Source organism: Xenia sp. Carnegie-2017, unplaced genomic scaffold, assembly GCF_021976095.1.
Source record: "Xenia sp. Carnegie-2017 unplaced genomic scaffold, XeniaSp_v1 HiC_scaffold_1, whole genome shotgun sequence".
Classification (NCBI taxonomy): domain Eukaryota; kingdom Metazoa; phylum Cnidaria; class Anthozoa; order Malacalcyonacea; family Xeniidae; genus Xenia; species Xenia sp. Carnegie-2017.
This window is the reverse complement of record NW_025813402.1, coordinates 888,022-1,009,917: the sequence shown is the minus strand read 5'-3', so window position 1 is coordinate 1,009,917 and position 121,896 is coordinate 888,022. Positions and strand designations below refer to the sequence as shown.

The following is a 121,896-nucleotide window of genomic DNA, read 5'->3' as shown; positions in this document are numbered from 1 at the left end:
GTGTCATATGAAAGAATTCGTGAAACGAAAGTCATATGAAATAATTATTTCATATGACATGAAAAGAATGTCATATGAAAGAATTCTTTCATGTGAAAGAAATGTCATATGAAATAATTCTTTCATATGACATGAAAGGAATAATTGCTTTGTCTGACTGGGTAACTATTATCTGAAGGACATCACTTGAGTCTATTGGACATATTTGAAAGGAATGTCATATGAAAGAATTCTTTCATATGACACTCCTTTCACGAGAAAACATGAGCCCAAGAAATTGACCTGCTCTCTTCTGTGTGACTTCATAGCTCAGTTGGTCAGAGCACTGCACCGGTACCGCAGAGGTCTTGGGTTCAAATCCCGTTGAGTCACCTGATTTTTTCAGGTTCATGAGACAATTGCTTAAATTGTCCAGCAAAGTGCGAAGATCATGTTTTCATTTAATATCAAACACCGCACTGTATAAAACATTCTTTCATAGAACCAAAAGTGGTAAAATATTATCATAGTTGTTTCACGTACGTTGGATAAGCAATGTCACCTTACGAGAGCAATTTCTCCCCCCCCCCTCCCCCTTACCAACCATACCACACTCGACAATTTCACCTACTTGACTAACTTAGAATGCCGGTGATTCTCAGTAGCACATTGTTATCCTTTCTCTTGACAACTCAGTGACGCTGATAGTCTTGTGGTATAACTTAGGATGCTGGTGATCCTCAGTAGCACATTGTTATCCTTTCTCTTGACAACTCAGTGACGCTGATAGTCTTGTGGTCTAACTAAGGATGCTGGTGATTCTCAGTAGCACATTGTTATCCTTTCTCTTGACAACTCAGTGACGCTGATAGTCTTGTGGTCTAACTTAGGATGCTGGTGATCCTCAGTACCACATTGTTATCCCTTCTCTTGACAACTCAGTGAGGCTGATAGTCTTGTGGTCTAACTTAGGATGCTGGTGATCCTCAGTAGCACATTGTTATCCTTTCTCTCGACAACTCAGTGACGCTGATAGTCTTGTGGTCTAACTTAGGATGCTGGTAATACTCAGTAGCACATTGTTATTCTTTCTCTTGACAACTCAGTGACGCTGATAGTCTTGTGGTCTAACTTAGGATGCTTGTGATCCTCAGTAGCACATTGTTATCCTTTCTCTTGACAACTCAATCAACCTTCAGCTGTGTGCCATTCAATTATAGGAATGTAGGAATGTCTAAATTCTGCATTTCACAGAAAACTCTTAGACACTGTTACCAATAGAGCAATGTAGGAACAAACTTGTCTTTGAACCATAAAAACTTTTTAAAAAGGTTGAGAAGTAAAATGTTGGATATTTTCTTTTCATTCAATACATAAATATATACAACATGTTCTTGGTACAACAAATAAAATATATAAAATTGATTGACTATATAAATTACAATTGTTCATTTATCCAGTTCCTAATTGATTTATCATTAACTTCTGCAGCAGCCTCTGTTTCTTGACATGGCCAATGGGGGACTCTCATTTTTTCTTGTTTCACAGCAAGAAAAATCGCTTTACTCTAATGCGCATGCGTTAGTCATTGGTGTTGAAAACTGCAGGGCTCACCACAAGCAATATGCGTAAAAGAGAATAAATCTAAGGAAATTACTAACACCAATGAAAGTAATTTAAAATAAAAAAATAAAAGTAAGAAAAATTAAAATGAAAAAGTAAAAGTTGTAAAATAAATATGTAATAAAATAGAAAAGTATATATAATAAAATAGTAACAACACATAGAAATTCTCCTACGTCACGACCAAAGCTGATGACGATTTTTTTTTCTTTCAAAAAAAAAATTATAAATGACTTACCTCATCTTCCAGCAACACTTTACTTCGGAATGATCGGATTTAATTCTTCACACCAGTTTTGTTGTGTAGTATATCCATTGAGTTCTATAATAACTGGAGGAAACGTCAACAAAATTAGTATGAATTATTAGCGCGGCCGCGTGGTCAAAAACATGGCGGATTTTGGTGGTCAAAGTCAGCGGAGAGACGCGGGCTCATGAAATAAAATTTTTGTCGCCCACCCTGATTTGACCACCACGATTGCGAGTATAGAAAATATCAAAACTATTTATTTTCCTAACATAAACACTTTTTTAAAACTTTATTTATTAAACTGCCAACTTTTGTGGTTTGCGGATGCTGAAATAGTGACAGAAAAGGGAACATTTCTTGACTCCGGTAAGTAGCACAGTATTAGTTTTACTATTTTGTTTTTAACACGATACTTGAAGAGTGTTTCTACTACTAAGTTTTAATTTAAAGTTATTTTGGTCCAGTCTTGTTTGTTCTTCACTTAATCGCTCGCCAGACGTGGCGAAGCTGTCAATTTTTATCAAGTTTTGCATCCATCTTGTATCATGATCAAGGCATCAAGCTTAACTCTCCTGATTTGAATTGAGTTTACCTCCCAAAAATGGGGCATAATTTGTTCATGTTTTTTTTTTAAAGATGAAGGGAAAGTTTACAACAGAGTTGTGTTGAAATTGAATGCAGTGCCATTCAAAATTAATGAGAACTATGGTATATGTTGTATATTAAAAATAACTAAACTGTTTGCCTGCTCAATTTGACTGACTGTATTGTGTAGACAATTATAATGGGATTGGAAAGTTGGATTTATGCAAACAATTTTAAAGTACTACTTAGCGTTTCTGTAAATGAAGTATTTATTGTTATAGTAAACAGGTTACTACTTCAAAACCAAGATAAAAGTAGTGTGTTGAACAATGTGCTAAGATTTGTTTCTACCTTGAAATTTTTGTTCAACAGTAGCTTATGATTATATCATTAATATGCATGAAAAATTAAACATATTATTGTCTCATCTCATTAAATCCATACTTGGTATGATTCCAGGTGATCCACAAATTCACATCGGATGCATTGGTTACAATGAAGTTGAATGTAGAAGAAGCAAAAATAGATGGCAAAGAAATTCTTCATGTCTTATGAAGAATTAGTAGAAATCAATAAAAAGAATTCTTTGAACACATTGTAAACAAATTTAAATTTGCTCATGGTCAAGCAACCTAGTCAAAGAAGCAAAGTCTGTCTTCAACATGTGACCTTTCCAATTATTTAGTTTCTTTGTACAAAATACTATTTTCGAGAAACTTGATTTGTAAGTCTTTAATTAATATTTTTTTTACCAAGAGATAAAAGGAACTAATTCAAAGGCTTGATATAAAATACAAAGATTTAACAAGTTGTTTATCATTTAATTCCCAAATGTTAGTTTGTACATATAAATAATTAGTATTGGTAGCTGTAAGTTGTTTAAGCAAAACAGAAGAGTAGTAGTGCTCAAGGGGGTTAGCATTTTTGAAAAATTATATCTTGTTCATGACATATATTACACAATTCAAAAAATTGTAAGTAATGCACAATAATATCTATAGAACTTATATGTTTGTAAATGATGATCGTCCAGGTTAATAAAGTCCTGAGAAGGACTGTTTTTGATGTTGTTGACTGACGTTTCGACAACGACTCTGAAGATGACTACCGCTAAGGTTGTCGAAACGTCAGTCAACAACATCAAAAACAGTCCTTCTCAGGACTTTATTAACCTGGACGATCATCATTTACAAACATATAACGATACTCCCAGGTTCAAACCATTTACTTAATATCTATAGAACTTGATAAATTTCTTCACCTACACTGTCAAATAACTATTTTGCCTTCATGCAGCAATAGACAGTGTTTTTGTCAGAGAAACCAATGCACTTTAGTTTCCAAGTTTGTAATTTCAATGGAAAATTAATGTAGTTCTGTTCAGTAATAGATCCAAGATTCTGCCAAGCTGTTTACAAAATACAAATTACCAAGCAACAGTGTCATGGTGTTTTGAATTTTTTTCTTTTTTGTAGCTCTTCTAGTTCAACATACTTTCTTTATGCGTTTTCAGTAGATTTATCAGGTAATGACAATACACTTATACTTATCCATGGTAAATTTTCAGTTGACTTATGTCGTAGGACTGAAGCAAACATTTTCTCGCTTCCTTAGGAGCATTTTTACACAGATTTATCCATTTGAAGCAAGAAAAATATGTGCACCAAACTGTTTACAAACAGTCAAACACACAAAAGCATGAAATAATGTACAAGTTTGACGAGATTGACAGGTCTAGTAAAGAATGGCCGTTTGATTTTCACTTTTAAAAGGCTAAAATGTCATAAAATAACTTAAATGTTACAGCCAAAATATGCGTTTCTCTACCGTCGATCTTCTTTATTTTGATGTGTGTCTGTACTGTGTTTTTCACGCAATGCTGAAGCATTATTTTCACATGATATGCTGTCGGTATCGTAATTGTTTTTTTTCTCACTTGTTTTCGTTCATACAAACAGTATTAGAAATCAGGAGGGAGTGAATATTGAAAAAAATTTTTAAAGTGGAAGTTTTGACCACCAAAATCCGCCATTACCGCCATGTTTTTGACCACGAGGCCCAGGCCCCTTTGCCCCTCCAGGTCTTATAGAGCTCAATGAGTATATCCCTCCAAAAAAAACCTGGCGTGAAAACCGAAAAAAGAAGCTTATTGGCCTGTGACAACCAATCAAATTCATGCATAACAATAAACTAATAGACAACCAGCTCAAGTAACTCGAAGCGCGTATTGTTTTGTGGTCTTAAGTGGCACGACATGTAAGCGTAATTTTGTATTTGTGGACGACAATGCAAAATCTATATTGTGCTGTTTCTTTTCGCCTTTCAAAGTCAGACTAAAGACGCTATTTCTTTTCAGAAATCTAGTACGGACGTTCAGGAGTATTCTGCCTCTAAAATTTTAAAAAAGACTGCTTTACTTTAGCAGTAATATCGTCGGAAGGTTTTGTCAACAACATCATGACAAAGAAGACTTTCAAGCTAAAATTTTGTTGCTTTATGTTTATGGTAGCGTATCTACGTCCATGTAATCTGAAAATAAAGTTGTTTGGTTGCATTTGAATGAAGCAAATGCTGATGTTCAATGTGCGATAGGCTTTGTTAAAGTTGGCAAAGATGCTTACATAGACTGCGGTCAAGCATAAGTTGTAGTTGCTTCTCACTGCAGCTTTTGTCGTGTCAAAATACTGGATACTTTTCTATTTAATTTTATCAACAATATTTGTCTGAATCATTAAATACTTGGGAACATGCATGCTTCACTGAATTCGACTTAATGTTTCATGAAATAACTCGATGTTTGTAATAGTTCAATTTCAAAGTCTCGTGGAATAAAACTATTTCATTTTGTATGACAGTAATCAACCTTCAGTTATAATCAGGGAAATAGTAATTTTTCTTGAATTGTCGGATTGCTGTTGATTTGTATTTACAGCAGCCTTCTAAACAGGATGTTTCAAACTTTGATAACTTTTGCAATGGTTTTGGAAGTACCATTTAACACATTACATTTTAGTTGTACTGAGCATATGTTAGTTTTATGAAGGAAAGTCATGATGCTATGGAATAGGACGACTGCGTGTTAGCCAAAGCCATCTTAACACAAGATTACATAATGGTTTGCACATTTAACATCAGTATGTGCTTGTTTCAAATGCGCATAAAGAACTTTATTTTCATATTTAATGAATGTAGAAACACAGTCCACAACGAAAAGCAACAATATTTTAGCCAATGATAGCTTTTGCAATGTTATAATTATTACTCGTACAATTCAAATTATCACAATCTCTTAGTTTGTTCTTTGCCACAAGTTGTTGAACAACGTCAGTTTTTCGAAATTTTCCGATGCAGAAGACTCCTGAACCTTTGTTTTCAAAGAACTGTCGTCTTAAATCGTCTTTATTGACTTGAAAAGGCAACAAGTAAAGATCACCGACTTTCGCTTAGGCACGGTTCAAACGTTGTGCTTTTCATGTGCCGAACCTAATTCATATTTGGTACGGCAAAGAACGACGTGGCTCGACATCGATTTAAAAGTCGAACTTAATTTGTCGAATTTAATTGTTTATAGTAAGCCTTCGGTTGCTTTAGGTCTTGAAGTGTTAATTATGCAATACATGTAATACATTCATAGTGATTTACACACATCATATGACTTCTTGTTAAGTTGTTAGAAGTTTATTCAGTGTTTTTATTTTATCATATGTTCAAAAATGACGAAAACAAAACACCAAATCAGAACGGAAACTAGCTGAAGAATTTTTTTGATTCGTAGCATGTTTGAGCGAGCACAGAGTCGAAGGAAAATGGCAGAGTCGACACAGACTGTCCTTTGCCGCAGATGTGTTTGACTGAAATGAACGCTAAATGGCGCCAGTTATCACCAAACACGCGATGTTTAAAACTCGCCCTAGTTTTCTCGGCCAAAATATATTAAGTTCGGCACATGATAAGTTCGACGTTTGAACCGGACAGAACTTTCTTACTTATTTACTTCCGTGACTGATCACTTATTGAGTTAGTGTGCGCATGATCAGCAGCGGCACCAACCCGCTAATTTAGTCGTGCTATGTAAATTTTAGATCACTAACATTAAATTCATTTCTTTAGAAATCCATTGTTTTTACAGTGAGTGAACACAGAAAAATTTACATAGCACGACCAAATAAGCATGCGGGCAGGCTACGCTCCTGATGATCAGCAACTATTCACAACGAACATATTGTGGTCATCTGGTTTGTGATAAACAAATAGGTAAATTAAGGCACTGGGGAGGTTTTTCTTCATTTCGGAGGCAGCACTTTTCACACAATTTAATTTACTATAAATTTAGGGGTCGCACGACCCTTAGGTACGTATAAACTGATACTGTTCATGTCGTTTGTAATATGCATATTAAAGTGAACTTGGAATCTTCATACCTCCATTCGCATCAAAAGCACCCTTTTCACATCATTAAACTTACTATAAATTTAGGAGTCGCACGACGCTTTTCGTACGCGTTATTTACCTGACAGTTTGTGAAAATTCATTAAATGTTTCAATACTTTTAGCAGATGAAAAAATCTCGAGGTGTATGGGTACATCGTATGAAAATTAATTTAAAACTTTTGCACAACAGCAAATAGAGCATCGAGCCTCGGCATTTAAGGCACGACAGCTAAATTCGATTGAAATTTATTTTCAACATGAGTAAAATAAAATAGATAAGCTTTCCTACCTCTTACAGCAACCTCTCTTCTGAAGTAGAAATCTCAACCTGACAACATGAAGATGTGAAGATGTTCGCTTTACCTTCATCGATTTACGTCACAGAATGGTGGGCGTCAATGTACATAATTATGATCAGAATCAGAATTTTCTTTGGGTGGTGAAATCACAAGGTTTTGATTGGTTCTTGTAAATGTTTATAAACTGCGTCGAGCTCATGACATCGTCAGATATCACTTACACTTTGACTTTCGTGATGGAAACATCTCCCAAGAGTCAAAACAAGCTCTGAACAGAAGCGGTATGAAATACATCAGATGAAAACGAAACAACACTATTTCATAAAACTAGTAATGTTTATTTTTATTGTTGCTTTGTCCATTTGCAATGTCGATAAAATCATAAAGGTTCTATCGTTTTGTGAACTTTTGTAATTTTACAGCGAACATCTTAATACACTTCCGCGTTTGAAATTTCAAATATTCTTGATTTCATTTAATGATATATAAAGTTAGAAAGTAGCTATAGAAATTTTCAACAAACTTCACTGACTGTATAAGTTCTGATACACAAAAAAGGCGAACGTCGAGATTAAGTCAAGATGAAATTTAACTTCCATTTCAACGACTACACATTTACAATAGTTTCATGAAGGTCCAATTCATCTCAAGTTAAATATTTGAGGCTGTATTTTAACCATAATGGACCTTAAATAAATTTTCTCTCGAAATACTGACCATGAAACATTTATTTCTAATAGTCACATGAAAGATCGATATCTGTGTTGGGTTTTAACCGCAGGGTCATGTATAATAAAAATAAAACACAGTAACTTTTAAAACAAACCACAATCATTTATGCTTCACCTTGTTATTCTTCATCATCAGGATTATCATCATCACCATCAACTTCTGCATTTTGACATTCAAGTTTTTCCAGTTCCTTTGCAAAATCTGCTTCATCCATATCTGTGACAACCTTTGGCTGAACAGATAACAATGATAATCAATGATAGAAATTTATAGCTTAAATTTATCATTTGAAATCAACAAATTTCTTGCATGAATGCAAAGGCATGGCAATAGGATTTACAAGTACATTTCAACCCCTAATCTTGATTGCCATGTATCTGACATAATGAGAAGAACTGACAAAATAAACACAAAAGTAGATTGCTAAGCTCTTGGTCAGTAATGATCAAAGTTAAAAATCTGTGGGTAAAGTGAAGGTTTGAATAAACAATCAACTTGTAATGTGCCAATTTATCGCACACTAATCGACAGAGCATACAAACTTAACAATACAAACAATGGCTTTTAACGAGACATAAAAAAACATCACATCCACTCTTTTACAAAACTCTTTCCCACTACACTTTATTAACAGAACCGTAAAACGATATCTCGACAACAAACAAAGCAACAACCTCAAACTAGACACCGAAACTCCTGACACGACGATCACAACCAACACAAATGAAAATTCCAAAATAACAACTCTATACTTCAAACTACCCTACATCGAATATTACTCACGACACACACAGCGTAGACTTACAAACATTATGAAACGCTTCTGTACAGATATTGACATTCGACTAATTTTCACATCATTCAAAATCAAAAACCTTTTCTCATTCAAAGACCCAATCCCTGATTCAATTAAATCTATGGTGGTATATGAATTCAGTTGCGCGGGATGTAATTCCCGATACATTGGCGAAACTTTGGGCCATTTATCAACCAGAATCAAGGAACATACCACAACAGACAAAAACTCTCATATCTACCGACACCTTCTTAAATCTCACTCATGTAAAACCAACTATTCACCCTCTTGCTTCAAAATCATCGACACTGCCGAAACCTCATTCTCCCTTAAAATCAAAGAAGCACTCCACATTAACAAAAATAACCCTGACCTCAATGTTCAAGTTTTTTAAATTCAATACAATATTTAGTTTATAATACGCTCGGACGCTCCCCATTAATTTATCTTATTTCCTTTTTATTGTTGTAATTTATGTATCATATTACTTTTATATAAACCTTGTATTGTTTATTATTTCACTCATACTGAAGATGGCATCATGAGATGTCGAAACATGTCTATTGTAATTCACAAATAAACGACTGTTAATGAAGTCATACTTGAACTTTGATAATGTCCCATTTTAATACAGCATGGTACTTAACAGGATGATATGACGATAGTAGAGGATGTCAGTTTAGTGATACAGCAGTGTTCGAATTAGTTCAGAAAAACGATGTGCAATTTTTTGACAAAAGTGTTTCTTTAGATGCATATTACGTTAATTATTATATAGCGCTAATTGCTAAATTAATATTTTAAACGTGAACAAATTCATATGATTTACGACAGTGTTTTCGTTACAACCGCTGATCGAGTTACAAATGTATGAGAGAAATTTTTTCGCATGTTATTCTCTCTCTTTTTGTGCAAACTTTACAACGCAATAAATTCACAACTTGGCCATCATCCTAGCACTCAAACTAGTCAGCATTTGATGTTTCCGTCCATTTTTTTACTGTATTAACTTTGCTGGTAGCTACAACCTTTCGACGAAGATGACAAGAAAGACAAAAGTGAAAAGTGTAAAAGCAAAAAGTATGACTGATCAAGGTTGCCAGTTTGGCTTAAAATTTTGAGCCATTAATGTTTTTCTCACGCTAGGCTTATTTAAAATCAAAATTCCTTTTGGTTTATTTTTTAAATTTGGCTTATTTAAGTTTCTTTTTGTCTTCTTTCAAGAATCAAAATAAAATATTTCCTGATTTTACTGAAAATACTCAAAAAAGCTATGATGCCAAAAACAGTACGTAACGGTTTACAAAACAACGCAAATGCAAAAATTGACAATAATGTATTACACCCCTATTCTCATAAGCATATAAGCACCATGTATGTTGACTGTTGATAGACTTACTAATCTCAAAGTGACAACGTCTTTGAACTTGATGACATTGTGTAAAAATGAATTTTAATGTCGTGCAGCGCACTCGTTTATAAAGTAAAGATCAGTAAAGATTAAGCTTGAAAACTTTTTTCAATTTATGTAGTAGTAATCAATAATGAAGTTTTTTGCATATCGTTTGAAAAAGTGAAGTGCAATTGTTTTCATTTTAGCTAAAACAATGTGCAAATTGCACATTGCACACCTTTAATTCGCACACTGGTGATATCATTGATTTTAAATAAGCCTAACAAGAGAAAAAGAAGCCAAATTTGGCTCAAAACATTAAGCCAAACTGGCAACCTTGATTAGCCATACTTTTTGCTTTTATATATTGTTTGTAATATGACATAAATATGATGTTTTTTATCGTAAGTAAACATCAAGGATGTTACTGTTAATAATCAGAAAGCAAAAGTATATTTGGTGTTTCTCTTTTCACTTTTGTCTTTCTTGCCATCTTCGTCGAAAGGTTGTAGCTACCAGCAAAGTTAATACAGTAAAAAAATGGACGGAAACATCAAATGCTGACTAGTTTGAGTGCTAGGATGATGGCCAAGTTGTGAATTTATTGAGCTGTAAAGATTGCACAAAAGAGGAGAGAGTAACATGTGCAAAAAATTTCTCTCGTACATTTGTAACTGGATCAGCGGTTGTAATGAAAAACACTGTTGAAAATCATATGAATTTGTTCATGTTTAAAAATACTAATTTAGCAAATAGCGCTATATAATAATTAACGTAATATCGATTTGATTATGCCTCTAAAGAAACACTTTTGTCAAAAAAAAATTGCACTACTGGATATCACAATGCAATATTAGCTTTAAGAAAAACTAATTTTTGCTTACAGTTAACATAAATTATTGCCAATGTCACATGGTCCTAATATTATTGATTTCAATGCATTGGGATGGTGCCATTGTAATTTTTAAATAAACGACTCATGATTGAATATGTCCGTCTTAATACAGCATGGGGTACTTAGGGAAATGGTAACAGGATGATATGAGGATACTAGAGGTACCAGGGGGATGTCATTTTATTGATACAATATACTTTTCATAGAAATATAAACCAAACACTTACAGCTTGTTGTAAAACAAATGTTCCTTTCTTGTTCATAATGACTTCTTCAATGGCTTTGATAGATGTTTCCAAAGCTTTCAAACCTTCTTCTCGATTCATTTTTGTTGTCATGACAACATAGGTTGGTGGTGAAATGGGATTTATCTTAAAGAAGAAAACAGTTTACAATCAAACAGTGATATTTTCAAAAGATCTTTTATCATTGTATGTTACTTAGGCCTGGCACAGCTATTGTAAGATATAAGTACATTGCTGTGCAGATTGGAACATTTATAAATAATTAAATCTTGTTTTCGTGAACATCAAAATGTTCATCCTCATTGTGTTTATGTAGCAATATTGCAATTTGATGCATTTCAATGAGAATGATCTGTCATATACAGTGGTGTAAAACAAAGCTTCATACTATTCTTGGTTCTTAAGGTTCGTTTTTCTTGACAACTCATTTATTGAAAGTTGTCTTGTTGTACACAATGTTCAGTAGTATATATAATAATCATTCTACAATTGAAATCTTCACATAAACATATTTAAAAGTTAAAATGACATGATGAATATGAGGTATAGCTCTATTGGTTAAGAACAGTTCATGTACGACGACAGATGATGTTAATGTTGATTCATAATGGTTTCAAAAAAGCTTGGCTGACTGATAATTATGCTAATAAACACATAACCCAGGCTGTCACATGTTACAGTCGTAAACAAAATCTCAGCAAACTTTTGTCATAAATATAAAACAGTTTTAAAATTCAAAAGGAGTAAAGATCTTTTTATAAAGTCTAACGATGATCAATGATTGCAGTACAATAGAACTTACCTAAATGAAGTCATAATATTAAACGTCGCTCGATTTTGAAATAGAAATACAAACAATTCGTTATGTTGATGATGGCACAAAATATGTACAAAGGTATAACGCAGATTGTTTAATCAGTTGCATTTTTCATTGAAAACTTTTTAAGAACCTCAAACGGTAATACTTTAAATACAGACGAACAAGTTTACAGTTTGAGTTTACATGACTGACTTAACCGATTGTCGGAAACATCCGGTGGAAACTATCGGTATTCGCCGATTATTATTCGATGTCTGTCGTGAAAATGGTTTGTGACGTATTCAGTGACGTAATCGATTTTCCGAACCCAGGTTATCCCAATGAACTCCATAATAATATGAAACATTTCTGTTGTTGAAGAACAGTCTGTTTGCTATAAATGCTACTGTTTGTAGTCTTTTATACAGCATATGAGTCTGATCCAATCTTTAATTTAGCAAAGAGTTAAATTAATGGGTTGAGGAATGACACAACTTCTGTATGTGTTTATTGATCAAACAGGGGTGTGTTTGGAGGGGGCTCAGCCCGTTTTTTCAAATTCTATTCCTTGTATTGACAGTGAAATATAAAGATCAAAAAGCTAGCAGCACCCAAATATATATCAGAAAGCCAGCAATATTTTAATATATATGAGAAAGGCAGCAACATTTGTAATATACATTAAAAAGCCCAAACAGCTGAAATTATGGAGATATGCCTCTGTGATCTTATAAACCAAAACCTACAATTAAAATATAATTGACAAGTCTAGAAAAGAAGTAATGTTCTGCTCTGAGCTACAGAAGTAGGGTACATTCGTAGAATTCATTACCAAAAATACTCACTACTCGAAGTAGAATTCTCTACATGAGTCAGTTAATTGAACCTTATATCAAAAGCAGTTCAGCACAGCAATCACCAAACGCAATCATACGTTTGACGTAAAGGCATTTTTTTCATTTTTTTCGTAATCCTCGATTCTGGCGATATGTAATGACATTTAGTAGCCGTCAACAATCAGTTATTACAAACTTATCCATAAAAAAACGCAATATTAGCTCAAAATACTGTATTACTAGCAGCAATTGCTATATAAACACAAGCTCAAATTTCAAAACTAGGAACCAAAATAGCGGAAATTGATCAGGTGATCAATATTGCCCAATCAAGCGGATAACAATAGATGTCCCAACTCTTAAAAATAGAGGGCTCTGAGGTAATCAAATAGATAAGTGGGCGTTTTAAAAATAGAAAATACGACATCGAAAAGTACATTTGTTCTAATTAGTTAATATTTCAATTATCATTATGTTCACGGCGAACTTGTACAAATTATAGATATTTATAGTTCTTCAGGAATTGAAGAAAGATTTAAATCATACAATTCAATAAGAAGCTCCCAATATAAAAGTACGAGTAAAAATATTAGATATTCAGCCTGACTTTCTGCTCTAGGTTCCATTCCTTGATCCTCTGCAACACTCTCTGCAACGTTTTTGTGAACGGGAATTATTTTTTTTGTCTTGATGTACTTTCCCCAAGCTCTAGCGATTTTTTTCTATATCTTTATTCTCGTCCGTATTTGATTAAAGTTAGCTCTGGATTTTTTCACCTTTTTCGCTCCTTTCCTTACTTTGTATAAAATCGAATGTAAATACAGTTGACCAACTTTAACAACTTAAATCATTCATTCTTCCACAGCTACATGACACACCAGTGCAATGCAACAACCACGATGACTGCCATTCCACAATGTTGAACAACAACGGAACAAGATATGTTTGTTTACTTTATAACGGAACAAGACGCAGCATGGTGTATTTAGGAAACTTTTTTCTTTTTTTCTTTTTTTTCACCCATGCAAAATACCCATAATGCAACAGTCACTTCATCTGATATGCTTCCTCTGCAAGGGGAAGTCCCTTAACATACCCAGCATGTCAATGTAGGACAGTGCATCATAAGATCTGCGGACAGAGCGTATTAAGGGAAGAAACAATATAATTGTTTTAGAAGAAAATTACAGAAAACACTGTCACAAAAAAATTCTTCAGTGTAGCCGGCCCTGGGTAAGCAAAAGTCCTACTTGACTAAATTGACTATGCAGTTTTCTATTGTCGCCTGTAATGCCCGTTTCGTGTCGTGTTTCTCAAGAAATTATAAATATTGAACTTTGCTTTAGAAATTAGAATACACAAGCCATGAGCCACCAGCTCAATAAAACGTGTTTCCCAGGGAATATAATAACGAGATAATCATTGTCTCCAAAGAATACGTTCTTACAAGTTAGTGTGCTATAAATATGGTTGATATTCACTGACATGGAAAGCGAACTTCGTCGCTAAAATTTAACATAGTAAAAATTTCTATAGGCAAAAATATCTCCAAGACATTTTACGTACTTTGAAGATCAGCTACATAGCATTCAGCAACCCTTTCTTTACTTAACACTTCACAGTTAAATTTCGCAGTGAGCAGTGGACCAGAGCCTAAAATGCGAAATATTATGGCACGGAAGATTAAAATCATGATTTACAATCTAACGGCCAATTTTACGTCTTGAGGTCAATGTTATAAAAATTGCCCATCATAATTAACTTGTTTAGAGATCAACTATTTAGGAATGAAACAATCTAATGACAGCAATAATCACTTAACAATGATCTCGTTATTAAAAGGTTAAAAGCTGTGAAATAAAACGATTTGAAATGGATAAGTTAATCTGAAACATAGCCTATAGAACAATGACTTTGAAATTTAAAAATTTCAATAAACCTTCCACTCACTGTCTCAAAGAGATGTGAAATTGAGTGTGTGATGAGTAGAGTGTGGAAGATTTATTGTAATTTTTATATTTCAATGTCATTGTTGTAAAGGCTGTGTTAGGCATATTATATAAGTAGATAGTGAATGGACGGGTATTCTATAACATAGCATTATGATCTTGTGGCGTTTATCACTAAACTAAAATATCGTTTAGTTCTCAATTATTATTTATCAAGTATCATTTAGTGTCATTTAATGGTCAAAATAAAGAACGAAGTAGAAAGAACAAAGCATATTATATAAGTAGATAATGAGTGGACGGGTATTCTATAACATAGCATTACGATCTTGTGGTGTTTATCACTAAACTAAAATATCGTTTAGTTCTCAATTATTATTTATCAAGTATCATTTAGTGTCATTTAATGGTCAAAATAAAGAACAAAGTTTAAAGAACAAGGCATATTATATAAGTAGATAGTGAGTGGACGGGTATTCTATAACTTAGCATTACGATCTTGTGGCGTTGATCACTTTGGTAGATGTGGTTCGTTTGGCATAGTAAAAAAAGTGTCAAATATGAATATAATAATGTATAAAAAGTCATAGCCACCTCTAGTACTTAAGGCAAGTTTGTCACAAATAGAAGATTAAGAATCAAGTGAATATTGCGATAACGCGATTACCGTATGCGCTCGAAAATCTCGTACACTTGCACAGTTTTGCAAACGTAGCATTTACGTTATAGTAAATAAAGTTGCCTTCAAAATAAGGAAAAAGGATTGTCGTTAACTGATAGAAATGTAACTTATACGTATTTGAAAATTTTCGCAGTTAAAGCAAAAGCAAGGCGCAAACTCAGTAAATTTATGAATATTTTGCACAAACCTTATAAGATCACGCACATAATGTATTGGTTTAACTTTTTCTTCGTTCGGTTCTGGTTCTTTCACGTTAACATTTCCAGGTTAAATGCAAATAAACAAATTACTCCCCAAACATTGTAGTCATAAGATAATACAGCAATGTTCTTCTTCCCAATTTTCCGCTCTGTTTTGACTCCAATTCAGCGACTGCCAAAAGCAAGCTGGATACAATCAAAGGAAGAACCAAAAGTCTTAATGCTCTCACCCAAATCTCACCAAGAAACGACACATACATTGCATATTCCTTCGGTGTTGGATCTATGGACGACTGAACATTGCCATGTAATAAAGAACCGAGTAAAAATCCACAAAGTACGGCGAATAAAATGAAAAATAATATCATATGTTGTTTCGCATGTTTTAATCCATTGTTGCAACGCTTTCTTGAAGTCATTATAGAAAATTTGAAGCTTTGAATGCAATAAAAGCAACAAATAAACACTGACCCTCAATTTCACAATAACAAAGCCATAAATATACCGCGCCATTGACTATATATAAATATTCAATACTTAGAGGATTAAATCACGTGTTATGCAGTAGCATATTGCTGATTTGCCTTTAATAATAGAAACATTTGTGATTTGTGTAGTTGTACAAAGAGCAAACCAGTGTTGTTTTGCAAATTTTTTAAGTAAAAAAACTCAGCACTCTAAAGGCATCATCAACAAGCTGTAAGTGCAATGCTAACAGAATGAATACTAAAGAACAAAAATTCCAATTTTTTTAATATTTATCATGACATCATACAAAAGCCAAATCAAATTATCTAATCTACAACAAGCAGTAAATAGTTCGTTTCCAAACTTGAGTATATCTCGATGTTCAGGTATAAATAGTAAAAAGATAATCATAGTCTACAATGATCTACTGTTGGTTCTAGATATAAGTATACAATAAAATATGTTATACCAACTGTTCTTGGGTATAACACCAGTTACTTATAAGATTAAAGGTAGACGAGATTTACTGCCAAGCTCATTTTCCTTTTGAATCAGTTCATGAGCTTTAAGAAAAATGGCTCCTAAAATTGATGATGGATGCCCTATTTGCTTGTCCAATTCTCGTTTCTTTATGCAAATTTGTTCAACACCTTGAGATAATGTGTTATTTTCAATAGAACCATTAATAGAAACAGGCCCTCTGATGTAATCACATTGTCTTATGTGTGAGAACAAATTCTTAGGTAAATTACCAATACCATGGCTACCTGAGCGAAAATACTCAACAATCAATTTCCAATCTTCTTCTTTTTCAGCACTGGATAAATCAATTCCTTTAAACTTGCTCAGTTTTTGAGGACTCACATCAAACATGATAATAGCTGGATGTGTACTGCTCAATCCATATTGCTCTAATGAGAACTTTGCATTATTTACCATGTAGAAACCTTCTCCATCAGAGAAGTCTGATTTCTTTCGACCAAAACCCAGCACAATTCCAATTTCCAGAATATCCACAGCACTTTCGTGATCAGTACAATGGAAATATACTTCTGTCACAGGATTATTTTCATTTATTTCAGCAACTTTTGATCCAACATGGTGTAGGGCATCTTCTTGCGATGCAACATTGATCATATTTATAGGATGACTATGTCTTCCCTCTTCATCTAAACATGGGATATTCACAGTAAACCATTCATTTTGATTATCATTTTTGAAAGGAAAATACGAAACTTGATCATTTAAGAAGATATCATACTTAAAATGATCTTCAATGTAAGTTTCCACCCAGGATAAAATTGGTTTGTGATTCGGATCTGGCATGCTGGTTATCCACTTAGCAATAAATTCAGATCGATGCTTTGTAAAACCAATCTTGCACAAGATTTTAGCAACCTTTTCACTATCTCTGAGATCTTTTAAGCTGTCTTCTTCCTTAAACTTCTTCAAGAACCTTAGCAAATGTACCTTTTCACTTTTGTGTTTTCTCATGTAAGGAGTTAGTTCGAGAAGCCTGCAAGCAAACTCATCTTTCAAACCAAGCACTGAGCACAGAACATCTTCTGGGGTGATATCCAAGTCAAAGAGATCATTTATCTCAGGATGGTTTAGATTGGAAATGGCACTTTCTATACTACTCAAAGCATTATCAAGATTAAATTCATACACATACTCAATTGTAATTTCTTGCTTAAAGCCACAAAAATTGTTGTAGATCAGATTTATTTCATCGAGAAGCTTGGTTAACTTGTAGAGATCTACTTTTAGATCATTCAGTTGATTTATCTTTTCATAAGTGAGTTTGCCTTTATCAGACAATAATGTCTTTACCTTGTCCAACAAGATACAACAAAATACAAGACACTGATGAAGAACACAAAATGAGCGAATTAAGTGGCGGTCAGTTCTGCCAGCATTTTCATGTCTGTCTAGGGTACGCAATTGGGAACGCCAGTCGCCAAGAACAGTCACATATTTCTCAACATCTTCATTGTTTTTAGTAGTTCGCTTTTCCTTGATTTTAAAACGTTCACGTTTCCCAATGATTGGATATTTATTCATCCTAAAAGCCTGGAAGAAGAACGGATAAAGAAAACATGAAGTCACACTTAAACATATGACACAAATCGATATTTAAAGTGCTCACAAAAACCGCGTGCTCTCAAATAAACTCGTCTTTGAACGTTTACTTATAAGAATCGAAATGCTTTAAACAGAAGTGTAAAATGCTTTCATGAAAATAGTACATTATAAACTTACGTTGGAAAATTTCCACGCTAGAGAAGTATGCCAGGGCAGCAAAGATGAAAGGACAGATTAAATATAAAACTATATCACATTTACCATTACTCAAAAAATGATTGCCTTAAGGCCCTTTTCCACTCATCGCAAAATGCTCTCGCTGCGAGCTTGCGAGGAGCATCAGCTCGCGCTGCCAATTTCCACTCTTAGCTTTGCTTCATAATAAATTACATGGCGGTTTGTTTTTGCTTACAATATGGCGGCCGTTGTCAATCGCCGTATTTTGTTATTACTGTATTTAAGACGTCGTATGCGAAGATGCAAGAAGTATAAAAAGCGTTTTTGGGTTAGGCCGATATTCGAAAGACGACAACAGCATGGGAATACTTCAGATTGGTAAAAGAAATGAAAGAAGAAGATCACGAAAGCTATTTCGCCTACTTCAGAATGCTCCCTCGACATTTTGATTTTTTACTGTCTCTGGTCGCGCCTCTTATCTCTAAATGCAGCACAAGAAGGGATGCTATTTCTCCGTCGGAAAAGCTTGTTTTGACTTTACGTTATTTGGCGTCGGGGGACAGCCCTCAAAGCTTATCATTCAGCTACAGGATTGGTTTGACAACAGTACATAAAATAATTGGTGAAGTTACAGAAGCAATTTGGTCTACTCTCTTTAAGAAAGGATATATTAAAGCTCCAGAGAGTTCTTTTGAGTGGGAGAAAGTAGCAGAAGAGTTCGAAAAAAGGTGAAACTTTCCTCACTGTTGTGGAGCAATGGATGGAAAGCACATTAGAATGCAAGCTCCCCCATCAGCTGGTAGCAGATATTTCAACTATAAACTGTGGCATAGTATTGTCCTACTTGCAGTTGTATCAGCTGATTACGCTTTTCTCTTGGTTGATGTCAGTGATTGTGGTCGTCATAGTGATGGTGGTGTTCTGCAGAATTCCCAGTTTGGTGAAGCACTAGTAACAAATCAACTAGGTCTACCATGCCCTAAACCACTTGCTGGTGCCCATCCAAATGGAAAGATTCCTTACATGTTCGTGGCCGATGAAGCATTTCCATTAAGATGCAACATTATGCGTCCTTATCCAGGTAAACACCTGACAGAAGAAAAAAGGGTTTTCAATTACCGCTTGTCAAGGGCAAGAAGGATTGTTGAAAATGCTTTTGGCATAGCCGCATCACGCTTCCGCATCTTAAGACAAGAAATTATTGCCCATCCGAGCAAAGTGGAAGCAATTTCCAAAGAAGTGGTTGCTTTGCATAATTATCTCATTATTTCTGAGCAACACGTACCTGCTGGATCTAGGATGTATTGCCCACCAGAATTTGTAGACAATGAAGACAGGTAAAAAACCTTTGAACTAGATTTGAGAATGATTCTAGATCTTTTTTTTAAATTAACATACTCTAGATTTTGTGTTGTTTTTACTCGTTGAAAACGTGTAAAATGACTCAAGCACATGTAAGATGTAACATGTTGTAAATGTAGTTCAATATCGAATTTCACTTCATCTTACAGTTACATTGTACTTATGAGAATATTTAGCTGATTGACAACTCCTAGTTTTACCCACTTGAAACAACTGTATACTCCATCCAACAGGCTTTTAATTATTTCTCTTTTAATTTGAAGATCAGGTAATTTAGTTGCTGGCCAGTGGAGGCATTTAACAGAATGTGAGGCTACACTTCATACACTGAATAGACAAGGAAGCAATTTTTTTACTAAAGATGCTGCACAAGTACGAGAAGAGCTTACAAATTACTTTTGTTCAGGAACAGGTCAGGTTTCATGGCAGTTGCAACATGTTAGGTCAGATGGAAATGACATAAATGAAACCAATTCTTTATAATTTTATACCTTGTGTTAAATAAGCCATTACAGTCTTTATTTAGCAAATAGGGTATGACTTTTGTTTTGTTTGTTTTGTTTAAAAAATAAAAATAAACACAATTGTACTTTAATTTTGTTTTTCAATTTTGCATTACCAGATTGCTTTGTCAATTAATTGAATGAATTTAGATGCACAATTACACTTATGATCAAATTGATCCACATGGTTTTGTAATCATTTAATTTTTTTAAGTTGTACACTTTAAATAGTTATAACACATAGGTATTTACATAAACAGGATGTTTTGCTACCTCATATATTAATTATATAAATTAACAATCAACAATTAAACAAATTCAATCAAGATAAAATGTTGAGAATACAACCTCAACAAGCAGAAATGAGGATTGGTCAATATTTCAAGATCAATCTTCTGAGAGTGGCAACTCACACTCCATCTGAAACAATACTTCTGTGATTTTCATCTTTGCCAAAGCTTTATGATAATTGTCAAAGCTTCTCAGTGTGTGGGCAATTGAATTTCCAAAAGAAGCTTCTGCATCTGGTTCACTTGAGCTGACATTACAACTTTTTTTTTTATCTTCCTTTAACAATTTCAAGATTGCTATATCAATTTCCCGATCAACATTTTTTTTCTTCTTCACTGGTGATTTATTCACACCAATTGATAATTGATCATTGCGCACTCTTTTTAAATCCAAGTTTTGTGAAATAGTTTGATTGTTGTTTGTTACTTCAGAAGAAGCAACTTCCAATATACTACTGCATGGTAATGATGAATCAATTATATTAACTTCAATGCTTTCATCTGTCTCAGAAAAACCAGCTCTTTCATTTTCACTGCATGTTGGCACAAAACCAATGTTACCCGAGCTAGCTCTGGGTGAAATGCAGTCTCTAACAAATTGCATATGGTTGAACTACTTCCATCTAATAGCTTTCTTTCTTCCTGATCCAGATGGATGTCTTTCACGTCGGATGTTTTCTGAAAACGTGTCACGAAGTCCTTTCCATTTTGTTTGACAAACGTGAACTAAATATTAAAAATAATATCAGGATCCACAAAGCAAGGGGTTAGTTGTCATCATTTTTTTTTAAAACATCTGGAATGTAAAAAGTATAAAACCAGAAAGGAAAACGCAAGTAATTAAAAATTTCGAGCACACTGGGAAAGAAACTAGCAACACCTGATAAAATTGTAAAAGTTAAAACTTCATCTAACCTGGAAATTCCAACTCATCAGCGACTTTCTTCCACGCATTCTCTTTCATTCCTTTATTCTTGTACTCTTTATAAGTGACATCAAAGAGCACTCTGTATTTTTTAACACTTTCCACCAGTATTTCAATCTTCGCGTCGGTCCACACGGATACTTCACTGTTTACAGCCATTTTGGTTTTAAGACTAGTCACGTGATATTTTCAACAAATTTTATTGGCTAACGGACATTTAGTTCGCGCGATGAAAAAATTTTGTTGAAATATTTTAACTATGCTCCAGATCATGGTTAGCTCGCTGCGAGTTACTCGCAGCACTCGCAGCGAGCTTGCGAGTACGTTTTGCGATGAGTGGAAAAGAGCCTTTACACTGCATTGCAGCCAATCAGGTTGTTCTGCTTCAGGCGTTATCTAGGCGTCATCAGGCGTCATAAAATAACACAATGCGGTGCGGTGATTGGTCAAGAGCTTGAATAAGTCCCACTCAACACGAGGGAAATACAGTAAACAATCTATCAAATCATTCTGCATTTGTGTAGCAGTTTACAATATCTTCTCGTTGATTTTAAATAACCAGAATTTACCATTATTATTTGGCTTGTTTTGAAATCAACTGCTTTAGTCTACTAGGAACACTTTGAAAGAAAACGGTGAACGGTTTGATGTTAAAAACACTGTTAAAACTGTTACATTAAAAATTATCATTCGATTCAAAGTTAATAATGACATAGATAAAAAATAAATATATCTTTACATACACAAGTTTAAAGAAAGTTATTAAATGGTTACATTAATTCATTATCAATAAGCAACACAAGATATACACAAATATGTCCTTGAAAGTTTCCGTTTTTGAAACAAGATGCGTTTTCAAGTGTTCGCATTTTACACTATTATATAGTGAATGGTTATTTTCATGGTGATAAATAATGGATGGTTATTTTACGGTAATATATAATGAATGCTTATTTCTATACTAAGGCCCGTTTCACACGGCACATTTTACATGTGTCTAATGCATTCAAGACAAAAAAAATTGAGACGAAATTCCTCGTTATCTTTTGTTTTAAACGCATTCGCCTCAGGTAAAATACAATCGCTTGGATGTGATAGACTGCTGTTGCTAAAAAAAAAACCTTTGAAAAGTTGCCTTGTGATAATTACGTAATCATTTAACACAACAATATTATCGCCGAGAAGGAAATTGTTTTGATAAACAGCAGAAGATATTGTAGACATATTTCACGTTTCTTAAATGTCTTTATTTTTAACTCTAAAAACCTCTTTCAAAGAGCATTTTTCGTTTTTGAAATTACTTCCTTTTAGCAAGACCACATTGTGTGCTATACTTTATGTGGCAACCGTATGAATTGCCGCTTTGGACGGAATGGGGAACAGGAAGTGACGTTTGAAAAGGGTGTTGTTGTTTAATAAGAGTAAAAGACAAATTGTTGTTAATGAATCTTGTACGTGGGACCAAACGGTCCTTAACGTAATTTGAAAACAATAATTTGAAGATAGTAATTGAAAGTAGTAAATTGTAATTTGGTTTGCTTCATTAAATTGTTTATTCCCAAGTTGTATGACGACTTGATAGTAACACTTTATAAATATGTTCTATTACTGTGTTGGATTTCAATTTAGAGGCGTAATGTCTCTGCGTTAAGGTTGAAAAAGTTGCTAACAGTGTTGATTACATGGAAAAGTCGAGTGAAACACAACCTCACAGTGATCTGGCTGCACTCATCTGGCTGGAAACATGGCCGCCGTTTAAAATACCCGGAGTGTAGAACTCAAAACAGGGGACACGAACATCAAAGGTTCCGACATCGAGTGGCGCTTGTGTACATTCCTTAATCTGTGACGGTAGGAAAAAAAATTAATGCAATCATGCGTAAAATTTGTAGAGTGATGCGAAAATTCTAATTAAGTTACTTTGCTGTCACCCACTTTTCAAGATTTTTAAGTCAGAGTTTACTGTCGTTTCTAGTTCAACTGTATCATTATTTGAAGCGGTTAAGCAGTTATTACGCGTTAGATAGTTTGAAAATCTGAAAAATTTTGCCAATTGCAACATGTAAATTATTACATTTTCTGTCGTTTTTCCTCTGCCATGGTGCCGTCCTTTCGTCTGATTTAAGTCAGAGTTTAGTGTCGTTTCTAGTTCAACTATATTATTATTTGAAGCAGTTATTTCGTATGAAAATCAGAAAAATTTATTCATAAATTTTTTTTGAGCATTGTAAATTTATGCTGAATATATAACCCAACTTTAGCTCGATGGCAAATAAACAAGAACTTTCAAACATTCTGTATGATACACCATGTATAATAATAATAAACTTGAATTATTAGTGAGATGATTTAACAACGGTGGAGAAGAACATGAAAGTTATATAAGACACTGAAATTAGTAAATGTAAATCGTAACTCTCACACCAACCTCTTTTACTGAAGCCAAGTTAGCCACGAAGGTAAAAATGTACAAATAAAGTTGAAAGTCTCGTTTGCACGCTTTGAAAATTGAGATAGATCTGAGATAATAAGACTTGCCTCTGTGATAGTGGTTTCTCTTTTTCGGTACACGTTATATGCACTTTTTGTTCACAACACAGAGGGAGTTTTCCCCACCAACCAATCAAAATCTCGAGGAATTATCAAACCAATGAAAAGCCTAACAAAATTGAACGCATGATGTCGTCATACTTTCATTAACATCACAGAATATATACTGTGTCTTAACATAGTGCTAAATTACCACGCGTCAATTTTTACATACTATATTGAATTTTCTTTTAGAATGAAGATAAAATATATTGCTGTCATGTTGTTACTTCTGGTCGAAGTAAAAGAAACTTTCTCATCAAGTTCGAATTGCGAACAGAAACAAATGGAGTGTTTTAGCAGTGCAAGAAGATGTACCATAAGATGTGACACTATTCAAACATGTAATGAGTGTAATAATAAAAGAAAGTCTTGTTTGATTATTTGTCTATTGAAAAAAATGAAACTCAAACGTAAAATAAGAAAATTACTGAAATTATTATAAATTGCAATAATGTCAATTGAAGAATAACTTACTTATTTATTTTTACAAGTTCCGTAGTCATAATACATTTTCATATTGTACATATTTTTTAAATTTATAGATCATAACAAATCTATTTTTATATTTTTGAATAATTACATGTCGTAATAAAAATTTTTCTCACATGAAATATATTTCAACATCGTATGCGGCAATTTGCCAGTAAAACTAACTATGCATTGCCAATGTCCTCTGGTGACCCATTGTAACTTTTGCATTTTTTACTTTTAGAATATTTAACTTTTAGATAACTGAAATTTTTAAGCTATATATTATATAAAGACCTCAGTATACGAAAAACTGCGCCTCTGGTCACATGTGAAGACTATGATGATGCAACATTAAAAACATTGCTCTTTATTTATCGCTCTGAGTTGTTTTGATGTCATTTATTAACACACGAGACACAACAATTGCGAAACTATAACAATAGGAAATTAGAGACTCATTAGTGTAGGAAAATTGTTTAATGTATTGTGTTTAATACATCTCGTTGAAACTTTTAAAGAAAACAAATGTTTTCAAGTACAAACATATCAAACTTGTTTAAGTGGCTATAAAGTTAGAACAGGATAGATATCAGGCTATGATATAAATTTTTATTATCTTGTCTAATCTAGTTATTGCTTTAGCGTTAACATAACAAGTATGTTTCAGTAATTGTAAAATCTACAGACAATTAAAGAGCGTCAGAGAGAATTGTAAGACTTAAAAAAGAGTGTGCTCAACAAAGTGTGGGATGTTTTGACAAAAACTTTTATTCAAATCATAAAAAATTGCTTGATAATGCCGAAAACAGGGAAAATATGAATATTAATTATAAGTCTGCTTTATCCATATCTGTGACAACCTTTGGCTGAACAGATAAAAATGATAATCAATGGTAGAAATTTATAACTTAAATTTATCATTTGAAATCAACAAATTTCTTGTATGAATGCAAAGGCATGGCAATAGGATTTACAAGTACATTTCAACCCCTAATCTTGATTGTCATGTATCTGACATAATGAGAAGAACTGACAAAATAAACACAAAAGTAGATTGCTAAGCTCTTGGTCAGTAATGATCAAGGTTAAAAATCTGTGGGTAAAGTGAAGGTTTGAATCAACAATGGACTTGTAATGTGCCAATTCATCGCATACTAATCGACAGAGCATACAAACTTAACAATACAAACAATGGCTTCTAAGGGGACATAAAAAAAAACATCACATCCACTCTTTTACGAAACTCTTTCCCACTACACTTTATTAACAGAACCGTAAAACGATATCTCGACAACAAACATAGCAACACCCTCAACCTAGACACCGAAACTCCTGACACGACGATCACAACCAACACAAATGAAATTTCCAAAATAACAATTCTATTCTTCAAACTACCATACATCGGACATTACTCACGACACACACAACGCAGACTTACAAACATTATGAAACGCTTCTGTACAGATATTGACCTTCGACTAATTTTCACAACATTCAAAATCAAAAACCTTTTCTCATTCAAAGACCCAATCCCCGATTCAATTAAATCTATGTTGGTATATGAATTCAATTGCCCCGGATGTAATTCCCCATACATTGGCGAAACTTCACGCAGTGCAGGTATTCGTCTATCCGTCGAACCAGTCAAGCCACCCCGCTTATCAGTCGGTTATTCCAGGTCAATTAAAATTCAACTGATCTGGTTACCAACGAGATATTCATTGGATTAATCATTAGTTTTCAATAATAAATGAAGCTGGATTTTTATCACGAAGTAAATGCGATAATAAAGTAAGAATAATTAATGAATTTTTAATTAATATGAATAGGTAATTTTTGAAATTCAAACATCAGTCGCGCGACGGATTTGACATACTCTAGATCCGCCCCTGCAGCATGGTGCTTAGGGAAGTGGTAACAGGATGATATGAGGATAGTAGAGGCACCAGGGGGATGTCATTTTAGTGATACAATATACTTTTCATAGAAATATAAACCAAACACTTACAGCTTGTTGTAAAACAAATGTTCCTTTCTTGTTCATAATGACTTCTTCAATGGCTTTGATAGATGTTTCCAAAGCTTTCAAACCTTCTTCTCGATTCATTGTTGTTGTCATGACAACATAGAAGAACAAAACAGTTTGCAAACACACCTTGAAATTGTCAAAAGACAATTTATCATTTTATGTTATTCAGGCCTGGCGCAAGGTTATTTTTATTCAACTTTTACTATATCAGTGAAAGTGACATCAATTCCCTGCATATGTCCTCTTATAGATCACAGCTCTCAACAAATGAAATTGCTCAAATTCTTCTGGTTATTATATAATTAGAAATGAAACGATCTAATGGTAGCAATCAACACTTGACAATGATCTTGTTATTAAAAGGTTAAAAGCTGTGAAATAAAATGATTTGAAATGGATAAGTTCATCTGAAACATAGCCTTTAGAACAATGACTTTGAAATGCAAAAATTTCAATAAACCTTCCACTCACTGTCTCAAAGAGATGAGAAATTGAGTGTGTGATAAGTAGAGTGTGGAAGGTTTATTGCAATTTTTATATTTCAATGTCATTGTTGTAAAGGCTGTGTTTCATAAAGGCTATGTATCCATTTAAAATCTTGATGTTCTTATTATGATCTTGTAGCATTACCTTTGCTCTCTTTGGTATGGTTTGTATGACATAATAAAATGTATTTACAACTAATATAGTAAATGTATTTATTATCATTTGACAATAGTGAAGGTGAATGTGTTATCTATGCATTTGGAAATCTCCACACTTGCACAGTTTTGCAAACGAAGCATTTAGTTTCTAATAAAAAAAGGTTTCCTTTAGTAAAGTAAAAAGCTGACAATTATGACCTTATGATTCATGAAAGCCTTCTTATATCCAAACTTAAACCCTCTCTTAACACCCAAGGCAACTCAATCCCCCTTCACCTTCTTTAATGTACCGCCCTTCTCATTTCATTCCTTCATCTAAACTTCCTACTCCCCTCACATGTAATTTAACGCCCTGTAATATATGCTTGTATTTAAAACCTCGTGTATATAATTTATCTCAAATAATCTGAAGATGTCTTAAGTTAAAGATGAAACGTAATTATTAAAAAAACCTTTAATCTTTCTTTATTTTATTATTGTGATGGTTTTTTTAAATATCTTATGTTGGGCTATTATGTTCATATTGAAAAAGTAAAACATTGTCGTTAAACAATAGAAATAAAAGTTATACGTATAAGAAAATTTTTGCAGTGAACGAAAAAGCAGGGCGCAAACTCAGTAAATTTATGAATATTTTGCACAAACCTTGTAAGATCAAGCACAGAAGGTATTGGTTCAACTTTTTCTTCGTTCGGTTCTGGTTCTTTCACGTTAACATTTCCAGGTTAAATGCAAATAAACAAATTACTCCCCAAACATTGTAGTCATAAGATAATACAGCAATGTTCTTCTTCCTAATTTTCCGCTCTGTTTTGACTCCAATTCAGCGACTGCCGAAAGCAAGCTGGATACAATCAAAGGAAGAACCAAAAGTCTGAGAGCTCTCACCCAAATCTCGCCAAGAAACGAAACGTACATTGCATATTCCTTCGGTGTTGGATCTATGGACGACTGAACATTGTCATGTAATAAAGAACCAAGTAAAAATCCACAAAGTACGCTGAATAAAATGAAAATTAATATCATATGTTGTTTTGCATGTTTTAATCAATTGTAGCAACGCTTTCTTGAAGTCATTGTCGAAATTTTGTAGCTCTGAATACAATTCAAAGCAACAAATAAACACTGAATCTAAACTTTACAATTCGCAATAACAAAGACTATAAATTTACCGCGCCATTGACTATATATAAATATTCAATACATATTAGAGACTTAGGTCACGTGTTTTTCTTTCCAGAATTCAACAGCCAAGGGGGAAATCCCTTTTAAACGCTTTGAAATCAATGGAGAGAAGGCTAAACTAATTCATAAAACAGAAGCTAATCGTCGTCATCACAATAATTGGAAACTTGTGATAGGAAAAAATAAAATAGAACTCACTATGAGAGCCCTTACAAACAGTATTTCAAAACATTCTGTTTTTTATCGAATCTACAACTGGCAGTAAATACTAAAAAATTTGTAAACTTGGCAATGGAAAAATACATAATTGGTAGTGAGGATGGTTTGCTAAAATTAAAAAATTTCATTCAGTCGACAGTGTTTGCATGCAAAGTTGTGAAATTGTACATGTGACGTTTGTGTCTATGGCAAGTCTATAAAATGAAACAAAGAATCTTTCTCCTTTAATATGTTTTGTTTTTATCCCGGAAGGCTTGCTTATGTTGTTCCTGTACTTGAGAACATAACGTTACATGTACTTGAGAACATAACTTTACATGTACTTGAGAACATAACTTTACATGTACTTGAGAACATAACCTAATTGAATTTATACGGATGTAATGGCCGTTTTTATACTAGAGACGCATAATGCGTCGTCTTTATTACTTGTCTAGTATAAAAACGGGATGAATTATCCAAAGAAGTATCCGACGAACATTTTATGTGTCTCTAGTATAAAAAAGACAAATCACAGCACTAAAAAATTAACATTCGATAGATATTAATAAGTATGGGATGTCTACGAATGATTATTGAATGGTTTCCTTTTACACTTCCTTTTAACAAACCTATTTATAATATAAAATGTACATGATTTATTTCTCTTAGTATAAATCATTTTACGTTGAGGTTGACGAATCTTTAAAGTTTTCCTAAAGTTGATGGAACATTCAAAACCAAATCTTCGTTCAGCATTTCCATCGCACATCTATCTTCTCTTGTCAAGTCTAGCAGGTCAAACAAAAATTCTTCAGGAAAAGTCTCTTGTATGGGTAAATTTAGAATTGGTTGAGTATTTTCACCATCTTCCATTCTTTCATTTTCTGATGTATTGTCGTATCTTTCGTTGTCATCTTCTAGCCCATTCTCTTTTCGAACACAGGATTTTTTACCTTTGTCGGTCATCTTTTTGTAAATGACGATCTAAAGATAATTAAAATAGGACGCATCTTGTTCTACAAAAAGCCAACTTTTCTTATTACGAAATTCAACTTTCAACAGTCTATGACTGTAAAACTATAGATTTCTAGAGAAATTATCTATGATAATGTTCTGAAATTTACAAAGCACCGGAAAATTTACAAATTCTTGTTGCGCCCTGAAAGACTTTAAGATTTGGAACAATTATTTTATTTCATCCAGTATAATAAAAATAAATTAAAATTATGACGATTTCTTGTTGCCTTACCTTGTGTTAAGTATGGTTCGGATCGTAAGTATATCAAAATATGTTTTTTAACGAGTGTAAAATAAAATAGATAAGTAATAGCTACCTCTTTTTCTAAAGCCAATTTAACCACAAATAAAGGCATACAAGAATCTATGGACAAAAAATCCACTAGTTTTAGTCAAGTCTGCAATTATACAAGCTTGGTCCGTCCTTGAAACTTCAAACACTTGTCGATACAGTTCTGTGCACAGTTCTGTTAAAAAATCCACTTCTCTGGAATGTTTAGTAGTTGCACGCCTTTCACCCTTTTGACCAATAAGATTAAAGATAATACATCTTGAATAATCATATTCATGGTGTTCGTTATATGCGTTGATGATGATTTATGATTTATAAGCATAAATTTTGACAAAGATTCTTTATTTTGATAAACTAGTTATTTGTCAGGTTCTTTTGTGTAACGCCTACAAATGAAGCTTATACATCAATTTGTACAGCATACATATGCAGGTAGTAGGTACACGTTTCCAGTTTTACGCGCTTGGAGAGTTCGAAACAGTGAAAACACAGTCATTATTCTGCGATATTCATACCCTTGTAGACGAAGGAATTGTGCTTTTTCCTGCCGATTGTTGTACTATACCCTTTTCTGCTGAGTATTTCTTAGTACCACGCCATTCCATTCCACCGATAGACGAGAATTTTTCACACTGAGAAGGACTGTTGATATTGATGTATCGATACGCGTATCAGACGTATCACACTAGGTGGTATATATGTTGTTAATATTTGAACAATTAAACGCTTTGAAATAAATGAAGAGAAGGCTAAACTAATTCACAAAACAAATGCTATTCGTCTTCATCACAATAATTGGAAACTTGTGATAAGAAAAAATAAAATAGAAATCACTATAAGAGCCCTTACAAACAGTATTTCAAAACATTCTGTTTTTTATCGAATCTACAACTGGCAGTAAATACTAAAAAATTTGTAAACTAGGCAACGGAAATATACATAATTGGTAGTGAGGATGGTTTGCTAAAATTAAAAAATTTCATTCAGTGGTTGCATGCAAAGTTGCGCATTTTTACATGAGACAATTTTTAAAGCCTTAGCCTCATAATGAGCGTCGTTGTTTGCGAAACGCTACTTATAATTTCTCGAAGTACATTTGTCGTTGTTATTTACGTTATTCTGGAACATATATTGTTTTATAAGTGCCAGCAATGTTAATTTTTTTTGTTCAAGCTATTACTGCAGCCCCCACGTTATTGTGTTCTAAATAAACCACGATACATTTTGTCGTCGTGATATGGGCAGCGCGATGGCTTGTTTTGTTTGTAAGACCCAATTTTTGGAGCAATTATTTAAGTATAATTGAGTTTATACGGATGTAATGTCCGCCTTTAAATAGAGACACATAAAGCGTCGTCTTTTATTACTCGTCCAATATAAAAACGGGATGAATTATCCAAGGAAGTATCAATCACGAAACACATGATACGATATTTCATTTGTTTATATAGAGATGTATAAAATCACTGAAAATTCATTGGTGTTTGAAGTCTTCGAGCGCGTTAAACCCGACACTCGACTGGATTTTTATTCGTGAATATTCGTGAAGTTGGCTTTAAGGACCGGTTCAAACGTCGCATTTTACATGCGCCGAATCAAATCTGAGTTTTAGTCGACTAAAATAGTTTTATGCGTAGTTTGATTCAGACGTCGCATTCAGAGCCCTCTATAGTATAAGAGTTGGGACATCTATTGTTATCCGTTTAGCTTACGTTGATTGGGCAATATTGATCACCTGATCAATTTCCGCCATTTTGGTTCCTAGTTTTGAAATTTTAGCTTGTGTTTATATAGCAATTGCTGCTAGTAATACAGTATTTTGAGATAATATTGCGTTTTTTTATGGATAAGTGTGTAATAACTGATTGTTGAAGGCTACTAAATGTCATTACATATCGCATAAATCGAGGATTACGAAAAAAATGAAAGAAATACCTTTACGTCGAACTTACGAAATTTGATTGCGTATGGTGATTGTTGTGCTGAACTGCTTTTGATATAAGGTTCAATTAACTGACTCAAGTAGAGAAGCATTTTTGGGCCAAATAACATTGCAAAGTTCGTGCTGATGCAGTTTCAATAGTTTTCTTACTCCAAAGCTTGTTTTTTAATCGAAGATGATTTCTCATTATGTTCTGAAATTGGTCAATCTACAAACCTCTCAATTCTCAGCCACTTCCACACTAAAACAAACAACTACACCAAATCACAGAAACTCTTACGATTTTCCATGTTGTATTTTGTATTTTTAGTTCATCATTTAAAAATGAAGTAATTATAATTAGGATATTCAATGAAACAGCTGAGTACAATATATTTTTGGTATTGAATTGTACAAATGTACCCTACTTCTGTAGCTCAAAGTAGAGCATTACTTCTCTTCTAGACTTGTTGATGATATTTTAATTGTAGGTTTTGGTTTATAAGATCACAGAGGCATATCTCCATAATTCCAGCTATTTGGGCTTTTTAATGTATATTACAACTGTTGCTACCTTTCTCATATATATTAAAATATTGCCAGCTTTCTGATATATATTTAGGTGCTGCTAGCTTTTTGATATATATATTTCACTGGCAATACAAGGCATAGAATTTGAACAAACGGGGCTGAGCTCTCTCCAACACACCCCTGTTTGATCATTAAACACATATAGAAGTTTTGTCATTCCTCAACCAATAAATTTAACTCTTTGCTAAAGTAAAGATTGCATCAGACTCATATGCTGTATAAAAGACTACAAACATTAGCATTTATAGCAAACAGACTGTTCTTCAACAACAGAAATGTTTCATATTATAGAAATAATATATTCATTTTAAAGAAATGCTTCACCAAAATTTTTCAGCAGAATCCCTAACAAACTTTATTAGAAATAAACTTTAATACTTTATAAAGTGATAAAGGCGAAATAACTTCATATACAGGAATAAAACGTTTAAGGTCAAATGCATTTGGTCAAATCATTGCATATTTCAATAACTAAAAAGTAAAAAAGTCTGTCATTTTCTGCTGAGCAAGAAAATCTTGTGATCTTTCAGAATAAAAAATATCATGCTTGGATTAAATTGGGGCATAAATCACTCACTACCATTAAATTGTTACAAATCCTGAACACAAATCTCTCCGGACCAAATCTGCATGATTACTATGATTCAAAGTTTCGAACAAAGTCTTGTCCAAGTATTTGATAACACTGATGCCAGGATAACATTGCCGCTTGCCACCAAGCTTAAAGATCTTGAAAACTTGTTACAGAGTCGGAACATAAGCCGAGAAAACACGTTCACGTACGAAAAATACTTCTTACAATGGGTCACGATCAATTTGAAACACGAACTAGTAAACACGAAGCTCAAACCAATCCAGACTGGAAAGTATGTCGTTTTTCGACGAGATCTCCGGTGCGCACTATGAAATTACTGGTGTGCTGGTGTGCAAAATATATTTTATGGTGCACTGGTGCGCATATGACGATCAAAGCATAATAATATTAAATTAATATACGAAGTATCGCTAATCTCGGTGTACACAGGCTGTTTTCAGTGTTTTATTGTGTCAAACATGTTGTACGTCGCAAAATCTTTGGAAGGAAAAATAGTAATTTAAGCAATATTGATGATACAGTGTGTGATGTTGCAAGAGACTGAATCTTGCTTTGTAAGCCTTTGTTGCTATTAAAATATCGGAAGTTACTGTTTATAAAAATGTCATTTCTCAACGCATAACTTCCGTTTGAATTGGATGTGAATATCTCAAATTTCGCCCACGGCTGCACAGAACTGTCAATTAAATTATCGTTCGCGGACCGTGGTTGGCGCATACTTTGAAAAATCCTCATTTTTCCTCAAAATATAGCAAAGCAAACGCAGCATGCGTCCCCATGCTGAGTTCGTGTTATTCGTCATGAATAACATGAATGAACTTAAATGAACGAACTGATTTAAGTGATTTTATTATTTTACAGAACAGTATTTATAGTATTCACTACAAGATCCACGCGCTATGAAATATGAATGCGTTGTTAGAATGTGGTGTTAGCTTACAAGCGTTGGTTCGGCATTCGGAAAATAACTATATAAAAAGCAAGAGGCATTCACGCTTTTTAAAACCACATTTCGGTCCTCTTTTGTTTTTTAACGTGCTCTGAAAATGACTTCTGAAGTTGAGGAAGATGAGACAAACGAACTTGTCAATGTAAAATCGCAACAATCAGCTGAGGTGAGCATTGTCCTTTCATCATTTTTCAAATTGCTCTGAATGAATTCTAAGATTATTCTAAAGAAATACTAAATATCTTCATTTAGGAAAAATGGAGTGCCATATTTAGACGAAAACGACCATCACGATCTCTGAATGCCAATGCTCCACCGGAGAAGAAGGTGTAAAAGGATCATTGTGATCCACACATATGTTTGCTTTGTTCACAAGAGTTGACAAGAGGATCCAAGTCGTACAAACAAAGGCATTGGGCAAGAAAACATAGTGGAGAGAAAGGAAATTATATGTCAGTCATTGTGCCAGTAAATCATGTGAAGGCTCAAGCATTGTTAAAGCAAAAAAAGATTCAACAAAGGGAAGAGCAGATTGCAAATGAAGAGACTGTTAATACAGTCAATACAGATCTGTCGTTGTCATGCTTGTCCACGATCACGTCCATTTTTTCTGGTCTTGAGGTATATGCGAATGAGGATGACAGCACTCAGACCAGTACTTCTTATACTGGAAATACGAATGTTATATTTCCAAATTTATTGGTAACTAAGGATAGCAACACAGCAGGGAAAATACAATCCACGGTAGCAGATTTTTTTGACGAACAAGGATCGCAAGACATTGATGACGTATCAGACAATCCTATTGCTAGAATTGAGGATGGTGTCAACCAAATTCTAGTCAGATTACAGGCATTAAACATGGATGGTGCTGTTAGAAGAAGATCAAACCAAAATCCCATAACAACCGAGATAGAAGCTGTTAGCGATGCTGGTGTGAAGGCTGCCAGCAATTTGGTGGAATTGTCCAATTGCGAACAAATACAAGTCGATATTCTGACAGATGGATGTCGTGTAACCTGTGTTCCTTGCCACGAATATATCAAAGGAAAAAAAATGCAAGTGATTGTTAATTGTAGAATACAAAGTGTATAGATGTAATCTTATTAACACATTTCCTTAACTTTTAGGAATGGTCAAAACAAATCCTGGGGTCTTGGTCTGATCTATGATGTTGCTCGAACTGAAAAGTACTCACAAGGATCCAACCAAGAATGGTACAGTTTTAAGAACAGAATCCTCGAACATGTCAACTGTAGTTCAACGCGAAATGCTGGTCAATTCCATATGAAGGCCTTACAGTATCATTTGAGTCAGAAACAACGAAAGGAAAGAAACATTGACACTAATGTTAAGCTGGTGTCTGCAGGAATAGAAATATGTAAGATCAAGACGGCGGCTTTATCGTACGAGTCATTGGTAGCATTCCTTTCCTTTTGTGGAGTAGACGTTGGGACTATCGGACATGGAAGGTTTGATTTTAAGGGTTTTTTTTTGTATTGCAGGTGTTTTGTCATTAATCTCAGCTGTCTATCTTCCAACATTATAGAAAGCAGTTTCCACATATAATAAAGGCTGCATATATCCACGTCATTAAGCAAACGGCATCGTATCTACAAAAACCTTTGGTAAATACTGGCTTGCCCCCCCACTTTTCAGTTGCAATAGACAAATCTACTCCTCACAGAGACACGAATCAGGCCATAATGATCTTTTTACCTGTGAATGGTAAACGCACTGCGATGCCAATTGATGCTCCACTAGTGTACGAGTACAGAGATGCAGATTCCGATAACGAAGACACTATTAGAGGAGGTTATGGAGAAGATCTTGCCGTACAAGTAATTGAAATTTTTAAAACGATCATTGCAGCTAACTAGTTCGGATTTAAGGTTGTTGCGAGGTAGGATGTTATTATGAGAGCTGACTGAGTCGATGTGTGAGTAATTTGCTAAACACGTTCTCCATTGGCTTACTTTCATTTTCTAATTGCTTCTAGGTGTTCATGCTGATGGACAGTACCAGTACCAAGCGAGTACATTTCAAACGAAACTATACGAGCTTTTGGGGATGCATCGAAAACCAGATCCATACTTTCTTCTTCCTTGGGATGCATCCCACTGGCTAGACCTAGCGATCGTTGAGCTACGTGAAAACTCCTTGTCTTCCAATTTTATCAAGCTTATCATCAAACGCTCTAATCGCTTGCACACATTATTTGGAAGTGGCCGAGGACATGCTGAGTACAAGACGTATTCCAAAAATCAAGGATTAAAAGCGCTCGAAACTGTGACATATGCAACCACGCGATTTTCCAGTTCTGCTTTCGATCAATGGAAGAAAATTTATAATAGTTATCCCGCTTTGGTTACGGCATACAGTGCAAATCGAGAAGATAAAAAGGATGATTGCGACGAGACAAAATACCAACTCAGAGGTCAAGATTTTGCCATAGATCTATGTGGAATAATTGATGTGTTTCAGCCAGTTGTTTCTTTAATGATCAAATGTCAGAGCTTAAAGGTGCCTCCCTGGAAAATTGTTGCTTGGTTTCCGAGAGTCATTGATATCTTGAAGGATATCAGGACAGAATTAAAGCGACTTAAGGACGGAGATGTTGTAAAACCAGCTGAAAAGTTGTTGCCAAGACTTGCAAAACATTGGCAAGAATTAACAAAAGAAGAAATTGAAGAATGTTCGTTTCAAGGAATACAAGTCTGCGAAGGATGGCTCGTAGTCAATGAGAGTGAGCAACTCGTCGAAGAACCGTCTACAGACAAGACTGGGAAACAACATAAGAGAAAGACTATTACTTGGGAGGCACGATCACCAAATGATTGCCTAGATGGTCTTTATCAACTCACAGAAAATATTCCAATGTGTCTGGCATCTCGCTACAAAACATTAAGATCGACAACATCACTAAGTTAGAAGCTGTGTTTAACATTGAGGGACTAACAAAGCTTCTTTGTCTTTTTTCTCACGCGAATGGGCGGATCAAAGTCAGCAGGGCTGGAAGACATCTTTGGGATCTTCGCGGGAAAAGAGAGTTTGCCGATTTTTTCAAGTATATTTTGGGAATATTTATCTTGGCCTTACTATGTGTAATAACTTTATCACATGACACTCTTACCTAATCATTCTACATCTTCATGCTTTAGGTATGTTTGCCAATTGCCTCATGTCATGCAGCTACTAGACGACCAACCATTACTGAAACTGTTGCCACATAACAGTGATAGTGTCTTGGAGCAATTTAAAGAAACTGTGCTTAGAATGGTCTGGGAAGGTCTTGGTAATTGTCGTTCGTATATGTTCATCGATGAAAAGGACCAACCAGTGACAGAATTTGAAAAGGAGCGGCTAATTTCCCTTAAATGCATTGAGGATCCTGCACTAGATTTGTGGTTTAGTCTGAAATTTTCTTCGGGAAAGGCAGTGAAAGCAAGGATCAACGAAGAATTTGTGTACACCAGCATGTACACAAATGAAGATATAATAAGGTCAATTGGTCAAGAAATGTGCATCGCCCTTGACGTAGCTCTTTCCACAAGTGGTTGTGAGGCTATAGTAGAAGGATTTTATAGCCTTATGGGTACTCACAAGAAAACTGGAGCCCAATCTAATGAGGTTTTGGTTCATAGATCAATAGTAGATTGGTGCGTTCCCCATCCCGTTTCATGTCCTCGTACCATGAGAGCCATTGCAGAAATTTATACAAACGGTGATGAAGACTATAAGCTACCAAAGCATCGGCTACCATATTTTAAAGAAGACAGAGCGTCAAATTTTGAAGTGAGCAAAGTTGTGGTTAGAGTGAGGCATGAGCCTCCTTGATGTCCACATGTTTTGCATGAAAATGATTTTGGTGAGCTATGACGGAGTTGTACTCACTCAAGGATTTATAGTTTTAAATGCGATATTTTATCTTTTAGTTTTTACTTTATCTGTAAACTGTAAATGTACACTGTAATTGTAAATGCTTGTTGCCATTGTAAACTATTCAACAAACACGCAAGAGCTTAAACAAAGTTAACTACTGCGTTATTTCAGGAATACTCAGCACCACATGCATCATTGAATTACCCTGCCACGCCCACAAATATGGCGGAATTTTGCCACGCCCAAATATGCCTGGTGTGCAATAATATTATTAAAAAAAAATCTCCGGTGTGCAGAAGACATACTTTCCATACTGGAAACCAATGAAATTAAATCAGGTCTGCCGCAAATCGTTAAAAAAACGCAAAGAGCTTGCTATTATTCCTAATATATTTGATACTACCATGGAATAAGCTTAAATTGCTTTCTTCTTTTGCATATAAACCCAATTTCCAATAGTATTATTATAGTTTCACTTTGCAAGTAGGAACCAAAATGGCGGCTCCGCGCTCGCCCCAGACCGTTTGTCCCAACTCTTATACTATAGAGGGCTCTCGTCGCATTTATTATAGTTATGCTTCCACTTTTTCATAGTTTATTCATTTTCTTGTACTAATTTCCTAAAATGGCGAACAGAAAAATGTTGAGTTTATGCATTTCAAATATGATTCGTGTTAATAGGAAAAGACGAATATTGATGCATGTTACAGCAAATAAACTATTAGAAACGAGACGGCAGCTTCTGCAAATTTCCCATGTTTTTCTACCGTTAATTGCTCAAACAAAAGCCTTCATACGTAGCCCTCCTTATCGATCATGTCGAAGACAAGATAGAAATTCCGGCTGGTGGAAGACAGTTTGGAGTATTTATTGTGATCTTCGATTCAAAAAAACATTTCATGTATCTCGAGGAAACTTTCCTTGTACATATAAATTTTTTGCACTTTAAACAAGTGTATTTTGTTAAACTTGTGCACGAAATACTCGCCGCCGCCATGTTTTTACAACTTTGCGCATGGCATTTAGCATGGAAATAATTGATTTTTGCTTAGAAATATCTTAAAATAAATTATGCATTAAATTCGGCTCATGTAAAATGCGACGTTTGAATCAACATCGAATTTCCGTCGAATATTCGACTAACTCAGTCGAATATGCGACTAAAGTCGCATTAAATTAAAATCCGTCGAATTTAATTGTTCAAACGTCGCATTTTACATGCACATAATTCTCGCATTTGATTCGGCGCATGTAAAATGCGACGTTTGAACTGGGCCTAAAAAAAGGTAGCTGTTACTAATGTGATTTATTTAACACTTCTTAAAAACATGATTTCCTACGCTTACGATCCAAACCATATGTACTTAAGGTGATGTAACAAGAAATCGTGACGATTTTAATTTATTATTAATATGACCATGTAAAATAAAATATAATTATCCTAAATCTTACATTCTTGATTCATTTCTTTTGCGCAAAATTGGAAAATATTTTTCTACAGGTATAAGCATCGTGTAAATCGTACACCATTAAAGTAACTCTTTTGCGTGGGAAACCAGCATTTCCATTTGTAGAAGAGTCGAAATGATGACTCTTTTCCTATTGTAATTATCTTTAGATCGTCGTTTACAAAAAGATCAACGACAAAGGTAAAAATTTCTGTGCTGAACAAGAAAATAACGTTAAAGAAGATTGTTACGATGGGCTAGAAGATGGCAACGAAAGATACGACAATGCATTAGAAAATGAAAGTATGGAAGATGGTGGAAATACTCAACCAATTCTAAATTTACCCATTCAAGAGACTTTTTCTGAAGAATTTGAATCTTCGATGGAAATGTTGGAGGAAGACCTTGTTTTGAATGTTCCATCAACTCAAGAAAAACTTTAAATCATCGTCAACTTCAACGTAGAGTGGTATTCATTGAAAGGAAAAGATTATGTAAAATTTTATTATAAATAGATTTGTGTAAAACTCAAGAAAATATTTTGTTTTAACCACTCAATAATAGTTCAAAAACAACCATACTTGTTATCTACTAATGAAAAATTTGTAAAAATTTGTATGCTTTTTTAAATCTATTTCGTAATGATCTCTATTTTTATTTATGTCATTATTAATTTTCATTTTTTTCAGTGCTATTATCAACTCATTCCTACATAATTGTTTCAAAACAAGCTAATAATGATAGTGTTACTTCATAGCCAACAATGAGGTTTGCTCAAAAAGTATTTCAAAGTTCTGCGTGCAAATCAGTGAAAAGAACACAAATATGTTGACTATAGTTTGCGCTGTAACAATATTTTATTTTCGGCTTCCTGTCTACCACTTGCTACAAAATTTGACAGGAACAGATCATTGTAGACAATGATTATCTTTTGCTCAAAATTTCTTATCACACAATTTTTCCATCCGTTGGTCTATTTTTGCTGCAAATTTCAGAATAAAATTGCTTTTAAAGGCTTTTTATTTTTTATACCTAACCATCGTGATGTACTAAAGTATAAGAACAACATCATCATCATCATCATCATCATCAGCCTGTCACGCCACTGCTGGCGGATGGCCTCCACATCTTTCTCCACTCTTCACGGTCTTGGGCTCTCTGGATCCACATGCTGTCCGCTCTCTGCTCGATGTCATCTCTCCATCTCCTTTTTGGTCTTCCCTTGCCTCTTTTCTTGTCCCACGGGGTCCATTCAGATGTTTTCTTTGCCCATTCATAATTTTTCATTCGGGCTAGATGTCCTTCCCACTTTCCTTTGGCTTTATTAACTTTCTCGATGACATCCTTCACTTTTGTTCTTGCTCTCAGGTCTTCATTCCGGATCTTATCTCTCCTCGTGACACCGAGCATTGATCTTTCCATACTCCTTTGGGTGATTGCCAGTTTCTCTCTTTGATGGTTGGTAAGTGCCCACGTTTCTGCTCCATAAGTCATTGCTGGTAATATGACAGTGTCCATGATCTTCCTTTTGAGACACATGGGCATTCTTTGATCTCTCATGAACATGCTGTACTGTCCAAATCTCTTCCAAGCTGATGAAGAACAACATAATATCGTTGAATGTTTGTAAATGTAGATCGTCCAGGTTGGTATAGTCCTGAGAAGGACTGTTTTTGTTGTTGTTGACTGACGTTTCGACAACCTTAGCAGTAGTCATCTTCAGAGTGAAGTGACTTTTGACTCTGACTTCCACAAACATTTGACTGTGAAGATGACTTCCTCTAAGGTTGTCGAAACGTCAGTCAACAACAACAAAAACAGTCCTTCTCAGGACTTAACAACATGGACGATCTACATCTACAAACATGTAACGACATTCCCAGGTTCAAACCATTTACTTTATAATGTACTTAAGTATAGAAACAAGTTATAATACACAAAGAAAATGCGAGCACTGGGTGACAATTCTTAATTTCAGCAAACCATCCACACAGTGGCATAGCTAGAGGTCATGTTGGTTGTGCTGAGCACGACCAAACATTTTTCAAACTAAGGTTTTATTTACCCACTAAAATTTTAATACTGTTTTTAATATTGACAGATATTAACGAAAACAAAATCAATTTTTTATGCTTTATTTGCATTTTGTGATATGTACTTCATATTACTTTCACTATATTACGTTTCTACCCGACATCTGCCCTATTTATTGACTAAAAGCAAACGGAAGGGCGTTCTCCCGTTTTTGGTCATCCTCTATTCAGACCAGCACGACCAAATTATATATTCCTAAGCGCTGTTTGGCTGGAAAACCTCACGGCCTGTTCAAATGGGTATAGTCAGCCCTAGTTTGTTCGTGCTCTGATCAGGGGAGAACGACCAAAACATAAATTACTAATAATATATAAGGCTGCATTGCGTCGTACGCATGCTCAATCGTCGAATATTTTCCTTTGGTCGTGCCCAACTTTATTCGCACGTGTATTTCAAATATTGTCGAATTATTCATCGTTTTGCTGTGTTCTTGGACTGTGTGTGAATATAGAAATCAGTAAAGGACAGTCAAACGTTGCACCTGAAGCTCAAAGAGTCAGAGATATCGTTTCTGAGCTTTTACGAAAGATTGTCAGTTCACGCAACGCTATAGAGTAGAAATATTTTGTTTGTATGCCACGACCAACCCCTACGCTCACACTGAAAACAAGAGATAAGGGTTTGGTCGTGGCATAGATCATTTTATATAACCAATCAAAAACCATAAAACATTTTGTATGAAACATGTTTAGCTCCTAAGTTAAACATAAAGTACTACTTGAATAAGAACATGACAAACTCTTCTTGTTTTATTGTTTTCTCTGAAGCTGCAAAAACAGCAGCTCATTAAACATACGTCAGTTGTATAATTTCACATCTTTGATACATCATACAAGTGGGCAAAATGTCCAATGGACTCAAGTGATGTCCTTCTGATAATAGTTACACAGTCAGAGAAAGCAAACATGAGACAGTCATTGTGTAAATGGTGTGAACATGTGCTTTGTTATTTTATTTTGTTTTGGAGACACATAACTTTTCTTCAATATGCAAAGACATTGTTATGATATCACAATGCATAATTAGCTTTAGGAAAAATTAATTTTTGTGGACAGTTAACATAAATTATTGCCAATGTCACAGGGTCCTAATATTATTGATTTCAATGCATTAGGATGGTGCCATTGTAATTTTCAAATAAACGACTAATGATTGAATATGTCCATCTTAATACAGCATGGGGTACTTAGGGAAATGGTTACAGGATGATATGAGGATAGTAGAGGCACCAGGGGGATGTCATTTTAGTGATACAATATACTTTTCATAGAAATATAAACCAAACACTTACAGCTTGTTGTAAAACAAATGTTCCTTTCTTGTTCATAATGACTTCTTTAATTACTTTGATAGATGTTTCCAAAGCTTTCAAACCTTCTTCTCGATTCATTGTAGTTGTCATGACAACATAGGTTGGTGGTAAAATGGGATTTATCTTAAAGAAGAAAACAGTTTACAATCAATATAAATAATTAAATCTTGTTTTCGTGAACATCAGAGTGTCCATCCTCATTGTGTTTATGTAGCAATATTGCAATTTGATGCATTTCAATGAGAATGATCTGTCATATACAGTGTTGAAAAACAAAGCTTCATGCTATTCTTGGTTCTTAAGGTTCATTTTCCTTGACAGTTGTCTTGTTGTACACAATGTTCAGTAGTATATATAATAATCATTCTACAATTGAAATCTTGACATAAACATATTTAAAAGTTAAAATGACATGATGAATATGAGGTATAGCTCTATTGGTTAAGAACAGTTCATGTACGACGTCAGATGTTAATGTTGATTCATAATGGTTTCAAAAAAGCTTGGCTGACTGATAATTATGTTAATAAACACATAACCCTGGCTGTCACATGTTACAGTCGTAAACAAAATCTCAGCAAACTTTTGGCATAAATATAAAGCAGTTTTAAAATTCAAAAGGAGAAAGATCTTTTTGACTTTGAAATTCAAAAATTTCAATAAACCTTCGACTCACTGTCTCAAAGAGATGAGAAATTGAGTGTGGAAGGTTTATTGCAATTTTTATATTTCAATGTGATTGTTGTATAGGCTGTGTTTCAGATTAACTTATCCATTTAAAATCTAGATGTTCTTATTATGATCTTGTAGCTTTACCTTTGCTCTCTTTGGTATGGTTCATATGACATAATAAAATGTATTTACAACTAATATCATAAATGTATTTATTATTGTTTCACAATAGTGAAGGTGAATATGTTATCTATGCATTTGGAAATCTCAACTCTTGCACAGTTTTGCGAAAGAAGCATTTACGTTCTAAAAAAAAGGCTTCCTTTAGTAAAGTAAAAAGCGGACAATTATGACCTTATGATTCATGAAAGCCTTCTTATATTCAAACTTAAACCCCCTCTTAACACCCAAGGCAACTCAATCCCCTTCACCTTCTTTAATATACCGTCCTTCTCATTTCATTCCTTCATCTAAACTTCCTACTCCCTCACATGTAACTTAACACCCTGTAATATATGCTTGTATTTAAAACCTCCTGTATATAATTTATCTCAAATAATCTGAAGATGTCTTAAGTTAAAGAAGAAACGTAATTATTAAAAAACCTTTAATCTTTCTTTATTTTACTATCGTGATGGCTTTTTTAAATGTCTTATGTTGGGCTATTATGTTCATATTGAAAAAGTAAAAAGCATTGTCGTTAAATAATACAAATAAAAGTTATACGTATAAGAAAATTTTTGCAGTAAAAGCAAAAGCAGGGCGCAAACTCAGTAAATTTATGAATATTTTGCACAAACCTTGCAAGATCAAGCACAGAATGTATTGCTTCAACTTTTTCTTCGTTTAGTTCAGTTTTTTTCACGTTAACATTTCCAGGTTAAATGCATATAAACAAATTACTCCCCAAACATTGTAGTCATAAGACAATACAGCAATGTTCTTCTTCCTAATTTTCCGCTCTGTTTTGACTCCAATTCAGCGACTGCCAAAAGCAAGCTGGATACAATCAAAGGAAGAACCAAAAATCTTAAAGCTCTCACCCAAATCTCACCAAGAAACGACACGTACATTGCATATTCCTTCGGTGTTGGATCTATGGACGTCTGAACATTGCCATGTAATAAAGCACCAAGTAAAAATCCACAAAGTACGCCGAATAAAATGAAAAATAATATCATATGTTGTTTTGCATGTTTTCATCCATTGTAGCAACGCTTTCGTGAAGTCATTGTTGAAATTTTGCAGCTCTGAATACAATTCAAAGCAAATTCTCTCAACTCCCAATTTCACAATTCACAATAACAAAGACTATAAACATACCGCGCCATTGACTATATATAATTATTTAATAACCAGAAGAATTTGAGCAATTTCATTGGTTGAGAGCTATGATCTATAAGAGGACAAACGCACACAATGACGTCACAGAAACTTTCATGTTTATAAAAGCAAGCAAACGACGGATATATTTGAAAATTTATCGCAATACCTCCCTGAATGCGAAAATAAAGTTATTCACAAAGACCTAGTTGAGGCAGTTAACGTATTTGAGCATAAAGAAAAGAAAAACCCGGTTTTCAAACATTAATTTCTACTTCGTCTTCGATAACAAAATTTTAACAAAATTGATCATCAGCCATTGCTTGTTTATTTTGTTAGCCAATCACATTTTATCACGTGATCAAGCTAGCCAATAGCATTTCTTAAATCCTATAGACACGTAAGCGTGATAATTGCAAAATCAAGACTTTTCAATGTTCCAAGTGTTGGGGGACAAAGAAAACAGTTTGGCCGTTTAATTTTAGCGATGTTGAATGTTTTACTGCTATTCATCAATGCATTATAATACTACCTGATGAGATGATTGTTTAAAATCGTAATTCATACTGTTATTCAAAAAATAAAACTTCCTATTGACCACCTGCTTTTGGGGTGCGTGTTAACCGTACAAAATGAATACTACAAGAATAAAAAACAAAACATTTTGCATTTTTTAACGAATCTATGTGCTCTCGGCAATAAAAAATACATAATCAGTGTGGGTGGTTTGCTAAAATTAAAAACTTTCACCCAGTAAAGGGCGAAACTAGAACGTTAAGTGGGTGTGTGTGTGTGAATATTCATATATTCTGCTTTTGAAATTATAATCACTAACAAATCAAATCAGTAAAGCAGAGCTGAATATATGAATATTCACCCCCCCTCCCACTTAACATTTTATCATAACTTGTTCATAAACTAGAATATATCAGGATGTTCAGGTATAAATAGTAAAAAGAAAATCATTGTCTACAATGTTCTACTGTTGCTTCTAGCTATTGGTATGCAATGAAAATTTTCTTTTGTTCACAGTTAAATTTCGTAGCAAGTGGTAGACTATAGACGAAAATAAAATATTGTCACAGTGCTAACTATGGTCATCAATTTCATGTTCTGTCCACTAATTTGCACCCATAATTATTCAAAAGTATTGAATTTTGGGAGCTTTAAGAAAAATCACTCCTAAAATTGATGATGGATGCCCTATTAACTTGGCCAATTCTTGTTTCTTTATGCAAATTTGTTCATCACCTTGAGGTAATGTGTTATTTTCAATAGAACCATTTATAGAAACAGGCCCTCTGATGTAATCACATTGTCTTAACTGTGAGAACAAATTCTTTGGTAAATTACCAATACCTGGGCTACCAGAGCGAAAATACTCAACAATCGAATTCCATTCTTCTTCCTTTTCAGCACTGGATAAATCAATTCCTTTAAACTTGCTCAGTTTTTGAGGACTCACATCAAACATGATAATAGCTGGATGTGTACTGCTCAATCCATATCGCTCTAATGAGAACTTTGCATTATTTACCATGTAGAAACCTTCTCCATCAGAGAAGTCTAATTTGTCTCGACCAAAACCCAGCTCAATTCCGATTTTCAGAATATCAAGAGCACTATTGTGATCAGTACAATGGAAATATACTTCTGTCTCAGGATTATTTTCATTTAGTTTAGCAACTATTAATTTAACATATTTAAAAGCATCTTTTTCACGTGCAACATTGACAACATTTACTGGATGACTATGTTTTCCTTTTTTGTCAAAACGTGGGATATTCAAAGTACACCATACATTTTGATTATCATTTTTGAAAGGAAAATCCGAAACTTGATCATTTAACAAGACATTATACTTAAAATGATTTTCAATGTAAGTTTCCACCCAGGATAAAATTGGTTTGTGATTTGGATCTGCCATGTTGGTTATCCATTTAGCAATAAATTCAGATCGATGCTTTGTAAAACCAATCTTGCACAAGATTTTAGCAACCTCTTCACTATCTCTGAGATTTTTTACGCTGTCTTCTTCCTTAAAATCCTTCAAGAACCTTAGCAAATTTTCCTTTTCACTCCTGTGTTTTTTCATGTGAGGACTTAGTTTGGAAAGCCTGCAAGCAAACTCATCTTTCAAACCAAGCACTGAGCACAGAACATCTTCTGGGGTGAGTTCCAAGTCAAAGAGATCATTTATCTCAGGATGGTTTAGATTGGAAATGGTACTTTCTATATTTTTCACAACTTTAGCAAGATCCACGTCATTTGCCACATCTCTAATTTCTTTCTTCAAGCCACCAAAATTGTAGTAGTAAAGATATGTTTTATCAAGAAGCTTGGTTAAATCGTTGAGGTCTACTTTTAGTTTATTTAATTGTCCTCTCTCTTCAGAAGTGAGTTTGTCATCATCAGACAATAATGCCTTTACCTCATTCAACAAGATACCACAAAAAACAAAACATTGATAACAAACAAAAATTGAATCCATGAAGTACTCAAGTTTGGGTTTGTTAATAGTTTTTTGTAAATCTAACATCAGTGACTTAGGGAGAAGACATTTCAGCTGCCATTGGAAATGCCAAATCACATTTTTCTTCAAGTTTACATCTTCAAAATCTTTTAAGGTTAGCTTTATAGTACTTATGAGATCATTCTTTGATGTGAAACGTTTAAGATTTCCAATGATTGGATATTTATTCATACTAAAAATGTAGAGTAAAGGAACACATAAAACAACAAGTTACACCTAAACATTTGACACAAATCTATGCTTAAAGTTCTTATCAAAAACTTTAATTATAAAACAATACTTTCCAACAATAAGAATGGCCGCAGAATTTTCACTGCGTCATCCCGTGAATGAGACTTTGTGCTATGAAATTATAAAACTCGCCTCTTAAAGTTTACGTATAAGAATCAAAAAGCTTAAAACACAAAGGATAAATGCTTTCACGAAAATACTACATTACATATAACTAAGGAACTTACGATAAGAAATTTTCTCTCTACGGAAATATGCCACGACAGCGAAGAGGAATATACTTAATATTTTAAACTCACGAACCTAGTTCACTAAAAAACCCTTTTGTCGCAAATTTGCACGACTTTAACATAAACTAAACGTTTAACGGCGTACAGATATAATATAAAATAGAATCAAAATATAACTGCAAGACAAAAACGTTGGTTTCGATTTTAAGTCAAACGTAACGACGAACATTGGCAAGACTGATGACATTTAAGAAATACATTTAAGCTCACTTACGTATCACGAAAACCAAGAAATTCTCCCCATACATAACATCAATACGACGCTAACACAGTACTTTCATTATTTTCTTGGTTGCTAAAGTTGAAATTTGGAACTTATCGGACTTAAAGTAACAAGTATACTTTTTTTGTGGCATTCTTGGTATTTAGGCACGCGAGGATTTGTGGGATAGATGCGTTTGTTTGGTCACCTGACTAAGGCGTTGCCAAATTGCCATTGGGTAATCAAACATGTAAATGATCATAATTTACTACCCCGGATTTAAGGTTGAAAGAAATTTAATCTTTAAAACTGAAATTTTTTTTAATTTTGTTAGGCATAAAGATTAATTTAGTTTCTACAGGTACGCAGTATCGTTGGAAAAAATACGCCATATGGAAGTTCAAATATTGTGTGGTGTTAGTACATTAGTTGAGATAGTTACGAAAAGTTAGATCATTTTTTAGTGACAGTTTTTGGTTTACATGGTAGGGTTTACGCCGTTTGATAATCAAGAAAAATTTATACAAACCTCGTTGTTCCACAAAATCAAATCTATTTTATTTTACTCCTGATTTACATTATTATACAATGTTGATGGAACATCGATTGTGATAGGCTAAGAGGCAACAGGTAATTCTCCAAATTTTGCTAATAACATAACATTGAAAATTATTTGTAGGCGACGTAATTGTTCGTGTGAAAATTGCTAAAACAAACTGGAAATGTGCAAACTTGCAGCTTGCTCTGGATTTTGCTCTGTGTTTTAGTTTTTACACGTTTGCATAATATAAAGATCATTCAGACCTCGTTAAAGGAGCTTGGTCTGAATAATTTTTCGTATCATGCTCAAAGTCATCCAATAATTGTTTCAAAATTGTTTAAATCAATATTTTTACAATTCAGCTTTTGCAATGGTAAATAATGACTATATACAAAATCAATATGTCCTACGAGTTACGTTATAAAGTGTGATACGATTGTTTTTATGGATAAGATAACTCCGTGCAATTTCAAACTGTTTATTACTGAACTCATTTCACTTTGCTGCTTTCTTGCGTCTCCTACTGCTAATTTTGTTAGAGTCAGGCTTTATAAAGACTGCACCCACCAAAAATGGGGAACCGCTCATTGTCTCAGCCATTTTGTGTTTCTTCACACAAACCTGCCGAATATCTTCCCTTTGGTCACCTGCTGAACGACCATCACTTGTTATTGGACTTTTGATAAAATTGCACTTCTCTAATTCCGAAAATAGTTTGTCGCTCATGGAACCTTTACAGTCTATTTTTCCAGCCCTAAAGTATTGAGTAACTGTACTAAAGTCTTGTTTATTGCGCTTATCACATAAATACAATTCTCGGAAACCTTTCAAATTATTTGGGCATAAACAAAAAATGAGAAGGGCTGCTTCTGTTTTTATATAAGAATATTGCGTTAATGAGTATTCATAATCATTTGCCATGTAGAAACCATAATTATGCGACAAGTCACACTTTTCACGACCTTTACTTAATTCAATACCATTCTCAAGAATATTCTGAGCAGACGAATGATCAGTGCCATGGAAATATAACTCAGTATTCCCGTCTTCGTCTTTCTCCAATCTTTCAACCTCGATGATACCTCTAATTGCTTCATCTTTGTTACTTGCATTAAAAATCTTTACTTCTTGATTAGTTTGGTGCCCTGCATCATTACGACGTGAAAAATTCTGCGTAAACCAATGGTTTTGGCAGTCTTCATTGTACGGAAAAAGAGGAAAGGCGTCATTCGTAAATATAGTACACTTAAAAAATTTCTTAATGTAGGTTCCAAGTAAAACTGTCATTGATTGATCATCAAGGTGAGACAGAATAAACGAGAGTGCATTTTCTCCTTCACTTTTCATGATCTCTTTTTCAACCAACTCATTCGACATGTGAAGCCAGCTCACAATATCGTACATATCAGTTCTAGCGAAAGGACTTCGCTCAGTTCTTTTTTGGAGCGTAGTGCAGTAGACGTCTCTCATTATTGATTTTGATAAACAAGGAGCCATTCTACAGAACAAGATAGATACTCTTACAAAAATAACACAGAAAAAACGAATAACAGTAATTAGAAACCTTTCAAATATTTAAAGCGAGGAAGTCGATACGTTCACATTCACAATGGCTACATATGTAAACGTTTATTTATTTGCATTAAAATTCCTTCAAAGCTTATGAAAGCTTATTCCTTCAACGTTTCTTACCAAACGTTGTGGGAAACGTTATTTTGCGTAACTTTGCCTCATGTATTTGAAATTTTTGTTGAGATAGTTTTTCATGGAACGAATAAGTAACTTTGATCGTGAGCTTACGATAAACATTTCCACTATTGCAAAAACTTCGAAATATCAAACGGAAAATTTAAATCAAATGTAACATGCTCCAATGCACCACAGTTATGAGGAAGTGATGAACATTTGTGCTGTGTGGCTACATCATTTATAATCAAATACCAAAGAATGAATTAATTATTTTCAAAAAATTCAGAATGTATTAAAAAACAAGCTACAAAGTAATTTTTGATCCATAATAACGACTTTGAAAGTTTTAAAACGATAATTTTACACTAAATTATTTGCACTCAAGGGAACTTTATATGCCTTAGTGCGCAATAGATTTGTTACAATCAAGGCAAAAGAGCCAATACATACTTCAAAATTTATCACGCGATTCTCACTTAAGCGTAACTTAAATATTATAAAACATGTTTTGATGTTTAAAGTGTTCAAGAAATTGACGCCTCCTGGTTATAACTGGTTTAAATATTTTCATGTTCATAATAAGTACATAGATGTTAGGTCGTCAACGTTTTGATACCAGGATACGGCGCATAAAACCGTTCAAAAAAATCGATATTTGAAGCTTTTGACGACAGCCGAGCACAATTTTCTTTGTATGATGAAAACTGTCAAAATTATACCCAAATGCGTTGAACATAGTTGCAATTACAAATACATTTTTCATTGGTTTCGCTTTCATTATGGAAACGACGACGAATAGTGTTGTCTGAATTCATCAAAATTTACAAAACTCCATTCTAACGTTAACTAAGAATGTTTACTTACTTTTACAGAAGAATAACAGCTGGTATTTGACAATTTTTATATAACTACGAACTGAGGAGCTTCGATGGACGGCGTACTATCCAGAAAGAAATGACAAAAATCGCGTCTCTGTGTCGGTACCAGACCTCTGACGTAGTGTTTCCCGCTAATTCCGATAATTACCGTCGACCACGAGCCGAAGATTTCCGGTGATCCCTAGAGTACCCATCAAGTCAAATAAAAATGTTAGTTAGGATAATAAAATATAATAATGACCTCTTTCCTGAATAAGTTTAAATCATTTTAAGATTTTTACATTTGTGATCTCTATGAAGGCCCATATCTGTTAAAACTGATAATTTTATGTCAACAGACACAATAGAAAAACAGTTGTCCAATTATATGTAATACATATTAAAGAGCATTTCATATAACCAATCAAAAACCATAAAACATTTTGTATGAAACATGTTCAGCTCCTAAGTTAAACATAAAGTACTACTCGAATAAGAACATGACAAACTCTGCTTGTTTTATTTTTTTCTCTGACGCTGCTCATTAAACATACGTCAGTTGTATGATTTCACATCTTTGATACATCATACAAGTGTGCAAAATGTCCAATGGACTTAAGTGATGTCCTTCTGATAATAGTTACACAGTCAGACAAAGCAAACATTAGACAGTCATTGTGTAAATGGTGTGAACACATGCTTTGTTATTTTATTTTGTTTTGGAGACACATAACTTTTCTTCAATATGCAAAAGACATCGTTATGATATCACAATGCATAATTATCTTTAGGAAAAACTAATTTTTGTGGACAGTTAACATAAATTATTGCCAATGTCACAGGGTCCTAATATTATTGATTTCAATGCATTGTGATGGTGTCTTTGTAATTTTCAAATAAACAACTAATGATTGAATATGTCCATCTTAATGCAGCATGGGATACTTAGGGAAATGGTAACAGGATGATATGAGGATAGTAGAGGCACCAGGGGGATGTCATTTTAGTGATACAATATACTTTTCATAGAAATATAAACCAAACACTTACAGCTTGTTGTAATACAAATGTTCCTTTCTTGTTCATAATGATTTCTTCAATGGCTTTGATAGATGTTTCCAAAGCTTTCAAACCTTCTTCTTGATTCATTGTTGTTGTCATGACAACATAGGTTGGTGGTGAAATGGGATTTATCTTAAAGAAAACAGTTTACAATCAAACAGTGAAATTTTCAAAAGATTATTTATCATTGCATGGTATTTAGGCCTGGCACAGCTATTGTAAGATATAATTACATTGCTGTGCACATTTGGAACATCTATAAATAATTAAATCTTGTTTTTGTGAACATCAAAATGTCCATCCTCATTGTGTTTATGTAGCAATATTACAATTTGATGCATTTCAATGAGAATGATCTGTCATATACAGTGGTGTAAAACAAAGCTTCATGCTATTCTTGGTTCTTAAGGTTCGTTTTCCTTGACAACTCATTTATTGACAGTTGTCTTGTTGTACACAATGTTCAATAGTATATATAATCATTCTACAATTGAAATCTTGACATAAACATATTTAAAAGTTAAAATGACATGATGAATATGAGGTATAGCTCTACTGGTTAAGAACAGTTCATGTACGACGTCAGATGATGTTAATGTTGATTCATAATGGTTTTAAAAAAGCTTGGCTGACTGATAATTATGCTAATAAACACATAACCCTAGCTGTCACATGTTACAATCGTAAACAAAATCTCAGCAAACTTTTGGCATAAATATAAAGCAGTTTTAAAATTCAAAAGGAGTAAAGATCTTTTTATAAAGTCTAAACATGCTCAATGATTGCAGTACAATAGAACTTACCTAAATGAAGTCATAATATTAAACGTCGCTCGATTTTGAAATAGAAATACAAACAATTCGTTATGTTGATGATGGCACAAAATATGTACAAAGATATAACGCAGATTGTTTAATCAGTAGCATTTTTCATTGAAAACTTTTCAAGAACCTCAAACGATAATACTTTAAATACAGACGAACAAGTTTACAGTTTGAGTTTACATGACTGACTTTACCGGTTCTCGGAAACATCCGGTGGAAACTATCGGTATTCGCCGATTATTATTCGATGTCTGTCGTGAAAATGGTTTGTGACGTATTCAGTGGACGTAATCGGTTTTCCGACCCCAGGTTATCCCAATGAACTCCATAATAACATGAAACATTTCTGTTGATGAAGAACAGTCTGTTTAATATAAATGCTACTGTTTGTAGTCTTTTATACAGCATATGAGTCTGATCCAATCTTTAATTTAGCAAAGAGTTAAATTTATGGGTTGAGGAACGACAAAACTTCTGTATGTGTTTATTGATCATACAGAGGTGTGTTTGGAGGGGGCTCAGCCCCGTTTGTTCAAATTCTATGCCTTGTATTGCCAGTGAAATATATATATCAAAAAGCTTGCAGCACCTAAATATATGTCAGGAAGCCCATCAATATTTTAATATATATGAGAAAGGCAGCAACAGTTGTAATATACATTAAAAAGCCCAAATAGCTGAAATTATGGAGATATGCCTCTGTGATCTTATAAACCAAAACCTACAATTAAAATATAATTGACAAGTCTAGAAAAGAAGTAATGTTCTTCTCTGAGCTACAGAAGTAGGGTACATTCGTAGAATTCATTACCAAAAATACTCACTACTCGAAGTAGAATTCTCTACTTGAGTCAGATAATTGAACCTTATATCAAAAGCAGTTCAGCACAACAATCACCAAACGCAATCATACGTTTGACGTAAAGGCATTTTTTTCATTTTTTTCGTAATCCTCGATTCTGGCGATATGTAATGACATTTAGTAGCCGTCAACAATCAGTTATTACAAACTTATCCATAAAAAAACGCAATATTATCTCAAAATACTGTATTACTAGCAGCAATTGCTATATAAACACAAGCTCAAATTTCAAAACTAGGAACCAAAATAGCGGAAATTCATCAGGTGATCAATATTGCCCAATCAAACGGATAACAATAGATGTCCCAACTCTTAAAAATAGAGGGCTCTTAGGTAATCAAATAGATAAGTGGGCGTTTTAAAAATAGAAAATACGACATCGAAAAGTACATTTGTTTTAATTAGTTAATATTTCAATTATCATTACGTTCACAGCGGACTTGTACAAATTATAGATATTTATAGTTCATCAGGAATTGAAGGAAAATTTAAATCATACAATTCAATAAGAAGTTTCAAATATAAAAGTACGAGTAAAAATATTAAATATTCAGTCTGACTTTCTGCTCCAGGTTCCATCTTTTGATCCTCTGCAACGCTCTCTGGAACGTTTTGTGAACGGGAATTATTTTTTTTGTCTTGATGTACTTTCTCCAAGCTCTAGAGATTTTCTTCTATATCTTTATTCTCGTCCGTATTTGATTAGAGTTAGCTCTGGATTTTTTCACCGTTTTCGCTTCTTTCCTTACTTTGTATGAAATCGAATGTAAATACAGTTGACCAACTTTAAGAACTTAAATCATTCATTCTGCCACAGCTACATGACACAACAGTGCAATGCAACAGCCACGAAGACTGCCATTCCACAATGTTGAACAACAACGGAACAAGACGCAGCATGGTGTATTTAGGAAACTTTTTTCTTTTTTCTTTTTTTTCACCCATGCAAAATACCCATTATGCAACAGTCACTTCATCTGATATGCTTCATCTGCAAGGGGAAGTCCCTTAACATACCCATCATGTGAATGTAGGATAAGATATCATAAGATCTGCGGACAGAGCGTATTAAGGGAAGAAACAATGTAACTGCTTTAGAGGAAAATTACAGAAAACACTGTTACAAAAAATTCTTCAGTGTAGCCGGCCCTGGGTAAGCAAAAGTCCTACTTGGCTAAATTGACTAAGCAATTTTCTATTGTCGCGTGTAATGCCCGTTTTGTGTCGTGTTTGTGAAGAAATTATGAACATTGAACTTTGCTTTAGAAGTTAGAATACACAAGTTATGAGCCACCAGCTCAATAAAACGTGTTTTCCAGGGAATATAATAACAAGATAATCATTGTCTCCAAAGAATACGTTCTTACAAGTTAGTGTGCTATAAATATGGTTGATATTCACAGACATGGAAAGTGAACTTCGTCGCTAAAATTTAACATGGTAAAATTTTCTATAGGCAAAAATATCTCATAAGACATTTTACGTACTTTGAAGATCAGCTACATAGCATTCAGCAACCTTTTCTTTACTTAACACTTCACAGTTAAATTTCGCAGTGAGCAGTGGACAAGAGCCTAAAATGCGAAATATTATGGCACGGAAGATTAAAATCATGATTTACAATCAAACGGCCAATTTTACGTCTTGCGGTCAATGTTATAAAAATTGCCCGTCATAATTAACTTGTTTAGAGATCAACTATTTAGGAATGAAACAATCTGATGACAGCAATAATCACTTAACAATGATCTCGTTATTAAAAGGTTAAAAGCCGTGAAATAAAACAATTTGAAATGGATAAGTTCATCTGAAACATAGCCTATAGAACAATGACTTTGAAATTCAAAAATTTCAATAAACCTTCCACTCACTGTCTCAAAGAGATGAGAAATTGAGTGTGTGATGAGTAGAGTGTGGAAGGTTTATTGCAATTTTTATATTTCAATGTCATTGTTGTAAAGGCTGTGTTAGGCATATTATATAAGTAGATAGTGAGTGGACGAGTATTCTATAACATAGCATTACGATCTTGTAGCGTTTTATATCACTAAACTAAAATATCGTTTAGTTCTCAATTATTATTTATCAAGTATCATTTAGTGTCATTTAATGGTCAAAATACAAAACAAAGTATAAAGAACAAGGCATATTATATAAGTAGATAGTGAGTGGACGGGTATTCTTTAATCCAGCATTAAGATCTTGTGGCGTTTATCACTTTGGCAGTTGTGGTTCGTATGGCATAATAAAAAGTGTCAAATATGAATATAATAATGTATAAAAAGTCATAGCCACCTCTAGTACTTAAAGGGGTTGTATCACGAATTTTAGCCCCCCTTTTTTATTAGCTAAATTGAAAGACCTTATTTCAGTGATTTTAAATCTGCAATTATAATTGAAATTGGATTGGTGAAAGTGATTTTATGGACGTTCAAAGTCACGATTTTCAGCATTTTTTTTGCGAACTTTTTGATCGGTATGCTAATGAGTTGTGACGTAGATAGTTGAACACATATATCAACATGGCGTATTCTACTAGTAATCTTAATAAGAAACGCGGAGGAAAACGCTGTGTTGCTGGCGGACCTAATCAAATTAGTTGCGCCAATGATTCAAAACAGAAGGAATGTCGATGCATCTGTTTCCTAATAAAGAAACAGAGCCGCAAAGACATAGAAAATGGGTAAATTTTGTGCGTAAACATAGACCGGGTTTTGAGGCTTCCTCTACCTCGTGTCATTTGAAGATTCTTGTTTTGACCTTAATTTGAGCGTGCAAGTCAAGCTCAAAAGAAGGTTGAAGAAGGATGCTATCCCAACCATTGACGTGGCTGGGATTCCTGAACCATTACAAGACGAAATAACCGATTGAAAGCGAAGACAAGTAAGTTTACGCTTGTTTATGTTAATTTTTCTTTTGTCATATGTAAATTCGATATATGTTTTGTAGATTATTCGACATACTCTCCATAAGCCATCGCTGAAGGAAACATGTTCTCTCGATGAGGAAGTACCATCTACTAGTGATGGAGCTGAGCATGTTGAAGTATGCACTGGGGAAGCAAACGATTCGCCATTTGAAGAAGAGCTACATGCAGTTGGTGAAAATATTTGTGAATCCCAGTCTCCATGTAAATCGTGCCATCGTCTTAAGAAAAAACTTACATCTTTACAAAAGACTTTAAGCTGGTATAAAAAGACAAAAGCATCTTTGAAGAAAAAGGCCCAGAAGTTGCAAAATGAATATCGACGCGAAATCAGGGAAAATCGTAATACATCTGGAATGGAGAAGTAAGGCACCTCCTTCCCACCACCAGCCTGAGGGTTCACCTTAGGCAAGTGATAGTACCCTCTAGCCTCCCTATCTGGGCACTGATATACACACCTTTCCTGATGATTACAGTGTTAATATAACATTGAATGGTATGTATACTTGTCAGATTGAAGATGACTATCTCACTCGATTGTGCAACTAATTAATTTTCATGAATAATTTTTTTTATTGTAGTTTAATGCTCAACATGCCCTTTGTGGATGCAGTGCACTCAAGTGTGAAGACCTTATAAGATAAGTTCATGTGGCTTGCTATTTTCCATTTTTACATTTATGCTATGATTTAATTCCATATAATTTTTCTTTTTTTTTCCCAGACTGACATTGAAGAAAAGATTTTCTTTACCGTATAGTGCATCCATGTATCTCCTATTTGGTTTTCATCTAGGCATATTTCCTGACCATTCTAAACTCAGCAAAGAAGGCCAACAGTCTCTACAGTGCACAAGTTAAAGACCTTTCCATCATCGCCTCTGATGGTATGTAACCTTTTGTGTTACCACTTGGATATGCTTTCCGAATAAAGTGGTAAACACAAGCAGGTAAAGGCCGAGTATTCTCCCATCCCATAGACCCACAAAACCATCGCATCAACCATCTGTATGCCACAGCTCTCAAGTACCTGAAGTAAATAAAAAGGTTGGACTAATTATTGTTGATGAAACAATGTTGATGATAACATTGTTTCTCATACAATTTACAATCTTACATATTTAATGATTGTGATGCTTGGCGGCGATAAGCACGTCCATTCCTATCTCTCAATAGTGGCCCGACGTTTTCAAGGACAGCCTCATGAACTAAAGGCCCAAATTTGGCATGCTGTGTTATGCATGATATTTTCTCAATGCTGCCATCGAATGTCATTTTCTGCAAAGCTGGTCCTATTTCCTTACAGCATCTGTACTCTAATGCGCCTTCTAACAAATCGGTATGACAGCATTGACAATTACACCTGAAACGTGGGAGCATTGTGGTTTATAAAGTAACTTTATGTATATTACAAACAGGAGAAAACAACAACTTACCATTCACCGAGTGGAATTACGCCATCACTTCGTTGTTCTAAGGTCGCAGGAGAATTCCATCGGGATCATCTGGAGTATGCACTTCATCACCATCTCCTGCGAGCGGTTCATCGTCATATGCGAAGTCGTTTAAATGCTCGACATAACCCACGGATTCCGAGCTCGAATCAGATACGCATTCAGACATCGAATTCGAATTATCTGAGCACTGATTTGAAGCCATACTTTCCGGACAACTTGTTTTTTAATATTTTATTGAAAATACTGTCATTATTTGTTTTAACACAAGAAAAACGACAACAAAATCACCTCCTATAATATAATATTATATTGACGGAAACAGACGTGTTCAACTATCTACGTCACAAGTATCAATATGGCGTCGTAAAAAATTCGCAAAAAGTACCCGACTTTGGAGGCAAAATTAAGCAACTTATATTTATCTGTTTAAGTCCAGCGACATGTCATAGTTCTTCAAATAATCCAAATTTTCAATTAAGCTAATAAAAAAGGGGGGCTAAAATTCGTGATATAACCCCTTTAAGGAAGTTTGTCACAAATAGAAGATTAAGAATCTAGTGAGTATTGCGATAACGTGATTTCCGTATGCACTCGAAAATCTCGTACACTTGCACAGTTTTGCAACTGTAGCATTTACGTTATAGTAAATAAAGTTGCCTTCAAAAAAAGTAAAAAGCATTGTCGTTAACTGATAGAAATGTAACTTATACGTAGACGATTTTTGCAGTGAACGCAAAAGCTGGGCGCAAACTCAGTAAATTTATGAATATTTTGCACAAACCTTATAAGATCAATCACAGAATGTATTGGTTCTACTTTTGCTTCGTTCGGTTCTGGTTCTTTCACGTTAACATTTCCAGGTTAAATGCAAATAAACAAATCACTCCCCAAACATTGTAGTCATAAGATAATACAGCAATGTTCTTCTTCCTAATTTTCCGCTCTGTTTTGACTCCAATTCAGCGACTGCCAAAAGCAGGCTGGATACAATCAAAGGAAGAACAAAAAGTCTTAATGCTCTCACCCAAATCTCACCAAGAAACGAAACGTACATTGCATATTCCTTCGGTGTTGGATCTATGGACGACTGAACATTGCCATGTAATAAAGCACCAAATATCCACAAAGTACGCCGAATAAAATGAAAAATAATATCATATGTTGTTTGGCATGTTTTAATCCATTGTAGCAACGCTTTCGTGAAGTCATTATCGAAAATTTGAAGCTTTGAATACAATTCAAAGCAACAAATAAACACTGACCCTCAACTTCACAATAACAAAGATCATAAATATACCGCGCCATTGACTATATATAAATATTCAATACTTAGAGGATTAAATCACGTGTTATGCAGAAGCATATTGCTGATTTGCTTTAATATTAGAAACATTTGTGATTTGTGTAGTTGTACAAAGAGCAGACCAGTATTGTTTTGCAAATTTTTTAAGTAAGAAAACTCAGCACTCTAAAGGCATCATCAACAAGCTGTAAGTACAATGCTAACAGAATGAATACTAAAGAACAAAAATTCCAATTTTTTTAATATTTATCATGACATCATACAAAAGCCAAATCAAATTATCTAATCTACAACAAGCAGTAAATAGTTCGTTTCCAAACTTGAGTATATCTCGATGTTCAGGTATAAATAGTAAAAAAATAATCATAGTCTACAATGATCTACTGTTGGTTCAAGCTATCAGTATGCAATAAAATATTTTATATCAACTGTTCTTGGGTATAACACCAGTCGGTTATAAGATTAAAGGTTGCTGAGATTTACAACGACTCACAACTGAAATTGACGTCATCTTTACTGCCAATCTCATTTCCTTTTTGGTTCAGTTCATGAGCTTTAAGAAAGATCACTCCTAAGATTAATGATGGATGCCCAATTAGCTTGGCCAATTCTCGTTTCTTTATGCAAATTTGTTCAACACCTTGAGATAATGTGTTGTTTTCAATAGAACCATTAATAGAAACAGGCCCTCTGATGTAATCACATTGTCTTATGTGTGAGAACAAATTCTTAGTTAAATTACCAATACCATGGCTACTTGAGCGAAAATACTCAACAATCAATTTCCAATCTTCTTCTTTTTCAGTACTGGATAAATCAATTCCTTTAAACTTGCTCAGTTTTTGAGGACTCACATCAAACATGATAATAGCTGGATGTGTACTGCTCAATCCATATTGCTCTAATAAGAACTTTGCATTATTTACCATGTAGAAACCTCCTCCATCAGAGAAGTCTGATTTCTTTCGACCAAAACCCAGCACAATTCCAATTTCCAGAATATCCACAGCACTTTCGTGATCAGTACAATGGAAATATACTTCTGTCTCAGGATTATTTTCATTTAGTTCAGCAACTTTTGATCCAACATGGTGTAGGGCATCTTCTTGCGATGCAACATTGATCATATTTATAGGATGACTATGTCTTCCCTCTTCATCTAAACGTGGGATATTCACAGTAAACCATTCATTTTGATTATCATTTTTGAAAGGAAAATACGAAACTTGATCATTTAAGAAGATATCATACTTAAAATGATCTTCAATGTAAGTTTCCACCCAGGATAAAATTGGTTTGTGATTCGGATCTGCCATGTTGGTTATCCACTTAGCAATAAATTCAGATCGATGCTTTGTAAAACCAATCTTGCACAAGATTTTAGCAACCTTTTCACTATCTCTGAGATCTTTTAAGCTGTCTTCTTCCTTAAACTTCTTCAAGAACCTTAGCAAATGTACCTTTTCACTTTTGTGTTTTCTCATGTAAGGAGTTTGTTCGAGAAGCCTGCAAGCAAACTCATCTTTCAAACCAAGCACTGAGCACAGAACATCTTCTGGGGTGATTTCCAAGTCAAAGAGATCATTTATCTCAGGATGGTTTAGATTGGAAATGGCACTTTCTATACTACTCAAAGCATTATCAAGATTAAATTCATACACATACTCAATTGTAATTTCTTGCTTAAAGCCACAAAAATTGTTGTAGATCAGATTTATTTCATCAAGAAGCTTGGTTAACTTGTAGAGATCTACTTTTAGATCATTCAGTTGATTTATCTTTTCATAAGTGAGTTTGCCTTTATCAGACAATAATGTCTTTACCTTGTCCAACAAGATACAACAAAATACAAGACACTGATGAAGAACACAAAATGAGCGAATTAAGTGGCGGTCAGTTTTACCAGCACTTTCATGTCTGTCTAGGGTACGCAATTGGGAACGCCAGTCGCCAAGAACAGTCACATATTTCTCAACATCTTCATTGTTTTTAGTAGTTCGCTTTTCCTTGATTTTAAAACATTCACGTTTCCTAATGATTGGATATTTATTCATCCTAAAAGCCTGGAAGAAAAACGGATAAAGAAAACATGAAGTCACACTTAAACATATGACACAAATCGATATTTAAAGTGCTCACAAAAACCGCGTGCTCTCAAATAGACTCGTCTTTGAACGTTTACTTATAAGAATCGAAATGCTTAAAACAGAAGTGTAAAATGCCTTCATGAAAATAGTACATTATAAATGATAACTTACGTTATTCCACGCTACAGAAGTATGCCAGGGCAGCAAAGATGAAAGGACAGATTAAATATAAAACTATATCACATTTACCATTACTCAAGAAATGATTGCCTTACACTGCATTTCAGCCAATCAGGTTGTGCTGCTTCAGGCGTCATCTAGGCGTCATCAAATAAACACAATGCGGTGCGGTGATTGGTCAAGAGCTTGAATAAGTCTCACTCGACACGAGGGAAATACATTAAACAATTTATCAAATCATTCTGCATTTGTGTAGCAGTTTACAATATCTTCTCGTTGTTTTTAAATAACCAGAATTTACCATTATTGTTTGGCTTGTTTTGAAATCAACTGCTTTAATCTACTAGGAACACTTCGAAAGAAAACAGTGAACAGTTTGATGTTAAAAACACTGTTGAAACTGATTACATCAAAAATTATCATTCCATTCAAAGTTAATAATGACATAAATGAAAAATAAATATATCTTTACATACAAAAGTTCAAAGTAAGGTTACTAATAATGGCTACATTAATTGATTATCAATTAGTTACACAAGATGTAAACAAAATGTCCTTGAAAGTTTCTGTTTTTGAAACAAGATGCGTTTTCAAGTGCTTACATTTTACACTATTATACAGTGAATGCTTATTTTTACGATAATATAGTGAATGGTTCTTTCTATACTTAGGACAGTTTTAAACGCGGCATTTTACGTACGACCAAAGCATTCAAGACAAAAAAAATTTAGATAAATTTCTTTGTTCTCTTTTGTTTTAAATGCATTCGGCTCATGTAGAATGCAACGTTTGAAAAACGCACCTGAAAGTTAGCAACTAATACATTCTGATTTAAACTTCTTCTTGTGTTGACTGAACATTCAACACAAAATCATCCCACGCTTCCATCGTATATCCATGTTCTCTTATCAAATCCAACACATGAGGTAAAAAATTGAATTCCTCAATAAGAGTCTCTTGTATGGGATGACGTCTTCCACCATTTTCTATTCCTGACGTCACTTCACCGAGACAACTTTGAACATTTTGTTCACCAACGCTTACCTCATGTTCCCCATGTTCCAACCTTCTCTTGTTGTAGGATTTTTTGCAAAGGTTGCAACCCATGTCTATGCTGGTATAAATTGAAGATAAAAGTCTTTATTCAGTCGGAACTTTTCTATGCGAGAATTTAAAAGTTAATTAATAAAATTTAAAATTTGATTTTAATTTTACAGACAACCAAAGTATTTGATATACGATAGCGTAAGAAGTGTAGGAAAGAGGGATTCTGAGACTATTGGCGCGGGTAATGCCTTTAATTCGTTGCGTTTCTGCGAATTTCGTTGTGATATTTGGCAAATATCATAATAACGTAAATGCTCGCTTTTGTACCCAGAGGCTCTCCCAAGAAAATAACAAGTATACAAAATCTATTTTTATGATTTAATATTATATAACTTGATGAAAAAATGTCACACAGGCGCAGAATAAGGTTGTTATAAACTTTAAAGTTTAATATCTCTATCACAGAATAGATACGTAACAGAAGCGCCACTCAGCGAAAAATATGTCCCCCCTTGCACCCAGTTCTTAAGTGCGTATCCGTTGCGTCCGTCATTACACTAGAACTTGACGAATGTAAATTCACACACGGATAAAATTCCCTACATTCCGTATTGTGACGAAAAATTTAACCAAATGACCTGCAACATACGAACAAGGCTTCTTTTTCATCTATTTACATATTTCATTATCAGCGACTTTTCAAGATTTTTCAATTCAGAGTTTACTGTCGTTTCTAGTTCAACTATATCATTATTTGAAGCGGTTAAGCAGTTATTACGCGTTAGATAGTTTGAAAATCTGACATTTATTCATTATTTTTTTGAGCATTGTAAATTTATCCTGAAATTATAACCCAACTTTAGCTCAATGGCAAATAAACAAGAACTTTCAAACATTCTGTATGATACACCATGTACAATAATAATAAACTTAAATTATTAGTGAGATGATTTAACGATGGTGGAGCAAAACATGAAAGCTATAAACTAGTGAAATGTATTTGGACGTGGAAAATAAACAAGCTATCGTAACTCTCACACAAACCTCTTTTACTGAAGCCAAGTTAGCCACGAACGTAAAAATGTACAAATCAAGTTGAAAGTCTCGTTTGCACGCTTTGAAAATTGAAATAGGTCTGAGAACAATAAGAATCACTTGCCTCTTACTCTCTTTTGCACAATATGCAGTCTGCTGCTTTTTTGATAACGCCGGAAAAAACAATAGTTTCCCATAACCAACCAATCAAAATCCTAACAAGGGGTCGAACGCATGATGACATCAAACTTTCATTCACATCTTGACCTTGGTGAAGAAAACATCTCTCAAGTGAGACTCAAATGTACGAAACGAAATACACATGCGATACGATACATTATTGTTTTATAAAACTAGCCATATTTTCCTTTATGTTATTGTTTTCTCCATTCGTAATGTCGACATAATCATAAAGCATGTTTGTAAATGTAGATCGTCCAGGTTGGTATAGTCCCGAGAAAGACTGTTTTTGTTGTTGTTGACTGACGTTTCAATAACCTTAGTCATCTTCAGAGTCAAGTGAGGAGTAAACGTCAGATTAGCCGTATTTGTTATCTGGTTCTTACGTAATTGTATTGTGTGTACAGGAAATGTGTATTGTCATTGTGAATTAGTGTGAAGTGTAATATTTTTATTTTTAGTTGTGATGTTTTTAGTTGTAATGTGTGGGTGTCAATTGTGTATTGTCATTGTGAACAAGTGTGAAGTGTAATGTTTTTAGTTGATCGTTTGTTTGTATTGTGAATAAGTCGTTTGTAAGGCTTAGTTCAAACGGCGACCTTCTCATGTGCCGAACTTAAAAAAGCGACATGAAACAAGTAGCGTTATCACCCTATTCGTGCGTACATATCCTATTCAATCCATGATCTAACTAGCCATATTTTCCTTTATGTTATTGTTTTCTCCATTCGTAATGTCGACATAATCATAAAGCTTTTGTCGTTTTGTGAGCTTTTGTACTTTTTAATACAGTTAACGTCATAATACACTTCCGCGTTTGAAATTTCAAATATTCTTGATTTCATTTGATGATATATTAAGTTAGAAAGGAGTATTAGAATTTTTCAACAAACTTCACTGACTGTATAAGTTGTGATAAACGTCAAAGGTGAACGTCGAGATTAAGTTAACATGAAATTTAAACTCAGGGTCAGACAATGGAAAGCGACAAACTATAGCATCGACAGTCATAATTTATAACCAATTTTGATAAGATATTTTGAATCTTGGATGAATTATGATTAAAAAGTTCAAGGAAAGTTTTCGCCCGTAGGAAATTGTTAGCAATATTTAATTTAATGATCTCCTTCCTAAATATGCTTTCATTTCAACGACTTGGCATTTACAATAGTTTCACGATGACGAATGTCCTATTCAACACAAACTACATATTCAGAGCTGCAGTTTAACCCGAACAGGGGACCTTCAAAAACTGCCTCGCGAAATACTGACAATGAAATATCTACTTCGGATCGTCAAAAGGAAATAATTGATGTTTGTAATGTATAGGGTTTGAATGGAGTTTGAAGTTAAACAAATTGTTGTTCAAGGCAACTGCAGGTCGTGAATGATAAAAATAAAACACAGCAAGTTTTAAAACAAACCACAATCACTTTTGCTTCATCTTGTTCTTCTTCATCATCAGGATTATCGTCATCACCATCAACTACTGCATTTTGATGTTCAAGTTTTTCTAGTCTGCTTCATCCATATCTGTGACAACTTTTAGCTGAACAGATAAAAATGGTAATCAATGATAGTAATTTATAGCTTAAATTTATCATTTGAAATCAACAAATTTCTTGCAAAGGCATGGCAATAGGATTTACAAGTACATTTCAACCTCTAATCTTGATTGCCATGTATCTGACATAATGAGAAGAACTGACAAAATAAACACAAAAGTAGATTGCTAAGCTCTTGGTCAGTAATGATCAAGGTTAAAAATCTGTGGGTAAAGTGAAGGTTGGAATCAACAATCGACTTGTAATGTGCCAATTTATCGCACACTAATCGACAGAGCATACAAACTTAACAATACAAACAATGGCTTTTAACAAGACATAAAAAAACATCACATCCACTTTTTTACGAAACTCTTTCCCACTACACTTTATTAACAGAACCGTAAAACAATATCTCGACAATAAACAAAACAACAACCTCAAACTGGACACCGAAACTCCTGACACGACGATCACAACCAACACAAATGAAAATTCCAAAATAACAACTCTATACTTCAAACTACCATACATCGGACATTACTCACGACACACACAACGCAGACTTACAAACATTATGAAACGCTTCTGTACAGATATTGACATTCAACTAATTTTCACAACATTCAAAATCAAAAACCTTTTCTCATTCAAAGACCCAATCCCTGATTCAATTAAATCAATAGTGGTATATGAATTCAATTGCGCGGGATGTAATTCCGGATACATTGGCGAAACTTCGCGCCATTTATCCACCAGAATCAGGAAACATACCACAACAGACAAAAACTCTCATATCTACCGACACCTTCTTAAATCTCACTCATGTAAAACCAACTATTCACCCTCTTGCTTCAAAATCATCGACACTGCCGAAACCTCATTCTCCCTTAAAATCAAAGAAGCACTCCACATTAACAAAACTAACCCTGACCTCAATGTTTAAGTTTTTAAATTTAATACAATATTTAGTTTATAATACGCTTGGACGCTCCTCATTAATTTATCTTATTTCTTTATTATTGTTGTAATTTATGTATCATATTACTTTTGTATAAACCTTGTATCACTTATTATTTCACTTATACTGAAGATGGCATCATGAGATATCAAAACATGTCTATTTTAAAAAACTTGTCATATATATTAAATGCGCATTAGCAATAGTGCTTCTACAAAATTATGAATACAAAATTTTTTAACTTTGTTTGGCTTTTGAATTTTTACACCCATTACTTCATGTCATTTTCTTGTTTCAATTCTTGCAGATAAATATTGTCAATGTTAACTGGGTCGTTATATTTTTGATTTTAAAGGACAGGGATGGTGTCATTGTAATTTACAAATAAATGACTAATGATTGAATATGTCCGTCTTAATACAGCATGGGGTACTTAGGGAAATGGTAACAGGATGATATGAGGACAGTAGAGGTACCAGGGGGATGTCATTTTAGTGATACAATATACTTTTCATAGAAATATAAACCAAACAGTTACAGCTTGTTGTAAAACAAATGTTCCTTTCTTATTCATAATGACTTCTTCAATGGCTTTGATAGATGTTTCCAAAGCTTTCAAACCTTTTTCTCGATTCATTGTTGTTGTCGTGACAACATAGGTAGGTGGTTAAATGGGATTTATCTTAAAGAAGAAAACAGTTTACAATCATACAGTGATATTTTCAAAAGATTTTTTAACATTGTATGGTATTTAGGCCTGGCACAGCTATTGTAAGATATAATTACATTGCTGTGAACATTTGGAACATCTATAAATAATTAAATCTTGTTTTCGTGAACATCAGAGTGTTCATCCTCATTGTGTTTATGTAGCAATATTGCAATGTGATGCATTTCAATGAGAATGATCTGTCATATACAGTGGTTTTAAACAAAGCTTTATGCTATTCTTGGTTCTTAAGGTTTGTTTTCCTTGACAACTCATTTATTGACAGTTGTCTTGTTGTACACAATGTTCAGTAGTATATATAATAATCATTCTACAATTGAAATCTTGACATAAACATATTTAAAAGTTAAAATGACATGATGAATATGAGGTATAGCTCTATTGGTTAAGAACAGTTCATGTACGACGTCAGATGATGTTAATGTTGATTCATAATGGTTTCAAAAAAGCTTGGCTGACTGATAAATATGCCAATAAACACATAACCCAAGCTGTCACATGTTACAGTCGTAAACAAAATCTCAGCAAACTTTTGCCATAAATATAAAACAGTTTTAAAATTCAAAAGGAGTAAAGATCTTTTTATAAAGTCTAACGATGATCAATGATTGCAGTACAATAGAACTTACCTAAATGAAGTCATAATATTAAACGTCGTTCGATTTTGAAATAGAAATACAAACAATTCTTTATGTTGATGATGGCACAAAATATGTACAAAGACATAACGCAGATTGTTTAATCAGTTGCATTTTTCAATGCAAAATTTTCAAGAACCTCAAACGGTAATACTCTACATACAGACGAGTAATTCTGTCATTCTGTCTGAGGATGACTTTGAAATAAAATCGAGAATTTACAGTTCACTTCTCGTCTTGTTTTGATGCATATTTTGCAATCTCAAGATGTCTTGCTTCTTCGAAATATGTTTTATAAAGTTTACAGCTTGAGTTTACATGACTGACTTTACCGATTCTCGGAAACATCCGGTGGAAACTATCGGTATTTGCCGATTATTATTCGATGTCTGTCGTAAAAATGGTCGTGACGTTTCAGTGACGTAATCAGTTTTCCGACTATGGATTTGAAAAAATAATCCTAATCCTAATCCTAACCCTAACCTTAATCTTAACCCTAACCTTAACCCTAACCATAAGAGAGATATAAATTTGCACAACGACAACGATAAACGACAACGAAAAGTACATTTGTTCTAATTAGTAAATATTTCAATTATCATTATGTTCACGGCGAACTTGTACAAATTATAGATATTTACAGTTCATCAGGAATTGAAGGAAGATTTAAATCATACAATTCAATAAGAAGTTCCAAATATAAAAGTACGAGTAAAAATATTAAATATTCCAGTTTGATTCTTTCTGCTCCAGGTTCCATCCCTTGATCCTCTGCAACGCTGGCGATTTTCCTCTCGTCTGTATTTGATTAAAGTTAGCTCTGGATTTTTTCACCGTTTTCGCTCCTTTCCTTATTTTTGTATTACAAAATCACAGTTTTCGCGTTTTTTATTCCTTTCACAAACTTCTGATTAAGGCAAAATTTTTATGACATGTACAGGAAAACCGGTAGAGATTTTTAGCCCTGAAGCTCTATTTTTTTGGCTTTGTAACGACTGAAAAATAAAATGGCAAGTTGTATTGAAAATTGAAAGTTGAAGGTGACGCGGACAATTTCAGTCAAGCGAGGCATTTTTAGAAGATCAATACTTAAATTACAAATTTACAACAAAGTAAGAACAAATGTATTCATATCTTCAACATATTTATCGATATTGAAGTTGTTCACATACGAACTGGTTGAAAACTTTGCTTCGCTTAACGACAACAGAGGTACTTTAATTTGCATATTTTGATGATTTACATCTCGTAGAGTTTGAAAGATCTACATTTACAAACATGTAACGATACTCCCGGGTTCAAACCATTTACTTTATTTGACGAAGTTCTACAAAAGGTTTGCTAAATCACAAATACTTTACGACGTGATGGCGTGTTAGACCCATATCCGTCTTAAAGGAACGTCGTGTTTGCTAAACAATCTACATCTTAAGCTACGTATGGTTCGGATCGTAAGAATAGCAAAATATTTTATTACCTAGTGTAAAATAAAATAAATAAGTCATATCTACCTTTTCTTCTAAAGCCAAGTTAGCCACGTAAAGAAATATACAAGAATGAAGTCAACTAGTCAAGTCTTCTTTCCACAATGATTATCATCTTAAGTAAGCTTTTTTGAGGAAATGCATACTATGTGTAGAAATGCATACTATGTGTAGTAACTACTTCAACCAATAAGATTAAAGCATGCATGTGTATATACTATCACTGCCCGCCTATGTGCGGAAATGCATACTATGTGTGGAAATGCATACTATGTGTAGTAACTACTTCAATCAATAAGATTAAAGCATGCATGTGTATATACTTTAATCTTATTGGTGGAAGACCTAAGTAGTCTTGCTTGTTTGTGTTTCTGACGTTGAATAATATCACTGCCTTTTAATACAAAGAATATTTAACCTGCTACGATAGCAATCCGGTATGGTGTAAACGGGGCCTAAAACGTCACAAAAATTCCTGAAGATCTCTTGAGTAAGACATATCATCACACGAAATCTGCATCACACAGGGTGACAAAAGTACATTTTATAACAATAACAATAATATGGCGTTATGAACGGTTGCTCATTTGCATCAAGGAGATTCACTCAGTTAGAAAAGCAATGTGATTTCATGTTATCATTGGCGCTTTTAACGTCACAAATATTTTATTGAGGGCATGCTGGACAGGAGTACATTTAAATGTGTTATTACAAGTAGACAATAAATAAGTAAAAGCTCTCAACAGTGACTTTACAGTCCCAGAGGCAAAAAATGTTTCATCTTGTAAAACTGTTTAAGCATCTCAAATGATTTTCGTTTTAAAATATGTACGTATGTGTAATATGAATGATTTTCGTTTTAAAATATGTACGTATGTGTAATATGAATGATTTTCGTTTTAAAATATGTACGTATGTGTAATATGTGTATGTGTATTATGAAAGAGTATGTATCAATTTGATAACCTCTACATGACCTTGGAATAAACTGACACAAACATATCATTATACAACTATAAATATTTCGGCTTCATAGATACTAGACCACAAAGTCCACAAGAGTTTTAGACGAATTATAAATTTTGTCAGGACAACTCAACTAATGAATTAACAGGGAAGTTTTGCTTTGACATGTTAAACTTATTTTATTATCATTCTGCTGACTCAGTTCATTTATAGAAAAAAATTTCGTTTGATTTATCCGTGAAGAACGATTTTACTCTTCACAAAGCGTTTTCATTCAAAATAGCAATGAATTTTATGCTAAATTTGCGAGGACGTCTCTACAAACGTCGAAAGTAAAGCATCGGAAGCAGATATATTTATGCATGTTCAAGATTGCCGTCGGCTCTCCGAGCGCGTGACACTTATATAGCAGCAGTGCATTTTAATATTTTAAGAAACAAACATTACATTTTGAAAAAAGACATGGACTTATAGGTCCAATAAGTCCCATTCCTCTTTGTTTAGTGTAATGTGTAATCAATCCTATACAACAAATCATTTCCATGCTCATAATCACTGTATGTACGTAAATAGAATGCTAATGTGCCATGAATAATGACCGCAACATGGATTGTACCATTCAAGTTTGTATGTGTATAAAAGTAATTCCTTGCTGAAAACATCTGAGTAACATGAATCCAGATGAAATCAAATAATATACTTACACACAAACACTGGGAGACTGAGAGCTACATATATGACACCATATAATTGTTGGTGTTAATGGATGTGTTGATCTTGTGCTGGTTAGCAACAAACTGAACAAAATACAGAAAACATCCTTTAAGCTCCAGTTAACATGATTTAATTGATTATGGGCTGAGTTCTAACTTTCATGTCAACTGCAACATATACATGTAAAGATAAATAATTTAAATGAAGCAATTGCTTTGCTACCGCTTGCCTTTAGCATGCAAATTTTGTAAAATGAACTTTGGAAAACTGCTCTTCCAATTACTCCTAATTTAATATTTGCATATTATACATACATACAGTGTTACTTCTTGCTGTTACTTTTATAAATTAACTTAAAGTAAATGGTTTGAACCTGGGAGTATCGTTACATGTTTGTAAATGTAGATCGTTCAGGTTGGCATAGTCCTGAGAAGGACTGTTTTTGTTGTTGTTGACTGACGTTTCGACATCCTTAGCGTTAGTCATCTTCAGAATCAAATGAGGAGTAAACGTCAAGTTAGCCGTATTTGTTATCTGGTTCTTACATAGCGGTGGTTGAACATCAGTCAACAACAACAAAAACAGTCCTTCTCAGGACTATACCAACTTGGACGATCTACATCTACAAACATGTAACGATACTCCTGGGTTCAAACCATTTACTTTATTACGATCATTTGGACGACAGAGCGAACAACTTGCTAACGATTACATACGTTTTGCAAGCAACGTCAGACGCATACGCCAACAACTCTGGTTCAACCATCGCTGCGTAAGAAAGAACCAGATAACAAATATGGCTAACCTGACGTTTATTTCTGATTTGATTCTGAAGATGACTACCGCTAAGGTTGTCGAAACGTCAGTCAACAACAACAAAAACAGTCCTTCTCAGGATTATACCAACCCGGACGATCTACATCTACAAACATGTAATAAATTAACTTAGTTATAAGAGAGTTTAAAAATAAAAGGTTGTACAATTACTTTGTCTAAATTAAGTGACAAAATATACAAGATATTTCAGTTTGTTGCTCATCATATCAATCCTTTGTTTTAAAAATTACTGTGCTTTTGTCCATTTGGTATTGTGTCGCTTATAATTTTATGTCAACAGACATAATAGAAAAACTGTTGTCCAATTATATCTAATGCATATTAAAGATATATACGGATGTAATGGTTATACTTTTATATCACGTGACCATTTTTTTCTACATAGTGATTACACACAGACTCGACCAAAGATACGACAGTGCATTGGAAAATGAAAGTATGGAAGATGGTGGAAATACTCAACCAATTCTAAATTTACCCATTCAAGAGACTTTTTCTGAAGAATTTGAATCTTCGATGGAAATGTTGGAGGAAGACCTTGTTTTGAATGTTCCATCAACTCAAGAAAAACTTTAAATCATCGTCAACTTCAACGTAAAGTGGTATTCATTGAAAGAAACAGATTATGTAAATTTTGTATTATAAATAGATTTGTGTAAAACTCAAGAAAATATTTTTGTTTTAACCACTCAATAATCGTTCAAAAACAACCATACTTGTTATCTACTAGTAAAAAATGTGTAAATATTTGTAAGTTTTTGTAAATCTATTTCGTAATGATCTGTATTTTTATTCTGTACTCATGGAGTACCCGGCTCAAGTACACGACTCAACCAAAAAGATCTTTTATCTTGGCACAATAGGTGGTATATGAATGTTGTTAATATTTGAATAACTATTAAACTAGGAAGTTTAAGTATTTGCACAAAAAAAAAGGTAGCTGTTACTAATGTAATTTATTTAACACTTTTTAAAAACATGTTTTCCTACGCTTACGATCCAAACCATATGTACTTAAGGTGATGTAACAAGAAATCGTGACGACTTTAATTTATTATTAGTATGACCATGTGAAATAAAATATAATGACGAGAGCAAAAGAAGAAGAAAGTGGATGATTTGATCCAGGATATAAGAGATAGTTCTACGCCAACAATGCAAAGGAAGCTAGATATACTGAGCGAAAAAGGATCGTCATCATGGTTAAGTGTACTTCCATTACAAGATCAAGGCTTTAATTTGAACAAAGGGGAATTTCGAGATGCATTAAGTTTACGTTATGGATGGCAATTGAAAAATATCCCTCTGCACTGCATTTGTGGAAAGGCTTTTGCAACCGATCACGCGATGATATGTCCTCATGGTGGTTTACCAATAGTGAGACATAATGAAGTTCGAGATATAACAGCACAGTGGATGGCTGAAGTTTGCTCGACAGTTGTGAAAGAGCCACAATTACAACCTCTTTCTGGGGAAGTGATATTACCTCGTACAGCCAATAGACAAGAAGAAGCGAGACTAGATATTCGTGCTAAAGGTTTTTGGTCTAGACAGCAAGATGCATTTTTTGATGTAAGGGTATTTCACCCAAACGCGTCGAGCTACCAAAACACCAATCTACCTGCACTCTATCGTCAGCATGAGATGGCTAAGAAAAGGGAATATGGTGATCGAGTAAGAGAGATTGAATATGCTGCTTTTACACCACTGGTCTTTTCAACATCAGGTGGTATGGGGAAAGAGACGGCAATTGCTTATAAACGGCTAGCTGCTCTGCTGGCACAAAAGAGAAAGCTGCAATATGGCATCACGCTAGCGTGGATGCGTTGTAAACTATCTTTCGCACTGATTAGGTCAGCAATTACTGCAATACGAGGAAGTCGATCTGCCTCAACTCGCGAACATACTTTAAATATTGACCTAGGTTATTGGGAAAGTTGTCTTTACACTTGACTGTCCCTTTTATCATGGATATTTTTAAACACTGATTTTAGTCATATTTGATTTAGTTTTTTAACATTTATATTTGTAATATATAATGATCATAATAAAATACGTTTTACTCCATTAATAAAATATAATTATCCCAAATCTTACATTCATGATTCAATCTTTTGCAGTTATAAGCATAAATTTTGACAAAGATTCTTTATTTTGATAAACTAGTTATTTGTCAGGTTCTTTTGTGTAACGCCTACAAATGAAGCTTATACATTAATATGTATTGTCTTCATATGCAGGTAGTAGGTACACGTTTCCAGTTTTACGCGCTTGTAGAATTCGAAACAGTGAAAACACAGTCATTATTTACAACTTGGACGGTTTATACATTATTTCTACTGGCACAAACTTATCAGTCATTCAGTTTTAAAAGAATTGGGCCTTCATAAAGGTTATAATTGTAAAGTTCTTAAAATGAAAGCGTTCCTGTAACGTTAGAGAAGTTCCAATTTTTTTTCTTATACATAGTTACAACAGAAGTATAAGCAAAAACTAAGTTATAGGGAAAAATGGGGGACAAATTACATTTTCTTGCGACAAAATGATCTTAGTGAGAAAATGATCTTTTATCTTGGCACATTAGGTGGTATATATATTGTTAATGTTTGTTTTGCTTGGTGATTGTTTCAAACTTAATAGTTATAATAGTTATTTTAAATGAAGATATCACCCTCGCACTTCACAATTTAAGCAATTGTCTCATGAACCTGAAAAATATGATAGTTATTTCATTAAATATGTTAAGTATTTGTTACAAAAGTTCAACTTTTATTAATTATCTTCAATCTTATTGGTGCGGAGTAGAAAGAACGTGGGAGCGTGGAAACACTGCCTGCCATCCAATATTCATAAGTTTATATAGAGATGTGTATAACAGAACATTGATTGGTGTTTGAAGTCCTCAAGCGCGTTAGACTTGACACTCGACTTGATTTCTATTCGTGAATATTCGTGAAGTTGGCTTAAAGAAAAGGTAGCTGTTACCAATGTAATTTATTTAACACGTCTTAAAAACATGTTTTCCTACGCTTACGATCCAAACCATATGTACTTAAGGTGATGTAACAAGAAATCGTGACGATTTTAATTTATTATTAGTATGACCATGTGAAATAAAATATAATCATCCTAAATCTTACATTCTTGTTTCATTTCTTATGCGCAAAATTGGAAAATATTTTTTTACAGGTATAAGCATCATGTAAATCGTACCCCATTGAAGTAATTCTTTTGCGTAGGAAACCAGCATTTCGATTGGTAGAAGAGTCGAAATGATGACTCTTTCCCTATTGTAAGTATCTTTAGATCGTCGTTTACAAAAAGATGAACGACAAAGGTAAAAATTTCTGTGTTGAACAAGAGAATAACGTTGAAGATAATAATTGTGATGGGCTAGAAGATGGCAACGAAAGATAAGACAGTGCAGTGGAAAATGAAAGTATGAAAGATGGTGGAAATACTCAACCAATTCTAAATTTACCCATTCAAGAGACTTTTTCTGAAGAATTTGAATCTTCGATGGAAATGTTGGAGGAAGACCTTGTTTTGAATGTTCCATCAACTCAAGAAAAACTTTAAATCATCGTCAACTTCAACGTAGAGTGGTATTCATTGAAAGGAAAAGATTATGTAAATTTTGTATTATAAATAGATTTGTGTAAAACTCAAGAACATATTTTGTTTTAACCACTCAATAATCGTTCAAAAACAACCATACCTGTTATGTACTAATGAAAAATTTGTAAAAATTTGTAAGTTTTTGTAAATCTATTTCGTAATGATCTGTATTTTTATTTATGTCGTTATTGATTTTTGTTTTTTTCAGTGCTATTATCAACTCATTCCAACATAATTGTTTCAAAACAAGCTAATAATGATAGTGTTATTTCATAGCCAACAATGAGGTCTGCACAAAAAGTATTTCTAATTTCTGCGTGCAAATCAGTGAAAAGAACACAAGTATGTTGACTATAGTTTGCGCTGTGACAATATTTTATTTTCGGCTTCCTGTCTACCACTTGCTACAAAATTTGACAGGAACATTGCATTTTTATAGATAGGATCACTGGTAGATCATTGTAGACAATGATTATCTTTTGCTCAAAATTTCTTATCACACAATAAAATTGCTTTTAAAGGCTTTTTATTTTTTTATACCTAACCATCGTGATGTACTAAAGTATAAAAACAACATCATCATCATCATCATCATCATCAGCCTGTCACGCCACTGCTGGCGGATGGCCTCCACATCTTTCTCCACTCTTCACGGTCTTTCTCTGGATCCACATGCTGTCCGCTCTCTGCTCGATGTCATCTCTCCATCTCCTTTTGGTCTTCCCTTGCCTCTTTCTTGTCCCACGGGTCCATTCAGATGTTTTCTTTGCCCATTCATGGTTTTTCATTCGGGCTAGATGTCCTGCCCACTTTCCTTTGGCTTCATTAACTTTCTCGATGACATCCTTCACCTTTGTTCTTGCTCTCAGGTCTTCATTCCGGATCTTATCTCTCCTCGTGATACCGAGCATTGATCTTTCCATGCTCCTTTGGGTGATTGCCAGTTTCTCTCTTTGATGATTGGTAAGTGCCCACGTCTCTGCTCCATAAGTCATTGCTGGTAGTATGACAGTGTCCATGATCTTCCTTTTGAGACACATGGGCATTCTTTGATCTCTCATGAACATGCTGTACTGTCCAAATCTCTTCCAAGCTGATGAAGAACAACATAATATCGTTACATGTTAGTAAATGTAGATTGTCCAGGTTGGTATAGTCCTGAGAAGGACTGTTTTTGTTGTTGTTGACTGACGTTTCGACAACCTTAGCAGTAGTCATCTTCAGAGAGAAGTAACTTTTGACTCTGACTTCCACAAACATTTGACTGTGAAGATGACTTCCTCTAAGGTTGTCGAAAAGTCAGTCAACAACAACACCAACAGTCCTTCTCAGGACTTAACAACATGGACGATCTAAATCTACAAACATGTAACGACACTCCCAGGTTCAAACCATTTATTTTATAATGTACTTAAGTATAGAAACAAGTTATAATACACAAAGAAAATGCGACCACTGGGTGACAATTCTTAATTTCAGCAAACCATCCACACAGTGGCATAGCTAGAGGTCGTGCTGGTTGTGCTGAGCACGACCAAACATTTTTCAAACTAAGGTTTTATTTACCCACTAAAATTTTAATACTTGTTTTTAATGTTGACAGATATTAACGAAAACAAAATCGACTTCTTATGCTTCATTTGCATTTTGTGATATGTACTTCATATTACTTTCAGTATATTACGTTTTTGCCCGACATCTGACCTATTTATTGACTAAAAGCAAATGGAAGGGCGTTCGCCCGTTTTTGGTCGTCCTCTATTCAGACCAGCACGACCAAATTATATATTCCTAAGCGCTGATTGGCTGGAAAACCTCACGGCCTGTTAAAATGGGTATAGTCAGCCCTAGTTTGGTCGTGCTCTGATCAGGCGAGAACGACCAAAACATAAATTACTAATAATATATAAAGCTGCATTGCGTCGTACGCATGCTCAATCGCCGAATATTTTCCTTTGGTCGTGCCCAACTTTATTCACACGTGTATTTCAAATATTGTCCAATTATTCATCGTTTTGCTGTGTTCTTGGATTGTGTGTGAACATAGAAATCAGCAAAGGACAGTCAAACGTTGCGTCTGAAGCTCAAAGAGTCAGAGATATCGTTTCTCAGCTTTTACGAAAGATTGTCAGTTCACGCAACGCTATAGAGTAAAAATATTTTGTTTTTACGGCACGACCGACCCCTACGCTCAGAACATGACAAACTCTACTTGCTTTATTCTTAGACCAGCACTTATTCTAGCGCTGCAAAAAACAGCAACTCATTAAACATACGTCAGTTGTATGATTTCAAATCTTTCATACATCATACAGGTGTGTAAAATGTCCAATGGACTCAAGTGATGTCCTTCTGATAATAGTTACACAGTCAGACAAAGCAAACATGAGACAGTCATTGTGTAAATGGTGTAAACATGTGCTTTGTTATTTTATTTTGTTTTGGAGACACATAACTTTTCTTCAATATGCAAAAGACATTGTTATGATATCACAATGCATAATTAGCTTTAGGAAAAACTAATTTTTGTGGACAGTTAACATAAATTATTGCCAATGTCACAGGGTCCTAATATTATTGATTTCAATGCATTGGGATGGTGCCATTGTAATTTGAAAATAGACGACTAATGATTGAATATGTCCGTCTTAATATAGCATGGGGTACTTAGGGAAATGGTAACAGGATGATATGAGGACAGTAGAGGTACCAGGGGGATGTCATTTTAGTGATACAATATGCTTTTCATACAAATATAAACCAAACACTTACAGCTTGTTGTAAAACAAATGTTCCTTTCTTGTTCATAATGACTTCTTCAATGGCTTTGATAGATGTTTCCAAAGCTTTCAAACCTTCTTCTAGATTCATTGTTGTTGTCATGACAACATAGGTTGGTGGTGAAATGGGATTTATCTTAAAGAAGAAAACAGTTTACAATCAAACAGTGAAATTTTCAAAAGATTATTTATCCTTGTATGGTATTTAGGACTGGCATAGCTATTGTAAGATATAATTACATTGCTGTGCACATTTGGGACATCTATAAATAATTAAATTTTGTTTTCGTGAACATCAAAATGTCCATCCTCATTGTGTTTATGTAGCAATATTGCAATTTGATGCATTTCAATGAGAATGATCTGTCATATACAGTGGTGTAAAACAAAGCTTCATGCTATTCTTGGTTCTTAAGGTTTGTTTTTCTTGACAACTCATTTATTGACAGTTGTCTTGTTGTACACAATGTTCAGTAGTATATATAATAATCATTCTACAATTGAAATCTTGACATAAACATATTTAAAAGTTAAAATGACATGATGAATATGAGGTATAGCTCAATTGGTTAAGAACAGTTCATGTACGACGTCAGATGATGTTAATAATAATTCATAATGGTTTTAAAAAGCTTGGCTGACTGATAATTATGCTAATAAACACATAACCCAGGCTGTCACATGTTACAATCGTAAACAAAATCTCAGCAAACTTTTGGCATAAATATAGAGCAGTTTTAAAATTCAAAAGGAGTAAAGATCTTTTTGTAAAGTCTAACAATGATCAATGATTACAGTACAATAGAACTTACCTAAATGAAGTCATAATATTAAACGTCGCTCGATTTTGAAATAGAAATTCAAACAATTCGTTATGTTGATGATGGCACAAAATATGTACAAAGATATAACGCAGATTGTTTAATCCGTTGCATTTTTCATTGAAAACTTTTCAAGAACCTCAAACGGTAATACTTTAAATACAGACGAACAAGTTTACAGTTTGAGTTTACATGACTGACTTCACCGATTCTCGGAAACATCCGGTAGAAACTATCGGTATTCGCCGATTATTATGCGATGTCTGTCGTGTGAAAATGGTTTGTGACGTATTCAGTGACGTAATCAGTTCTTGTACCCCAGGTTATCAAAGTGGGCGTTGTACAAATAGAAAATACGACATCGAAAAGTACATTTGTTCTAATTAGTTAATATTTCAATTATCATTATATTCACGGCGCACTTGTACAAATTATAGATATTTATAGTTCATCAGGAATTGAAGGAAAATTTAAATCATACAATTCAATGAAGTTCCAAATATAAAAGTGCGAGTAAAAATATTAAATATTCAGTCCGACTTTCTGCTCCAGATTCCATCCCTTGATCCTCTGCAACACTCTCTGGAACGTTTTGTGAACGGGAATTATTTTTTCGTTTTGATGTACTTTCTTCAAGCTCTAGAGATTTTCCTCTCGTCCATATTTGATTAGAGTTAGCTCTGGATTTTTTCACCGTTTTCGCTCCTTTCCTTACTTTGTAAAAAATTGAATGTAAATACAGTTGACCAATTAAATATATAACATATAAGTAAGAAAACTCAGCACTCTAAAGGCATCATCAACAAGCTGTAAGTACAATGCTAACAGAATGCATACTAAAGAACAAAAATTCCAAATTTTTTGATATTTAATTATCTAATTATCAAATCAAATTGTCTAATATACAACAAGCAGTAAATAGTTCGTTTCCAAACTTGTGTATACCACGATTTTTAGATATAAATAGTAAAAAGATAATCATAGTTTACAATGTTCTATTGTTGGTTCTAGATATAAGTATACAATAAAATATGTTTTATCAACTGTTCTTGGATATAACACCAGTTTGTTATAAGATTAAAGGTTGCTGAAATTTACAACAACTTACGAAATCAACTTTCAAATGTTTATTACTATGATGCATGTTTACATGTCGTCGATTATTATTTGATCAATCTTCAATTTTGCAATACCGTGGTCGTCATCTTTACTGCCAAGCTCATTTCCCTTTTGGATCAGTTTATGAGCTTTAAGAAAAATAACGCCTAAGATTGATGATGGATGCCAAATTTGCTTGGCCAATTCTCGTTTCTTTATGCAAATTTGTTCAACACCTTGAGATAATGTGTTATTTTCAATTGAACCATTTAGGGAAACAGGCCCTCTGATGTAATCACATTGTCTTATGTGTGAGAACAAATTCTTGGGTAAATTACCAATACCATGGCTACTTGAGCGAAAATACTCAACAATCAATTTCCAATCTTTGTCTTTTTCAGCACTGGATAAATCAATTCCTTTGAACTTGCTCAGTTTTTGAGGACTCACGTCAAACATGATAATAGCTGGATGAGTACTGGTCTTTCCATATTGCTCTAATGAGAACTTTGCCTTATTTACCATGTAGAAACCTTCTCCATCAGAGAAGTCTGATTTCTTTCGACCAAAACCCAGCACAATTCTGTCTTCCAGAATATCCACAGCACTTTCGTGATCAGTACAATGGAAATATACTTCTGTCCCAGGATTATTTTCATTTAATTCAGCAACTTTTGATCCAACATGGTATAGAGCATCTTCTTGCGATTCAACATTGATCATATTTATAGGATGACTATGTCTTCCCTCTTCATCTAAACGTGGGATAGTCACAGTAAACCATTCATTTTGATTATCATTTTTGAAAGGAAAATCCGAAACTTCATCATTTAAGAAGATATCATACTTAAAATGATTTTCAATGTAAGTTTCCACCCAGGATAAAATTGGTTTGTGATTTGGATCTGGCATGTTGGTTATCCAATTAGCAATAAATTGAGATCGATGCTTTGTAAAACCAATCTTGAATAAGATTTCAGCAACCTTTTCACCATCTCTGAGATTTTTTATGCCGTCTTCTTCCTTAAACTCCTTTAAGAATCTTAGCAAATGTACCTTTTCACTTTTGTGTTTTCTCATGTAAGGACTTAGTTTGAGAAGCCTGCAACCAAACTCATCTTTCAAACCAAGCACTGAGCACAGAATATCTTCTTGGGTGAGTTCCAAGTCAAAGAGATCATTTACCTCAGGATGGTTTAGATTGGAAATGGCACTTTCTATACTACTTAAAGCATTATCAAGATTAAATTCATACACATACTCAATTGTAATTTCTTGCTTAAAGCCAAAAAAATTATTGTAGATAAGATTTATTGCATCGAGAAGCTCGGTTAACTTGTAGAGATCTACTTTTAGATCATTCAGTTGACTTATCTTTTCATAAGAGAGTTTGCCTTTATCAGACAATAATGTCTTTACCTTGTCCAACAAGATAAAACAAAATACAAGACACTGATGAAGAACACAAATTGAACGAATTAAGTGGGGGTCAGTTTTACCAGCTCTTTCTTGTCTATCTAGGGTACGCAATTCGGAACGCCAGTCGCCAAGAACAGTCACATATTTCTCAACATCTTCATTGTTTTTAGTAGTTCGCTTTTCCGTGATTTTACCAATCTTTGATGTGAAATGTTCATCAATGCAAATGATAGGACAATGTTCAATGATTGGATATTTATTCATTCTAAAAATGTAAAGTAAAGGAACACATAAAACATCAAGTTACACCTAAACATTTGACACAAATCTATGTTTAAAGTTCTTACCAAAAACTATAGTTATAAAACAATACTTCCCAACAATAAGAATAGCCGCAGAATTTTCACTGCGTCATCCCGTGAATGAGACTTTGTGCTATGAAATTATAAAACTCGATTCTGAAAGTTTACGTATAAGAATCAAAAAGCTTAAAACACAAAGGATAAATGCTTTCACGAAAATACTACATTACATATAACTAAGGAACTTACGATTAGAACTTTTCTCTCTACGGAAATACGCAACGACAGCGAAGAGGAATATACTTAATATTATAAACTCACGAACCTAGTTCACTAAAAAACCTCTTTGTCGCAAATTTGCACGACTTTAGCATAAACTAAACGTTTAACGCTGTGGCGTGCGGTGACCGAATTTAATAGGCAAGCGCTGGCGGTGAGGTTCGCGGCAAGCCGCTCCCCCAGAAAATTTTTGGATTTTGAAGGCTACTGGAGCGCATTTCCCGCGATTTCTGGGAGTACTTTGTCGAAAAAAATGTATCTGTCATGACTGAAACAGTATTGAAAAAATCTAAAAAATTCAAAAACTTTTATAGAGTATATATCACAATTACGGTTTAAAAGTATTACATGTGGTATTGTGATATAAAGTCGTTTTAAGTAAATGGCTACGCGTGCATTTCTATTGTAGTGAAGAAGTAACAGAACGAAATAGTCCAAAATCCTACAACAGATTTACTTAAATGTAAATTCCATCCGTCTTTCCTTTGCGCAAAACTCCTTTATAACGTCCTCATAGAATCGTGGCTTCCCCTGCAAACTTACCAACATCTCCTTTTCGATTGAAATTATAGCCAATGCAGAAAGTCGCTCTTGCCCTTGTGTACTGCGAAGATACGTTTTGATACGCTTGAGAGCCGAAAATGATCGATCTTTCTGCAGAGGAGGACGTACTTGGCATAGTAAGAATGAGCTGACACAATCGGTACACCTCTGGAAAACAGGCTTTCAAGTCAAGTTCGATTATTTTTGATATCATATCAAAAACAGGTTTCGATTTGAGCTCGGCAGATGCGTATACAACGATTAGTTCACTTTTTAGTGCTTGAAGATTAAAGAATGTTCCATATGAATCTTGCAACGATTGCAGCTCTCGTTCGGGAAAATTCCGGCTGTACAGTTCGTGCTTTGAATAATCCAACAAAGAAACGAATGCTCTGCTGTTAAGACTTTCGAATCTAGAGTCAATCTGCACGACAATGGTATCGACTGCACAGAAAAACATTTCACGGAAGGACGCCTTTACATCCTCTTCACTTTGCCCGCGTTTCAGTGCTACTTTGACGATACTTGACGTAAAATTCCAATAATCTACGAATTTTGTTCGTTGTTCTTGAATCTTATCTTTCGTCTCGCGAACTTTCGTGACACAGAAGACAATATCGAACTGCTTACTCTGAATGATATTATACAAAACATCCGTAAGACCAAATATTTCTGAAAATATTTTAAGGCAGAACACAAACTGGAAATCTGCAAGAACTTGTCGGTAGCCCTCGCTTCGTTTAACGTCGTACCGTCAAACTCGTCATCATTTTCGATGATGTATTCGAAAACTTCGAGCAGCTTTGCTCTTGTCTCCAGTACAGCATGGATTAACCTGCTCTGATAGTGCCATCGAACAGCTGTTCCAGTGGGAATGCGTCTGCCGACAACTGTGTCCAACAGGTATGTTCTCTTGGACGAGGCGTGAAAAAAGGATGAAAGACCAGTGACGGTTTTAAAAAATATACGACACTCTTTAGTTGACGAGACAGCTTGAACAAGGACCAAATTTAATGCGTGTCCGCAACAGTGGATAAAAAGAGCATGTGGATAGTCTTCTTACTCGTGTTTGCAAACCGGACAGTTCTCCTGACATCACACTCGCACCGTCATACGTTTGGGCAATCAGTTTTCCGCCGCATCCGTACTCGTTCAGGGTTTTACCGACTTCTTGTTTCAGTCTAGCCGCAGTTCTATCCTCACTTACATCGGTAAATCCAAGAAAACGCTCCACAGCTTTACCATCTGGGTTGACATAGCGAACTATAGTTGTTAGCTGCGATAAGGTCTTAACGTCGGAGGTTTCATCCAGGGAAATAGCGACAAATGGGCTCCTCATCACTTCATCTTTTATTGCTTCCAACATAACGTCCTTGACAGCAACAATTAAATCATTCTGGATACGATTAGAAAGTCCAGAAAACACGGTTGCTGTATGAAGATGCTGTTCAAGCGTGGGGTCATATGCACTTAGCAGTTTTATCAATTCGACGTAATTGCCCCTGTTGGCAGACTCCTCCAGCTCCACCCGACCTCTGAAAGAAAGTTCCTGTTTGCCAAGAAAGCAAACAACATCAATGAAACGGCGAAGTACTTCTCTATTCTTGTGCACCATCAAGTTGTGAGCTGAGATGTGTTGACGGGCCTGTTCGTCTAGCTGCATGTCGATGCGTGTACGCCCAAAACTGGCATTCATTAGGCAACTGGACAAGCGTGTCTTCGTTTTCTCGTGTCTGTTGACGGCATTACACAGGTTGGCCAAATCATCGTATCCCTTCTTGCACCAGACTGTCTTGTCTGTTGAGTTGAACAAAAGACACGGCCAGCAAATTAACTTATTCAATTTTGAGAAGCCAGCCAGCCATTTGTACTTGTCGTAATTTGACGTCTGAAAACTTCGAATAAAGACTTTACCACTTCGCTTGGATGTTGTATGTAGTCCTTGCAACTCAGGAGTGGGACGGCCACCTTCGACGATCTCTCGTTTCTCGGAAAAAGGTCTCAATCCAAATGAGCGGGATAACAGTGATTCCACAATGCATTCAGTCATGTTGTACAGGTGTCGTGAAAATACCGAATGTAGAAGTAGAACATAAAAGGATGAAAATTCCTATGCTATATATTTTATAGGAACATCAATCTTATTTATACCTTACATCAGTTACATGATATCTACCGGATACAAATATCAAAACTACTACGCAAAGGAAGCTCTTGTCAATATCATAATCTTGTATTACATGCTACAGATAATATCTTCTACATACATAAATTGCAAGACAATAGGCGCGAAATGTATTGTAGCAGTCGTGATTATAACAATTAAGAACAGCCAGTTTCGCGCACAAAATTGGCACGGTGTGTTACAAACTGAGGCCATGGCGTTGTTTAATGTTTATATTTTGGTATAATGACGTCATGGCAACGTGTTCTCCCGTTCTTCAAAATGTGTCTGGCACTGACTCGTACGTTTCAGAATATCGGAGAGTCGTGTTTATTATTTAGTATCTTGTACCTTTATTTTTAGTCATTAATTTACGAATTCAACGACACAAGACTGACAAGAGCATAGTGTTTTGGTCATAATGCTAGTCATACTTTACCACAACACACGTTTGCGTGCATTTCGATATCTCTGCAGACTGCGGCCCCTGCTTGTTTACGCACATTGTGCGCAGAAAATAATAAAATAACCAGTAAAGCACCTACTACTTTGAATTAGAAATCAGAACATTACCTTTCGCTCTCAGTTATCTTTTAATAAACGATAACATTAAAGGCGTGAATAATTCGGATGTCCAATGTGTTGAATACACAGATCTAATAATACGCTAGATAGTGCAACTGACATACAAGTTGAAGCCAGGCAAATTTACTTCCGGAGCCCCAAAGTTGTGAGAATCAATATGGCGTTGTATTAGAAAATATGTGGTCCAAGTTAATATCTCGCAATTATTAGCAAATCGCGGAGGTTGCATCAACTTTTTTGCCCTATTTATGAAATAAATCATTGTGACTATAGTTTGTAAGAAAAAAATTGCAGAATACGCCAATACATCGCCGTAAAATTGATTTCAAGTGTAGCTCGATTTGAAAGCATCAGCAGCGACTAAGGCTTAAGTACTGGAATTTGCACATCTAAATATCGTATCACAGCACAATCTGCGATAGTGTGGCTTAGTTCGTGTGGCAAATACAGCGATATCATACTCGATCTATGGATGTATTGTAATAGAACAGGCATATTACAAAAATCAGTCAGAAATTGACACATGTTACAAGCACAAATTAAATATTTTGCTCAGAATAAATAATTTAGGTTTGATATTTTCAATAACAAGAATGTGTAGAAAGTTTATATGCATATACATGCCTGAATGGTAAAAAAGACAATAAAAATGTTGAAAACAGTAGCATAACATCACCATAACAGTACATTAAGCACTGTGGGCAGTGGCCATATAACTCACTAGTTTAGACTATGACAATACATTGTTTATATATATGTGTAAAACACAGTCAATACTACAAGTCTGGTGACTCTTCTTGCTTTAACAAGTAAATATTTTCCCCGTGTTGGACAGAGTGTATTGTATCAACCTGTGGTATCAACAGTTTCACAAGTGACCTACTATTTTATACTTCACAAAAAATTTGGTGTAACAGAGGTAGACTCATAATATAAAACAAATTCCGAAGAAGCAAGACAGACTCTATGACATAGACAAGCAAGACATAGACAAGACATAGACAAGCAAGACATAGACTCTTCGAGGTAGACTCTTCACATTCTTTCTGTAAATAATTTCTGAACGTATTAATTACTCACATCGTGACATAGCTATATTCGTTTGCCAACCAGAAACACCAGAAAAATGCATTTCTGGTACAATAATCCAGTGCAATATTTAATTATGTACAGTGAACAATATACTTTATATAAATCGTGAAAAATCTTTCAAACTGTTATCTCCAACTCATTTTACTTAACAATAAATATCGGAAGATAATTCTACGACGTTCGATTGAACATTTTGTGGCAGATTGTGCTGTGATACGATATTTAGATGTGCAAATTCCAGTATCTTAAGCCTTCGTCGCTGCTGATGCTTTCAAATCGAGCTACACTTGAAATCAATTTTACGGCGATGTATTGGCGTATTCTGCTATCTTTTTCTTGAAAAACTATGGTCACATTGATTTTTTTCATTAATAGAGTAAACCAGTTTATGTAACTGTCGTGACTTGCAAGTAATTGCAAGATATCAGCTTTGACCAGATATTTTCTAATACAACGCCATATTGATTCTCACTACTTTGGGGCTCCGGAAGTAAATTTGCCCGGCTTCAACCACAACTTATGAAATGTAAGCCGTCGCACTATCTAGTGTATTATTAGATCTGTGGAGTAAACACAATGGAAAATTAATACCGACAATGACACGTAATTTGATAATCACTAATCGCTGTACTCGTATTAAAAGGTCGAATAATTACAACCTCCGCCAATTTAAAATAGCGGGAGTTCGACTATAAAAACAGCACATTTGAGCATGCGTCAAGTCCCTTAGCCAACCAGAATTCGAAACTTCTTATATAGAATTATAATATAGAATTATATTGTATGTTCCGCCCTCTGAAGATGGGCGGAATACGTGGAGAATCGCGCGAGTATGCAATGTGCGAGAAAAGGCGGTTGCTAGGTTACATAACAAATCTTGAGATTTTGCTGTATTACGATTACGAACCACCTAATAAAAGCGTAAATATGAACGAATAAAACATAATATTACAAATTGTTCGTGAAATAATGTATATCTTATGTCCAAATAGAATATTTATTATTTTTTTGGGAAATTTCTACTCCCGCCGGGCGGGAGTAGCGGGACCGCTAGCCACGCCACTGAATATCATATGTTGTTTTGCATGTTTTAATCCATTGTAGCAACGTCTTCTTGAAGTCATTGTCGAAAATTTGTAGCTCTGAATACAATTCAAAGCAACAAATAAACACTGACCCCCAATTTTACAATAAAAAAGCCATAAACATACCGCGCCATTGACTATTTATAAATATTCAATACTTAGAGGATTAAATCACGTGTTATGCAGTAGCATACTGATTTGCCTTTAATATAAGAAACATTTGTGATTTGTGTGGTTGTACAAAGGGCGAACCAGTGTTGTTTTGCAAGTTTTTTAAGTAAAAAAACTCAGCACTCTAAAGGCATCATCAACAAGACGTAAGTACAATGCTAACAGAATGAATACTAAAGAACAAAAATTCCAAATTTTTTGATATTTATCATGACATCATAAAAAAGCCAAATAAAATTATCTAATCTACAACAAGCAGTAAATAGTTCGTTTCCTAACTTAAGTATGTCACGATGTTCAGATATAAATAGTAAAAAGATAATCATAGTCTACAATGATCTACTGTTGCTTCTACATATAAGTATGCAATAAAATATGTTATATCAACTGTTCTTGGGTATAACACCAGTAACACTAATATAACACTTATAAGATTAAAGCTTGCTGAGATTTACAACATCTTACAAAATTAACTTTCAAATGTTTATTACTATAATGCATGTTTAGATTTGGTCGATTATGTTGTCGAATATTCTTGTCTCAATCTTCAATTCTGCCATATCATGGTCGTCATCTTTACAGCCAATCTCATTTCTCGTTGTTTTTAAATAACCAGAATTTACCATTATTATTTGGCTTGTTTGGAAATCAACTGGTTTAGTCTACTAGGAACACTTCGAGAGAAAACGGTGAAAGGTTTGATGTTAAAACCACTGTTAAAACTGTTACATCAAAAATTATCATTCCATTCAAAGTTAATAATGACATAAATAAAAAAATAAATATATCTTTACATACAAAAGTTCAAAGTAAGGTTACTAATAATGGCTACATTAATTCATTGTCAATTAGCTACACAAGATATACACAATTATGTCCTTGAAAGTTTCCGTTTTTGAAACAGAATGCGTTTTCAAGTGTTTGCATTTTACACTATTATATAGTGAATGGTTATTTTTACGATAATATAGTGAATGGTTCTTTCTATACTTACGACAGTTTTAAACGCAGCATTTTACATACGCCAAATGCATTCAGACAAAAGAAATTTAGATAAATTCCTTGCTATCTTTTGTTTTAAATGCAATCGGCTCATGTAAAATGCAAAGTTTGAAAAACGGACCTGAAAGTTGGCAACTAATACATTCAGATTTACATTTCTTCTTGTGTTGACTGAACATTCAACATAAAATCATCCAGCGCTTCCATCGTATATCCATGTTCTCTTATCAAATCCAAGACATGAGGTAAAAAATTGAATTCCTCAATAAGAGTCTCTTGTATGGGACGAGGCCTCCCACAATTTTCTATTCCTGACGTCATTTCACCAAGACAACCTTGAACATTTAGTTCAGCATTGGTTACGTCACGCTCCCCATGTTCCAACCTTCTGTTTTTGTAGAATTTCTTGCAAAGTTGGCAACCCATGTCTATGCTGGTATAAAATGAAGATAAAAAGTCTTTAAAATTTGATTTTTATCTTACAGACACACAAAGTGTTTCATACACGATCGCGCAAAAGAAGTATGCTAATTGTTTTGTGTTCACGCAATGTTCACAATGTTCACAATGTTCACGCAATGTCACGCATGTTCACGCAATGTTCACGCAATTTTTACAGACTACATAGAAACGTAGAAAAAATTGCAGATCTTAAAAAATTATTTTATTTCACCCAGTATAATAATAATAAATTAAAAATGTGAATATTTTATTTCCAAAAGCGAAAACAACAGACAAACTTAGTTTAAAATAATCAGAAAAACGATCCAGCAGGAAAAATGTCGAAATGTATGAAACTTGCTTCATACTATCATTTGACGAAACGTTGTTGAAATGTATGGTTCGGATCGTAAGTATAGCAAATTATTCTATTACCTAGTGTAAAATAGAATAGATAAGTCATATTTACCTTTTCTTTTAAAGCCCGTTAGCCACGTAAAGAAATATACAAGAATCAAGTCAACTAGTCAAGTCTCCAGTTTTACACGCTTATAGTTTGACTGTCAATGCTTTCTCTAGAGGGTTATGCATGTGTATGTGCATAATGCATGATGTATTATCTTTAATCTTATTGGTGGAAAACCTGATAAGCATTGGTGGAACAAGGATAAAGTCCTGACAAAGTGACCCACACGCCCACAGTGTCTTCAATTCTTCTATAAAATTTCAAAAATTATCCGGTGTGCCCTGCGTGATGAATTATCTTTAATCTTATTGGTGGAAGACCTTGTTATTACACTGAATACACTGAATACACTGAACACTTTTACATACTTTAAATACACTAAATTGCTGATATCAGTGATAAACATTACAAAGTGATGAACACGCGCACAGTGTTTCATATCCTTTTACAAAAATTCAAAACAAAGGAATCCTGTCCATTTGTTCATGTCCAAAATACTACGAACATCGGGTAATGTATTAAGGAATAAGGCTGCGTTTACACTATACCTGATTCGCTCATCACGACATCTTCATTTGCTTTAAAGGGTTAACTGTTTGGAGTAAAAGCTTATTAAGTTGATAGATTTCGTCTATTTGATTGTGTTTCTGACGTTGAACAATTTCACTTCCTTTTAATACAAAGAATATTCAAACTGCTACGATAGCAATCCGGTATAGTGTGTAAACGGGGCCTAAAACGCCACAATAAATAATTTCGCCGAAGTCTGCATCACACATGGTGGAAAAAAGTACATTTTATAATAATAGCAATAATATGGCTTTATGAACGGTTGCTGATTTGCATCAAGGAGATTCACTCGGTTAGAAAAGCAATGTGATTTCATGTTATCATTGGCGCTTTTCACGGCACGAATATTTTATTGACCGTATGCTGGACAAGAGTACATTTAATGTGTTATTACAAGTAGACAATAAATAAGTAAAAGCTATCAATAGTAACTTTACAGTCCCAGAGCTAAGAAATGTGTCATGTAGTATAACTCTGTGAGCATGTCAATTAATTTTCGTTTTAAAAGATGTACGTATATGTAATGTGTTGGCCAAGAAAAGTACCGAAGTGAGAGTGTAGTAGAGTTTATTATGGAAGAGTATTTATCAATTTGATAACCACAACATGACCTTGGAATAAACTGACACGAACATATCATAATTATACAACTATAAATATTTCGGCTTCATGGATACTGGACCACAAAGTCCACAAGAGTTTTAGAAGAATTATAAATTTCATCAGGACAACTCAACTAATGAACTAACAGAGAAGTTTTGCTTTCACATGTTAAACTTATTTCATCATCACTCTGCTGACTCTGTTCATTTACAGAAAAAAATTTCGTTTGATTTATCCGTGAAGGACGATGTTACTCTTCACAAAGCGTTTGGACGACAAATGAAGATAGAGTATTTATTTAATACAAACAGTTTTCATTCAAAATAACAATGAATTTTATGATAAATTTGCGATGACGTCTCTATAATCGTCGCAAGTAAAGCACCGAAAGTAGATATATTTATGCTCCCTCGAGCTTCCAAGCGCGTGACACTTATATAGCAGTGCATTTTAATATCTTAAGAAACAAACATTACATTTTGCGAAAGACATGGACTTATACGTCCAATAAGTCCCATTCCTCTTTGTTTAATGTAATGTGTAATCTGTCCTATACAACAAATCATTTCCATGCTCATAATCACTGTATGTATGTAAATAGAATGCTAATGTGCCATGAATAAAGACCGCAACATGAAATGTACCATTCAAGTTTGTATGTGTATTAAAGTGATTCCCTGCTGAAAACAACTGAGTAACATGAATCCTGATGAAATCAAATAATATACTTACACACAAACACTGGGAGACTGAGAGCTACATATATGACATCATATAATTGTTGGTGTTAGTGGATGTGTTGATCTTGTGCTGGTTGGCAACAAATTGAACAAAATACAGAAAACATTCTTTAAGCTCCAGTTAACACGATTTAATTGGTTATTGACTGAGTTCTAACTTTCATGTCAAATGCAACATAAACATGTAAAGATCAATAATTTAAATGAAGCAATTGCTTTGCTACCGCTTGTCTTTAGCATGCAAATTTTGTAAAATGAACTTTGGAAAACTGCTCGTCCAATTACTCCTAATTTAATGTTTGCATATTATACATACATACAGTTTTACTTCTTGCTGTTACTTTTATAAATTAACTTAAAGTAAATGGTTTGAACCCGGGAGTATCGTTACATGTTTGTAAATGTAGATCGTCCAGGTTGGCATAGTCCTGAGAAGGACTGTTTTTGTTGTTGTTGACTGACGTTTCGACAACCTTAGCGGTAGTCATCTTCAGAGTCAAATGAGGAGTAAACGTCAGGTTAGCCGTATTTGTTATCTGGTTCTTACATAGCGGTGGTTGAACATCAGTCAACAACAACAAAAACAGTCCTTCTCAAGACTATACCAACTTGAACGATCTACATTTACAAACATGTAAGGATACTCCTGGGTTCAAACCATTTACTTTGTTACGATCATTTGGACGACAGAGCGAACAACTTGCTAACGACTACATACGTTTTGCAAGCAACGTCAGACGCATACGCCAACAACTCTGGTTCAACCACCGCTGCGTAAGAAAGAACCAGATAACAAATATGGTTAACCTGACGTTTACTCCTCATTTGACTCTGAAAATGACTACCGCTAAGGTTGTCGAAACGTCAGTCAACAACAACACCAACAGTCCTTCTCAGGACTATACCAACCTGGACGATCTACATTTACAAACATGTAATAAATTAAATTAGTTATATGAGAATTTAAAAATAAAAGGTTATACAATTACTTTCTCTAAATTAAGTGACAAAATATAAAAGATATTGCTGTTTGTTGCTCATCATATCAATCCTTTGTTTTAAAAATTACTGTGCTTTTGTCCATTTGGTATTGTGTTGCTTATAATTTTATGTCAACAGACATAATAGAAAAACTGTTGTCCAATTATATCTAATACATATTAAAGAGCATTTATATAACCAATCAAAAACCATAAAACATTTTGTATGAAACATGTTTAGCTCCTAAGTTAAACATAAAGTACTACTTGAATAAGAACATGACAAACTCTGCTTATTTTATTCTTTTCTCTGACGCTGCAAAAAACAGCAGCTCATTAAACATACGTCAGTTGTATGATTTCAAATCTTTCATACATCATACAAGTGTACAAAATGTCCAATGGACTCAAGTGATGTCCTTCTGATAATAGTTACACAGTCAGACAAAGCAAACATGAGACAGTCATTGTGTAAATGGTGTGAACATGTGCTTTGTTATTTTATTTTGTTTTGGAGACACATAACTTTTCTTCAATATGCAAAAGACATCATTATGATATCACAATGCATAATTAGCTTTAGGAAAAACTAATTTTTGTGAACAGTTAACATAAATTATTGCCAATGTCACAGGGTCCTAATATTATTGATTTCAATGCATTGGGATGGTGTCATTGTAATTTTCAAATAAATGACTAATGATTGAATACGACTGTCTTAATACAACATGGGGTACTTAAGGAAATGGTAACAGGATGATATGAGGACAGTAGAGGCACCAGGGGGATGTCATTTTAGTGATACAATATACTTTTCATAGAAATATAAGCCAAACACTTACAGCTTGTTGTAAAACAAATGTTCCTTTCTTATTCATAATGACTTCTTCAATGGCTTAGATAGATGTTTCCAAAGCTTTTAAACCTTCTTCTCAATTCATTGTTGTTGTCATGACAACATAGGTAGGTGGTGAAATGGGATTTATCTTAAAGAAGAAAACAGTTTACAATCAAACAGTGAAATTTTTAAAAGATTTTTTATCATTGTATGGTATTTAGGCCTGGCACAGGTATTGTAAGATATAATTACATTGCTGTGCACATTTGGAACATCTATAAATAATTAAATCTTGTTTTCGTGAACATCAAAATGTTCATCCTCATTGTGTTTATGTAGCAATATTGCAATTTGATGCATTTCAATGAGAATGATCTGTCATATACAGTGGTGTAAAACAAAGCTTCATGCTTTTCTTGGTTCTTAAGGTTCCTTTTTCTTGACAACTCATTTATTGACAGTTGTCTTGTTGTACACAATGTTCAGTAGTATATATAATAATCATTCTACAATTGAAATCTTGACATAAACATATTTAAAAGTTAAAATGACATGATGAATATGAGGTATAGCTTTATTGGTTAAGAACAGTTCATGTACGACGTCACATGATGTTAATGTTGATTCATAATGGTTTCAAAAAAGCTTGGCTGACTGATAATTATGCTAATAAACACATAACCCAGGCTGTCACATGTTACAGTCGTAAACAAAATCTCAGCAAACTTTTGTCGTATATATAAAACAGTTTTAAAATTCAAAAGGAGTAAAGATCTTTTTATAAAGTCTAACGATGATCAATGATTGCAGTACAATAGAACTTACCTAAATGAAGTCATAATATTAAACGTCGCTCGATTTTGAAATAGAAATACAAACAATTCGTTATGTTGATGATGGCACAAAATATGTACAAAGATATAACGCAGATTGTTTAATCAGTTGCATTTTTCATTGAAAACTTTTCAAGAACCTCAAACGGTAATACTTTAAATACAGACGAACAAGTTTACAGTTTGAGTTGACATGACTGACTTTGCCGATTCTCAGAAACATCCGGTGGAAACTATCGGTATTCGCCGATTATTATTCGATGTCTGTCGTGAAAATAGTTTGTGACGTATTCAGTGACGTAATCAGTTTTCGTACCCCAGGTTACCAAAGTGGGCATTGTACAAATAGAAAATACGACATCAAAAAGTACATTTGTTCTAATTAGCAAATATTTCAATTATTATTATGTTCACGGCACACTTGTACAAATTATAGATATTTATAGTTCATCAGGAATTGAAGGAAGATTTAAATCATATAATTCAATAAGAAGTTCCAATATAAAAGTACGAGTAAAAATATTAAATATTCAGCCTGACTTTCTGCTCCAGGTTCCATCTTTTGATCCTCTGCAACGCTCTCTGGAACGTTTTGTGAACGGGAATTATTTTTTTCGTCTTGATGTTCTTTCTTGAAGCTATAGAGATGTTCCTCTCGTCCGTATTTGATTAAAGTTAGCTCTGGATTTTTTCACCGTTTCCGCTCCTTTCCTTACTTTGTATAAAATCGAATGTAAATACAGTTGACCAACTTTTGCAATTTACATTATTCATTCTTCCACAGCTAAATGACACACTAGTGAAATACAACCACGATGAACAGACATTCAACAACGTTTGGCGCGGACACAAAACGCAGCATGGTTATCTACACACGTCTTTACATAATACAAACAATAATGTCGTAAGTGGTGCCATGGAAAGAAAAATTTAAAATCTTTTCGTACAATACAAAGAAAATGCCCGCAGCTCATTTCCCCTAGAGATAACTTGCAATGTATATTTTAATTGGATTACATACTGGTTTTGGTGTATGTCAACGAAGATGTTCGAGTTAAGCCTAAGTGATGAAATACACGATATAATGCGTTCTCATATAATTCAGAAAATAATTATCACTTTTATACCCTTGAGCTAAAGCAATATATTAAAACGAATTACACGGAGACAGCAATGCATTTACCCCTGAATACAGTAGAGTAAATGCTCTTGATGAACTCTAAATATTTTTCTGGTTTTATTGATAAGCGTATGTAAACAAAACACGATAAATTGACCGTTTAGCTGGCGACCAGTTTATGCCATTGCAGACGCACTTCCTGTTCACAGCCTGACTCTCTTAGGAAACAGCGTCTTGTTTGGAGCTAAATTCAACATTTTTGGCAAAGTTATCCAAATAATACTCAGTTCCCTTAGTTGCATCCAAATTTGGTGGTTGATATAGCCACTCAATAAAGATATGCTATGCGATCCATGAAAAAATTACATTTTATTACAAATGAAATGACAGCCCTACTCCGTCTAGTTTCATAAAAGAAATAACATACATAATATATCCAAAGTTTTAACTTGATTAAATTGATGCTCACCATCGAAAGCAACAATCTCAAGTCGGTAATAAACTGAATGATGTGAAGTTTTGAATTACTCGTTTGTAGATGTTGATTTTTAGGTTAGTGCAAATCCTGTGAAGAGCCGTTAAGATCACGTGAATTTGAAGTTTCGAAAAGTCAGTCAATACCAACACCAATTATAAATCGATCACTCAATATAAATATTACAGTCCAACTTATAACTTATATGTTGTGGTGTAATATTTATATTGAAAATCCCGCCTGGCAACAATATTGATGAATCTACATCTCTTTATTTCTCTTTCAACCTTGAAAATTACTATAATTCTATTACTCAAACCGAAAGGAATACCCTATTTTTTAATTAGCTTTGTTCTTTCGTGTGCGTTTTTCCTATTTATCAGTGGTAACACTGTATAGCGTGTCTTTCTCCAACGTCAAGCTGTGTTTAGCTATTTGACTGAAGAATCGGAAGCGACGGAGCTTATAAGCTCTTAGATTGCACTTGTTGACCTCTTGTATTTCAAACATGCAAATGTTCGGCGTTTTGCCAGTGGCTCAGTGGTTTATATATTATAACGCATGAAATGACAGCACTAAAAAATTATCACTCGATAAAGATTAATAATTACATTAATGAAAATAATTATTATTAAGAAAGAACTTTACAAAAACGTACAAATTATTTTAAATTGTTCATTAGTACATAAGATTAAAGTATGCCTTTCTTCCATTCATTATTGAATGGTTAAAACAAAATATTTTCTTGAGTTCTTACGTTTTACACAAAACTATTCATCATATAAAACGTACATGATTTATTTCTCTCAGTATAAATCATTTTACGTTGAAATTAACAAATCTTTAAAGTTTTTCCAAAGTTGATGGTACATTTAACACAAAATCCTCGTTCAGCATTTCCATCGCACATCTATCTTCTCTTGTCAAGTCTAGCAGGTCAAACAAAAATTCTTCAGAAAAAGTCTCTTGTATGGGTAAATTTAGAATTGGTTGAGTATTTCCACCATCTTCCATTCTTTCATTTTCTGATGTATTGTCGTATCTTTCGTTGCCATCTTCTAGCCCATTCTCTTTTCCAACACAGGATTTTTCACCTTTGTCGGTCATCTTTTTGTAAATGACGATCTAAAGATAATTAGAATAGGGAAAAGACATAATCTGGACTACTGTACAAAATAGCCAACTTATTACGAATTTCAAATTTCACCACTCTCAGACGGTGAAACTATACATTTCTAGAGAAATTAACAATGGTAATGTTCTGAAATTTGCAAAGTATATCTTTGCGTCTGGAATTCATAAGTATTTTGTCTTTATATCACGTGACCATTTTCTTTCTACATGATGTCCTACAAAAGTTATGTTAAATCATAAATACTTCACGACGTGGTGGCGTCCTAGACCAAGTCCCTCGCGACAAATTGAGGTTGCGAAAATTTTACGACGTCCTCAGGATTGCCCTGGCATGTTGAAAGTTATATAGGCCTATCGTCTTAGACGAAACGTCGTGTTGGCTAAATCACTCTATTAGCTTAAGCTACGTATGGTTCGGATGGTAAGAATAGCAAAATATTTTATTACCTAGTGCAAAATAAAATAAATAAGTCATATCTACCTTTTCTTTTAAAGCCAAGTTAACCACGTAAAGAAATATACAAGAATCAAGTCAACTAGTCAAGTCTCCAATTTTACACGTTTATAGTTTTCCACCATGGTTCTGTGTAGACCTTTAAATATAGGAAGAAGACGTGGATCCAGTGGATGTATATTGTTTAATGTGTAGTCGGCTGTTGTATATCAACTTTGGGAAATCCTCGAAAATGTGAAAGATTAACAGTTTTTATAAAAACTCCATGGAATGTTTAATAAGACCTAATTCCACCAATAAGAATAAAGATAATACATCATAAATAATGAACAATGAGCCATGCATAGCATACATGGATGGACGACGATGTTATATTAAACATTCTTAAACGCCCACAGTGTTTCGAGAAACTTCTTTTAAAATTCGGCGACTTTTGTCATTTCAGGCCGTTTTGATATTTTGCCACCCATGTGATTTCATGTTATCATCGGAACTTTAAACGGCACGAATATTTTATTGACCGCATGGTGGACAGGAGTACATTTAATGTGTTATTACAAGTAGACAATAAATAAGTAAAAGCTCTCAATAGTGACTTTACAGTCCCAGAGCCAAGAAATGTTTCATGTAGTATAACTGTTTGAGCACGTCAAATGATTTTTGTTAAAATATGTACGTAAGTGTAATGTAATGGCCAAGAAAAGTACCGAACTGAGAGTTGTAGAGTTATTATGAAAGAGTATTTATCAATTTGATAACCGCTACATGACCTTGGAATGATCGTGACTAAAACACCACACGAGTACATACGAGTACATACGAGTACATACGAGTGACATACGAGTACATACAAGTACATACGACTGACATACGAGTACATACAAGTGACATACGACTGACATACGAGTGACATACGACTATATAGGGTTAGGGTTAGGGTTATATATCTGACCCTAACCTAACCCTATATAGTCGTATGTCACTCGCATGTACTTGTATGTACTCGTATGTACTCGTGTGGTGTTTTAGTCACGATCCCTTGGAATAGACTGAAACGCACATATCATAATTATACAACTATAAATATTTCGGCTTCATAGATACTAGACCACAAAGTCCACAAGAGTTTTAGACGAATTATAAATTTTATCAGGACAACTCAACTAATGAACTAACATGGAAATTTTGCTTTGACATTTTAAACTGATTTGATCATCGCTCTGCAGACTCAGTTCATTTACAGAAGAAAATTTCGTTTGATTTATCCGCGAAGGACGATTTTACTCTTCACAAAGCGTTTGGATGACAAATGACGATATAGTATTTATCTAATAAAAACAGTTTTCATTCAAAATAGCAAATGAATTTTATGTTAAATTTGCGAGGACGTCTATAATCGTGGCAAGTAAAGCATCGGAAGGGATATACTTATGCTCGCTCGAGCTTGCTACCGGCTTTCCGAGCGCGTGACACTTATATAGCAGTGGATTTTCATATTTCAAAGAACAAACATTACATTTTGCGAAAGACATGGACTTATACGTCCAATAAGACCCATTCCTCTTTGTTTAATGTAATATGTAATCAGTCCTTTACAACAAATCATTTCCATGCTCATGATCACTGTATGTACGTAAATAGAATGCTAATGTGTCTTGAATAATGACCGCAACATGGAATGTACCATTCAAGTTTGTAGGTGTATAAGTGTCACGCGCTCGGAAAACCGACGGCAAGCTCGAGCGAGCCTAAGTATATTCGCTTCCGGTGCTTTACTTGCGACGATTATAGAGACGTATTCGCAAATTTATGTGATTCCAAGCTGAAAAGTGATTAAGTGATTCCAAGCTGAAAAGTGATTAAGTGATTCCAAGCTGAAAACAGCTGAGTAACATGAATCCAGATGAAATCAAATAATATACTTACACACAAACACTGGGAGACTGAGAGATACATATATGACACGATATAATTGTTCGTGTTAATGGATGTGTTGATCTTGTGCTGGTTAGCAACAAACTGAACAAAATACAGAAAACACCCTTTAAGCTCCGGTTAATATGATTTAATTGATTATTGGATGAGTTCTAACTTTCATGTCAACTGCAACATATACATGTAAAGATCAATAATTTAAATGAAGCAATTGCTTTGCTATCGCTTGCCTTTAGCATGTAAATTTTGTAAAATGAACTTTGGAAAACTGCTCGTCCAATTATTCCTAATTTAATATTTGCATATTATACATACATACAGTGTTACTTCTTGCTGTTACTTTTATAAATTAACTTAAAGTAAATGGTTTGAACCCGGGAGTATCGTTATATGTTTGTAAATGTAGATCGTCCAGGTTGGTATAGTCCTGAGAAGGACTGTTTTTGTTGTTGTTGACTGACGTTTCGACAACCTTAGCGGTAGTCATCTTCAGACTCAAATGAGGAGTAAACGTCAGGTTAGCCGTATTTGTTATCTGGTTCTTACGTAGCGGTGGTTGAACATCAGTCAACAACAACAAAAACAGTCCTTCTCAGGACTATACCAACTTGGACGATCTACATCTACAAACATGTAACGATACTCCCGGGTTCAAACCATTTACTTTATTACGATCATTTGGACGACAGAGCGAACAACTTGCTAGCGACTACATACGTTTTGCAAGCAACGTCAGACGCATACGCCAACAACTCGGGTTCAACCACCGCTGCGTAAGAAAGAACCAGATAACAAATACGGCTAACCTGACGTTTTCTCCTCATTTGATTCTGAAGATGACTACCGCTAAGGTTGTCGAAACGTCAGTCAACAACAACACCAACAGTCCTTCTCAGGAGTATACCAACCTGGACGATCTACATTTACAAACATGTAATAAATTAACTTAGTTATATGAGAATTTGAAAATAAAAGTTTGTACAATTACTTTGTCTAAATTAAGTGACAAAATATAAAATATAAAAAGTAAAATACCTTTTCAGCATTTAAATCCATCAAATGGTTGCCCCAAAGTCCACACAAATACAAGGAAAAGTAAACGCAAATATCAATGTATTGAAGAAATTGTGTTGTTTCTCATTTGTTGACCAGAAAACAGTCGTATGTCACTCGTATGTACTCGTATGTTAGTCGTATGTACTTGTATGTTACTCGTATGTACTCGTATGTACTCGTATGTACTCGTATGTACTCGTGTGGTGTTTTAGTCACGATCAATGTTGATTCATAATGGTTTCAAAAAAGCTTGGCTGACTGATAATTATGCTAATAAACACATAACCCAGGCTGTCACATGTTACAATTGTAAACAAAATCCCAGCAAACTTTTGGCATAAATATAAAGTAAAATTCAAAAGGAGTAAAGATCTTTTTATAAAATCTAACGATGGTCAATGATTACAGTACAATAGAACTTACCTAAATGAAGTCATAATATTAAACGTCGCTCGATTTTGAAATAGAAATACAAACAATTCTTTAGGTTGATGATGGCACAAAATATGTACAAAGATATAACGTAGATTGTTCAATCAGTTGCATTTTTCAATGCAAAATTTTCAAGAACCTTAAACGGTAATACTCTAAATACAGACGAACAATTCTGTCATTCTGTCTGAGGATGACTTTGAAATAAAGTCGAAAATTTACAGTTCACTTCTCGTCTTGTTTTGATGCATATTTTGCAATCTCAGGATGTCTTGCTTCTTCGGAATTTGTTTTATACAAGTTTACAGTTTACATGACTGACTTTACCGATTCTCGGAAACAGCCGGTGGAAACTATCGGTATTCGCCGATTATTATTCGATGTCTGTCGTAAAAATGGTCGTGACGTTTCAGTGACGTAATCAGTTTTCCGAACTGTAGATGTGAGAAATTAGGGATTTCATCTTTTTATGTAAATGAGGGCATAAGAACGCAACAAGATATGATCATAAGAATTTAATTTTTCACAAAAAGAAAATATGACATCGAAAAGTACATTTGTTCTAATTAGTTAATAGTTCAATTATTATTATGTTCACGGCACACTTGTACAAATTATAGATATTTAAAGTTCTTCAGGAATTGAAGGAAGATGTAAATCATACAATTCAATAAGAAGTTCCAAAAATAAAAGTACGAGTAAAAATATTAAATATTCAGTCTGACTTTCTGCTCCAGATTCCATCTTTTGATCCTCTGCAACGCTCTCTGGAACGTTTTGTGAACGGGAATTATTTTTTCGTTTTGATGTACTTTCTTCAAGCTCTAGCGATTTTCTTCTTGTCCGTATTTGATGATCCAGTTAGTTCTGGATTTTTTCACCGTTTTCGCTCCTTTCCTTATTTTTGTATTACAAAATCACAGTTTTCGCGTTTTTATTCCTTTTACAAACTTCTGATTAAGGCAGAATTTTTATAACCAGTAGAGAGTTTTAACCCTGAAGCTCTGTTTTTTTGGCCTTGGTAACGACTGAAAAATAAGATGGCAAGTTGTATTGAAGTTTGAAAGTTGAAGGTGACGAGGACAATTTCAGCCGTGCGAGGCATTTTTAGAAGATGAATACTTAAATTACAAATTTACAACAAAGTAAAAGCAAAGGTATTCATATCTTCAACATATTCCTCGATATTGAAATTGTTCACACAGAAACTGGTTGAAAACTTTGCTTCGCTTAATGATAACAGAGGTACTTTAATTCGCATATTTTGATGATGTACATCTCGTAGAGTTTGTACATCAAACTCTGGATACCGTTCATGAAAATGTCCTTCTGTTTAATTTTCTATGTCGAGTTTGCTTTTATTTATAATTTTATCGAAATGAATATACTGCAGGATCAGTTTAAAATCAGTTTATACAGCAGGAAAAATGCCGAAATGGATGAAACTTGTTTCTCACTATCATACTTTCACGACCTGGACGATCTACATTTACAAACATGTAACGATACTCCCGGGTTCAAACCATTTACTTTATTTGACGAAGTTCTACAAAAGGTTTGCTAAATCACAAATACTTTACGACGTGGTGGCGTCTTAGAACCAGATCCGTCTTAAAAATTTGACGTCTTAAATGAACGTCGTGTTGCTAAACAATCTACATCTTAAGCTACGTATGGTTCGGATCGTAAGAATAGCAAAATATTTTATTACCTAGTGTAAAATAAAATAGATAAGTCATATCTACCTTTTCTTCTAAAGCCAAGGTAGCAACGTAAAGAAATATACAAGAATCAAGTCAACTAGTCACGTCTCCAATTTGATGCGAAGACGTCTGTTACCCTGTTACCGCTTCTACTACCGCTTATATGACACTTCCCTGTAGGGCTTCTTAATAAGACCTAATTCCACCAATAAGATTAAAGATAATACATCATGCCTTATGCATATATACATGTTGAAATGATAAATATTATAATAAAGTGATCCACACGCTCAAAGTAAATCAAATCCTTATGTATATGACTATGGTGTTGTAGAGCCTATTATGAAAGAGTACTTATCAATTTGATAACCGCTACATGAACTTGGAATAAACTGACACGCACATATTATCATTATACAACTATAAATATTTCGGCTTCATAGCTACTGGACCACAACGTCCACATAAGTTTTAGAAGAATTATAAATTTTATCAGGACAACTCAACCAATGAACTAAAAGGGAAGTTTTGCTTTCACATGTTAAACTCATTTCATCATCACTTTACAGAAAAAAATTTCGTTTGATTTATCCGCGAAAGGCGATTTTACTCTTCACAAAGCGTTTGGACGCCAAATGACGATAGAGTATTTATTTAATAAAAACAGTTTTCATTCAAAATAGCAATGAATTTTATGTTAAATTTGCGAGGACGTCTATAATCTTGGCAAATAAAGCATCGGAAGGGATATACTTATGCTCGCTCGAGCTTTCTGCCGGCTTTCCAAGCGCGTGACACTTATATAGCAGTGCATTTTAATATTTTAAGGAACAAACATTACAGTTTGCGAAAGACATGGACTTATAGGTCCAATAAGTCCCATTCCTCTTTGTTTAATGTAATGTGTAATCTGTCCTTTACAACAAATCAATTCAATACTCATAATTGCTGTATGTATGTAAATAGAAAGCAAATGGTGCCATGAATAATGACCGCAACTTGGATTGTACCATTCAAGTTTGTGTGTGTATTATAGTGATTCCAAGCTGAAAACAGCTGAGTAACATGAATCCTGATGAAATCAAATAATATACTTACACACAAACACTGGGAGACTGAGAGATACATACATGACACCGTATAACTGTTGGTGTTAATGGATGTGTTGATCTTGTGCTGGCTGGCAACAAATTGAACAAAATACAGAAAACATGCTTTAAGCTTCAGTTAACATGATTTAATTGGTTATTGACTGAGTTCTAACTTTCATGTCAACTGCAACATATACATGTAAAGATAAATAATTTAAATGAAGCAATTGCTTTGCTACCGCTTGCCTTTAGCATGCAAATTTTTGTAAAATGAACTTTGGAAAACTGCTCGTCCAATTATTCCTAATTTAATATTTGCATATTATACATACATACAGTGTTACTTCTTGCTGTTACTTTTATAAATTAACTTAAAGTAAATGGTTTGAACCCGGGAGTATCGTTACATGTTTGTAAATGTAGATCGTCCAGGTTGGTATAGTCCTGAGAAGGACTGTTTTTGTTGTTGTTGACTGACGTTTCAACAACCTTAGCGGTAGTCATCTTCAGAGTCAAATGAGAAGTAAACGTCAGGTTAGCCGTATTTGTTATCTGGTTCTTACGTAGCGGTGGTTGAACGTCAGTCAACGACAACAAAAACAGTTCTTCTCAGGACTATACCAACCTGGACGATCTACATCTACAAACATGTAACGATACTCCCGGGTTCAAACCATTTACTTTATTACGATCATTTGGACGACAGAGCGAACAACTTGCTAACGACTACATACGTTTTGCAAGCAACGTCAGACGCATACGCCAACAACTCTGGTTCAGCCGCCTACGCTTGCGAGCTGGCTACGCTTGCGAGCCGCCTACGCTTGCGAGCTGGCTACGCTTGCGAGCTGGCTACGCTTGCGAGCCGCCTACGCTTGCGAGCCGCCTACGCTTGCGAGTCGGCTACGCTTGCGAGCTGGCTACGCTTGCGAGCTGGCTACGCTTGCGAGCCGCCTACGCTTGCGAGCGTAGTTAAAGTAAGAAATTAACCGCGTCGAGGCGTCAGAAAAGCCATACTAGCTTGTACTACGCAATGGAAATCAAATCCCCGCAATTTTGTACAAATTCACTTATATCATAGCTTTAGCTAAATGAGGACAAAAAATTCAGCTAGAGTAAAATGTTTACCTATAACATAATGTGTTGTGGAACATGTTGTAAATGTAATAAAAAAGTCAGACTTACCTGCTGTCGGGAAATCAAGTTAACCGAAAATAGGAAAAAATAGAAATTGAAAATTGTTTTAATTTCTTGAGTGTATCATACACTTCAGTCCATGCGTTCTGTGTCTCTGTCATCAACGATATAGTCCGCGTGAGTTAGGTCCGTCCTGTTATTTATGTTATTCGGTTAACCAATCAGAATTGCTAAGAAGCGACACCATTGAATTAATGGTCCGTGATCTGTGACCGATTTTCTTTCATTCCCGTTGGAAACTTCCAGAAAGGTGGTGAAAAATTCAAGACAGTACGAGTTTTACATAATTGACATATTTCCGCTAAGATTTACCGAGATTGACTGCTTTGCAGAAAATTTTGCAATTTCTCATTCCCCCCACGAAGAAAGAGTGAGAAAAACGTATTTTCGTATTTGGCATCATTTGACAAGAAAATTAATGATGAAAATCAAGGTAAAAAACTGAAATTCATGACAGCGAGTCAACTGTGGTCGCTAGTTGTCGGCTTCTACGAGGAACGTTTTATAACTAACGACGAATGAGCTGTTTCTTCGCTACAAATCAATGCAGACCCACAAAACAGCGAAGTAAACATTCAGACTTGTTTGCCCGATTAAACTTTACGTCACAGAATAGTGGGCGTCAATGTACATAAACAGTTACAAGAACCAATCAAAACCTTGCGATTTCATCACCCAACGAAAATTCGGACTGCGTCGAGCACATGGCATCATCAATCTTCACTTACACTTTGACTTTCGTGATGGAAACATCTCCCAACCAAGAGTCAAAATAAGCTCTGAACAGAAGCAGTATGAAGTACATCAGATGAACACGAAACAATACTGTCTCATAAAACTAGTAATATTTTTATAAGTATCAGCGACTCAGTAAAAACTGCACCAATCACATTCATCCAGTCGAATGCCAATTGCAGAAAAGACCAGGAAGCCGGACATGGCAAAATGCCAAAATTGGGAAAGCGAAGCCCCGAGCGAAGCATTTTTAGTAGTGATGTTGTGATGTGCGAGTTGTCGAAACGTCAGTCAACAACAACAAAAACAGTCCTTCTCAGGACTATACCAACCTGGACGATCTACATCTACAAACATGTAACGATACTCCCGGGTTCAAACCATTTACTTTAACCAGTAAATGGTTTGTGAACTTGGCAATATTTAGGTGTACATCAATCTATGACGACAAAAGTCGCCAATTCTTCCAACATTCGCTAACCTTTGTGTCGAATCACTCGAATGTATTTGGATTTATCTTACTTGAAATATATTTCTATAAATGTGTTTCTATCAATGCATTCACAATTTCAAACTTGTCAGATTTTTCATTACACCGCACTGAAGATGGCATAAGTTTGCCGAAACATGTCTGCAATAAAAAACTTAAAAAAAGTTGTCATTTATGTTAAATGCATCATTTCAGTCGTGCCATTACGAAATTAGGGAAATTAGAAAATTATGTTAAAATGTGGAATTTGTTTGTTAAGATCTGGTTTTTGTTTGCGTGTGTCTAAGGCTTCTTTGAGTTTTAGAGAAAATTGAGTGTAATATTCAAATTTGTCTCCATCACACTCATGATATTTGCCGTGTAAATATCACTAATATTTCATCAAACCTTTTCTTTTTACTGATTAACACGTATCAAGCATCCTATGATAAATTCAGCATTTTAAATAACTTTACTTTATTCTTCATTTCATTACGAAATTATGGAAATATTCATATAGTTGTAAATATAGGGGAAGCCCCTGATCATGATGCAAAAAATTGCGCATGAAAAATTTGATGTTTGAAAATTTCAAAAGTTGAATGATTCTGAAAAGAGTTTATGTAATTTAATTTTTGTTCATTATTGTTTTATTTACTTAAAATCGGAATCGAACTAATGTGATTGAACAGTTATAATAAAATTTACAACTTCCTCATTCCGAAGATTCCGAATACTTATTTTTAGAACTTATGTTATAGTTCTTAATACTTATTTTTAGAACTTATGTTATAGTTCTTAATACTTATTTTTAGAACTTATGTTATAGTTCTTAATACTTATTTTTAGAACTTATAATATAGTTCTCAATACTTATTTTTAGAACTTATGTTATAGCTCTTAATACTTATTTTTAGAACTTATGTTATAGTTCTTAATACTTATTTTTAGAACTTATGTTATAGTTCTTAATACTTATTTTTAGAACTTATGTTATAGTTCTTAATACTTATTTTTAGAACTTATGTTATAGTTCTTAATACTTATTTTAGAACTTATGTTATAGTTCTTAGTACTTATTTTAGAACTTATGTTATAGTTCTTAATACTTATTTTTAGAACTTATGTTATAGTTCTTAATACTTATTTTAGAACTTATGTTATAGTTCTTAATACTTATTTTAGAACTTATGTTATAGTTCTTAATACTTATTTTAGAACTTATGTTATAGTTCTTAATACTTATTTTAGAACTTATGTTATAGTTCTTAATACTTATTTTAGAACTTATGTTATAGTTCTTAATACTTATTTTAGAACTTATGTTATAGTTCTTAATACTTATTTTAGAACTTATGTTATAGTTCTTAATACTTATTTTAGAACTTATGTTATAGTTCTTAATACTTATTTTAGAACTTATGTTATAGTTCTTAATACTTATTTTAGAACTTATGTTATAGTTCTTAATACTTATTTTAGAACTTATGTTATAGTTCTTAATACTTATTTTAGAACTTATGTTATAGTTCTTAATACTTATTTTAGAACTTATGTTATAGTTCTTAATACTTATGTTTAGAACTTATGTTATAGCTCTTAATACTTATTTTTAGAACTTATGTTATAGTTCTTAATACTTATTATTAGAACTTATGTTATAGTTCTTAATACTTATTTTTAGAACTTATGTTATAGTACTTAATACTTATTTTTAGAACTTATGTTATAGTTCTTAATACTTATTTTTAGAACTTATGTTATAGTTCTTAGTACTTATTTTTAGAACTTATGTTATAGTTCTTAATACTTATTTTAGAACTTATGTTATAGTTCTTAATACTTATTTTAGAACTTATGTTATAGTTCTTAATACTTATTTTAGAACTTATAATATAGTTCTCAATACTTATTTTAGAACTTATGTTATAGCTCTTAATACTTATTTTTAGAACTTATGTTATAGTTCTTAATACTTATTTTAGAACTTATGTTATAGTTCTTAATACTTATTTTAGAACTTATGTTATAGTTCTTAATACTTATTTTTAGAACTTATGTTATAGTTCTTAATACTTATTTTAGAACTTATGTTATAGTTCTTAGTACTTATTTTAGAACTTATGTTATAGTTCTTAATACTTATTTTAGAACTTATGTTATAGTTCTTAATACTTATTTTAGAACTTATGTTATAGTTCTTAATACTTATTTTAGAACTTATGTTATAGTTCTTAATACTTATTTTAGAACTTATGTTATAGTTCTTAATACTTATTTTAGAACTTATGTTATAGTTCTTAATACTTATTTTAGAACTTATGTTATAGTTCTTAATACTTATTTTAGAACTTATGTTATAGTTCTTAATACTTATTTTAGAACTTATGTTATAGTTCTTAATACTTATTTTAGAACTTATGTTATAGTTCTTAATACTTATTTTTAGAACTTATGTTATAGTTCTTAATACTTATTTTAGAACTTATGTTATAGTTCTTAATACTTATTTTAGAACTTATGTTATAGTTCTTAATACTTATTTTAGAACTTATGTTATAGTTCTTAATACTTATTTTAGAACTTATGTTATAGTTCTTAATACTTATGTTTAGAACTTATGTTATAGCTCTTAATACTTATTTTAGAACTTATGTTATAGTTCTTAATACTTATTATTAGAACTTATGTTATAGTTCTTAATACTTATTTTAGAACTTATGTTATAGTTCTTAATACTTATTTTTAGAACTTATGTTATAGTTCTTAATACTTATTTTAGAACTTATGTTATAGTTCTTAGTACTTATTTTAGAACTTATGTTATAGTTCTTAATACTTATTTTTAGAACTTATGTTATAGTTCTTAATACTTATTTTTAGAACTTATGTTATAGTTCTTAATACTTATTTTAGAACTTATGTTATAGTTCTTAATACTTATTTATAGAACTTATGTTATAGTTCTTAATACTTATTTTAGAACTTATGTTATAGTTCTTAATACTTATTTTTAGAACTTATGTTATAGTTCTTAATACTTATTTTAGAACTTATGTTATAGTTCTTAATACTTATTTTAGAACTTATGTTATAGTTCTTAATACTTATTTTTAGAACTTATGTTATAGTTCTTAATACTTATTTTAGAACTTATGTTATAGTTCTTAATACTTATTTTAGAACTTATGTTATAGTTCTTAATACTTATTTTAGAACTTATGTTATAGTTCTTAATACTTATTTTAGAACTTATGTTATAGTTCTTAATACTTATTTTTAGAACTTATGTTATAGTTCTCAATACTTATTTTTAGAACTTATGTTATAGTTCTTAATACTTATTTTTAGAACTTATGTTATAGTTCTTAATACTTAGTACAAAATAACAAAGCCCTGTCTACGATTGTACGTCATAAATATTCTGCATTTCAATTTCAGCCAATGATAAGCTTAACTTTAGATCACGTGACGGTGTTACAGGTTGTGTATCATAAACTCAAATCTCCACGAATGTAAGAACAAAAATGAAAAAAGATTATTTATAAAATTAACACATACACAAATCTATTTATTTTACCAACGTGATGGAGTTCATTCTATCTAATTAGTTATTTTAACAAATTTTAACTTCATAGTTTGTGCGTTTCTGCATTTCTACATTTCTACATTTCTAAAAATAAAATATTTCTACGTATAAAGTCAAACTTACAGTTCATCAGGAATTGATGGTAGATTTAAATCATATATTTCAACACTAAAGTCCAAATATAAAACTTCCAGCAAGATATGAAAAAGTTCAGCATAACTGTCAACTTCTGGTTCCATCCCTTGATCTTCTACAAGCTAATGTGACTCGCAAACTGTACCAACAAATGTTGCTTTCGATGAGGAGATACTCCGTTACAAGTCAGCTACTCCGTCACAAGTCAGCTACGCCGCTACAAGTCGGCTACTCCGTCACAAGTCAGCTACTCCGTCACAAGTCAGCTACTCCGTCACAAGTCAGCTACGCCGTTACAAGTCAGCTACTCCGTCACAAGTCAGCTACGCCGTTACAAGTCAGCTACGCCGTCACAAGTCAGCTACTACTGACTTGTGTTCCTATCCAATCGTCGTCCTTATATATCAGTGCCTTGCAGGTAACTTAGTAAAATGACTAAAAATTGCACCAATCACATTCATCCAGTCGAATGCTAATTGCAGAAAAGACCAGACCAAATACGGACCAGACATGGCAAATGCCAAAATTCAAAAGGGAAAGCCCCGAGCTAACCGCTATCAAGAAACGCACGACTGTCATATTTTAGGTATACACATACACAAAACGTAAGCAAGTCACGATCATCTTTGAAACGTTGGAAACTTTACAATTTATATGACATATGATTATTGATTATGAATCTACAACTACCAGTAAATGGTTTGTGAACTTGGCAATATTTAGGTGTACATCAATCTATGACGACGAAAGTCGCCAATTCTTCCAACATTCGCTAACCTTTGTGTCGAATCACTTGAATGTATTTGGATTTATCTTACTTTAAATTTATTTCTATAAATGTGTTTCTATCAATGCATTCACAATTTCAAACCTGTCAGAGTTTTCATAATAATTTTTAAAGCTGTATATGCCGCTCACAAAACGAAAGTGATTTCCTTCAAACTATTGCTTCATTGTGTCGAATGAATAATATGCCATGAATTTGGAAACATTGTTTACGACATAGCACAAAAATACGAAGGAAAGGTTTCCTTATCAGAATGGCGGAAATTTGAAAAGCTTCAAACCAAACAAAGGAAAGCAGAACTAGATGTTATGTTTCTTAAAGATTGTCTTTCACTTGGCGTTTATCCAAAGTTTCTCTGCTTTCCACTACCAAATGTCAACAACCAAGATAGCTTTGCGATACGCAGACGATTATTACGCAGCGCAATCAAAAAGCGAACAAAGAAAGAAAGGAAGTTATCGAATGAAGTAACAAAAATATCAGAAAGTTTAAAGAATAATCTATCCTCTCTCGACTGGAATATTTTATACGCTCGGATGCTCCCTTTACACCTTGAATTCCGTTCCAACATGCGAAGTTTCCACGGTCTTCTAAAATATCATCTTTATCTGGAATCTCTATCGGCACCGACACCGCTTTCTCAGGCGTCTTGAAATTGTCTTGTGTAAGAAACGGTAATATTCCATCGACGTCGTCACCGCCGCCGTTAGTTGAAAATGCTTCGTCTTGCATCGCCACCTCTATTAGAGATTGTAGTTGTAACTGTTCGTCTTCAAAATGAACGTCTTCATCAAATGTTGCCATCGCTTCGAATGATTGTCGGTGACGGTGAACGTCCTTTTATAATATTGTAATTGATATGCTTATTTACGTAAATCCGGTAGAAAGTATATGGCGTGATGTACAAAGTCCATCACGTGCTATCACGTGGAGGTCAAAGTCCATATGACTCAGCAAAATTACAAGGTTTCTATGGTCGATGCTAATAATAGTAACATGTTACTATAAATAGTAAGAAAGGTAAAAGGTCAAGTACCTCTGAAGTTCTGTCCAATGGATATAAAATATGATTTTATTCTAGAAAATTCACTGTCACAAACAATCAAGAGTACGACTACGAGAACGAGTACGAAATTTGACCGTGTAAGGGAATGGCACAAAGAAGTTTGTTGTCGTTGTCGCTTCGTCAAAATTTTGTTTTAGCTATAAACAACAGAACGAGACTTTTTATTGTGAAAAACACTGACGTTTGCGAAGCAGCTACGGCTCCATTTGTCAGATATTAAATATCAACCAAATTAATCAAAATTGTGATATTTAAAACTGTCGTTTCGCTGTTTTTAACAATAACTTTGTTTGTCTCTCCCCAATGTATCTGGAATTACATCCAGCACAAGAAAATTCATAAACCACGTTGGATTTTAAAAGAGTGGGAATAGAATCTTTGAAGCTAAAGTGATTTTTGATTTTAAAATGACCACCCGCCACCTTTCCACACGGATTAAAGAACACACAACCACGGACAAAAACTCACACATATTAAGACACTTACTCTCGTCACCACGGCGACTACAACATGGGATTTTTTTCGCGATTATACTGTTCATTTGGAATATAAGCGCAATATTATAAGATGGATACCATTAGATTTCGGGAATGGTCCTTTAAAAGGATGATGTAGTGCAAATGCGTTTCACATGCGAACTATGGCTAACCCTATGGTAGCAGATGGCTACGATGAAAATCCTTTAAATGAACATTACCAATGGATGATTGATAATCATCTGAAAAATGCAGCTTTCTTGTATAATCCTTGGCAAAATGGAACTTATAATTTAAAATATAATTTACCTACTGATTTTTATAATAATCCTGCTTTTCCAGCAGAAAGGAAAACATTTGCAGACAATTTACCATTATCTATTGATAATATTATGTTTAATATGAGATTAAGAGACTATTGTCCAGATCTTCCAGAAGAAGAACTTAACGCCGCCGATGAAGAAGACGGTTATATGGAAGATGATTATGTAAATACTCAAAATTGTACACAAAATGAGAATAAAGATCAAATATTTTATTAATAGAAAATTGGTTCTTCTTCTTTTTTACAATACATTGAAAACAATTCTTCCCACATTAATGGTGTAAATTCGCCTTTTATATCTTTAAGATTATCATGTACAGAAAATTTATAAAAATACATTCTGTTCAATAGTGTCTTTTCTTCGTCAGGCACAAATTGAGACGGCTGATAGTTGGAGCAGCAAATCACCGGCGTTCTTTCCATGAGAATGCTTCTTTTACCCTTTCTGTTTACAAGATGTTCAGTACCCTCGTAAACTTGCTTGATAGATTGCACTATGTCAGGAGTAATTTTCGTCTCTTCGCTGAAGATGACATTGCACTCTAGACACTCTTGGAAAGCAAATTCTCTACTAGTAATCTGCTGACCTACTATCGGTACCATGCTCACTATACTACGACTGATAGTACTCTTGAAAGTATTAGATTTGCCGTATAAATACAAGCAATTTTTTTTTTGCTCCTGTTTCAAGACAACCTTAAACACATCTTGCACAAATTTTTTTACTTTAATATCATTTTTTCTCAAAATACGTCGAAAACATTCTATGCTTTCATCAACGCCTTTTGTTGCGCCTCGTTTTATTGCATTCTCAAACTGTAAACGCCGACTCTCGAAACATTCCCACCAATCCCATGAATGATACACCTTCTTTATTTGCTCGTTTATCTGATTCTCCATTACGCTACGCCTCGGATCGTAAATAAATGAATCAAACTTAAATTCAGTCATGAACCTTGCAGCGTAACTTAAGAATTTACTAACATCTCTAATGCCTAATTTCTGTATAGTACGCTGCAACTCACCCGGGTTTTTGTTAGCTACATTTATCCACCAGTCATCATCTCCATACCTAGCGTCGCCGCCTCTCTTTCTCTTACGTTCGTTATCTCGCATGTCTACTCTACTCTGCATCCTATTTTTTACTTCTTCCTTATTTGCATGTCGCAGCCGCTCGAGAATCTGCTCGTCACCAAAGACTGAAGTTATGTAGCGTCCTTCACACTGCATATACGACTCCATAGACTGCGGTTTAATAATTTGTTGACTTGACCATTCAATTCCTTTTTCATCTTTCATTTTCGCCCATACCCTGTTTGTATTGGAATCAGTGAATTTTCCCTCGCTGTAGTAGACCAGCATATGGAAGTGATTGGTAGGTCTATTTCCAAACAAATTCTGGCATATAGCTTTTTCGTGTTTCATTACAACAACCGTCTGCACCGACGCCGTTCCTTTGCGAACCAAGCGCATAAATTCGTTAAATGCTTTAGCCATCTTATCTGATTCTTCGAATACGAAGCCGTGAAATTTGCAATCTGCTAACTTAAATCGCCGCTGATTAAGAACGAATACAGGATTCTTTACACATTGAATTCCGTTCCAACATGCGAAGTTTCCACGGTCTTCTAAAATATCATCTTTATCTGGAATCTCTATCGGCACCGACACCGCTTTCTCAGGCGTCTTGAAATTGTCTTGTGTAAGAAACGGTAATATTCCATCGACGTCGTCACCGCCGCCGTTAGTTGAAAATGCTTCGTCTTGCATCGCCGCCTCTATTAGAGATTGTAGTTGTGAATGTTCGTCTTCAAAATGAGGGTCTTCATCAAATGCTGCCATCGCTTCAAATGATTGTCGGTGACGGTAAACGTCCTTTTATAATATTGTAATTGATATGCTTATTTACGTAAATCCGGTAGAAAGTATATGGCGTGATGTACAAAGTCCATCACGTGCTATCACGTGGAGGTCAAAGTTCACATGACTCAGCAAAATTACAAGGTCTCTCAAGGTCGATGCTAATAATAGTAACATGTTACTATAAATAGTAAGAAAGGTCAAAGGTCAAGTACCTCTGAAGTTCTGTCCAATGGATATAAAATATGATTTTATTCTAGAAAGTTCACTGTCATAAAAGTTCTGTCCAATGGATATAAAATATGATTTTATTCTAGAACGTTCACTGTCATAAAAGTTCTGTCCAATGGATTTAAAATAAGATTTTATTCTAGAAAGTTCACTGTCATAATCCATTGTAGCAACGCTTTCGTGAAGTCATTATCGAAAATTTGTAGCTTTGAATGCAATAAAAGCAACAAATAAACACTGACCCTCAATTTCACAGTAATAAAGCCATAAATGACTGACTTTACTGATTCTAGCAAAACATCCGGTGGAAACTATCGGTATTCTCCCATTATTATTCGATTTCTGTCGTGAAAATGGTTTGTGACGTAATCAGTCTTCTGACCTATGAACCTGGAATATGACAACAATTCTTTTCACGTCTTGAAAACATTTTGGATTATTATGTAAATGAGGCATAAGAGCGCAATAAGAGGCAATAAAAATTTGCTTTTTCATAAATAGAAAATACGACATCGAAAAGTACATTTGTTCTAATTAGTTAATATTTCAATTATTATTATGTTCACGGCACACTTGTACAAATTATAGATATTTATAATTTATAAGGAATTGAAGGAAGATTTAAATCATACAATTCAATAAGAAAATTCCAATACAAAAGTACGAGTAAAAATATTAAATATTCAGTCTGACATTCTGCTCCATCGACGTCGTCACCGCCGCCGTTAGTTGGAAATGCTTCGTCTTGCATCGCCGCCTCTATCAGAGATTGTACTTGTAATTGTTCGTCTTAAAAAATGAGTGTCTTCATCAAATGCTGCCATCGCTTCGAATGATTGTCGGTGACGGTGAACGTCCTTTTATAATATTGTAATTGATATGCTTATTTACGTAAATCCGGTAGAAAGTATATGGCGTGATGTACAAAGTCCATCACGTGATATCACGTGGAGGTCAAAGTTCACATAACTCAGCAAAATTACAAGGTCTCTCAAGGTCGATGCTAATAATAGTAACATGTTACTATAAATAGTAAGAAAGGTCAAAGGTCAAGTACCTCTGAAGTTCTGTCCAATGGATATAAAATATGATTTTATTCTAGAAAGTTCACTTTCATAAAAGTTCTGTCTAATTTAATAAAATATGATTTTATTCTGGAAAGTTCAATGTCATAAAAGTTCTGTTCAATGGATATAAAATATGATTTTATTCTAGTAAGTTCATTGTCATAAAGTTCTGTCCAATGGATATAAAATATGATTTTATTCTAGAAAGTTCACTGTCATAAAAGTTCTGTCTAATATAATAAAATATGATGCCGAGTCCCAGTAAATGTTGTCCTTTGTGATTCGGTGATGTTCGGCAATGTGATTAGTTTTCGGCATCAACATTGAGCGCATCAACATTGAGCGCATCAAAATTGACCGCATCAACATTGACCGCATCAATATTGACCGCATCAATATTGACCGCATCAAAATTGACCGCATCAAAATTGACCGCATCAAAGTTGACCGCATCAAAATTGATCGCATCAACATTGAGCGCATCAACATTGAGCGCATCAAAATTGACCGCATCAACATTGAGCGCATCAAAATTGACCGCATCAAAGTTGACCGCATCAACATCGACCGCATCAAAATTGACCGCATCAAAGTTGACTGCATCAAAATTGACCGCATCAAAGTTGACCGCATCAAAGTTGACCGCATCAAAATTGACCGCATCAAAGTTGACCGCATCAAAATTGACCGCATCAAAATTGACCGCATCAAAATTGACCGCATCAAAGTTGACCGCATCAAAGTTGACCGCATCAAAGTTGACCGCATCAAAATTGACCGCATCAAAATTGACCGCATCAAAATTGACCGCATCAAAATTGACAGCATCAAAATTGAATTCTGTTCCAACATGCGAAGTTTCCACGGTCTTCTAAAATATCATCTTTATCTGGAATCTCTATCGGCACCGACACCGCTTTCTCAGGCGTCTTGAAATTGTCTTGTGTAAGAAACGGTAATATTCCATCGACGTCGTCACCGCCGCCGTTAGTTGAAAATGCTTCGTCTTGCATCGCCGCCTCTATCAGAGATTGTACTTGTAATTGTTCGTCTTCAAAATGAGCGTCTTCATCAGATGCTGCCATCGCTTCGAATGATTGTCGGTGACGGTGAACGTCCTTTTATAATATTGTAATTGATATGCTTATTTACGTAAATCCGGTAGAAAGTATATGGCGTGATGTACAAAGTCTATCGCGTGGAGGTCAAAGTCAACATGACTCAGCAAAATTACAAGGTCTCTCAAGGTCGATGCTAACAATAGTAACATGTTATAAATAGTAACAAAGGTGAAATGTCAAAGGGCAAGAAAAATCAGCTTCTGAATGAGCGAATTTAATTCTTCACACCAGTTTTATTGTGTAGAATCCCTCCAATAAAAACCTCGCGTGAAAACCGAAAAAAGAAGCTTATTGGCCTGTGACAACCAATCAAATTCATGCATAACAATAAACCAATAGACAACCAGCTCAGGTAACTCGAAACGCGCATTGTTTTGTGGTCTCAAGTGACACGTAATTTGTATTTGTGAACAACAATGCAAAGTCTATATTGTGCTGTTTCTTTTCGCCTTTCAAAGTCAGTTGAGACAACTAAAGACACTACTTCTTTTCAGAAATCAAGTATGGACGTTCAGGAGTATTCTGCCTCTAAAATTTTAGAAAAGAATGCTTTATTTTAGCAGTAATATCGTCGTTAAACTGAAAGGTGACGTTGTTCAACATTCAACGGCGTCAAGTCGAAGTACAAACTGAAAGATTGCATCGACTTGGATTTTACAAAATGGTTAGTAAAACTTAGTATTATTGCAAAATCTGTCATCAGTCACTAACGAAAGCTGACAAGCAAGCTCATTGAAAATAACTGCACAGTGTCTCACAAATTTCTCCCAACGTCGATCGATACATTGAGAAAGAATTACCGGTTACTTATGCCGTATGCGGAAGGTTTTGTCAACAACATCATGACAAAGTAAACTTTCAAGCTAAATTTTGTTGCTTTTTGTTTATGGTAGCGTATCTACGTCCATGTAATCTGAAAACAAAGTTGTTTAGTTGCATTAGAATGAAGCAAATGCTGATGTTCAATGTGCGATAGGCTTTGTTAAAGTTGGCAAAGATGCTTGCATAGACTGCGGTCAAGCAAGCATATGTTATAGTTGCTTCTCACTGTAGCTTTTTGTCGTGTCAAAATACATGATACTTTTCTATTTAATTTTTTCATAAATATTTGTCTGAATCATTTAATACATGGGAACATGCATGCTTCACTGAATTCGACTTAATTTTTCATGAAATAACTCGATGTTTGTAATAGTTCAATTTCAAAGACTCGTGAAATAAAACAATTTCATTTTGTATGACAGTAATCAACCTTCAGTTATAATCAGGGCAAATAGTGATTTTTCTTGTATGTTATTCGGTTAACCAATCAGAATTGCTAAGAAGCGACACCATTGAATTAATGGTCCGTGATCTGTGACCGATTTTCTTTCATTCGTGTTGGAAACTTCCAGAAAGGTTGTGAAAAATTCAAGACAGTACGAGTTTTACATAATTGACATGTTTACGCTAAGATTTACCGAGATTGTCTGCTTTGCAGAAAATTTTGCAATTTCTCATTCCCCCCCGAAGAAAGAGTGAGAAAAACGTATTTTCGTAGTTGGCATTTGACAAGAAAATTAATGATGAAAATCAAGGTAAAAAACTGAAATTCATGACAGCGAGTCAACTGTGGTCGCTAGTTGTCGACTTCTTCTTTCTTCAATCTTTCAACCTCGATGATACCTCTAATTGCTTCATCTTTGTTACTTGCATTAAAAATCTTTACTTCTTGATTAGTTTGGTCCCCTGCATCATTACAATGTGAAAAATTCTGCCTAAACCAACCGTTTAGGTAGTTTTCATTGTACGGAAAAAGAGGAAAGGCGTTATTCGTAAATATAGTGCACTTAAAAAATTTCTTAACGTAGGTTCCAAGTAAAACTGTCATTGATTGATCATCAAGATGAGACAGAATAAGCGAGAGTGCATTTTCTCCTTCACTTTTCATGATCTCTTTTTCAACCAACTCATTCGACATGTAAAGCAAGCTCACAATATCGTACATATCAGTTCTAGCGAAAGGAATTCGCTCAGGTCTTTTTTGGAACATAGCAGTGAATCGTTTGGTTGTATTGTGGTACAGCATTATTCTTTTGTGGATAAATGGTGTAGACGTCTCTCATTATTGATTTTGGCAAACAAGGAGGCATTCATTGGTTGTATTGTGGTACAGCATTATTCTTTTGTGGATAAATGGTGTAGACGTCTCTCATTATTGATTTTGGCAAACAAGGAGGCATTCTAAAGAACATCATAGATACTCTTACAAAAATAACATAAATTAAAAGCATTTGAGAAAATGAATTACATAATTAGAAACATTTCAAATATTTAAAGCGAGGACGTCGATACGTTCACAATGGCTGCAGTTGTAAACGTTTATTTATTTGCATTAAAATTCCTTCAAAGCTTATGAAGAAATCGCAATACAAAGGTTTCACGACAATGAATCTAGCGGACAAATTTATATTTTTAGTGGTTTGCATATTATGATACAAACATGACACTTTCAATGCGAAGCTAGTATACAGTTGATTTCGTGTTTTTATTTTGAGCAACGTTGGCAATCATCGAACAGATTTGCAAATTTGATCGGGAACTTTCGAGAAACATAAGCACTTTTAAACAAACTTGAAAGTATTACGCGAAAAAGTTGAGATAAATCGAATGTAACATGCACCAATGAACCACAGTTATGAGGAAGAGATGAGCACTTGTGCTATGTGGCTACATCATTTATAATCTAATACCAAAGAATGAATTATTACTGTCAACAAATTTATAGTGTATGATAAACAAGCTAGAATGTAATTTCTGATCTCTATTTAATGACGACTTTGAAAGTTTTAAAACGATAAATTTACACTAAATTGTTTGCACTCAAGGGAACTTTAAATTCCTTTGTCATTAAAGTGCGCAATAGATTTGTTACAATCAAAGCAAAGGAGCCAATACATACTTCAAAACTTATCACACGATTCTCACTTAAGCGTGACTTAAATATTATAAAACATGTTTCGATGTTAAAAGTGTTCAGGAAATTGACGCTTCCTGGTTATAACTGGTTTAAACATTTTCATGTTTCACATAAGTACATGTTTGTTCGTCTATATTTCGACACGGCGCATGAAACCGGTCAAAGAATAGATATTTGAAGCTATTGACGATAGCCCAGCACAATTTCCTTTGTATGATGAAAGTTGTCACAATTATACCCAAATGCGTTGAGCATAGTTGCATTTACATATAAAGATTTCTTTGGTTTCGCTTTTATTGTTGGAACGACAACGTATACTGACGTCGTATTCATCAAAATTTACAAAATTTCATTCTAACGTTAACTAAGAATGTTTACTTACTTTTACAGAAGGATAGCAGCTGGTATTTGACAATTTTTATCTATCTACGAACTGAGGAGCTTTGATGGACGACGTACTTTTCAGCAAGAAATGACAAGAACGCATCTCTCTGTCGGTACCAGTACCAAATTCAAGTCTTCCATAAAATCCTCTGTTGGCAAATGTTGCAAATTTGGTTGTAGCAAATTAGAAAAACCTGTCAAGGAGATATTTCTGAAAAACGACAGTTATTACTGTCATCTCCTTCGTTATCAGTGACGTTTCCTAAATGGCGGATCTAGTGTACCTCAAAATAAGTTAAAGCTCCTAAATTTTAAATTCAAATTATATTAGAAAAAAACTATTGGTTTTTAATTTCTAAAGAATATAATTTTACGAATGGATTAGTCTCTAAGGTGTTTAGAAATGTAAATATATACAAAAATGTACTGCAGTAATTTATTTTGACGTAGTCTGGATCCGGCACTGCCTGAGCCAAACATTTTTTCCTTCGGCAGGGAAAGTTGTTGAAAAAAACGTAAAACTGTGTACCATAGAACATTAAAAATTTCTTTTGGCCATAGGTAAACACTACGGAGAATTTACTAGAATTTAGTAGACTATGCAGTCTTTACAGCGTTCTATAAGGCATATTCTAAAATTGCATATTCTGAGAAACGTTTCACTTCCACAACGTGGAACTTTTCTGATGGGGAAATGTTGACATGGCAACCGTTGTCTAAACAGGCTGAAAGTAACTAGTTATCTTCGTGCAACCGGCCCTTTGTTACGTAAATTTTAGAAATCGTTCATAAAAAGTCATAGTATTTAGTAAGTTAGAACAATATTGGGCTTTCCATAGTCTATCGAATAGTGCAGGAAATGAAAAAAGATTGTTACGATGGTTACGAGGCATATATAAATAAAAAATCAAAAAAAGATCATTTACAAAATTAGCACATAAACAAATTTACTTATTATACAAATGTGATAGAGTTTATGCTATCTAATTAGCTATTATTATAACCACTTTTGACTCCATGGTTTGTGCATTTGCAGAAAGAAAATATTTTTATACATACATAGTCAAACTTACAGTTCATCAGGAACTGATGGTAGATTTAAATCATACATTTCAACACTTAAGTCCAAATATAAAACCTCAAGCATGATATTAAAATGTTCAGCATAATTGTCAACTTCTGATTCCATCCCTCCTTGATCTTCTACAAGATTCTCCTGCAGAACGTTTTCTTCGCGGGAATTGTTTTCGTCTTGTTGCTCATGCTCCAGTCCTTCATGATTTTCGTCTTTGTTTCTATTCTCATCCTCATTTGATTCAAAAATGGAATTTTTATCGTTTTTGTTCATATCTTTATTTTACATATGCTAACGTGATTCGCAAATTTTACCAACAAATGTTGCTTTCGACGAGGAGATGCTCCGTCACAAGCCAGCTGCCACTGAATTGTTTCCTAATCCAACGGACGCCTTATATATCAGTGCCTTGCTATGTACGCGATGAATCGCTAAAAATTGCACCAATCACATTCTTCCAGTCGAATGTCAATTGCAGAAAAGACCAGAAAACCGGATACTCAGCAGGATACTGAGTCGCAGATACTCAGCGACTCAGTAAAAACTGCACCAATCACATTTATCCAGTCGAATGTCAATTGCAGAAAAGACCAGAAAACCGGATACTCAGCAGGATACTGAGTCGCAGATACTCAGCGACTCAGTAAAAACTGCACCAATCACATTCATCCAGTCGAATGTCAATTG

At 34.0% G+C, this 121,896-nt stretch overlaps 6 protein-coding genes and 3 long non-coding RNA genes across 20 annotated transcripts; 3 read left to right on the top strand and 6 right to left on the bottom strand.

Moving 5' to 3' along the window:
* Window positions 1–1,607: 1,607 nt before the first annotated feature.
* On the bottom strand, window positions 1,608–89,241 carry LOC124440592. 12 transcript variants are annotated; one of them, XR_006946700.1, is made up of 6 exons: window positions 67,894–68,238; window positions 67,073–67,216; window positions 8,014–8,131; window positions 7,158–7,435; window positions 1,841–1,933; window positions 1,608–1,635 (listed from the first exon to the last, which is right to left on the bottom strand). XR_006946700.1 is itself a non-coding variant. In XM_046991004.1 (6 exons), exon 6 carries the CDS (start codon window positions 50,017–50,019, stop codon window positions 49,018–49,020), a length of 1,002 nt encoding a protein of 333 aa, XP_046846960.1. In that variant the 5' UTR covers window position 50,020; window positions 51,076–51,270; window positions 78,294–78,437; window positions 79,114–79,322; window positions 87,353–87,354; window positions 89,231–89,241; the 3' UTR covers window positions 48,518–49,017. The 12 variants fall into 12 exon arrangements, 4 of the variants coding, with proteins under 4 accessions (XP_046846960.1, XP_046846967.1, XP_046846975.1 ...); XR_006946693.1 differs by lacking the exons at window positions 67,073–67,216; window positions 67,894–68,238 and adding exons at window positions 11,211–11,354; window positions 12,031–12,248; XM_046991004.1 differs by lacking the exons at window positions 1,608–1,635; window positions 1,841–1,933; window positions 7,158–7,435; ... (1 more) ...; window positions 67,073–67,216; window positions 67,894–68,238 and adding exons at window positions 48,518–50,020; window positions 51,076–51,270; window positions 78,294–78,437; ... (1 more) ...; window positions 87,353–87,354; window positions 89,231–89,241.
* On the bottom strand, window positions 16,435–18,617 carry LOC124440473. The gene is made up of 2 exons (XM_046990867.1): window positions 18,425–18,617; window positions 16,435–18,235 (listed from the first exon to the last, which is right to left on the bottom strand). Exon 2 carries the CDS (start codon window positions 18,224–18,226, stop codon window positions 16,661–16,663), a length of 1,566 nt encoding a protein of 521 aa, XP_046846823.1. The 5' UTR covers window positions 18,227–18,235; window positions 18,425–18,617; the 3' UTR covers window positions 16,435–16,660.
* On the top strand, window positions 33,916–34,427 carry LOC124441048. Its single transcript, XR_006946856.1, has 2 exons — window positions 33,916–34,160; window positions 34,247–34,427. It is a non-coding gene; the product is annotated as an uncharacterized LOC124441048 (long non-coding RNA).
* On the top strand, window positions 35,051–35,997 carry LOC124440832. The gene is made up of 2 exons (XM_046991279.1): window positions 35,051–35,466; window positions 35,544–35,997. Exons 1-2 carry the CDS (start codon window positions 35,282–35,284, stop codon window positions 35,872–35,874), a joined length of 516 nt encoding a protein of 171 aa, XP_046847235.1. The 5' UTR covers window positions 35,051–35,281; the 3' UTR covers window positions 35,875–35,997.
* On the bottom strand, window positions 45,374–48,140 carry LOC124440482. The gene is made up of 2 exons (XM_046990879.1): window positions 47,994–48,140; window positions 45,374–47,430 (listed from the first exon to the last, which is right to left on the bottom strand). The coding sequence occupies exon 2, from the start codon at window positions 47,427–47,429 to the stop codon at window positions 45,867–45,869; it is 1,563 nt and encodes a 520-aa protein (XP_046846835.1). The 5' UTR covers window position 47,430; window positions 47,994–48,140; the 3' UTR covers window positions 45,374–45,866.
* Window positions 79,988–81,903, bottom strand: LOC124441726. Its single transcript, XM_046992228.1, has one exon. It carries the CDS (start codon window positions 81,901–81,903, stop codon window positions 80,269–80,271), a length of 1,635 nt encoding a protein of 544 aa, XP_046848184.1. The 3' UTR covers window positions 79,988–80,268.
* Window positions 82,732–84,813, bottom strand: LOC124441367 (zinc finger MYM-type protein 1-like). The gene is made up of 3 exons (XM_046991860.1): window positions 83,841–84,813; window positions 83,516–83,755; window positions 82,732–83,435 (listed from the first exon to the last, which is right to left on the bottom strand). The coding sequence occupies exons 1-3, from the start codon at window positions 84,811–84,813 to the stop codon at window positions 82,732–82,734; spliced, it is 1,917 nt and encodes a 638-aa protein (XP_046847816.1).
* A 27,956-nt stretch (window positions 89,242–117,197) lies between the features above and the next one.
* On the top strand, window positions 117,198–121,064 carry LOC124441208. The gene is made up of 2 exons (XR_006946911.1): window positions 117,198–117,455; window positions 120,141–121,064. It is a non-coding gene; the product is annotated as an uncharacterized LOC124441208 (long non-coding RNA).
* On the bottom strand, window positions 117,880–120,227 carry LOC124441073. Its single transcript, XR_006946862.1, has 2 exons — window positions 120,133–120,227; window positions 117,880–119,014 (listed from the first exon to the last, which is right to left on the bottom strand). It is a non-coding gene; the product is annotated as an uncharacterized LOC124441073 (long non-coding RNA).
* Window positions 121,065–121,896: the final 832 nt, after the last annotated feature.

Excerpts from the sequence above, each read along its gene's own strand:
- LOC124440473 (XM_046990867.1), bottom strand. The coding sequence starts at position 18,226 with ATGAATAAATATCCAATCATTGGGAAACGTGAACGTTTTAAAATCAAG.
- LOC124440832 (XM_046991279.1), top strand. The coding sequence starts at position 35,282 with ATGAAGGCCTTACAGTATCATTTGAGTCAGAAACAACGAAAGGAAAGA. Across the intron at positions 35,467-35,543 it reads GGGACTATCGGACATGGAAG|AAAGCAGTTTCCACATATAA; the intron begins GTTTGATTTTAA and ends CCAACATTATAG.
- LOC124440482 (XM_046990879.1), bottom strand. The coding sequence starts at position 47,429 with ATGAATAAATATCCAATCATTGGAAATCTTAAACGTTTCACATCAAAG.
- LOC124440592 (XM_046991004.1), bottom strand. The coding sequence starts at position 50,019 with ATGGCTCCTTGTTTATCAAAATCAATAATGAGAGACGTCTACTGCACT.
- LOC124441726 (XM_046992228.1), bottom strand. The coding sequence starts at position 81,903 with ATGAATAAATATCCAATCATTGAACATTGTCCTATCATTTGCATTGAT.
- LOC124441367 (XM_046991860.1), bottom strand. The coding sequence starts at position 84,813 with ATGACTGAATGCATTGTGGAATCACTGTTATCCCGCTCATTTGGATTG. Across the intron at positions 83,756-83,840 it reads GATGTCAGGAGAACTGTCCG|CTGTCTCGTCAACTAAAGAG; the intron begins GTTTGCAAACAC and ends TCCTTGTTCAAG. Across the intron at positions 83,436-83,515 it reads AAATGATGACGAGTTTGACG|AAATATTTGGTCTTACGGAT; the intron begins GTACGACGTTAA and ends AAATATTTTCAG.